This window comes from Aegilops tauschii, chromosome 7 (genome assembly GCF_002575655.3).
Source record: "Aegilops tauschii subsp. strangulata cultivar AL8/78 chromosome 7, Aet v6.0, whole genome shotgun sequence".
In the NCBI taxonomy this organism is placed as follows: Eukaryota; Viridiplantae; Streptophyta; class Magnoliopsida; order Poales; family Poaceae; genus Aegilops; species Aegilops tauschii.
In genome coordinates this window covers 402,772,662-402,916,840 of record NC_053041.3, presented here as the reverse complement: position 1 = coordinate 402,916,840, position 144,179 = coordinate 402,772,662, and positions in this window count along the sequence as shown.

The following is a 144,179-nucleotide window of genomic DNA, read 5'->3' as shown; positions in this document are numbered from 1 at the left end:
CTTGCTAGTTGCACCGGATTATGAGAAATCTTGATAGCACTTTCATTGTCACATAGAAGAGGCACTTTGTCACAAGTGACACCGTAATCCTTTAAAGTTTGCCTCATCCATAGAAATTGTGCACAACAACTTGCGGCGGCTACATATTCGGCCTTGGTGGACGAGAGAGACACAAGATTTTGCTTCTTTAAAGAGCAACTTACCAAAGAGCGGCCAAGGAATTGGCACCCTCCGGAAGTTGACTCCTATCCACACAATCTCCCGCCCAATCCGAATCCCAGTAACCCATGAGATCAAAGCTTTCTCCTTTGGGGTACCATAAGCCAAAGTTTGGGGTATGAGCCAAATATCGAGAGATTCGCTTGACCGCCACAAAGTGACTTTCCTTAGGTGTGGCTTGAAACCGTGCACAAATTCCCACACTCAACATGATATCCGGTCTAGATGCACAAAGGTAAAGCAAGGATCCAATCATGGAACGATATATATTTTGATCCACCGCTTTACCATTGGGATCATTGTCAAGCTTGCATTTGGTGGGCATTGGAAACTTGACCGGCTTGACATCATGTAGCTTGAATCTCTTGAGCATGTGTTGCATATACTTGGCTTGGTTGATGAAAGTTCCTTCTCTTGTTTGCTTGACTTCGAACCCAAGAAAGAACTTCAACTCTCCCATCATAGACATCCCAAACTTCTCGGTCATTAGTGCGGCAAACTCATCATTGAAAGATTTGCTAGGAGAACCAAAAATAATATCATCAACATATAGTTGGCATATGAACAAATCCTCTTTGACCCTCTTAGTAAAAAGAGTGGGATCGATTTTCCCAATTTCAAACCCACGATCTTGCAACAACTCGGTAAGGTGCTCATACCACGCACGTGGGGCTTGTTTGAGGCCATAGAGCGCCTTTTTGAGTTTGTATACATGAGTGGGGAACTTGGGATCCTCGAATCCTGGTGGTTGTTTGACATAAACCAACTCATCAAAGGACCATTAAGAAATGCACTTTTCACATCCATTTGTTGCAATTTAAAGTCATGATGAGATGCATATGCAAGCAACATACGAATAGATTCAAGACGAGCAACAGGGGCAAAGGTTTCACTATAGTCGATACCTTCGACTTGGGAGTAGCCTTGTGCCACCAATCTTGCCTTGTTTCGAACAACCACACCATTTGCATCTTTATTGTTCTTGAAGATCCATTTGGTTCCAATGACATTATGTTCCTCCATTGTCCTTGGCACTAATTCCCAAACTTGATTGCGCTCGAAGTTGTTGAGTTCATCGTGCATTGCTTCAAGCCAATCCTCATCATCAAGTGCCTCATGTACCTTTTGTGGTTAAACACATGAAACAAATGCATGATGCTCACAAAAGTTTGGCAATTGTTTGCGAGTAGTTACCCCTTTTCTCAAGCTTCCAAGCACATTCTGCATGACATGTTGTTGATGCTTGAGCTTGGAAGCCACTTTAGTGGCACGACGCTCCAAAAGTTCCTCGATGGGCATTTGAGGATCATCTTGCACATCCTGAGCACCGTCTTTTGAGTTTACTCTTGATCTTGAGCTTGCTCTTGATATTGAGCACCGTCTTGAGTTTGCTCTTGATCTTGAGCACCGTCTTGAGCTTGCTCTTGACCTTGAGATAGATCTTGATATTGAGGGCGCTCGACGGCATGAACTTGATCTTGGGCATCATTTGGTGCATCACCATCTCCATGGAGTTGATCTTGCCCTTGATCTTGTTCATTGGGTTGAGGGCCTTCATTTTGTTCTTCGGAAGCGTGTGGGTCTAGCGTAGGTGATGGACCCACATGAGTAGAGCATTGTCCTTCTCCTTTGGCCACAAGGGGTTCCTCGATGGGGAGTATTTGACCAATCCCCATCCTTCTTATGGCTTGAGGAGGAATTTCATCACCTACATCACAAAGACCACTTTGCTCCACTTGGGAGCCGTTATTTTCATCAAACTCCACGTTACACGTCTCCTCAATGAGTCTAGTGGACTTGTTGAGGACACGGTAAGCATGAGAGTCTGTAGCATAACCAACAAATATGCCCTCTTGAGCTCTAGGTTCGGATTTAGACAAACGAACACCTTTCTTGAGAATGAAACACTTACAACCGAACACCTGGAAGTACTTGAGGTTGGGCTTGTTGCTAGTAAGTATCTCATAAGGAGTCTTGTTCAAGCCTTTGCGGAGGTAGAGCCTATTGGAAGCATGACATGCGATGTTGATGGCTTCGACCCAAAAGTTGTACGGAGATTTGAATTCCGCCATCATGGTCCTTGCCGCATCCATCAACGTCCGGTTCTTCCTCTCTGCCACACCATTTTGTTGAGGGGTATAAGGTGCGGCATATTGGTGCTTGATCCCCTCATCACTAAGAAACTCATCCAAGGTGTAGCTCTTAAACTCGGTGTCGTTGTCACTTATAATCATCAAGATCTTTGCTTCATGTTGATGTTGATCTTAATTTGCAAAGTTGATGACAGTTTGTTGAGTCTCACTCTTCCTCTTGAAGAAGTATACCCATGTGTATCTTGAGTAGTCATCCACAATCACCAAGCAATACTTTCTTCCACCAAGACTATCAAAGGATGGAGGACCAAAGAGATCCATGTGAAGGAGCTCCAAGGGCCACTTTGAGTAGATGATAGTCGATGGTCGGTGAGCCGTTTCATGAAGCTTTCCTTCAATACAAGCACTACAAGCACGCTCTTTGGCAAAACTCACATTTGTTAGTCCACGCACGTGGTCCCCTTTGAGGAGACTTTGCAAAGATCTCATATTGACGTGGGCTTGACGACGATGCCAAAGCCAACCCACATCAACTTTATCCATCAGGCAAATCGCGGTCTTAGTGGGTCGCTCCAAAAAATTCACCACATAGAGAGCGTTCTCGACATGCCCAACAAAGGCTACTTTAAGATTCTTGCTCCACAAAAGGGCCACGGTATCAAGATCAAAGAATGTTGCAAAGCCCATAAGTGCAAGTTGACAAACGGAAAGTAAATTGTATGCAAGGGACTCAACAAGCATGACCTTCTCAATAGATAAACCTTGAGAGATGGCCACCTTTCCAAGCCCCAATACCTTAGAAGTTGAAGCATCACCGAATTGGACATGGGTGGGCATAGATGGAATTGGGTGCACATCCACCACCAAGTCCTTGCTCCCAGTCATATGATTTGTTGCTCCACTATCGAGCAACCATGACACCCCATCGGAAGCAAACTCCTACAAGAGATCAATGCTTGGATTTAGGTACCCATTTTTGAATGGGTCCTTTGATGATAGCAACAAGGATCTTAGGAACCCAAATAGACCATTCAATGTACTCATAAGAAGAACCAACAAATTTGGCATAAACATGTCCATCACTAGCACGGCACAAAACATAAGAGGGGTCAAAGTCGTTGGCTTTGTTGCAATGGGTGGTTTTGCCCTTCTTGGCATTACCACCCACTTCCTTCGTCTTCTTCTTCTCATGAGCACCCTCACTCGCCTTGACAAAAGTGTCATTGAGCGGGAGAGGTTCTTGGTGATGCAGCTTGAACTACGTCGATATTTCCCCAAAGAGGAAGGGATGATGCAGCATAGCTACGGTAGGTATTTCCCTCAGTGATGAGACCAAGGTTATCGAACCAGTAGGAGAACCACGCAACACCATGTAAATAGCTCCTGCACACAAAGAACAAATACTTGCAACCCGACGTAAGAGAGGGGTTGTCAATCCCTCATGGGTAAAAAATAGGTAAAATTATAGTAGATTGGATAAATAGATCTCGCGGGAACACGAGATAAAATAAATAAATAAAAATTGCAGCAAGGTATTTTTGTATTTTTGGATTAATAGATCTGAAAATAAAAGCAAATAAAAATATGTCATGAAGGCAAATATAATAAAGAAGAGACCCGGGGGCAGTAGATTTCACTAGTAGCTTCTCTCAAGAAAAATAGCATACGACGGGTAAACAAATTACTGTTAGGCAATTGATAGAATCTCAATTAATCATGATGATATCCAGGCAATGATCATTATATAGGCATCACTTCCAAGATTAGTAGACCGACTCCTGCCTGCATCTACTACTATTACTCCACACATCAACCGCTATGCAGCATGCATCTAGTGTATTAAGTTCATGGAGAAATGGAGTAATGCAATAAGAACGTTGACATGATGTAGACAAGATCTATTTATGTAGAAATAGACCGCATCTTGTTATCCTTAATAGCAATGATACATACGTGTCGGGTCCCCTTCTGTCACTGGGATCAAGCACCGTAAGATCGAACCCATCACAAAGCACCTCTTCCCATGGCAAGAAAAATCGATCTAGCTGGCCTAACTAAGCCAAAGATTCGAAGTAGAAATACGAGGCTATAAGTAATCATGCATATAAGAGATCAAAGAAACTCAAATAACTTTCATGGATAAAACATATATCTGATCATAAACTCAAAGTTCATCGGATCCCAACAAACACACCGGAAAAGAGTTACATCAAATAGATCTCCAAGAGACCATTGTATTGAGAATCATAAGAGAGAGAGAAAGCCATCTAGCTACTAACTACGGACCCGTAGGTCTACAATGAACTACTCATGCATCATCGGAGAGGAACCAATGAGGATGATGAACCCCTCCACGATGGTGTCTAGATTGGATCTGGTGGTGCTGGCAAAAAAATAGGCAAAAGAGCATGTTGTTCGTATTAAGAGATACGCCTCCAACGCAAAACCAGAAGGGATTTTTATTTCTGTACCCCTGGTTCCTTAGCTCTACTCATTCATCCCCGTGCTCTTAACTTTTGCTCACTTTTCCCCACTCTCTTGCCAGAAACCCTCATAACTGGGCACAACGGACATTGCCGTCGGGTCAAAGGCTTTGACTGTTAGCCGACGAGTGGGGCCGCGTATACGTGGGCGCATGCAAGACCGCGGTCGTGGGGTAGCACATCATATAAAGAGGGCAACCACCTCCATCGACCCTACCATTTTCCCCAAATCTCCTCGCTGCGCCCAACGCGTTTGGGTCGGCTCATGCGCCCAACGCTGGCCCGACCCATTTTAACAGCGCCGACAAAAAACTGTGCATGCATATTTGAAATAAAAACAACTTAATTAAACATTAAAGCCGTCCTTAGGAAGGCCAACGAGAGTCCACGCGTCCACATTACCATTAAAAGAAATTAAAAACAACCTAACTACGAGGCGGCGTGCTGCCCAGCGCGCCCTAGGCGTCGTCGTCGTCCTCGGGGTGGGTGAGGTCGATGAGCGTCGGCGCAGGGCCAGCCCAGGGGAATGCCATGTTCCAGGCGGCGGCGATGTCGGCCGCGGGCAGCTGTTCCGGCGGGGGCAGTGCCGGCGCGGGGGGCTGTGCGGCCGCCTGTGCAGCCGCGGCTTGGCGCGCCTCCTCCTCGAGGTCGCGCTCGAGGATCTCCTCGTACTCGCCGCGACAGCGCTCCTCGGCGAGCCGTCGCTGGCGCCACATCTCGAGGTACGCCGCCTCCTACTTCGGGGTCGCCCCCATCCAAACCGGTGGCGCGGACACCCACTCACGCACCACTCCCGTCCAGGAGAAGCGCGCGATGGGCTCCGGCTCCGGCTTGGGCTCCGGCTGCGGCTCCGGGTCAGCCTTGACGAGCCGTCGGGGAGGGGACGGCGGGGCCACCGGCGGCACACGCAATCGCCGGCCGCGGAGAGGGCGAGGGCCTGCGCCATGGCCGCCTCGTAGCGAGCCTCCTCTTGCTCCACCGCCTCCACCCTACGCCGCTCGTCCTCCTCGCTCTCGCGGTAGACCGCCTCAAGGGCCGCCTGGTAGGCGGCCTCCGCCGCCCGGTCTTCCTCTCGGACGACGAGCGGGGGCGGCGGCACGCTGCGGTCGACCTCCCGCACGCCGCGTCGCCTCGCCTCCTCGTGCTCGAAGGCGAACCACCTCGCCCAGTTAGGCGAGTCGGTGGCGTAGGTGGCGTCACGGCGTTGCTTCGGTGTCAGCATTGCCCGCCGGCGCCGCACCTCCTCCGCGTGCGCCCTAGTTGACCGCGGCGCCGCCGGCACTGGGATCCTCTCTGGATCCAGATGCCAGTCGTGCGACAGGGTGATACTGGGGTACGGCAGAGGGACGCGGTGCTGCCAGTGCCACTCCGCCTGGTGCCTTGGCACGCTCACTCGCACCCTCGGCCGGCGAGCCGGTGCCGGCGGAGGCGGTACGAACTCAGAGGGGAAAGGGACGGTGGGGGCCCTGCCCTTGGACTTGCTGCTGCCGGCGCCGGAGAAGAGCCCCATTTGGCTAGGGTTGGCTAGGGTTTTTGCTAGGGTTTGCCGGCGACGGGGGAGCGAGCGTGCCTAGATGGGGACGACGAGTCTGGATGAGGATGGCCCCGCCGCACGGCCGGCTTAAAAAAGGGCGACCGCCGTCGCTGACGCGTGGGCCCGTGGTCATAAATTAAGTTAACCGCGAGTGGGCGGCCGCCAGGTGAGGACGGGCGGACAGCGAGAAGGTGCGGGTGGCGTCCGTTCGACGTCCGCGTCGACGCATTTGGGGCGCAAATTTGAAGTGATTTAGAGGAGGTCAAATAAATTTGAATTTGAGAAAATGTGCTCCAAATGAGCTCCCAGGCTAGGGTAAACAACCCATTTGTAATCAAGTTTTTTTGAACCTACTCTAAATGAGCCAAATGTTTTTTTATTAACACATATTCACTTTCCATAGTGTAGATTCGAAGTCTCACTATTTTTTGATTTTTTTAGTTTTTTTAATTTTTTCAAAAAGAGAAGGTAACACCACCTCCTCTCCTTGAACTCTATGAAATCATGTACATGATACCTCATATGTGTGAAGGTTTTCTCAAGAAAATGACCATAGAGCAAGTTTATGATTTTTGGTTGGTAACATGTCACATAAGACAACATTGTGCGCATGTTTTTTTTTGATTTTTTTAAAATTAATGGTGCTCATTTGACCTCGATCGTGCCAGCTAGGGTTTTTTTTCACGAAAATGACCATAGACCAAGTTTAGTATTTTTCCTCGTTAGTTTGTCTTATAAAACAACGAACGGCGAAGGTTTCATATTTTTTTGATTTTCTTTAAATTAGTTATGCTCAGCCAAAGCCTTCGAAACCCCGTTGACTAGCTCAAAACCCCCCTAAACCCCGCGAGGTTTCGCCTAACCCTAGCTCCCAACGTCAGCCATCCGATCATACCTCGCGCCAAGCCACAGCCCTCAGATCTGGCCTTCTAGAAGGAACTAGGTGGGCTGGCTGTGTGCAGGCTCCGCGCTGTTGGATCACAAGGACGGCTCCGCATCGTTGGATCGTGGGGCGATCCGCGAGAGGCGATCCTATTGGTTGTGCTCGGCTGCTCGCCCACCACTGACTCCGTGAAAAAAAACGTTGTTATTGGGCCCAAAAGGAAACCAAGCTCTGGGCCGTCGAATTGCGTCGTTTTTTTTGCATCGTTTGCTCTGTTTTTTGTGAACATGTTGGCTCTGTATTTTTGCATCGTTTTTTGCATCGTTTGCTCTGTTTTTTGCATCGTTCTTTTTGTTCTATACAAATGTAAAATGACCAAATTTATAAGGGCTAAATTTATTTTTATCATGTAAAATGGCCACAAACTATCAAAAAATGGGTCATTTTGCATTTGTATAATGGCCACAAGCCCTCTATCTCTTTTTATCATGCAAAATGACGAAATTTTGAAGGGCCAAATTTATTTTTATCATTCAAAATGGCCACAAGCTCTTCAAAAATTGTCTCTTTTTGTTCATATAATATAGGGTATGACCACGGATTCCCACGCGTGCAATGAGCTTCTTTTTCTTCTTCTTTACAAACCACCGTTTCCCACGCGTGTACACTCCCGATGCTGCGGTGGGTTTGAAAACGGGCTACTAACTTCACATTTGACCCCGTTATTGCCACGGCCAAATAACACGTAACACTACGGCTATTTAAGCTACATATTGGCATCGGTGCATGCAGGCTCGATCGACGCATGCAGGCAGGGTTTGCTGGGTGCATGCATAGCAGGCTTCTGTCCTTGCGGCGCACACAGACGTATAATGCAAGGGACGGCCCAACGAAACCACGGCCCAATGGTCGAACAGCGACACCACCCAACGCGACACAGTCCAGCGTGGCCCCACTAGTCAGAGTTAACGGTCAAGCCTTTGACCCGACGGCAGCGTCCGTTGTGCCCAGTTATGAGGGTTTCTGACAAGGGAGTGGGGAAAATTGAGCAAAAGTCGAGAGCGCGGGGATGAATGAGTAGAGCTAAGGAACCAGGGGCACAGATGTAAAAATCCCAAAACAGAATTTTTGATGTGGAATGCTGCCTAACATGTTCATCACACATTCTTTTCTTTGTAGCATGGACATTTTGACTTTTATATGGTTAAAAGCAATAGTCTAGTTTTACATGAGGACTTTAATACTCAAGCATATCAACAAGCAACCATGTCTTTAAAATATCAACGCTAAAGCAAGTTATCCCTAGCCCATTATGTTCAATCATTGATCTATTCATGAAACACACTCGCATATTAGCTACATCCAATGCTCAAGTACGATCATAGTGCCCCTTAGTTGGTGCTTTATAAGAGAAGATGGAGACTCAAGTAAAAAAATTGCATAAAGTAAATAGAAAGACCCTTCGCAGAGGGAAGTAGGGATTTGTAGAGGTGCCAGAGCTCAAAGCGAAAAAGATAGAGATAAAAACATTTTGGGTGGCATGCTTTTCCTGTCAACGAAAACGATCGAGTAGTTCCCAACACTTTCCATGCTAGATATATCATAGGCGGTTCCCAAACAGAAATTAAAGTTTGTTCCTTTTTCAACCATACTTTCACTTTCCATGGCTAGTCGTATCCACGGTTTCCCTCCATACCAACACTTTCCAAGGAATTTATTATTTGACAACATAAAGTAAATTCATATTTCATTTCGGGACCGGGCATCCCTAATACCTTTGCCGTAGTCTCGTGCAATGACAAGTGAATAAACAGTCATCTTGAGAATAACACATCTAGCATGGAAATATATCAGCCACCCCCTACCGTTTCATGAGCGGTACGAGCACACAAAAGAGAAATTTATTTTGAAAATTAGAGATGGCACATACAAATTTGCTTAGAACGGTAGAAGAATACCACATATAGGTAGGTATAGTGGACTCATGTGGCAAAAACTGGTTTAAAGGATTTGGATGCACAAGTAGTGATCATACTTAGTGCAAATGAAGGCTAGCAAAAGATTGAGAAGCATCCAACGAAGAAAAGAAAAATCTCGTAAGTGAGCATTAAGCATAACTGACACTGAATTATGCACCACAAGTAGGATGTAATTTCATTGCATAACTATTGACTTTCGTGCTTGCATAGGGAATCACAAACCTTAACACCAATATTCTTACTAAAGCATAATTACTCATCAACATGAATCACATATCACTATCATCATGTCTCAAAACTATTACAAAGAATCAAGTTTATTTTCTCCAATGATCTTCATGAAAGTTTTTATTATATCCTCCTTGGATATCTATCAGTTTGGAACTAGTTTCATATGTTGCTTCTAATAAGCTCAAACAAATATAAGTGAAGAACATGAGCATCATATTTCTTTCTCTCAAATTAATCTAAGTGAAGCATGAGAGAATTTCTTCAAAGATAACAAAGCACACCATGCTCAAAAAGATATAAGTGAAGCAATAGAGCAATTCCAAGGCTCTAAAAATTTAAGTGAAGCATAGGAGCAAGCATAGCATAATTTGGCTCTCCAAAATAGGTGTGTACAACAAGGATGGTTATTAAAATTAAAAATAAAAACAAACAAAGACTCATATCGTACAATACGCTCCAAGCAAAACTCATAATATGTGACCAATAAAAATATAGTTTCAAGTAAAATACCGATGGTTGTTAGAAGAAAGAGGGGATGCCACTCGGGGGCATCCCCAAGCTTAGTTGCTTGATACTTCTTAAATATTATCTTCGGGTGCGTCGAGCATCCCCAAGCTTAGCCGTTTGCTAATCCTTATTCCTTCATCGATCGCGATCTCACCCAAAACTTGAAAACTTCAATCACACAAAACTCAACAAAACTTCATGAGATCCGTTAGTATAACAAAGCAAATCACTAATTTAAGTATTGTTGCAAACCCATTCATATTTTATGCATTATATCTACTGTATTCCAACCTTTCTATGGCAAAAACTCTTCAAAGGAAATCATAGAATCATCAAAACAAGCACACAACGCAAAGAAAACAGAATCTGTCAAAAACAGAACAGACTATAACAATCTGAATATTCCGAATACTTCTGTAACTCCAAGAATTCTGAAAAAATAGGAAAACATGGGAAATTTTTATATCAATCTTCTGTAAAAAAATCAGAATTTTTTGTCGCTTCTGTGTTCTTTAAAAATTATTTTACTGCATGCAAAAGTTTTTGTTTTTCAAAAAGATCAAAGCAACTATCACCCAACGTGATCCCAAAGGCTTTACTTGGCACAAACACTAATTAAAACATAGAAACACAATCATAACAGTAGAATAATTGTGCAAACACTCAAGAACAGAAAGAAAAAGACAAAAATAAATTTTATTCATTGGGTTGCCTCCCAACAAGCGCTATCATTTTACGCCCCTAGCTAGGCATAAGATTTCAACGATGCTCACATGAAAGATAATAATTGAAACACAAAGAGAGCATCATGAAACATGTGACAAACACATTTAAGTCTAACATACTTTCGATGCATAGGGATTTTATAAGCAAACAAATTATCAAGACAAGAAATATATAGCATATACAAGGAAAAGGAAAGAAACAATAGCAATCTTAACTTAACGAGAGATAAATTAGTAACATGAAAATTTCTACAACCATATTTTCCTCTCTCATAATAATTACATGTAGGATCATAATCAAATTCAACAATATAGCTACCATATAAAATTTTCTCTTCATGATCCACATGCATAAAAAATTTATAATCTTCCAAGATAGTGGGATTAACATCAACTAAAGTCATGACCTCTCCAAACCCACTTTTATCAAAAATTTCACAAGACTGAACACTCTCCAAATATGTGGGATCATATTTACCTATAGTTGACACTCTTCTGAACCCACTTTCAATATTATTGCAAGCATATTCATCATGAGGCTTAAATAAACTATCACGATCATAAGAATCATTATCACCCCAATCATGATCATTGCAATAAGTAGTGGACATAGCAATATTAGCATCCCCAAGCTTGGGGTTTTGCATATTATTAGCACAATTGACATTAATAGAATTATAATAACATCATTGCAATCATGCTTTTCATCCAAAGAGCTATCATGAATCACTTTATAAATTCCTTCTTTTAACACTTCATTACAATTTTTGGATTCATGAATCTCAATCAAAACTTCATAAACATAATCTAGTGAACTCAATTCACTAGCAATTGGTTCATCATAATTGGATCTTTTGAAAAGATTAGCAAGTGGATGAGGATCCATATCAACAGATTTTTAGCAAGCGAAGATGCAAGCAAATAAAAGGCACATGGTAACATAAGCAAACAAGAGATCTGACGAGAAAAAGGGAAACGAAAAAGAAGACGAATAAAACGGCAAATTTTTGTGAAGTTGGGGAGATGAAAACAAGAGGAAAATGGCAATAATGTAAATTGCAAGGAGATGAGATTTTTGATTAGGAACCTGATAGATGTTGATGATATCTCCCCGGCAATGGTGCCACAAATTGGCACGTGGACGGGAGACTATCTTGAGGTGATGCTCCCCGGCAACGGCGCCAGAAATTCCTTTTGATGCGGCTTGAACTACGTCGGTATTTCCCCAAATAGGAAGGGATGATGCAGCACAGCTACGGTAGGTATTTGCCTCAGCGACGAGACCAAGGTTATCGAAACAGTAGGAGAACCACGCAACACCACGTAAACAGCTCATGCACACAAAGAACAAATAATTGCAACCCGACGTAAGAGAGGGTTGTCAATCCCTCATGGGTAAAAAGATAGGTAAAATTGTAGTAGATTGGATAAATAGATCTCGCGGGAAAACGAGATAAAATAAATAAATAAAAATTGCAGCAAGGTATTTTTGTATTTTTGGATTAATACATCTAAAAATAAAAGCAAATAAAAATAGATCGCGAAGGCAAATATAATAAGAAGAGACCCGGGGGCCGTAGATTTCACTAGTGGCTTCTCTCGAGAAAATAGCATACGGTGGGTAAACAAATTACTGTTGGGCAATTGATAGAACTTCCAATAATCATGACGATATCCAGGCAATGATCATTATATAGGCATGACGTCCAAGATTAGTAGACCGACTCCTGCCTGCATCTACTACTATTACTCCACACATCGACCGCTATCCAGCATGCATCTAGCGTATTAAGTTCATGGAGAAACGGAGTAGTGCAATAAGAATGATGACATGATGTAGACAAGATCTATTTATGTAGAAATAGACCCCATCTTGTTACCCCTAATAGCAACGATACATACGTGTCGGTTCCCCTTCTGTCACTGGGATCAAGCACCATAAGATCGAACCCATCACAAAGCACCTCTTCCCATGGCAAGAAAAATCGATCTAGTTGGCCTAACTAAACCAAAGATTCGAAGAAGAAATACGAGGCTATAAGTAATCATGCATATAAGAGATCAAGGAAACTCAAATAACTTTCATGGATAAAAACATAGATCTGATCATAAACTAAAAGTTCATTGGATCCCAACAAACACACCACAAAAGGAGTTACATCAAATAGATCTCCAAGAGACCATTGTATTGAGAATCAAAAGAGAGAGAGAGAGAAAGCCATCTAGCCACTAACAAAGGACCCGTAGGTCTACAATGAACTACTCACGTAACATCAGAGAGGCACCAATGAGGATGATGAACCCCTCACTACAGGAATCAGCAACTTTGCCGTCTGCCATGGCTGACGGCAACGGCATGCTTGGCGGACGGCAAAGGCCTTTGCCGTCCGCCAGCAGACGACAACAGGTCCGGCTGAATAAGCTACGACAAAGGGTTCTTTGCAGTCTGTTGGCGGACGGCAAAGATGAAATGGTCTTTGCCGTCCGCCAGCAGACGGCACACATGGTAGGTTAGGTCCGTTAGGGGGTTAACAGCGTGCTTTGCCCTCTGCTGGCAGACGGCAAAGACCTTTGCATCTTTGCCGTTTGCCAGCAGACGACAAAGTGCCCATATAGGCCAGCCCAAGTAGCTGCCACGTGGCATGCTATGCCGTCTGCTGGCAGACGACAAAGATGCAAAAGTCTTTGTCGTCTGCCAGCAGACGGGAAAGCTGCCAAATAGGCCAGCCCAGTGCACCCCAGGTTGCACAGGTAGCTGCCACGTGGCAGCTTTGCCGTCTGCCAGCAGACGGCAAAGTGCCTGTATAGCTCCTGTTTTTTCTGTTTTTTCTTAAATTCATTCAATTTGACAGAATTTCATAGATATATATATACACACATTTGAAAACAATTTCAGCAAGCATACCGACAATAAGTTTCCACTCAACATATCCAACATACAAGTTTCCAACAATATATCCAACATATACAGTGGTTTCCAACAACATATCCAAAACAAGTTTCCAACAACATATCCAAAAGGAAGCATAAGGAGAAGAGTACACTCCATCAATGCAAGTTTCCTCATCTAAAACAAATCTTCAAATTAGGAAAGATGAAAGTTAGAAGAAGAAGAAGACTAGCTAGAAGAAAAAGAAGAAGAAAAAGATGAAGAAAAAGAAGAAGAACAAATTATCTTCTCTTTCTTTTTCTCCTCTCCTCTTCTTTATCTTCTTATTCTTCTAACTAAGGTAGGTAAAAATGCCATTTTTAGCTAAGCTAGGTAAAAATGCTAAGTGTGTAGGTCATTTTAGAGCTAAGCTAGGTAAATAGGTCATTTTGGAGCTAACCTAGGTAAAATGGATCATATTAGAGCTAAACTTGGTTATTTTGGAGCTAACCTAGCTAATTATGCCATTTTTGAGTTAACTAAGCATATTATGTCATTTTTGACATAAGTAAGCTAATTATAGGTCTTTATTGAGCTAACCCAGGTAACTAAGCATATTAGAGCCAATTTAGCATTTTAGAGCTAACTTAGAGCTAACTTAGGTCATTTTGGAGCTAACTTAGGTAAAATCGATCATTTTGAAGCTAATTAGGCTTATTATGTCATTTTCGAGGAAAATAAGCAAACTATATGACATATATGAGGTTACCAAGATTGTTATGTCATTTCAAACCTAAGTAAGCTAATTATGCCATTTTTTACATAAGTAAGCTAAGTGTATGTCATTATTGAGCAAACCTAGGTAACTAAGCATATTAGAGATAACTTAGCATATTAGAGCTAACTTAGGTCATTTCGGAGGAAACAAAGCTAAGTATCGATCATTTTGGAGCTAATTAGCTAATTATGTCATTTTGGAGGAAGATAAGCTAAGTTTATAGGTCATTATGGTAAGAATTTTGGAGGAAATGAACCTAAGTCTAGGTCTTTATGCATTTCGTAAGCAAAACACTTGAGAAAACTTACCGTCATCACGAAGGTGAAGGACTGGTCGGGTTTGCGCCAGTGCCAGACGGAGAAGGACCGGTCGGGGTCGAGGTTGCGCCAGTGCGAGACGGAGAAGGATCGGCCAATGCTTGTCGGGAGGCATGCTGCACCAAAGATCATTTGCAATGTCTCGTTAGCATGATGCAACTGAAATGTGAATACTAGTAACTAATGACCATTCAAATGAAACTCGCCGTGTCCGCTATACCAATCTGGGGCATCGGCGGAGGGGTCTGACCGTTTTTCTCGCACACAGACTGCACATTTTGTTTTCACGAGTCAGTCATATTAGTTAGTAATGAAACGAACATTAAGTGCATGATTTGGCTAATATGCAGGAGAAACTTACCACGAGGAGCTCGTATAGGGCCCGGTGAGACGCGTCGTTCCAGTTCCTCTCCGCCTCCAACAGACTAGCCATCCTCTCCTCCAACTCCGTCTCCCTCTGCTTAGCCTGCCTGTTTGCCTCTGCCAGAAGCTCCTGGGCCCTAGCCTCAATGGTGAGCTCCATTGGCCGTGGACGAGGTGGTATCTCCAGATCGGAGCTCGTCTGGTGCTTCATGATCTCCCGGAGAGTTCTAGGACAACCTATGAGTCCATCCCCAATGGCTACCGAGTCATGGTACCTCCCATCACCAGATAGCATCACGATCTCTGGATCAAGAGGACTCTGGCTTGGGTTGAAGTCCTCCCCTTTCCTCGTCTTCCCAACGTCTCTGTACCTCACGAGCTTGTTGTGGGAGGAGATGTTGGTGAAGCTCTCCAGATGATCGAGGTCATCCTCAGAGAATGCCTTGGCCTTCTTGTACGGGGCAGTATGGGCCATGGCATAGAGTCCGTACAGCGGTGGAACGTCCTTCTTGTTGTGTTTCACCTAAAAGAGAGGAACAACATATTAGTTAAGGGCTCAAGCTAGCATGAAGAATGAAATTGCATGAATCGTTAAGGGCTCAAACCACATACCCAGTGATCCCCATACTCAAACAGGTTGGAGCTCCCTTGATGGTGTGTCACACCTTGCATTTGGGCACACTTATCCCTGGCCTTGTTGTGGTCGACTAGCCATTTGGGAGAGCACCACTCATCCACCAACGCCTCCCAATAGTCCATCCTATCCGCACACCATCTCGGGGGCACCTAAGTTAGGCAAAGAGAAATTTCAGCGCTACGCCTACGAATGAAATCAAGGAAACTAAGTACAAGGCCTTAAGGATAGGTAATTACCTTCATGTACATCTCCTTACTCAGATACTTGGCGCGACACTTCTTCTTGGCCCTCCTAATGTTAGTCGAGGCATAGTAGTCTCGAACAGCCTGCACCCTAGCCTCGTGCCGTAAGTTTTGAAGTAGGCGCTTGCACTCGGCTTCGAGAACCCTAGCTGCCTCCTCCTCGTGTTCCTCAGGACACCTGTAGAAGGTCTGCAATCGAACAAGACAACACTGCTTAGTACAATCACTAGGTATTGTTGATTTTTAATTCTGTAAAGGAGAAATTACCCAAAACCGCCGGCTCACAATGTCGGCCACCGTCTCGCACAAGACACCCTCGACCCTCTCCTCCAGCGGGGCCGGGGCAGCCACGTACAGCTCCCAGCTCAGTGCTAGTTGTGGAACCTGATCCTCACCGGGCAACGTGTCCCACCCTTGGGAAGTGGTGCCGGCAAAGCACACCAAGGACCTGGTTGGCCTGCGGACACCATTGTCGTAATTCCAACCCCTGCAGTATGACAAGGCCAACACATTAGATATTAATTTGAAGAAACATGAAGGACAGAGGTTAAAAAAGAGTAAAATGCACTTACTTCTCCCCGTTAGGCTCAATCAACCACCTTTGATCGCGGGTCGCCGGCACTGAAATTTAAATATGATTTTTTTGGAAGATTTGAGGTTATCTGGCACTGAAAACACATCAGGGGGATCTCGCACCTGGCCACTAGGGTCCAGGGCGCGCCCACCCCCCTGGGCGCGCCCCCTGCCTCGTGGGCCCACGGCGGCTCCCCTCGACTTATTCCAGCCACCACACACTCCTTCTTCCTCCCAAAAAATCACCAACCAGCTCAAGTATGAGTTCTAGCTCATTTTGCTGCGATTTTCGATCTCCTTGCTCAAAGCACCTCTCACAAAACTGCTTTGGGGGATTGTTCCTTGGTATGTGACTCCTCCAATGGTCCAATTAGTTTTTGTTCTAGTGCCTTATTCATTGCAAATTTCTGCTGCCTAGGTGACCATGTTATTAAGCTTGCATGTCAAATTTATATGGTTCCAAGTAGTTCTAATGCATGATATAGTCTCTAGGCACTTGTGGGAGTAGTTGCTATCAATTTTGTTGAGCTTGGTTCACTTTTATTTGAAGTTACTAAAAATTTCAGAAATTTTCAGAAAATGATGAAGAGATTTTTGAGGGACTCTTCGAGCCGAAGCTCGAAGGATAAGCAAAGTGAAGAAGAGAGGCCCAAATATAATCTGCCTCGCACCACGGAGGTTCGGCCGTGTGAATGGCCTTGTGATGATTTCTTGAGAGCAGCCGGGATTTACGATGATTTTTATGAGTTGGCTGAGAATGCAGGCCTCACCGACTTCCTCCGCGACCAACGCGAACAATATCTCTTACTCACTAATACCTTTGTGCAAAATTTTCATTTCCATTCTAGGAGGTCACCACCTACGGTGGATTTTTTTATATGATGAGTATCAGGAGATGACCCTTCGTGAACTTTGTGAGGTTTGCAAGTTACCCTTTTCGGGCATCATAGAGGAACCACATCTAGACGATGTGGAGGGGTTTATTGATACAATTGCTGTAGGGGAAACTAGGAAAGTTTCCGATGCAAGAATCACTAGCATACATTTTCCGATGCTAGTTTATTTTCTTTTTATGCTTTCTTCTTGTGTGTTTGAAAAACCTTAAGAAAACCAAAAAAAAATTAGTTGTAGCTTTTAGCTAGTTTGCTTTTCATGTTGTAGTAGTAATAATTAAAAAGAAAACCCAAAAATATTTCCCGTTATTCTTTTGCTTGTTGGGAGCTTTCCCTTGTAAATAGTTTTATTTCTTTTATTTTCTTTGGGGGTCGACAGGAGAAGACCATAATAAAATTGTTGGAGTGGCTCTTATATGCATTATTGTTGATTTAACCAAGAGCCCATATTGCCTTGTATTCTCCTGTTTATTGAATGCTCATAGATTCCAGCTTAGTCCAATGCACGTGCACTATTATTATTATTATTCACAACCTTCGGTCGTGCAAGTGAAAGGCAATTATGATGATCTATGATGGACTGATTGAGATGAGAGAAGCTGGTATGAACTCAACCTCTTTTGATTTTGTAAATATGATTAGTTCATCATTCCTGATTCAGCCTATTATGAATAAACATGTTTGCAATGACAAATAGAGATTATAGTTACTTATGCCATGCTTAATTAGCTAGGAGCTTTTAATGGTTTACCTTGCGTGCCAACATGCTATTAAGATGGTTGTGATGTGGTATGATATGGTGGTATCCTCCTTTGAATGATTCAAGTGACTTGACTTGGCACATGTTCACACATGTAGTTGAAACAAATCAACATAGCCTTCACGATATTTATGTTCATGGTGGATTATATCCTACTCATGCTTGCACTCAATGTTCATTAATTTTAATGCATTTTCATGACTGTTGTCGCTCTCTAGTTGGTCGCTTCCCAGTCTTTTGCTAGGCTTCACTTGCATTAAGCGGGAATACTGCTTGTGCATCCAATTCCTTAAACCCCAAAGTTATTCCATATGAGTCCACCATACCTTCCTATATGCGGCATCTACCTGCCGTTCGAAGTAAATTTTCATGTGCCCAATGTTGGGGAACGTAGTAATTTCAAAAAATTTCCTACGCACACGCAAGATCATGGTGATGCATAGCAACGAGAGGGGAGAGTGTTGTCTACGTACCCTCGTAGACCGAAAGCGGAAGCGTTAGCACTATGCGGTTGATGTAGTCGTACGTCTTCACGATCCGACCGATCAAGTACCGAACACACGGCACCTCCGAGTTCAGCCCACGTTCAGCCCGATGACGTCCCTCGAACTCCGATCCAGCCGAGTGTTGAGGGAGAGTTTCGTCAGCACGACGGCGTGGTGACGATGATGGTGTTCTACCGACGCAGGGCTTCGCCTAAGCACCGCTACGATATTATCGAGGTGGACTATGGTGGAGGGGGGCACCGCACACGGCTAAAAGATCAATGATCAATTGTTGTGTCTATGGGGTGCCCTTGCCCCCGTATATAAAGGAGCAAGGGGGGGGAGGCGGCCGGCCAGGAGGGGCGCGCCAGGAGGAGTCCTACTCCCACCGGGAGTAGGACTCCCTCCCTTTCCTTGTTGGAGTAGGAGAAGGGGGAAGGAGGAGAGAGAGGGGAAGGAAAGGGGGGCGCCGCTCCCCTCCTTGTCCTATTCGGACTAGAGGGGGAGGGAGCGGGGGCCTGCCCTGGCCGCCCCTCCTCTTCTCCACTAAGGCCCACTATGGCCCATTAAACCCCCGGGGGGTTCCGGTAACCCCTCCGGTACTCCGGTAAAATCCTGATTTCACCCGGAGCACTTCCGATATCCAAATATAGGCTTCTGATATATCAATCTTCATGTCTCGACCATTTCGAGACTCCTCGTCATGTCCGTGATCACATCCGGGACTCGGAACTACCTTCGGTACATCAAAACTCATAAACTCATAATATAACCGTCATCGAAACTTTAAGCGTGCGGACCCTACGGGTTCGAGAACTATGTAGACATGACCGAGACACGTCTCCGGTCAATAACCAATAGCGGAACCTGGATGCTCATATTGGCTCCCACATATTCTACGAAGATCTTTATCGGTCAGACCGCATAACAACATACGTTGTTCCCTTTGTCATCGGTATGTTACTTGCTCGAGATTCGATCGTCGGTATCTCAATACCTAGTTCAATCTCGTTACCGGCAAGTCTCTTTACTCGTTCCGTAATACATCATCCCGCAACTAACTCATTAGTTGCAATGCTTGCAAGGCTTAAGTGATGTGCATTACCGAGTGGGCCCAGAGATACCTCTCTGACAATCGGAGTGACAAATCCTAATCTCGAAATACGCCAACCCAACAAGTACCTTTGGAGACACCTGTAGAACACCTTTATAATCACCCAGTTACGTTGTGACGTTTGGTAGCACACAAAGTGTTCCTCCGGTAAACGAGAGTTGCATAATCTCATAGTCATAGGAACATGCATAAGTCATGAAGAAAGCAATAGCAATATACTAAACGATCGAGTGCTAAGCTAATAGAATGGGTCAAGTCAATCACATCATTCTTCTAATGATGTGATCTCGTTAATCAAATGACAACTCATGTCAATGGCTAGGAAACATAACCATCTTTGATCAACGAGCTAGTCAAGTAGAGTTATACTAGTGACACTCTGTTTGTCTATGTATTCACACAAGTATTATGTTTCCGGTTAATACAATTCTAGCATGAATAATAAACATTTATCATGATATAAGGAAATAAATAATAACTTTATTATTGCCTCTAGGGCATATTTCCTTCAGTCTCCCACTTGCACTAGAGTCAATAATCTAGATTACACAGTAATGATTCTAACACCCATGGAGCCTTGGTGCTGATCATGTTTTGCTCGTGGAAGAGGCTTAGTCAACGGGTCTGCAACATTCAGATCCGTATGTATCTTGCAAATTTCTATGTCTCCCACCTGGACTAAATCCCGGATGGAATTGAAGCGTCTCTTGATGTGCTTGGTTCTCTTGTGAAATCTGGATTTCTTCGCCAAGGCAATTGCACCAGTATTGTCACAAAAGATTTTCATTGGACCCGATGCACTAGGTATGACACCTAGATCGGATATGAACTCCTTCATCCAGACTCCTCCATTTGCTTCTTCCGAAGCAGCTATGTACTCCGCTTCACACGTAGATCCCGCCACAACGCTTTGTTTAGAACTACACCAACTTACAGCTCCACCGTTCAATGTAAACACGTATCCGGTTTGCGATTTAGAATCGTCCGGATCAGTGTCAAAGCTTGCACCGACGTAACCATTTACGACTAGCTCTTTGTCACTTCCATAAATGAGAAACATATCCTTAGTCCTTTTCAGGTATTTCAGGATGTTCTTGACCGCTGTCCAGTGATCCATTCCTGGATTACTTTGGTACCTCCCTGCCAAACTTATAGCAAGGCACACATGAGGTCTGGTACACAACATTGCATACATGATAGAGCCTATGGCTGAAGCATAGGGAACATCTTTCATCTTCTCTCTATCTTTTGCAGTGGTCGGGCATTGAGTCTTACTCAACTTCACACCTTGTAACACAGGCAAGAACCCTTTCTTTGCTTGATCCATTTTGAACTTCTTCAAAACTTTGTCAAGGTATGTGCTTTGTGAAAGTCCAATTAAGCGTCTTGATCTATCTCTATAGATCTTGATGCCCAATATATAAGTAGCTTCACCGAGGTCCGTCATTGAAAAACTCTTATTCAAGTATCCCTTTATGCTATCCAGAAATTCTATATCATTTCCAATCAACAATATGTCATCCACATATAATATCAGAAATGCTACAGAGCTCCCACTCACTTTCTTGTAAATACAGGCTTCTCCAAAAGTCTGTATAAAATCAAATGCTTTGATCACACTATCAAAGCGTTTATTCCAACTCCGAGAGGCTTGCACCAGTCCATAAATGGATCACTGGAGCTTGCACACTTTGTTAGCTCCTTTGGGATCGACAAAACCTTCCGGTTGCATCATATACAACTCTTCTTCCAGAAATCCATTCAGGAATGCAGTTTTGACATCCATCTGCCAAATTTCATAATCATAAAATGCGGCAATTGCTAACATGATTCGGACAGACTTAAGCATCGCTACGGGTGAGAAAGTCTCATCGTAGTCAATCCCTTGAACTTGTCGAAAACCTTTCGCAACAAGTCGAGCTTTATAGACAGTAACATTACCGTCAGCGTCAGTCTTCTTCTTGAAGATCCATTTATTCTCAATGGCTTGCCGATCATCGGGCAAGTCAACCAAAGTCCATACTTTGTTCTCATACATGGATCCCATCTTAGATTTCATGGCTTCAAGCCATTTTGCGGAATCTGGGCTCACCATCGCTTCTTCATAGTTCGTAGGTTCGTCATGGTCTAGTAACATAACCTCCAGAACATGATTACCATACCACTCTGGTGCGGATCTTACTCTGTTTGACCTACGAGGTTCAGTAACAACTTGATCTGAAGTTCCATGATCATCATCATTAACTTCCTCACTAATTGGTATAGACGTCACAGGAACCGGTTTCTGTGATGAACTACTTTCCAATAAGGGAGCAGGTACGGTTACCTCATCAAGTTCTACTTTCCTCCCACTCACTTCTTTCGAGAGAAACTCCTTCTCTAGAAAGGATCCATTCTTAGCAACGAATGTCTTGCCTTCAGATCTGTGATAGAAGGTATACCCAACAGTCCCTTTGGGTATCCTATGAAGACACATTTCTCCGATTAGGGTTCAAGCTTATCAGGTTGAAGCTTTTTCACATAAGCATCGCAGCCCCAAACTTTAAGAAACGACAACTTTGGTTTCTTGCCAAACCACAGTTCATAAGGTGTCGTCTCACAGGATTTTTATGGTGTCCTATTTAATGTGAATGCGGCCGTCTCTAAAGCATAACCCCAAAACGATAGCGGTGAATCAGTAAGAGACATCATAGATCGCACCATATCTAGTAAAGTACGATTACGACGTTCGGACACACCATCACGCTATGGTGTTCCGGGTGGCGTGAGTTGCGAAACTATTCCGCATTGTTTCAAATGTAGACCAAACTCGTAACTCAAATATTCTCCTCCATGATCAGATCGTAGAAACTTTATTTTCTTGTTACGATGATTTTCAACTTCACTCTGAAATTCTTTGAACTTTTCAAATGTTTCAGACTTATGTTTCATTAAGTAGATATACCCATATCTGCTTAAATTATCTGTGAAGGTGAGAAAATAATGATACCCGCCGCGGGCCTCAGTATTCATTGGTCCACATACATCAGTATGTATGATCTCCAATAAATCAATTGCTCGCTCCATAGTTCCGGAGAACGGCGTTTTAGTCATCTTGCCCATGAGGCATGGTTCGCAAGTACCAAGTGATTCATAATCAAGTGATTCCAAAAGTCCATCAGTATGGAGTTTCTTCATGCGCTTTACACCAATATGACCCAAACGACGGTGCCACAAATAAGTTGCACTATCATTATCAACTCTGCATCTTTTGGCTTCAACATTATGAATATGTGTATCACTACTATCGAGATTCATCAAAAATAGACGACTCTTCAAGGGTGCATGACCATAAAAGATATTACTCATATAAATAGAACAACCATTATTCTCTGATTTAAATGAATAACTGTCTCGCATCAAACAAGATCCAGATAGAATGTTCATGCTCAACGCTGGCACCAAACAACAATTATTTAGGTCTAATACTAATCCCGAAGGTAGAGGTAGCGTGCCGACGGCGATCACATCGACTTTGGAACCGTTTCCCACGCGCATTGTCACCTCGTCCTTGGCCAGTGTTCACTTAATCCGTAGTCCCTGTTTTGAGTTGCAAATAGTAGCAACAGAACCAGTATCAAATACCCAGGTGCTACTGCGAGGTCTGGTAAGGTACACATCAATAACATGTATATCACATATACCTTTGTTCACCTTGCCATCCTTCTTATCCGCCAAATACTTGGGGCAGTTCCGTTTCCAGTGACCAGTCTGCTTGCAGTAGAAGCACTCAGTCTCAGGCTTAGGTCCAGACTTGGGTTTCTTCTCTTGAGCAGCAACTTGCTTGCTGTTCTTCTTGAAGTTCCCCTTCTTCTTCCCTTTGCCCTTTTTCTTGAAACTGGTGGTCTTATTAACCATCAACACTTGATGCTCCTTCTTGATTTCTACCTCCGCAACTTTTAGCACTGCGAAGAGCTCGGGAATCGTCTTATCCATCCCTTGCATGTTATAGTTCATCACGAAGCTCTTGTAGCTTGGTGGCAGTGATTGAAGAATTCTGTTAATGACGCTATCATCCGGAAGATTAACTCCCAGTTGAATCAAGTGATTGTTATACCCAGACATTCTGAGTATATGCTCACTGACAGAACTATTCTCCTCCATCTTGCAGCTGTAGAACTTATTGGAGACTTCATATCTCTCAATCCGGGCATTTGCTTGAAATATTAACTTCAACTCCTGGAACATCTCATATGCTCCATGACGTTCGAAACGTCGTTGAAGTCCCGGTTCTAAGCCGTAAAGCATGCCACACTGAACTATCGAGTAGTCATCAGCTTTGCTCTGCCAGACGTTCATAACATCTGGTGTTGCTCCTGCAGCAGGTTTGGCACCTAGCGGTGCTTCCAGGACGTAATTCTTCTGTGCAGCAATGAGGATAATCCTCAAGTTATGGACCCAGTCCGTGTAATTGCTACCATCATCTTTCAACTTTGCTTTCTCAAGGAACGCATTAAAATTCAACGGAACAACAGCACGGGCCATCTATCTACAATCAACATAGACAAGCAAGATACTATCAGGTACTAAGTTCATGATAAATTTAAGTTCAATTAATCATATTACTTAAGAACTCCCACTTAGATAGACATCCGTCTAATCCTCTAAGTGAACACGTGATCCATACCAACTAAACCATAACCGATCATCACGTGAAATGGAGTAGTTTTCAATGGTGAACATCACTATGTTGATCATATCTACTATATGATTCATGCTCGACCTTTCGGTCTTAGTGTTCCGAGGCCATATCTGCATATGCTAGGCTCGTCAAGTTTAACCTGAGTATTCTGCATGTGCAAAACTGGCTTGCACCCATTGTAGATGGACATAGAGCGTATCACACCCGATCATCACGTGGTGTCTGGGCACGACGAACTTTGGCAATGGTGCATACTCAGGGAGAACACTTTTATCTTGAAATTTAGTGAGAGATCATCTTATAATGCTACCGTCAATCAAAGCAAGATAAGATGCATAAAAGATAAACATCACATGCAATCAATATAAGTGATATGATATGGCCATCATCATCTTGTGCTTGTGATCTCCATCTCCGAAGCACCGTCATGATCACCATCGTCACCGGCGCGACACCTTGATCTCCATCGTAGCATCGTTGTCGTCTCGCCAATCTTATGCTTCTACGACTATCGCTACCACTTAGTGATAAAGTAAAGCATTACAGAGCGATTGCATTGCATACAATAAAGCGACAACCATATGGCTCCTGCCAGTTGCCGATAACTCGGTTACAAAACATGATCATCTCATACAATAAAATTTAGCATCATGCTTTGACCATATCACATCACAACATGTCCTGCAAAAACAAGTTAGACGTCCTCTACTTTGTTGTGGCAAGTTTTACGTGGCTGCTACGGGCTGAGCAAGAACCGTTCTTACCTACGCATCAAAACCACAATGATAGTTTGTCAAGTTGGTGCTTTTTTAACCTTCGCAAGGACCGGGCTTAGCCACACTCGGTTCAACTAAAGTTGGAGAAACTGACACCACCCAGCCACCTGTGTGCAAAGCACGTCGGTAGAACCAGTCTCGCGTAAGCGTACGCGTAATGTCGGTCCGGGCCGCTTCATCCAACAATACCGCTGAACCAAAGTATGACATGCTGGTAAGTAGTATGACTTATATCGCCCACAACTCACTTGTTTTCTACTCGTGCATATGACATCTACGCATAAAACCAGGCTCTGATACCACTTTGGGGAACGTAGTAATTTCAAAAAAATTCCTACGCACACGCAAGATCATGGTGATGCATAGCAACAAGAGGGCAGAGTGTTGTCTACGTACCCTCGTAGACCGAAAGCGGAAGCGTTAGCACAACGCGGTTGATGTAGTCGTACGTCTTCACGATCCGACCGATCAAGTACCAAACGCACGGCACCTCCGAGTTCAGCACACGTTCAGCCCGATGACGTCCCTCGAACTCCGATCCAGCCGAATGTTGAGGGAGAGTTTCGTCAGCACGACGGCGTGGTGACGATGATGATGTTCTACCGACGCAGGGCTTCGCCTAAGCACCGCTAAGATATTATCGAGGTGGACTATGGTGGAGGGGGGCACCGCACACGGCTAAAAGATCAATGATCAATTGTTGTGTCTATGGGGTGCCCCCTGCCCCCGTATATAAAGGAGCAAGGGGGGAGAGGCGGCCGACCAGGAGGGGCATGCCAGGAGGAGTCCTACTCCCACTGGGAGTAGTACCCCCTCCCTTTCCTTGTTGGACTAGGAGAAGGGGGGAAGGAGGAGAGAGAGGGGAAGGAAAGGGGGGCGCCGCCCCCCTCCTTGTCCTATTCGGACTAGAGGGGGAGGGGGCGCGCAGCCTGCCCTGGCTGCCCCTCCTCTTCTCCACCTGGGCCCACTATGGCCCATTAAACCCCCGGGGGGTTCCGGTAACCCCTCCGGTACTCCGGTAAAATCCCGATTTCACCCGGAACACTTCCGATATCCAAATATAGGCTTCCAATATATCAATCTTCATGTCTTGACCATTTCGAGACTCCTCGCCATGTCCGTGATCACATCCGGGACTCCGAACTACCTTCGGTACATCAAAACTCATAAACTCATAATATAACCGTCATCGAAACTTTAAGCGTGCGGACCCTACGGGTTCGAGAACTATGTAGACATGACCGGGACACGTCTGCGGTCAATAACTAATAGCGGAACCTGGATGCTCATATTGGCTCCCACATATTCTACGAAGATCTTTATCGGTCAGACCGCATAACAACATACGTTGTTCCCTTTGTCATCGGTATGTTACTTGCCTGAGATTCGATCGTCGGTATCTCAATACCTAGTTCAATCTCGTTACCAGCAAGTCTCTTTACTCGCTCCGTAATACATCATCCCGCAACTAACTCATTAGTTGCAATGCTTGCAAGGCTTAAGTGATGTGCATTACCGAGTGGGCCCAGAGATACCTCTCCGACAATCGGAGTGAAAAATCCTAATCTCGAAATACGCCAACCCAACAAGTACCTTTGGAGACACCTGTAGAGCACCTTTATAATCACCAAGTTACGTTGTGACGTTTGGTAGCACACAAAGTGTTCCTCCGGTAAACGGGAGTTGCATAATCTCATAGTCATAGGAACATGTATAAGTCATGAAGAAAGCAATAGCAAGATACTAAACAATCGAGTGCTAAGCTAACGAAATGGGTCAAGTCAATCACATCATTCTTCTAATGATGTGATCCCGTTAATCAAATGACAACTTATGTCAATGGCTAGGAAACATAACCATCTTGGATCAACGAGCTAGTCAAGTCCTGTTTGTCTATGTATTCACACAAGTATTATGTTTCCGGTTAATACAAATCTAGCATGAATAATAAACATTTATCATGATATAAGGAAATAGGTAATAACTTTATTATTGCCTCTAGGGCATATTTCCTTCACCAAACTCTAAACCTTCAAATGAAATTCTGTTTTGTATGCTCGAATAGCTCATGTATAAACTAGGGCTGTCTGTATCTTCCATGTTAGGCGGGTTATTCTCAAGAGGAGTGGACTCCGCTCCTCACTCACGAGAAAATGGCTGGTCACCGGGATGCCCAGTCCCATGCTTTATGCAAATCAAATCAAAATAATTGCAAACAAAACTCCCCCGGGACTGTTGTTAGTTGGAGGCACTCGTTGTTTCGAGCAAGCCATGGATTGATGCTTGTTGGTGGAGGGGAAGTATAAACTTTACCATTCTGTTTGGGAACCGCCTATAATGTGTGTAGCATGGAAGATATTGCCATCTCTCAGTTGTTATGTTGACAATGAAAGTATGCCGCTGAAAATATTATTTATCTCTATTTCAAAATCGAGCTCTGGCACCTCTACAAATCCCTGCTTCCCTCTGCAAAGGTCCTACCTATTTACTTTTATGTTGAGTCATCACCCTCTTATTAAAAAGCACCAGCTGGAGAGCACCGCTGTCATTTGCATCCATTACTATTAATTCATATTGGGTATGACTATGACTGGATCTCTTTTACCATGAATCACAATGTTTAGTCAGTCCTTGATCTTTAAGGGTACTCCGCATTTATGTTTTGCAGTCTCAGAAAGGGCTAGCGAGATACCATCTTTATGTCATATCATGATTGTTTTGAGAAAGTGTTGTCATCCGAGATTTATTATTATTGCTCGTTAGTTGATTATGCCATTGAATGAGTAAACATGAGACCTAAGAGTTATTGTGAATATGGTTAGTTCATAATCTTTCCTGAAAAATTGAATGCTGGCTTTACATATTTACAACAACAAGAGCAAATAGAGTTTGTAAAAGTTTTTCTTTATCACTTTCAGTTTGTCAACTGAATTGCTTGAGGACAAGCAAAGGTTTAAGCTTGGGGGAGTTGATATGTCTCCGTCGCATCTACTTTTCCAAACACTTTTGCCCTTATTTTAGACTCTAACTTGCATGATTTGAATAGAACTAACCCGGACTGACGCTGTTTTCAGCATAATTGCCATGGTGTTATTTATGTGCAGAAACAAAAGTTCTCGGAATGACCTGAAACTTCACGGAGATTATTTTCGGAAATAATAAAAAATACTGGCGAAAGAATCAAGGCCAGGGGGCCCACACCCTTTCCACGAGGGTGGGGGGCGCGCCTGCCCCCCTGGGCGCGCCCCTCTGCCTCGTGGGCCCCCTGGAGCTCCACCGACCTCAACTCCAACTCCATATATTCGTGTTCGGGGAGAAAAAAAATCAGAGAGAAATATTCATCACGTTTTACGATACGGAGCCGCCGCCCAGCCCTAAACTCTCTCGGGAGGACTGATCTGGAGTCCGTTCGGGGCTCCGGAGAGGGGAATCCATCGCCATCGTCATCGTCATCATCAACCATCCTCCCTCACCAATTTCATGATGCTCACCGCCGTGCGCGAGTAATTCCATCGTAGGCTTGCTGGACAGCGATGGGTTGGATGAGATTTATCATGTGATCGAGTTAGTTTTGTTAGAGTTTGATCCCTAGTATCCACTATGTTCTGAGATTGATGTTGCTATGACTTTGCTATGCTTAATGCTTGTCACTAGGGCCCGAGTGCCATGATTTCAGATCTGAACCTATTATGTTTTCATGAATATATGTGAGTTCTTGATCCTATCTTGCAAGTCTATAGTCACCTACTATGTGTTATGATCTGGCAACCCCGAAGTGACAATAATCGGGACCACTCCCGATGATGACCGTAGTATGAGGAGTTCATGTATTCACTATATGTTAATGCTTTGGTCCGGTACTCTATTAAAAGGAGGCCTTAATATCCCATAGTTTCTGTTAGGACCCCGCTGCCACGGGAGGGTAGGACAAAAGATGTAACATCCCAAATTTTCAATTTGGAATGTTATACATAGATCATCATTTGCATATCATGTATTGTGCATTTTTGACAAATCCTCGATAAATCCTAAGCAACTCAAGGACCCTCGGAGAGAGTTGGGGATTTTCTCGCATTTTCATATTTGATTTTCATCAAATACTAAGACGAGGATTTTATTTTAATTATTTTTCTCTCCGGAAAAATATTTCATTTTTATAAACAAGAGGAGAAAATATGACTTCTCCTAAAACATTGAAATACTGGAGGAAAAATGTTAAAAACATTATTTGGAATTTATTGGATTTTATTTGCAATTTTTATTGCATTTAAAAATATGCATGTTTTCAAAATATTTATTTTTGATTTTAAAAATGTTCACCCTATTCTAGATTTTCTAACTAGACGGAGAAAATTTATTTCGTATTTTTCTGTTTTTTATTTATTTTTCTACGCAATATTTTCCGCGGAACATATTTAAAAAATATACGCGCTTGCCCGACTGGGCCGAGGCCCAGCCGAAGCCAGGCCGGCCCGCCCGCGCTCTCCTTCTTCTCCACGACGCCGCCAGAGTCCGGCCACGCCACGAAGCCCGCCGCCGCCTCGGATGCCCCTTCCCCAAGCCTCTAGCCCCCCTCCATATATACCCCGCCCCCCTCCGTTTTCGCCATCACCGCCGCCGTAGGAGCCGCCGCCGCCGCCCCGCATCTAGCCGCCGCCGCCGCCTTTGCCTCGCCGCCCGCCCGCCGGAGCCCCGCCCCGCCGCCCCTCGCGCCCCCCCGAGCCCCCAAGCCCCGCCGCCCTCGCCGCCCCTCACCGGAGCACGGGAGCCCCGCCGGAGCTCTATCCCCGACGAGGTAGACCTCGCCTTGTTTGCCGGTTTTTTTTGAAAAAAAAATCCTTTTGTTTAAAAAAACCCTAGATCGGTTTTTTTTGGTTTTCTTATTTCACGAGCGTTCACCGAACCGTTCGTTTTAACGAATGCGTTCGTCGGTTTTTTCTCTGTTAACGAACGTCCGTTATTTAACCGTTCGTCCGTTTTTCTTTTTCGTCGGATTTTCTCGTTATTTTCTCAGATTCGATTTCTGATCGAAACTTCGAATCTGTTTAACTTCTCGCTTGTTTATCGGAATCAGGTGATTCAAGCGCCTAGAGTTTCGTCTCGAAATTCTCTTTCCGTTTAACCTACACAAACAAGTTTTTGCTACAGTAAAATTTGACCTAGATCCAGATTTGCAAACGAAGTTTCTTTCTTTCGCCGTTTGACTTTCGTTGCTTCTTTCGAGTTGATTCTTTTTGCAAACCGGAGTTCTTAAGTTGAACTTTCTGGTTGGATCTTTCATTCGAGTTTTACCTGTGCATTAGATGAGTACTGATTGTATGCTTGTTTGTTTGTGATAGAGTACCCGGAGTGTGCCGCTTGTTACTTCGACTCGCTAGGTTTTGCGGATCATCAGCAAGGCAAGTAACACTTTGATCATATCCCGTTCATACCCAGTTTTTATTGCATTAGATCTGTTTCCTCAAACACTTGCATGATTAGGATCTAATTAAACTGTGGGTATTGGGAAGTAGTTGAGGTAGTACCTATTACCTGTTTCATTTATCAAACCCTTGGGAGTTACTCCTACGTTGCTATTATATTGCCATGCTATGCTCGTAGACGTGGATTGGGTTTGAGTGATATCCATGACAGATGTGAGATGTTTATTAATGGTTCAACTTAAGGTGGCAACTAAAACTCACATCTGGGTGGATTGAGGCACCTAGAGAATCCAGTGTTGTCTGTATGTATAAGGTCCGCCACCCAGGCTCAAAGGGATCATAAGATTATTCATGCTAGAAACTTCCGTGTGCAGCCGCAAGCTATTATGGGCTCTAGCATAGCTGAGTAGGTTACAGGATCTCTTGAAGAGGTGGACTAGCAGATGTAGGGGAAAGTAGGTGTACCGGTCCATCTAGAGTAGAGAGTGACTGTTTCTGAAAGACTGTGTCTCGGTCATCCGTTTCTCAAACATCATGCAGTGCGAGAATCAAGCGGAGGCGATCGAGTCTTGTGGGAAAAGTGCACAAACCTCTGCAGAGTGTACAAACTGATCATGATTAGCCGTGTCCCCGGTTATGGACAACTTGAGTATCTAGTACCTGGATTATCATTTGAATCTCATCACCGTGATACTTATAATTAATTTTGTTGGGTTAATGATGATACTTAATTGGGATTGAGTTGGAGGTACCTTCTCAATGTTTCACCCACCATGATAGTTAAATAAAATTTATTCCTTTTGAAGTAGGATAAAATTGGCTTTTCGCAAAAACTGTAACCATAGAGCTTTCCACCAGCCATATATGCATATAGTATAGCATTATCATTGTTCATTGCTCTCTATGTGTTGCTTTGCCAGCATATTCTATGTGCTGACCCGTTTTCGGGCTGCAACGTTTCATGTTGCAGACTTTTCAGACGACGAGTAAGGTGCCTTAGGTCGTGGTCTTATACTCAGTGATGCCGCTGGAGTTGATGGACTCACTTATCTTCCAAGTCTTCCGCTGTTATCGTTTTTAGATGGCCTTAAGCCATGTTTATTATACTTATTCTCTTCGGAGATATTCGATGTAATAAGTGTGTGATTGCTACTCTGTTATAAATCCTCCATTTATACTGTGTGTGTCAGCATTACTGATCCAGGGATGACACTGGTGCACAGCAGCACATGCCATTTGAGGTCTGGTCGCTACAAAGTTGGTATCAGAGTACACGCTGACTATAGGACACGACCACTAAGCTTAAGCCCTAGAAAAACTTCTCTCTTCTCATTTATGACCCCTCTCCACTTTCTACTCTTTTAGGAATGGCGAATGCAAGGAGCAAGTTCATGCAACCAGATGAAGACACGCCATTTGGACGACATTTGAAGGAAGTCACCAAGTACTTGAACATAGGAATACCAAGCATCACCGGAACCTACAACGCCACATTACCTGAAGAGGAGAGCTGGAAGATTCAAGTTATCATTCCAGGAAGGACGTTTGCGCCAATTACGGAACCCATGAGATTGGTTTTCGAAGCACCAACTTGGAGTTTAGGGAAGAGCATGGCCGCACACATCGCCATGGGACGCATTGGAGAAGTCTATCACCAGGAGCTTAAGGATACAATTTATCAAATTTGTGGACGTCGAGACGCGCAATGGGAGATGATCAAGACCAAGAAGGATGGATCAATTGCAGCTTTCATCCAGGAGCAGAACCAACATATTCGACGCCAGGAGAACCAGATATGCACGGACAAGGAAGAACTGAAGAAGGCATTCACGAAGATCAAGGAGCTCCAAGAAGAACTCAAGACTACACGCGAAGATTATCTGGAAGAAATCAACGCACTAGTCGAGAAGATTGACGACCTGGAGAATAAGATTGGATCATTCGTGGGAAATCCAGTGCCAAAAGCAGAAGTCGACGAATGCACTTGTCCGGATAACTACATCATCATCGACGACACCGACTCGGAACCAAGTGAAGGCGAATGGATTGATGAAGCTGGAGCAGACATCATGGAGTCTTCAACGGATCAGAATTTTTAGTAGGCTACCATATCAGTAGTAGTTTTTCCCCCATTTAGTAGTATAGCTCAGCACTTTGTAACGCTAGTTAGATCGATTGTTTTGCCTTGTTTGAATTGATTGAGTGATATTGATTAAATTTGTCTCATGAGCATATGGGTAGTGTTTTCTCTCTAGACCTCTTTCTATTCTTAATTCTCATCTTTTCTAAACCTATCAGATGCCTCCGAGACGCGACACCGGATTTGTTTTCCCGCCCGAGATCACCCAGTTGATTCAGCAACAGAATTCCTTGATGCAAGTGTTAGTTCAGAACCAAGGCAACAACAACAACAACAAGCCACCGCCACCACCACATGTTGATCACTTAGCCCGTTTCTTAAGGCTAAACCCGCCGGTGTTTTCCAGTAGCACCGAGCCGATTGTAGCAGATGATTGGCTCCGCAAAGTTGGAAGGGAGTTGACCACTGCAGGATGCACAGATGCGGAAAGAGTGCGTTTTGCCGCACATCAGCTTGATGGACCCGCAACATCATGGTGGGAGAATTATACAGCCACGCACCCTATTGACACTGTCACATGGGACCAGTTTCAGCAAGCTTTCCGTACAGCTCATGTTTCAGCAGGAGCTATGGCTATGAAGAAGCGTGAGTTTCGCAACCTACGCCAAGGAGGACGCACCGTAGGCCAGTATGTGGAAGATTTCAGTAAGTTAGCACGTTATGCACCAGATGACGTTGCTACGGATGCTGCCAAGCAGGAGAAATTTCTGCAAGGATTGAATGATGAGCTGAGTATGCAGTTGATGGTAGCAACTTTCAACAACTACCAGGAGCTGGTAGATAGAGCTCTCATGATAGAAGGGAAGCAACAGCAGATTGAAAACCGCAAGAGGAAGTATGGACAAGGGAAGTATAATTCTGGAGCCCAGCAGAAGCCACGATTTACCCCGAAGCCGGGAGGACAGTTTCAGCATACCCATGGAGGAGGTAGTTCGCACAACCATAATGGCTCCAAGAATGGTAATGGGAATGGAGGAGGAAACGGACAGAACCGCACCAACCCACCTACCCCAACCAAGAGAGATCTAAGTCACATTACTTGTTTCAAGTGCCAGAAGACGGGACATTATGCAACAGATTGTCCCGAAGCCCAAAATGGAAACGGCAATGGAAGCTCAGGGAAGAAGCCGAACCCGTTCAACAAAGGACATGTGAACCACGTGAGCGTGGAGGAGATTGAAGCTCAGCCTGATGCAGTAATAGGTAAGTTTTTGGTTAAGTCATTTACTGCAACTGTTCTTTTCGATACTGGTGCATCGCATTCATACATATCAAGGGGATTTGTAAACAAGTTTAAGATGTCCACCCAAGTTCTCAAAAGCCCCATGTTAGTAACCTCGCCAGGAGCAGAGTATATGGCCACCCAAGGATGTTTAAGATACCGTTGGCCATTGGAAGGCATGTTTTCCCCTCAGACCTCATTGTTTTGGAATCGCAAGGTTTGGATGTGATTTTGGGAATGGATTGGCTATCGTTGTATGGAGGAAACATCGATTGTGCCAGCAAGACTATTTTGCTTACCACCCCTGAAGGAAAGAGGATCAAGTATGTATCCAGGCACATGCCGAAGAGGACTCAAGTGAATTCCTTATCAGGAGTTGTACAGGAGGAAGTACCAGTGGTGAAGGATTATCCGGATGTATTTCCAGAAGAGTTGCCAGGCATGCCACCAGATAGAGACATTGAGTTCTTGATTGAACTTTTGCCAGGCACAGGGCCAATATCTAAGAGACCGTACAGGATGCCCGCAAAGGATTTGGAAGAAATTAAGAAGTAGATCAAGGAGTTACTTGATAAAGGCTATATTCGCCCAAGTTCGTCACCTTGGGGATCACCAGTACTTCTAGTGGAGAAGAAAGATGGATCACTAAGGATGGTTGTTGATTACCGAGGATTGAATGAAGTGACCATCAAAAACAAGTACCCACTACCGGTGATCAATGATTTGTTTGACCGCCTGCAAGGAGCTAAAGTATTTTCCAAGATCGATCTACGATCAGGATACCATCAGTTAAAGATTCGAGAGCAGGATATACCCAAGACGGCATTTACCACCAGATATGGATTGTATGAGTATACCGTTATGTCATTTGGACTGACTAACACACCGGCCTATTTCATGAACCTGATGAACAAAGTGTTTATGGAGTTTTTAGATAAGTTCGTCGTGGTGTTCATTGATGATATTTTAATCTTTTCCAAGGATGAAGAAGAGCATGAGGAGCATTTGCGATTGGTACTTGAGAAGCTCAGAGAACATCAGTTATATGCCAAGTTCAGCAAATGTGAGTTTTGGTTGAAGGAAGTTGGATTCCTTGGACATGTTATTTCTGGAGAAGGAATAGCAGTAGACCCTGCCAAGGTTGACACCGTGACAAGTTGGGAATCACCCACGACAGTTGGAGAAATCCGGAGTTTTCTTGGACTTGCAGGATACTACCGGAGATTTATCGAGAATTTCTCAAGGATTGCTAAGCCCATGACTGAGCTATTGAAGAAGGACACCAAATTCAATTGGACTGTGGAATGTGAAGCTAGTTTCCAGGAGTTGAAGAAACGATTGGTTACATCACCAGTGTTGATTCTGCCAGATCAACGCAAGGACTATGAAGTTTATCGCGACGCTTCTCGTCGAGGACTTGGAGCAGTGCTTATGCAGGACGGAAGAGTTGTTTCGTATGCTTCACGACAACTTAAACCCCATGAGAAGAATTATGCTACGCATGATTTGGAATTAGCAGCCGTGGTGCATGCATTGAAGACATGGAGACATTTTCTCATCGGAAACCATTGTGAGGTGTACACGGATCACAAGAGTTTGAAGTACATTTTCACGCAGAAGGAGTTAAACCTCAGACAGAGGAGATGGTTGGAACTCATCAAAGACTATGATATGAGATTGCATTATCACCCCGGAAAGGCTAATGTAGTAGCAGACGCGTTGAGCCGCAAGAGTCATGTCAACACCCTCATGACAAGAGAGTTACCTCAGGAGTTAGCCGAGGACGTACGTGAGCTATGTTTGGAGATAGTCCCAAGAGGCTATTTAGCGTCATTGGATATTCAGTCTACCTTGATGGACAAGATCAGAGAAGCTCAGAAGACAGACAAGGAGATTGAAGAGATAAAGGCGAAGATGAGCAAAGGAAAATCCAAGGGATTTCGTGAGGATGAGCACGATACCTTATGGTTCGAGGACCGCGTTTATGTGCCAAATGATCCGGAGATCAGGAAGTTGATTTTGCAAGAAGCCCATGATTCACCGTACTCGATTCACCCAGGGAATACCAAGATGTATTTGGATTTGAAGAATACTTTCTGGTGGACCGGAATGAAGAAGGATATTGCGGAGTTTGTAGCAGTTTGTGATGTATGTCAGAGAGTGAAGGCAGAGCATCAGAAGCCAGCAGGATTGCTATAGCCATTGCCGATACCCGAATGGAAGTGGGATAAAATAGGCATGGATTTTATCACAGGATTACCCAGGACTCGTTCAGGCTATGACTCGATATGGGTTGTAGTCGACCGTTTGACGAAAGTGGCTCATTTCATTCCAGTGAAGACCACTTACACCAGCGCTAAGTTGGCGAAGATATAAATGACCAGGATAGTATGTTTGCATGGAGTTCCGAGGACCATTGTATCAGACAGAGGAACCCAATTTACCTCGAAGTTTTGGAAGCAGTTACATGAAACGTTGGGAACCAGGCTGGAATTTAGTACAGCATTTCACCCACAGACAGATGGACAGACCGAGAGAGTCAACCAGATTTTGGAGGACATGTTGAGAGCATGTGCACTAGATTGCGGATCTAGTTGGGACGACAACTTGCCATATGCAGAGTTTTCTTATAACAATAGTTATCAAACCAGTTTGAAGATGGCCCCTTTCGAAGCTTTGTACGGAAGGAGGGGTAGAACACCGTTGTTATGGGACGAAGTTGGAGACCGTCAGTTGTTTGGACCAGATTTGATTAAGGAGTCTGAACAGAAAGTAAGGTTGATTCGCGATAGGCTCAAGGTAGCCCAGTCCAGACAGAAGAGTTATGCTGATTCAAAATGGAAGGAGACCGTTCACGAAGTCGGAGACAGAGTGTATCTTCGAGTATCACCACTTCGAGGAGTGAAGCACTTTGGAGTTAAAGGAAAGTTAGCGCCCCGTTTTATCGGACCATACAGAGTGTTGGAACGTATGGGAGAAGTTGCTTACAAGCTGGAATTGCCCGAAGGATTGTCTGGAGTTCATGATGTATTTCACGTTTCGCAGTTGAAGAAGTGCCACGCAGAGATGGCTGAGATACCACTGAGAGATACTGTGCCACTGGAAGCGATACAGTTGGAAAGTGATTTGACTTATGAGGAGAAACCAGTTAAGATTCTCGAGTATGCCAGCCGAGTTACCCGCAGCAAGGTTATCAAGTTTTGCAAAGTCTAGTGGAGTCACCACACAGAAGATGAGGCCACCTGGGAGCGAGAGGAAGATCTACGAAAAAACCACTCCCACCTGTTTTCTAGCCAACCCGAATCTCGAGGGCGAGATTCATCTTAAGGGGGGTAGGTTTGTAACATCCCAAATTTTCAATTTGGAATGTTATACATAGATCATCATTTGCATATCATGTATTGTGCATTTTTGACAAATCCTCGATAAATCCTAAGCAACTCAAGGACCCTCGGAGAGAGTTGGGGATTTTCTCGCATTTTCATATTTGATTTTCATCAAATACTAAGACGAGGATTTTATTTTAATTATTTTTCTCTCCGGAAAAATATTTCATTTTTATAAACGAGAGGAGAAAATATGACTTCTCCAAAAACATTGAAATACTGGAGAAAAATGTTAAAAACATTATTTGGAATTTATTGGATTTTATTTGCAATTTTTATTGCATTTAAAAATATGCATGTTTTCAAATATTTATTTTTGATTTTAAAAATGTTCACCCTATTCTAGATTTTCTAACTAGACGGGGAAAATTTATTTCGTATTTTTATGATTTTTATTTATTTTTCTACGCAATATTTTCCGCGGAACATATTTTAAAAAAAAATACGCGCTTGCCCGACTGGGCCGAGGCCCAACTGAAGCCAGGCCGGCCCGCCCGCGCTCTCCATCTTCTCCACGACGCCGCCGGAGTCCGGCCACGCCACGGAGCCCGCCGCCGCCTCGGATGCCCCTTCCCCAAGCCTCTAGCCCCCCTCCATATATACCCCGCCCCCCCTCCGTTTTCGCCATCACCGCCGCCGTAGGAGCCGCCGCCGCCGCCCCGCATCTAGCCGCCGCCGCCGCCTTTGCCTCGCCGCCCGCCCGCCGGAGCCCCGCCCCGCCGCCCCTCGCGCCCCCCCGAGCCCCCAAGCCCCGCCGCCCTCGCCGCCCCTCACCGGAGCACGGGAGCCCCGCCGGAGCTCTATCCCCGACGAGGTAGACCTCGCCTCGTTTGCCGGTTTTTTCTTTTTCTTTTTTTTGAAAAAAAACCCTTTTGTTTAAAAAAAACCCTAGATCGGTTTTTTTCGGTTTTCTTATTTCACGAGCGTTCACCGAACCGTTCATTTTAACGAACGCGTTCATCGGTTTTTTCTCTGTTAACGAACGTCCGTTATTTAACCGTTCGTCCGTTTTTCTTTTTCGTCGGATTTTCTTGTTATTTTCTCAGATTCGATTTCTGATCGAAACTTCGAATCTGTTTAACTTCTCGCTCGTTTATCGGAATCAGGTGATTCAAGCGCCTAGAGTTTCGTCTCGAAATTCTCTTTCCGTTTAACCTACACAAACAAGTTTTTGCTACAGTAAAATTTGACCTAGATCCAGATTTGCAAACGAAGTTTCTTTCTTTCGACGTTTGACTTTCGTTGCTTCTTTCGAGTTGATTCTTTTTGCAAACCGGAGTTCTTAAGTTGAACTTTCTGGTTGGATCTTTCATTCGAGTTTTACCTGTGCATTAGATGAGTACTGATTGTATGCTTGTTTGTTTGCGATAGAGTACCCGGAGTGTGCCGCTTGTTACTTCGACTCGCTAGGTTTTGCGGATCATCAGCAAGGCAAGTAACACTTTGATCATATCCCGTTCATACCCAGTTTTTATTGCATTAGATCTGTTTCCTCAAACACTTGCATGATTAGGATCTAATTAAACTGTGGGTATTGGGAAGTAGTTGAGGTAGTACCTATTACCTGTTTCATTTATCAAACCCTTGGGAGTTACTCCTACGTTGCTATTATATTGCCATGCTATGCTCGTAGACGTGGATTGGGTTTGAGTGATATCCATGACAGATGTGAGATGTTTATTAATGTTCAACTTAAGGTGGCAACTAAAACTCACATCTGGGTGGATTGAGGCACCTGGAGAACTCAGTGTTGTCTGTATGTATAAGGTCCGCCACCCAGGCTCAAAGGGATCATAAGATTATTCATGCTAGAAACTTCCGTGTGCAGCCGCAAGCTATTATGGGCTCTAGCATAGCTGAGTAGGTTACAGGATCTCTTGAAGAGGTGGACTAGCAGATGTAGGGGAAAGTAGGTGTACCGGTCCATCCAGAGTAGAGAGTGATTGTTTCTGAAAGACTGTGTCTCGGTCATCCGTTTCTCAAACATCATGCAGTGCGAGAATCAAGCGGAGGCGATCGAGTCTTGTGGGAAAAGTGCACAAACCTCTGCAGAGTGTACAAACTGATCATGATTAGCCGTGTCCCCGGTTATGGACAACTTGAGTATCTAGTACCTGGATTATCATTTGAATCTCATCATCGTGATACTTATAATTAATTTTGTTGGGTTAATGATGATACTTAATTGGGATTGAGTTGGAGGTACCTTCTTAATGTTTCACCCACCATGATAGTTAAATAAAATTTATTCCTTTTGAAGTAGGATAAAATTGGCTTTTCGCAAAAACTGTAACCATAGAGCTTTCCACCAGCCATATATGCATATAGTATAGCATTATCATTGTTCATTGCTCGCTATGTGTTGCTTTGCCAGCATATTCTATGTGCTGACCCGTTTTCGGGCTGCAACGTTTCATGTTGCAGACTTTTCAGACGACGAGTAAGGTGCCTTAGGTCGTGGTCTTATACTCAGTGATGCCGCTGGAGTTGATGGACTCACTTATCTTCCAAGTCTTCCGTTGTTATCGTTTTTAGATGGCCTTAAGCCATGTTTATTATACTTATTCTCTTCGGAGATATTCGATGTAATAAGTGTGTGATTGCTACTCTGTTATAAATCCTCCATTTGTACTGTGCGTGTCAGCATTACTGATCCAGGGATGACACTGGTGCACAGCAGCACAGGCCATTTGAGGTCTGGTCGCTACAAAAGATGTCATGCAAGTTCTTTTCCATAAGCACGTATGACTATATTCAGAATACATGCCTACATTACATTGATGAATTGGAGCTAGTTCTGTGTCACCCTATGTTATGACTGTTACATTATGAACCACATCCGGCATAATTCTCCATCACCGATCCAAGGCCTACGAGCTTTTCACATATTGTTCTTCGCTTATTTACTTTTCCGTTGCTACTGTTACAATCACTACAAAACCCAAAAATATTACTTTTGCTACAGTTACAGTTACTTCCATACTACTTTGCTACGAAATACTTTGCTGCACATATTAAGTTATCCAAGTGTGGTTGAATTGACAACTCAACTGCTAATACTTGAGAATATTCTTTGGCTCCCCTTGTGTCGAATCAATAAATTTGGGTTGAATACTCTACCCTCGAAAACTGTTGCGATCCCCTATACTTGTGGGTTATCAAGACTATTTTCTGGCGCCGTTGCCTGGGAGCATAGCTCTATTCTTTGAGTCACTTGGGATTTATATCTGCTGGTCACTATGAAGAACTTGAAAGACGCGAAAACAAAAATTTATCCCTCAACTACGAGGGGAGGTAAGGAACTGCCATCTAGCTCTGCATTTGATTCACCTTCTATTTTGAGTAAGTTTGCGACACCTAAACCTGCTTCTGCTATTAATTCTGATATGTCGCATGTTATTGATGATGCCACTTTTGCTATGCATGATACTTATGATGAAACTACTTCTATGCTTGATACTACTGTGCCACTTGGTGAAATTCTTGATGAACAACTTGCTAGGGCTAGAGAGAATGAAATTATTGAAACTGATAATATTGATGAAAGTGATGATGAAGATTCTCCCCCTAGATATGAATTGCCTGTTGTGCCTGAGGGTTACGTTATGGATGAAGAAACTGCTAGAGACTTTCTTGCTTGCAATGATAGAAGTGATCTTAAGAAATTATTGGCTAAGCTGAAACAAAAATCTCTGAGTGCTAGAATGAAATATGATCCTGCTTATGCTACTTCACCTATCTTTGTTACTGATAAGGATTATGAATTCTCTATTGATCCTGATATAATTACTTTGGTTGAATCTGATCCTTTCTATGGCTATGAATCTGAAACTGTTGTGGCACATCTTACTAAATTAAATGATATAGCCACCCTGTTCACTAATGATGACAATACTCGCTACTACTATATCCTTCAAATATTTCCGTTCTCATTAAAGGGTGATGCTAAGACATGGTTTAACTCTCTTGATCCTGGTTGTGTGCGTAGCCCCCTTGATATGATTTATTACTTCTCTGCTAAATATTTCCCTCCTCATAAGAAACAAGCTGCTTTAAGGGAAATATATAATTTTGTGCAAATTGAAGAAGAGAGTCTCCCACAAGCTTGGGGGAGGCTTCTCCAATTACTTAATGCTTTGCCTGATCATCCTCTCAAGAAAAATGAAATACTTGATATCTTTTATAATGGACTAACCGATGCTTCCAGAGACCACCTAGATAGTTGTGCTGGTTCTGTTTTCAGGGAAAGAACACCAAATGAAGCTGAAATTCTATTGAATAATATGTTGACCAATGAAAATAATTGGACACTTCCCGATCCAACTCCTGAGCCTATTCCTAAACCAACTCCGAAGAAAAGGGGTGTTCTATTTCTCAGTCCTGAAGATATGCAAGAGGCAAAGAAATCTATGAAAGAAAAAGGTATTAAAGCTGAAGATGTTAAGAATTTACCTCCTATTGCAGAAATACATGGTCTTAATTTACCGCCTGTTGAAGAAATATATGGTCTTAATTCATCACCTATTGAAGGAACACATGGTCATGATAACACGACACAGGTAGTAAAGGTAAATTCTCTCTATAGATTTGATGAAGGTGATATTCCTCGTTATAAGTCTACTAGCCAATGCTTAGATGAGTTTGATAATTTTATTGTCGAACAAGAAAACTTCAATGCTTACGTTGGTAGACAATTGAAACAAAATGCTTATATGATTGAGCACTTGAGTGATTATATGTCTAGAGTTAAAGGTGAACTTAAACTCATTAGTAAACATGCTTCTATGGTTACCACTCAAGTAGAACAAGTACTTAAGGCTCAGAATGATTTGCTCAATGAATTGAATAGTAAGAATAATGATTTTGCGGTTAGAGTGGCTACTAGAACTGGTAAAATGACTAAGGAACCTCTGTATCCTAAAGGCCATCCAAAGAGAATTGAGCAGGATTGTCAGAGAAATAATATTGATGCACCTAGTCCTTCTAAAAAAAGAAAAAGAAAAATGATAGGACTTTGCATGCTTCTAGTGAAGCTGTTGTAGACACACCTGAGAATCCCAATGATATTTCTATTTCTGACACTGAAACACAATCTGGTAATGAACATGAACCTAGTGATAATGTTAATGATGATGTTCATGTTTATGCTCAACCTAGCAATGACAATGATGTAGAAATTGAACCTGCTGTTGATCTTGATAACCCACAATCGAAGAATCAACGTTATGATAAGAGAGACTTTGTTGCTAGGAAACACGGTAAGGAAAGAGAGCCATGGGTTCAGAAACCCATGCCTTTTCCTCCCAAACCATCCAAGAAAAAGGATGATCAGGATTTTGAGCGCTTTGCTGAAATGTTTAGACCTATCTTCTTGCGTATGCGTTTGACTGATATGCTCAAAATGAATCCTTATGCTAAGTATATGAAAGAAATTGTTACTAATAAAAGAAAGATATCGGAAGCTGAAATTTGCACCATGCTTGCTAATTACACTTTCAAGGGTGGAATACCTAAGAAACTAGGAGATCCAGGAGTACCAACTATACCATGCTCCATTAAAAGAAACTATGTTAAAACTGCTTTATGTGATCTTGGAGCTGGTGTTAGTGTTATGCCTCTCTCTTTATATCATAGACTTGACTTGAATGAGTTGACACCCACTGAAATATCTTTGCAAACGGCTGATAAATCAACTGCTATACCTGTCGGTATTTGGGAGGATGTGCCTGTTGTGGTTGCAAACGCTACTATTTTAACAGACTTTGTTATTCTTGATATTCCCGAGGACGATAGTATGTCTATTATTCTTGGAAGACCCTTTTTGAATACTGCAGGGGCTGTTATTGATTGCAATAAAGGCAATGTCACTTTTCATGTTAATGGTAATGAGCATACGGTACACTTTCCGAGGAAACAACCTCAAGTTCATAGTATCAACTCTATTGGAAAATTTCCATCGATTATTTTTGGAGGTTTTGAATTTCTTCTACCTACCATCAAGAAGAAATATGATATTCTTATTATTGGGGACGTGCATATCCCCGTTGAGGTAACATAGTGTCATTCGAAATTTCTCCGGTTCCATGTTAGTCGGAATGAGTTTGTTAACAAGACTTGATCAACCTTGTTAGTGGATTCCTTTTGATGAGCATGAGATGGATGAAGTTAGAAAGCACAACCCTCTGTACCCTCCTTTTACTTTCTGTTATTTAGTTGAAATAAAGTAAAATTAGTATTTTCTGTCAGTTTTCTGAATTATCCGTGCAATAAAAATACCCCGAAAATAAAAGTTCTCCAAATGCCCTGAAATTTAAATATGATTTTTTTGGAATATTTGAGGATATCTGGCACTGAGAACACATCAGGGGGATCTGGCACCTGGCCACTAGGGTCCAGGACGCGCCCACCCCCCTGGGCGCGCCCGCCTGCCTTGTGGGCCCATGGCGGCTCCCCTCCACTTATTCCAGCCACCACACACTCCTTCTTCCTCCCAAAAAATCACCAACCAGCTCAAGCACGAGTTCTAGCTCATTTTGCTATGATTTTCGATCTCCTTGCTCAAAGCACCTCTCACAAAACTGCTTTGGGGGATTGTTCCTTGGTATGTGACTCCTCCAATGGTCCAATTAGTTTTTATTCTAGTGCCTTATTCATTGCAAATTTGTGCTGCCTAGGTGACCATGTTCTTAAGCTTGCATGTCAAATTTATATGGTTCCAAGTAGTTCTAATGCATGATATAGTCTCTAGGCACTTGTGGGAGTAGTTGCTATCAATTCTGTTGAGCTTGGTTCACTTTTATTTGAAGTTACTAAAAATTTCAGAAATTTTCAGAAAATGATGAAGAGATTTTTGAGGGAATCTTCGAGCCGAAGCTCGAAGGATAAGCAAAGTGAAGAAGAAGAGAGGCCCGAATATAATCTGCCTCGCACCGCGGAGGTTCGGCCGTGTGAATGGCCTTGTGATGATTTCTTGAGAGCAGCCGGGATTTCTGATGATTTTTATGAGTTGGCTGAGAATGCAGGCCTCACCGATTTCCTCCGCGACCAACGCGAACAGTATCTCTTACTCACTAATACCTTTGTGCAAAATTTTCATTTCCATTCTAGGAAGTCACCACCTACGGTGGATTTTTATTTATATGATGAGTATAAGGAGATGACCCTTCGTGAATTTTGTGAGGTTTGCAAGTTACCCTTTTCGGGCATCATAGAGGAACCACATCTGGACGATGTGGAGGGGTTTATTGATACAATTGCTGTAGGGGAAACTAGGAAAGTTTCCGATGCAAGAATCACTAGCATACATTTTCCTGTTTATGTTACTTTGCATTATTTGCTAGTAGATGCTTAATAGGTCGCAGAAACTCTGGCAATCTTAGTACCCCTGATATTATTATTTTGTTCCATGCCTTGTTTCGTGATGATACATTTAGTATGGGCGCTATTGTTGCAAAGCGGTTAAATCTTAACCGTACTAAGGGCCCTACCTTGGGAGGCATCTTCGCCTCACGCCTCGCTGCATACTATAACATACCTATTAGGCATTATGAGAAGGAAGAAAAATTGTTGCCTACTGTTTTTCTAGACTATAAGAGTATGGTAGAGCATGATTTTATTGTTAAGAATAGGGAAAGGGCGCTTAAATACAAACTGGTATTTGATAAAAATCACCCTGAGATTATTACCTTGCCTGCTCCTTCCTTGTTTGATTTATCTGCAGGCAAGTATCTCATTCCGCTGGCGGCCATCCACGCCTACCGGAACCCTACATCAGCTACAGAGCCAGAGACGGAACCACAATTTGATCCTCTACGACGGTCTAATTACCAGTGGGATCCAGAGATGATTGCCAGCCAATGGCAATCCGAGGCTTCTTCACAGTACGACCCCAATTATAGCTTTGTATATCCGCCAGGCCAGCCGTGGCCATAGACCAACTTAGGCCAAAAGCCTAAGCTTGGGGGAATACGTATCTCTCACCGACATTACATTTATGTTTACACACTCATTGTTAGTTGTCGGTGCTCATACCTTTTCACTGTAATAACCATGCTAGTTTATTTTCTTTTTATGCTTTCTTCTTGTGTGTTTGAAAAACCTTAAGAAAACCAAAAAAAATTAGTTGTAGCTTTTAGCTAGTTTGCTTTTCATGTTGTAGTAGTAATAATTAAAAAGAAAACCCAAAAATATTCCCCGTTCTTGTTTTGCTTGTTGGGAGCTTTCCCGTGTAAATAGTTTTATTTCTTTTATTTTCTTTGGGGGTCAACAGGAGAAGACCATAATAAAATTGTTGAAGTGGCTCTTATATGCATTATTGTTTATTTAACCAAGAGCCCATATTGCCTTGTCTTCTCCTGTTTATTGAATGCTCGCAGATTCCAGTTTAGTCCAATGCACGTGCACTATCATTATTATTCACAACCTTCGGTCGTGAAAGTGAAAGGCAATTATGATGATCTATGATGGACTGATTGAGATGAAAGAAGCTGGTATGAACTCGACCTCTTTTGTTTTTGTAAATATGATTAGTTCATCGTTCCTGATTCAGCCTATTATGAATAAACATGTTTGCAATGACAAATAGAGATTATAGTTACTTATGCCATGCTTAATTAGCTAGGGGCTTATAATGGTTTACCTTGCGTGCCAACATGCTATTAAGATGGTTGTGATGTGGTATGATAGGGTGGTATCCTCCTTTGAATGATTCAAGTGACTTGACTTGGCACATGTTCACACATGTAGTTGAAACAAATCAACATAGCCTTCACGATATTTATGTTCATGGTGGATTATATCCTACTCATGCTTGCACTCAATGTTCATTAAGTTTAATGCATGTTCATGACTGTTGTCGCTCTCTAGTTGGTCGCTTCCCAGTCTTTTGCTAGCCTTCACTTGTACTAAGCGGGAATACTGCTTGTGCATCCACTTCCATAAACCCCAAAGTTATTCCATATGAGTCCACCATACCTTCCTATATGCGGTATCTACCTGCCGTTCCAAGTAAATTTTTATGTGCCAAACTCTAAACCTTCAAATGAAATTCTGTATTGTATGCTCGAATAGCTCATGTATCAACTAGGGTTGTCTGTATCTTCCATGTTAGGCGTGTTATTCTCAAGAGGAGTGGACTCCGCTCCTCACTCACGAGAAAATGGCTGGTCACCGGGATGCCCAGTCCCATGCTTTATGCAAATCAAATCAAATCAAAATAATTGCAAACAAAACTCGCCCGAGACTGTTGTTAGTTGGAGGCACTCGTTGTTTCGAGCAAGCCATGGATTGATGCTTGTTGGTGGATGGGGAGTATAAACTTTACCATTCTATTTGGGAACCGCCTATAATGTGTGTAGCATGGAAGATATCGCCATCTCTCGGTTGTTAAGTTGACAATGAAAGTATGCCGCTCAAAATATTATTTATCTCTATTTCAAAATCGAGCTCTGGCACCTCTACAAATCCCTGCTTCCCTCTGCAAAGGGCCTATCTATTTACTTTTATGTTGAGTCATCACCCTCTTATTAAAAAGCACCACCTGGAGAGCACCGCTGTCATTTGCATCCATTACTATTAATTTATATTGGGTATGACTATGACTGGATCTCTTTTACCATGAATCACAATGTTTAGTCAGTCCTTGATCTTTAAGTGTGCTTTGCATTTATGTTTTGCGGTCTCAGAAAGGGCTAGCGAGATACCATCTTGTTATATCATATCATGATTGTTTTGAGAAAGTGTTGTCATCCGAGATTTATTATTATTGCTCGTTAGTTGAATATGCCATTGATATGAGTAAACATGAGACCTAAGAGTTATTGTGAATATGGTTCGTTCATAATCTTTGCTGAAAACTTGAATGCTGGCTTTACATATTTACAACAACAAGAGCAAATAGAGTTTGTAAAAGTTTTTCTTTATCACTTTCAGTTTGTCAACTGAATTGCTTGAGGACAAGCAAAGGTTTAAGCTTGGGGGAGTTGATATGTCTCCATCGCATCTACTTTTCCAAACACTTTTGCCCTTATTTTGGACTCTAACTTGCATGATTTGAATAGAACTAACCCGGACTGACGCTGTTTTCAGCATAATTGCCATGGTGTTATTTATGTGCAGAAACAAAAGTTCTCGGAATGACCTGAAACTTCACGGAGATTATTTTCGGAAATAATAAAAAATACCGGCGAAAGAATCAAGGCCAGGGGGCCCACACCCTTTCCACGAGGGTGGGGGGCGCGCCCCTCTGCCTCGTGGGCCCCCTGGAGCTCCACCGACCTCAACTCCAACTCCATATATTCGTGTTCGGGGAGAAAAAAAATCAGAGAGAAATATTCATCACGTTTTACGATACGGAGCCGCCGCCCAGCCCTAAACTCTCTCGGGAGGGCTGATCTGGAGTCCGTTCGGGGCTCCGGAGAGGGGAATCCATCGCCATCGTCATCATCAACCATCCTCCCTCACCAATTTCATGATGCTCACCGCCGTGCGCGAGTAATTCCATCGTAGGCTTGCTGGACGGCGATGGGTTGGATGAGATTTATCATGTGATCGAGTTAGTTTTGTTAGAGTTTGATCCCTAGTATCCACTATGTTCTGAGATTGATGTTGCTATGACTTTGCTATGCTTAATGCTTGTCACTAGGGCCCGAGTGCCATGATTTCAGATCTGAACCTATTATGTTTTCATGAATATATGTGAGTTCTTGATCCTATCTTGCAAGTCTATAGTCACCTACTATGTGTTATGATCTGGCAACCCCGAAGTGACAATAATCGGGACCACTCCCGATGATGACCGTAGTATGAGGAGTTCATGTATTCACTATGTGTTAATGCTTTGGTCTGGTACTCTATTAAAAGGAGGCCTTAATATCCCTTAGTTTCCGTTAGGACCCCGCTGCCACGGGAGGGTAGGACAAAAGATGTCATGCAAGTTCTTTTCCATAAGCACGTATGACTATATTCAGAATACATGCCTACATTACATTGATGAATTGGAGCTAGTTCTGTGTCACCCTATGTTATGACTGTTACATGATGAACCGCATCCGGCATAATTCTCCATCACTGATCCAATGCCTACGAGCTTTTCACATATTGTTCTTCGCTTATTTACTTTTCTGTTGCTACTGTTACAATCACTACAAAACCCAAAAATATTACTTTTGCTACAGTTACAGTTACTTCCATACTACTTTGCTACGAAATACTTTGTTGCACATATTAAGTTATCCAAGTGTGGTTGAATTGACAACTCAACTGCTAATACTTGAGAATATTCTTTGGCTCCCCTTGTGTCGAATCAATAAATTTGGGTTGAATACTCTACCCTCGAAAACTGTTGCGATCCCCTATACTTGTGGGTTATCAAGACTATTTTCTGGCGCCGTTGCCTGGGAGCATAGCTCTATTCTTTGAGTCACTTGGGATTTATATCTGCTGGTCACTATGAAGAACTTGAAAGACGCGAAAACAAAAATTTATCCCTCAACTACGAGGGGAGGTAAGGAACTGCCATCTAGCTCTGCATTTGATTCACCTTCTATTTTGAGTAAGTTTGCGACACCTAAACCTGCTTCTGCTATTAATTCTGATATGTCGCATGTTATTGATGATGCCACTTCTGCTATGCATGATACTTATGATGAAACTACTTCTATGCTTGATACTACTGTGCCACTTGGTGAAATTCTTGATGAACAACTTGCTAGGGCTAGAGAGAATGAAATTATTGAAACTGATAATATTGATGAAAGTGATGATGAAGATTCTCCCCCTAGATATGAATTGCCTGTTGTGCCTGAGGGTTACGTTATGGATGAAGAAACTGCTAGAGACTTTCTTGCTTGCAATGATAGAAGTGATCTTAAGAAATTATTGGCTAAGCTGAAACAAAAATCTCTGAGTGCTAGAATGAAATATGATCCTGCTTATGCTACTTCACCTATCTTTGTTACTGATAAGGATTATGAATTCTCTATTGATCCTGATATAATTACTTTGGTTGAATCTGATCCTTTCTATGGCTATGAATCTGAAACTGTTGTGGCACATCTTACTAAATTAAATGATATAGCCACCCTGTTCACTAATGATGACAATACTCGCTACTACTATATCCTTCAAATATTTCCGTTCTCATTAAAGGGTGATGCTAAGACATGGTTTAACTCTCTTGATCTTGGTTGTGTGCGTAGTCCCCTTGATATGATTTATTACTTCTCTGCTAAATATTTCCCCCCTCATAAGAAACAAGCTGCTTTAAGGGAAATATATAATTTTGTGCAAATTGAAGAAGAGAGTCTCCCACAAGCTTGGGGGAGGCTTCTCCAATTACTTAATGCTTTGCCTGATCATCCTCTCAAGAAAAATGAAATACTTGATATCTTTTATAATGGACTAACCGATGCTTCCAGAGACCACCTAGATAGTTGTGCTGGTTCTGTTTTCAGGGAAAGAACACCAAATGAAGCTGAAATTCTATTGAATAATATGTTGACCAATGAAAATAATTGGACACTTCCCGATCCAACTCCTAAGCCTATTCCTAAACCAACTCCGAAGAAAAGGGGTGTTCTATTTCTCAGTCCTGAAGATATGCAAGAGGCACAGAAATCTATGAAAGATAAAGGTATTAAAGCTGAAGATGTTAAGAATTTACCTCCTATTGAAGAAATACATGGTCTTAATTTACCGCCTGTTGAAGAAATATATGGTCTTAATTCATCACCTATTGAAGAAACACATGGTCATGATAACACGACACAGGTAGTAAAGGTAAATTCTCTCTATAGATTTGATGAAGGTGATATTCCTCGTTATAAGTCTGCTAGCCAATGCTTAGATGAGTTTGATAATTTTATTGTCGAACAAGAAAACTTCAATGCTTACGTTGGTAGACAATTGAAACAAAATGCTTATATGATTGAACACTTGAGTGATTATATGTCTAGAGTTAAAGGTGAACTTAAACTCATTAGTAAACATGCTTCTATGGTTACCACTCAAGTAGAACAAGTACTTAAGGCTCAGAATGATTTGCTCAATGAATTGAATAGTAAGAATAATGATTTTGCGGTTAGAGTGGCTACTAGAACTGGTAAAATGACTAAGGAACCTCTGTATCCTGAAGGCCATCCAAAGAGAATTGAGCAGGATTGTCAGAGAAATAATATTGATGCACCTAGTCCTTCTAAAAAAAGAAAAAGAAAAATGATAGGACTTTGCATGCTTCTAGTGAAGCTGTTGTAGACACACCTGAGAATCCCAATGATATTTCTATTTCTGACACTGAAACACAATCTGGTAATGAACATGAACCTAGTGATAATGTTAATGATGATGTTCATGTTTATGCTCAACCTAGCAATGACAATGATGTAGAAATTGAACCTGCTGTTGATCTTGATAACCCACAATCGAAGAATCAACGTTATGATAAGAGAGACTTTGTTGCTAGGAAACACGGTAAGGAAAGAGAGCCATGGGTTCAGAAACCCATGCCTTTTCCTCCCGAACCATCCAAGAAAAAGGATGATCAGGATTTTGAGCGCTTTGCTGAAATGATTAGACCTATCTTCTTGCGTATGCGTTTGACTGATATGCTCAAAATGAATCCTTATGCTAAGTATATGAAAGAAATTGTTACTAATAAAAGAAAGATATCGGAAGCTGAAATTTGCACCATGCTTGCTAATTACACTTTCAAGGGTGGAATACCTAAGAAACTAGGAGATCCAGGAGTACCAACTATACCATGCTCCATTAAAAGAAACTATGTTAAAACTGCTTTATGTGATCTTGGAGCTGGTGTTAGTGTTATGCCTCTCTCTTTATATCGTAGACTTGACTTGAATGAGTTGACACCCACTGAAATATCTTTGCAAACGGCTGATAAATCAACTGCTATACCTGTCGGTATTTGGGGTGCCTGTTGTGGTTGCAAACGCTACTATTTTAACAGACTTTGTTATTCTTGGTATTCCCGAGGACGATAGTATGTCTATTATTCTTGGAAGACCCTTTTTGAATACTGCAGGGGCTGTTATTGATTGCAATAAAGGCAATGTCACTTTTCATGTTAATGGTAATGAGCATACGGTACACTTTCCGAGGAAACAACCTCAAGTTCATAGTATCAACTCTATTGGAAAATTTCCATCGATTATTTTTGGAGGTTTTGAATTTCCTCTACCTACTGTCAAGAAGAAATATGATATTCTTATTATTGGGGACGTGCATATCCCCGTTGAGGTAACATAGTGTCATTCGAAATTTCTCCGGTTCCATGTTAGTCGGAATGAGTTTGTTAACAAGACTTGATCAACCTTGTTAGTGGATTCCTTTTGATGAGCATGAGATGGATGAAGTTAGAAAGCACAACCCTCTGTACCCTCCTTTTACTTTCTGTTATTTAGTTGAAATAAAGTAAAATTAGTATTTTCTGTCAGTTTTCTGAATTATCCATGCAATAAAAATACCCCGAAAATAAAAGTTCTCCAAATGCCCTGAAATTTAAATATGATTTTTTTGGAATATTTGAGGATATTTGGCACTGAGAACACATCAGGGGGATCTGGCACCTGGTCACTAGGGTCCAGGGCGCGCCCACCCCCCTGGGCGCGCCCGCCTGCCTCGTGGGCCCATGGCGGCTCCCCTCCACTTATTCCAGCCACCACACACTCCTTCTTCCTCCCAAAAAATCACCAACCAGCTCAAGCACGAGTTCTAGCTCATTTTGCTGCGATTTTCGATCTCCTTGCTCAAAGCACCTCTCACAAAACTGCTTTGGGGGATTGTTCCTTGGTATGTGACTCCTCCAATGGTCCAATTAGTTTTTGTTCTAGTGCCTTATTCATTGCAAATTTGTGCTGCCTAGGTGACCATGTTCTTAAGCTTGCATGTCAAATTTATATGGTTCCAAGTAGTTCTAATGCATGATATAGTCTCTAGGCACTTGTGGGAGTAGTTGCTATCAATTCTGTTGAGCTTGGTTCACTTTTATTTGAAGTTACTAAAAATTTCAGAAATTTTCAGAAAATGATGAAGAGATTTTTGAGGGAATCTTCGAGCCGAAGCTCGAAGGATAAGCAAAGTGAAGAAGAAGAGAGGCCCGAATATAATCTGCCTCGCACCGCGGAGGTTCGGCCGTGTGAATGGCCTTGTGATGATTTCTTGAGAGCAGCCGAGATTTATGATGATTTTTATGAGTTGGCTGAGAATGCAGGCCTCACCGACTTCCTCCGCGACCAACGCGAACAGTATCTCTTACTCACTAATACCTTTGTGCAAAATTTTCATTTCCATTCTAGGAGGTCACCACCTACGGTGGATTTTTATTTATATGATGAGTATAAGGAGATGACCCTTCGTGAATTTTGTGAGGTTTGCAAGTTACCCTTTTCGGGCATCATAGAGGAACCACATCTGGACGATGTGGAGGGGTTTATTGATACAATTTGTGATGCCGCCGATTCAATCGTACACTAATCATAGACGCAAACGTGTACGATCAAGATCAGGGACTCACGGGAAGATATCACAACACAACTCTAAAACTAAAATAAGTCATACAAGCATCATAATACAAGCCAGGGGCCTTGAGGGCTCGAATACAATTGCTCGATCATAGACGAGTCAGCGGAAGCAACAATATCTGAGTACAGACATAAGTTAAACAAGTTTTCCTTAAGAAGGCTAGCACAAACTGGGATACAGATTGAAAGAGGCCTCCTTCCTGGGATCCTCCTAAACTACTCCTGGTCGTTGTCAGCGGCCTGCACGTAGTAGTAGGCACCTCCGGTGTAGTAAGAGTCGTCGTCGACGGTGGCGTCTGGCTCCTGGGCTCCAGCATCTGGTTGCGACAACCAGGTAGAATGGAAAGGGGGAAAAGAGGGAGAAGAGCAACCGTGAGTACTCATCCAAAGTACTCGCAAGCAAGGATCTACACCACATATGCATGAGTATATGTGTAAAGGGCCATATCGGTGGACTGAACTGCAGAATGCCAGAATATAAGGGGGATAGCTAATCCTGTCGAAGACTACGCTTCTGGCCACCTCCATCTTGCAGCATGTAGGAGAGAGTAGATGGTAAGTTCACCAAGTAGCATCATATAGCATAAACCTACCCGACGATCCCCTCCTCGTCGCCCTGTTAGAGAGCGATCACCGGGTTATATCTGGCACTTATAAGGGTGTGTTTTATTAAGTATCCGGTTCTAGTTGTCATAAGGTCAAGGTACAACTCCGGGTCGTCCTTTTACCGAGGGACACGGCTATTCGAATAGATAAACTTCCGTGCAGGGTGCACCACATAACCCAACACGCTCGATCCCATTTGGCTGGACACACTTTTCTGGGTCATGCCCGGCCGCGGAAGATCAACACGTCGCAGCCCTACCTAGGCACAACAGGGAGGTCAGCACGCCGGTCTAAACCCTATGCGCGCAGGGGTCTGGGCCCATCGCCCATTGCACACCTGCACGTTGCATACGCGGCCGGAGAGCAGACCTAGCAACCTCCATTTCAAAGGAAGTCACGTTACGCGGTCCAACCCGGCGCGCGCCGCTCAGTCGTTGACGTCACGAAGGCTTCGGCTGATACCATGACGTCGAGTGCCCATAACTGTTCCCGCGTAGTTGGTTAGTGCGTATAGACCAAATGGCCAGACTCAGATCAAATACCAAGATCTCGTTAAGCGTGTTAATTGATGTAACCGCGAACACCGACCAGGGCCAGGCCCACCTCTCACCTAGGCGGTCTCAACCTGCCCTGTCGCTCCGCCACAAAGATCCACCCAGAGGGTCGTCGGGACAAAGGTCCTTTCAGCCCCCAATCCGTGAATCACTCGCGGGTGCTCCATGAGCCGACCCGACTTTAGTCACCAAATGTATCATGTATAAAGTATATAGTATATACCTGTTGGGGAACGTAGCAGAAATTCAAAATTTTCTACGCATCACCAAGATCAATCTATGGAGTAATCTAGCAACGAGGGGAAGGGGAGTGCATCTACATACCATTGTAGATCGCGATGCGGAAGCGTTGCAAGAACGCGGATGAAGGAGTCGTACTCGTAGCGATTCAGATCGCGGTTGATTCCGATCTAAGCGCCGAACCACGGCGCCTCCGCGTTCAACACACGTGTAGCCCGGTGACGTCTCCCACGCCTTGATCCAGCAAGGAGAGAGGGAGAGGTTGGGGAAGACTCCATCCAGCAGCAGCACGACGGCGTGGTGGTGATGGAGGAGCGTGGCAATCTCGCAGGGCTTCGCCAAGCACCGCGGGAGAGGAGGAGGGAGAGGGGCAGGGCTGCGCCAAGAGAGAGATCATCTCGTATGTTTGCAGCCCCAAATACCTCAAGTATATATAGGGGAAGGGGAGGGGCTGTGCCCCCATCTAGGGCTCCCTCCCTAGGGGTGGCGGCAGCCCCCAAAACCCATCTAGGGTGCGGCCAAGGAGAAAGGAGAGGGGGGCGCCCCTAGGGTGGGCCTTAAGGCCCATCTGGACCTAGGGTTTGCCCCCTCCCACTCTCCCTGCGCCTTGGTCCTTGGTGGGGGGCGCACCAGCCCACCTGGAGCTAGTCCCCTCCCACACTTGGCCCAAGCAGCCTTCTGGGGCTGGTGGCCCCACCTGGTGGACCCCCGGGACCCTCCCGGTGGTCCCGGTACATTACTGATAGCACCCGAAACTTTTCCGGTGACCAAAACAGGACTTCCCATATATAAATCTTTACCTCCGGACCATTCCGGAACTCCTCGTGACGTCCGGGATCTCATCCGGGACTCCAAACAACATTCGGTAACCACGTATATCTATTCCCTATAACCCTAGCGTCATAGAACCTTAAGTGTGTAGACCCTACGGGTTCGGGAACCATGCAGACATGACCGAGACGTTCTCCGGCCAATAACCAACAGCGGGATCTGGATACCCATGTTGGCTCCCACATGTTCCACGATGATCTCATCGGATGAACCACGATGTCGGGGATTAAATCAATCCCGTATACAATTCCCTTTGTCTATCGGTATGCTACTTGCCCGAGATTCGATCGTCGGTATCCCGATACCTTGTTCAATCTCGTTACCGGCAAGTCTCTTTACTCGTTCCGTAACTCACATCATCCCGTGATCAACACCTTGGTCACATTGTGCACATTATGATGATGTCCTACCGAGTGGGCCCAGAGATACCTCTCCGTTTACACGAAGTGACAAATCCCAGTCTCGATTCGTGCCAACCCAACAGACACTTTCAGAGATACCTGTAGTGCACCTTTATAGCCACCCAGTTACGTTGTGACGTTTGGTACACCCAAAGCATTCCTACGGTATCCGGGAGTTGCACAATCTCATGGTCTAAGGAAATGATACTTGACATTAGAAAAGCTCTTAGCAAACGAACTACACGATCTTGTGCTAGGCTTAGGATTGGGTCTTGTCCATCACATCATTCTCCTAATGCTGTGATCCCGTTATCAACGACATCCAATGTCCATGGTCAGGAAACCGTAACCATCTATTGATCAACGAGCTCGTCAACTAGAGGCTTACTTGGGACATGGTGTTGTCTATGTATCCACACATGTATCTGAGTTTCCTATCAATACAATTCTAGCATGGACAATAAACGATTATCATGAACAAGGAAATATAATAATAACCAATTTATTAATGCCTCTAGGGCATATTTCCAACAGTCTCCCACTTGCACTAGAGTCAATAATCTAGTTCACATCACCATGTGATTAACACTCACAGGTCACATCACCATGTGACCAACATCCAAAGAGTTTACTAGAGTCAACAATCTAGTTCACATCACTATGTGATTAACACTCAATGAGTTCTGGTTTGATCATGTTATGCTTGTGAGAGAGGTTATTAGTCAACGGGTCTGAACCTTTCAGATCCGTGTGTGCTTTACGAATATCTATGTCATCTTGTGGATGCTACCACGCGCTACTTGGAGCCATTTCAAATAACTGCTCTACTATATGAATCCGGTTTACTACTCAGAGTCATCCGGATTAGTGTCAAAGTTCGCATCGACGTAACCCTTTACGATGAACTCCTTTTCACCTCCATAATCGAGAAAATTCCTTAGTCCACTAGATACTAAGGATAAGTTCGACCGCTGTCATGTGATCCATTCCCGGATCACTATTGTACCCCTTGACCAACTCATGGCAAGGCACACTTCATGTGCGGTACACAGCATAGCATACTGTAGAGCCTACGTCTAAAGCATAGGGGACGACCTTCGTCCTTTCTCTCTCTTCTGCTGTGGTCAGGTCTTGAGTCTTACTCAATACTCACACCTTGTAACACAGCCAAGAACTCCTTCTTTGCTGATCTATTTTGAACTCTTTCAAAATCATGTCAAGGTGTGCGTTCTTTGAAAGTATCATCAGGCGTCTTGATCTATCTCTATAGATCTTGATGCCCAATATGTAAGCAGCTTTATCCAGGTCTTCCTTTGAAAAACTCCTTTCAAATAACCCTTTATGCTTTCCAGAAATTTTACATCATTTCAGATCAACAATATGTCATTAACATATACTTATCAGAAATGTTGTAGCGCTCCCACTCACTTCATTGTAAATACAAGTTTCTAACAAACTTTGTATAAACCCAAAAACTTTGATCACTCCATCAAAGCGTATATTCTGACTCCGAGATGCTTGCTCTAATCCTTGGAAGGATCGCTGGAGCTAGCATACCTTTTAGCATCCTTAGGATCGACAAAACCTTTCTAATTGTATCACATACAACCTTTCCTTACGAAAACTGGTAAGGAAACTTGTTTTGACATCCATCTGCAAGATTTCATAAATGCAGCTAATGCTAACATGATTCCGACGGACTTAAGCATCGCTACGGATGAGAAAATATCATCGTAGTCAACTCCTTGAACTTGTGAAAATACTCTTTGCCACAAGTCGAGCTTCATAGACGGTAACATTACCGTCCACGTCCGTCTTCTTCTTAAAGATCCATTTATCTCAATGGCTTGCCGATCATCGGGCAAGTTCACCAAAGTCCATGCTTTGTTCTGATACATGGATCCTATCTCGGATTTCATGGCTTCTAACCATTTGTCGGAATATGGGCCCACCATCGCTTCTCCATAGCTCGTAGGTTCATTGTTGTCTAGCAACATGACTTCCAAGACAGGATCACGTACCACTCTGAAGTAGTACGCATCCTCGTCGTCCTACGAGGTTTGGTAGTGACTTGATCCGAAGTTTCGTGATCACTATCATAAGCTTCCACTTCAATTGGTGTAGGTGCCACAGGAAGAACTTCCTGTGCCCTGCTACACACTAGTTGAAGTGACGGTTCAATAACCTTATCAAGTCTCCACCATCCTCCCACTCAATTCTTTCGAGAGAAACTTTTCCTCGAGAAAGGACCCGTTTCTAGAAGCAATTACTTTTGCTTCCAGATCTGAAATAGGAGGTATACCCAACTGTTTTGGGTATTCTATGAAGATGCATTTATCCGCTTTGGGTTCGAGCTTATCAGCCTGAAACTTTTTCACATAAGCATCGCAGCCCCAAACTTTTAAGAAACGACAACTTAGGTTTCTCTAAACGGTATCGTCTCAACGGAATTGCGTGGTGCCCTATTTAAAGTGAATGCGGTTGTCTCTAATGCCCAACCCATAAACGATAGTGGTAATTCGATAAGAGACATCATGGTATGCACCATATCCAATAGGGTGCAGTTATGATGTTCGGACACACCATCACACTGTGGTGTTCCAGGCGGTATTAATTGTGAAACACTTTCCACAATGTCTTAATTGTGTGCCAAACTCGTAACTCAGATATCTCTATGATCATATCATAGACATTTTATCCTCTTGTCGCGACGATCTTCAACTTCACTCTGAAATTACTTGAACCTTTCAATAATTTAGACTTTTGTTTCATCAAGTAAATATTCTCAGCATCTACTCAAATCATCTGTGAAGTAAGAACATATTGATATCCACTGCGTGCCTCAGCACTCATTGGACTGCACACATGAAATGTATTACTTCCAACAAGTTGCTCTCTTGTTCCATCTTACTGAAAACGAGGCCTTTCAGTCATCTTGCCCATGTGGTATGATTTGCATGTCTCAAGTGATTCAAAATCAAGTGAGTCCTAACTATCCATCTGCATGGAGTTTCTTCATGCATATATACCAATAGACATGGTTCGCATGTCTCAATCTTTTCAAAAACGAGTGAGTCCAAAGATCCATCTACATGGAGCTTCTTCATGCGTTCTATACCAGTATGACTCAAATGGCAGTGCCACAAGTATGTGGTACTATCATTACTTTTTTATATCTTTTGGCACGAACATGTGTATCACTGCAATCGAGATTCATTTTAGGTGCAAGACCATTGAAGGTATTATTCAATTAAATAGAGTAACCATTATTCTCCTTAAATGAATAACCGTATTGCGATAAACATAATCCAATCATGCTCAACGCAAACACCAAATCTCGATGGTAGAGGGAGCATGCGATGCTTGATCACATCAACCTTGGAAACACTTCCAACACATATCGTCATCTCACCTTTAGCTAGTCTCCGTTTATTCCGCAGCTTTTATTTCGAGTTACTAACACTTAGCAACCGAACCGGTATCTAATACCCTGGTGCTGCTAGGGGTACTAGTAAAGTACACATTCATATAATGTATATCCAATATACTTCTGTCGACCTTGCCTGCCTTCTCAACTACCAAGTATCTAGGGTAGTTCTGCTTCAGTGACCGTTCCCCTCATTACAGAAGCACTTAGTCTCGGGTTTGGGTTCAACCTTGGGATTCTTCACTAGAGCAGCAAATGATTTGTTGTTTCATGAAGTATCCCTTTTGCCCTTGCCCTTCTAGAAACTAGTGGTTTTACTAACCATCAACAATTGATGCTCCTTCTTGATTTCTACTTTCGCGGTGTCAAACATCGCGAGTTGCTCAAGGATCATCATCTATCCCTGATATGTTATAGTTCATCACGAAGCTCTAATAGCTTGGTGGCAGTGACTATGGAGAACCATCACTATCCCATCTGGAAGATTAACTCCCACTCGATTCAAGTGATTGTAGTACTCAGACAATCTGAGCACATGCTCAACGATTGAGCTTTTCTCCCTTAGTTTGAAGGCTTAAGAAACTTGTCAGAGGTCTCATACCTCTTGACGTGGGCACTAGTCTGAAATCTCAATTTCAGTCTTCGGAACATCTCATATGTTCTTCGACGTTTCAAAAACATCTTTGGTGCCACAATTCTAAACCGTTAGCATTACGCACTGAACTATCATGTAGTCATCAAAACGTGTATGTCAGATGTTTCGCAACATCTACAGACGACGTTGAGGTTCAGCACACCGAGCGGTGCATTAAGGACATAAGCCTTCTGTGCAGCAATGAGGACAATCCTTAGTTTACGGACCCAGTCCGCATAATTGCTACTACCAACTTTCAACTAAATTTTCTCTAGGAACGTATCTTAAACAGTAGAACTAAAGCGTAAGCTATGACATAATTTGCAAAGACCTTTTGACTATGTTCATGATAATGAAGTTCATCTGATTATTGAACTCCCACTCAGATAGACATCCCTCTAGTCATCTAAGTGATACATGATCCGAGTCAAACTAGGCCGTGTCCGATCATCACGTGAGACGGGCTAGTCATCATCGGTGAACATCTCCATGGTTATCGTATCTACTATACGACTCATGTTCGACCTTTCGGTCTCTTGTGTTCCGAGGCCATGTCTGTACATGCTAGGCTCGTCAAGTCAACCTAAGTGTTTCGCATGTGTTCCGAGGCCATGTCTGTACATGCTAGGCTCATCAACACCCATTGTATTCGAACGTTAGAATCTATCACACCCGATCATCACGTGGTGCTTCGAAACAACGAACCTTCACAACGGTGCACAGTTAGGGGGAACACGTCTCTTGAAATTTTAGTGAGGGATCATCTTATTTATGCTACCATCGTTCTAAGCAAATAAGATGTAAACATGACAAACATCACATGCAAATCATAAAGTGACATGATATGGCCAATATCATCTTGCGCCTTTTGATCTCCATCTTCGAGGCGCGGCATGATCACCTTTGTCACCGGCATGACACCATGATCTCCATCATCATGATCTCCATCATCGTGTCTTCTTGAAGTTGTCTCGCCAACTATTACTTCTACTACTATGGCTAACGGTTAGCAATAAAGTAAAGTAATTACATGGCGTTTTCATTGACACGCAGGTCATACAATAAATTAAGACAACTCCTATGGCTCCTGCCGGTTGTCATACTCATCGACATGCAAGTCGTGATTCCTATTACAAGAACATGATCAATCTCATACATCACATATATCATTCATCACATCCTTTTGGCCATATCACATCACATAGCATACCCTGCAAAAACAAGTTAGACGTCCTCTAATTGTTGTTGCATGTTTTACGTGGCTGCTATGGGATTCTAGCAAGAACGTTTCTTACCTACGCAAAAGCCACAACGTGATATGCCAATTTCTATTTACCCTTCATAAGGACCCTTTTCATCGAATACGATCCGACTAAAGTGGGAGAGACAGACACCCGCTAGCCACCTTATGCAACTAGTGCATGTCAGTCGGTGGAACCTGTCTCACGTAAGTGTACGTGTAAGGTCGGTCCGGGCCGCTTCATCCAACGATGCCGCCGAATCAAGATAAGACTAGTAACGACAAGTAAATTGACAAAATCGACGCCCACAACTACTGTGTGTTCTACTCGTGCATAGAAACTACGCATAGACCTAGCTCATGATGCCACTGTTGGGGAACGTAGCAGAAATTCAAAATTTTCTACGCATCACCAAGATCAATCTATGGAGTAATCTAGCAACGAGGGGAAGGGGAGTGCATCTACATACCATTGTAGATCGCGATGCGGAAGCGTTGCAAGAACGCGGATGAAGGAGTCGTACTCGTAGCGATTCAGATCGTGGTTGATTCTGATATAAGCGCCGAACCACGGTGCCTCCGCGTTCAACACACGTGCAGCCCGGTGACGTCTCCCACGCCTTGATCCAGCAAGGAGAGAGGGAGAGGTTGGGGAAGACTCCATCCAGCAGCAGCACGACGGCGTGGTGGTGATGGAGGAGCGTGGCATCCCGCAGGGCTTCGCCAAGTACCGCGGGAGAGGAGGAGGGAGAGCGGTAGGGCTGCGCCAAGAGAGAGATCATCTCGTATGTTTGCAGCCCCAAATACCTCAAGTATATATAGGGGAAGCGGAGGGGCTGCGCCCCCATCTAGGGTTCCCTCCCCAGGGGTGGCGGCAGCCCCCAAAACCCATCTAGGGTGCGGTCAAGGGGAAAGGAGAGGGGGGCGCCCCTAGGGTGGGCCTTAAGGCCCATCTGGACCTAGGGATTGCCACCTCCCACTCTCCCTGTGCCTTGGGCCTTGGTGGGGGGGCGCACCAGCCCACCTGGAGCTGGTCCCCTCCCACACTTGGCTGACACAGCCTTCTGGGGCTGGTGGCCCCACCTGGTGGACCCCCGGGACCCTCCCGGTGGTCCCGGTACATTACCGATAGCACCCGAAACTTTTCCGGTGACCAAAACAAGACTTCCCATATATAAATCTTTACCTCCGGACCATTTCGGAACTCCTCGTGACGTCCGGGATCTCATCCGGGACTCCGAACAACATTCGGTAACCACGTATATCTATTCCCTATAACCCTAGCGTCATCGAACCTTAAGTGTGTAGACCCTACGGGTTCGGGAACCATGCAGACATGACCGAGACGTTCTCCGGCCAATAACCAACAGCGGGATCTGGATACCCATGTTGGATCCCACATGTTCCACGATGATCTCATCGGATGAACCACGATGTCGGGGATTCAATCAATCCCGTATACAATTCCCTTTGTCTATCGGTATGCTACTTGCCCGAGATTCGATCATCGGTATCCCAATACTTTGTTCAATCTCGTTACCGGCAAGTCTCTTTACTCGTTCCGTAACTCACATCATCCCGTGATCAACTCCTTGGTCACATTGTGCACATTATGATGATGTCCTACCGAGTGGGCCTAGAGATACCTCTCCATTTACACGAAGTGACAAATCCCAGTCTCGATTCGTGCCATCCCAACAGACACTTTCGGAGATACCTGTAGTGCACCTTTATAGCCACCCAGTTACGTTGTGACGTTTGGTACACCCAAAGCATTCCTACGGTATCCGGGAGTTGCACAATCTCATGGTCTATGGAAATGATACTTGACATTAGAAAAGCTCTTAGCAAACGAACTACACGATCTTGTGCTAGGCTTAGGATTGGGTCTTGTCCATCACATCATTCTCCTAATGATGTGATCCCGTTATCAACGACATCCAATGTCCATGGTCAGGAAACCGTAACCATCTATTGATCAACGAGCTAGTCAACTAGAAGCTTACTAGGGACATGGTGTTGTCTATGTATCCACACATGTATCTGAGTTTCCTATCAATACAATTCTAGCATGGACAATAAACGATTATCATGAACAAGGAAATATAATAATAACCAATTTATTAATGCCTCTAGGGCATATTTCCAACAATACCCGTGATCACCTCCCGAGTGATCACGACCCGATAGTATAGCACAGCAAACGGACAAGAATGTAGGGCCACTGATGGAAAACTAGCATCCTATACTAAGCATGTAGGATTGCAGGTAAAGGTAACAACAGTAGTGGCAAAGACAGGCTATGCAGCAGAATAGGAGTAATGGAAAGCAGTAACATGCTACACTACTCTAATGCAAGAGTATAGAGAAGAATAGGCGATATCTGGTGATCAAGGGGGGGCTTGCCTGGTTGCTCTGGCAAGAAGGAGGGGTCGTCAACAGCGTAGTCGGTCGGGGCACCAGTAGCGGCGTCGGTCTCGTAGTCTACCGGAGAGAAGAGGGGGAAGAAACAATGAATACATTGCAAACAGATGCATAACGATGCATGACAAAGAACACATCGGTGTTAGGTGTGCCCACACGCGGTAAGTGGTGATATCGGCGAAGGGGGGAAACATCCGGGAAAGTATCCCCGGTGTTTCGCGTTTTCGGACAAATGAACCGGAGGGGGAAAGTTGCGAGTTCGATAGGTTAGGGATGTGTGGCGGACGAACGGGCTGCGTATCCAGATTCGTCTCGTCGTTTTGAGCAACTTTCATGTAGAAAGTATTTTCATCTGAGCTACGGTTTATTTTATATTTTTTTCTAAAGTTTTAAATCATTTTTAGAATTTATTTAATTAATTTAATTCAACATTATCCAGAATAGTGTTTGCTGACGTCATCATGACATCAGCATGACGTCAGCAGTCAACAGAGGTGTTGACTGGTCAAACTGACGTGTGGGCCAAGTGGGACCCACCTGTCATACACTGTTAGGTTAATTAGGGTTTAGGTTAAACTAATTACTGTTTAATTAAACTAACAGGTTAATTAGATTAATCAAATAGGATTAATTAACTTAATTAATTTAGTTAGTTAGTTGATTAATTAAATTTATTATTATTATTTTACCTAAAACGTTCTGGGGCGTGGGCCCCCTTGTCATAGCCCCTGGGGCCAAACGGGCGCAGGGTGGCGGTTACGGGCGCGACCCGATTGGGCGCACGTCCAGGGGTGCTCGGGCGTGGGCGCACGGCGGCCGTGGCCGCGGCCGGAGCAGCGGCGCAGCGGGGGTCCGTGGCGGAGCACGCGCGCGGGACGAGCACCGGCGCCCAAGCGGCGTCGCGCGCGAGCAGGGGGTTGCGGGCGCGCGGGCCATCGAGGCCACAACAGCGCCGGCGAGGCGTGGCAGGCTCGAGATGCAGGCGGTGGCGAGAGAGGTGGTCGGCGGTGGGTGCGGCCAGAAGAGGTGCGGCCAGCAGGGGCGATTGCAGAAGCAGAGGCAGCGGCGTAGCAGAGCTGCGGGCGCACGCCGGCAAGCGCAGGGATGCGGGGGGGGGGGGGATCGCGGCCCAGGCGCGATGTGGGGAAGGAGGACATGGCATTGGCCGCGGGGAGCGCGAGGGCGCGTGCACGGCAGAGCAGTGAAGTGAGCGCGTCTGGGGCGCGGTGAGCACAGGGACAGAGAGGGGGAGGCGTGCTCACAGGGGGCGGTCCGGGAGTGGCAGTGGGGCGCGGGGAGGAGGTCGGGGACAACGGCGACGATGGCGAAGACGGGGAGGCAATCCGGCGAAGTGGATCTGGCGTCGAGCGGTGGGGCGGTGTCGGGTGTCGAGGGCGCGGTCGACGCGGCGAGGGGCACCGTCGAGGGAGAGGGGACGGGGGCGCGAGGACGAGGGCGGCGATCCAGCTACGGTGTTCGGTGGTGGGGCGCAGCGTCGGGCGCGAGATCGGGATCCTCCCCGATCCAATCCAGCGAGAGAGGGGGGGGGGGAACGAGAGAGGAGAGTGGGGAACGAGGGAGGATGTGGGGTGGGTCGTGGGGGTAGTTAGGGTTTGGGGTGTGGGGGTTATCCAGCCGGGGTGGGCCACCTGGGCCGCGTGGGTGGCCAGCTGGGCCAGTTGGCCCAGTTGGCCGGGGGGGTGTCCTTTTCTTTCTAATTTTATTTTGTTTTGTCTTTCTCTTTTCTTATTTTTATTTTCTATTTTTGCTTTCTTTTAGTTTCCTTTTATTTTAGTTTTAGTAAATTACCAAAGTGGCACCTAAATAGATTTTACAAATTATGCCACTGCCACAATAGTTTAATACTTATAAAAATTTAGTTTTGAAAATGTTTATTATTTTTAAAGCATTTAAATAATTATATTTGCTACTGTTTTATTCATTTTAGAGTATTTAAACATTTTATAAAAGTGTGGTTTCTCCACCATAATTACCTATGCATTATGGGGCTCACTTCGAACATTTTAGTTTTAATATTTGAAAACTTTTATTGTTTGCTTGATTCTGAATTTGAATTCGAACCGGTTTCGAACTAATGCGAGATTAGCAACAGTAATCGAGGTGACGTGGCATCATTAGCAGAGGTTTACTGTAGCTTAAATATCCGGGCGTCACAATTCTCCTCCACTACAAGAAATCTCGTCCCGAGATTTAAGAGGTAGTGGAAGGGGGAAGGTTTGGTAACGAATCTAGCGGGTCTTCTCATTCTGGCTTGCTCTTCTCGAAGAGACCGGTCCAATACATTGATGTCTTCATTTCTCTGCTTCAGGTCATCATGATGAAGTCGGCATCCTTTCTTCGGGATTTTCATCGTATTTACGAATAGGTAACGGGGCAGATCGGCAACGACAGAATGCTATAAGGGTAATAATCTGGGATTAACCCATGAATGAGCATATGAGTACCTCTCGAGTTGAACAAATAAAACACATCGAGAGTAAAGTTGGAAGATACAATAAGAAGTTTCAAGAAGCCAGGCAATCATTCAATGCCTAGTCAAAAGGTGAAAGGGGTTTCAAGCAACGGAATAATTATTGTGTCCGATGCCAGAATTGATGATCTCATCGGAAGGTGGCTCATGAATTACATACGAGTCCACGCGGGAGGAATAACTTTGGGAACAGGGGGTGTACAGGAGAGTCAGGTTTCGATCCTGTGGAACTGTGGGTTATGGGCCCACCATGTGGGGTAAAAGTAGGAAGGGCGGTGACGCCTTGCACGATCATGTAAGTAAGGCATGTCAGAGGGTAGCCTATCAGTTATGTCGGCAACAACATCAGTACCAAGGGCGAGGGATGAAGAGAACCATTTTCATGCTCGTTGAACGAGGTGGACCAATAGGCAAAGTTCTCGTCCATCGGTGGCTACCGGGATGTCATCAACTATAGTAACAGGGTCTTGCTGACAGAATTGTACAACGAGGTGTTTACATAAGCAAGAGAATATTACTGCTTAGATCATATAGATCACAAGAAAGGTTAAACCAAAGAATGGAAAGGAAAATATGATTATCAGATTAAACAGAACAATGGAAAGGAAAATGTGTTAAAACACATATTCCAGTGGTATATCCTTCCCAAGGACAAACAGAGCATGATATCCATGACAGGATATAATGTAGAAACTCTTTAGGTAGGGGGAGAATTCTCATGACATTACCCATACAGCGGTGTTTCGATAATTGAGTAGGAAACATTTAGTATTGGGCTTCAAATGTTCCTGTTGAAAATCGGCGTACCATAGACATGCTTCGAGATAGCATTGACATGGTCAACACGTGAAGATCAGACTTTGGAAACAAAAAGGATCCATCAGGAACAACATATAGAATAAGTCTTACAATTTCCTCTTGGAAGAATGGTTAACATTGCTAAAAGGAAGAACTATAACAATAGGCCCTCCAGCCAGGTGTGCTAGGCATGACATCACCTTACCGGGTCATATAAAGGCCAACGTTATAACTCTTGGAAAATGCGTCCCAACCATCATATCTGACCGAGATTCAGATCTGATTGGTGTCAAAATCCTCAGACTCAGGATGCCTGAGAAGAAAAGGTGCAACACAATTGACGAGATGACAATGTAAGATTTTCAGGAAATGAACTATGGAAGCGAGTTCCGAAACAAGAGTTCATCATTAACCCAAGGAGAGGATGAGGAGGTGGCTGATGGAATCAGCAACATTTCGTCAAGATTTCCAAAAAGATGGATCTCCACAATTATTTGAACAAGGAGATAACATTTGTCGGATCAAATGATATAATGAGGTATGCTCGAGGAAAACATACACAATTAAACATTGGTTGAAAGGTGCACCCGAAATATGGTCTTAGGTAGCATGATCAATGTTAGAAAGGTGATTCAATGACCAATAGCCTAAGAATGAACGGTCGGCCATTAACTTAAAAGTAATAGGGTTGCTAGAAGTACAAAATTCATCCATCATTGTTCAGTGGTCGGTAATCCGGTTAGAAACAACACGGGGACTAGGATATTAACGGAGATGGTGAGAAGTATTACCATATCAAGAATTCTTAAGAGGTGGTGAAATTCTCACCACATCCCTGACATAAAAGATGGTAATGCTCCAAGGTAAAGAAGAACAAATGTTGGATAGCAAGGAACTCAAGGTATAACACAAAACACGAACAAGTTTGTGTTGAACAAAAGGCAATAAAGTGGTCGATGATAACACAAATCATCGAGGGCAAGGATGGTATTTCTTATCATGAATTCAATTGATATCCTGGAAGGAGTCAAAATGTTGATGATGATCACAACAAATTTTATCGAGAGGCTCAACGACGAAGCAATCGAATAGCGACTGCATCAAGCAAAAGGAGTGTTGTAGCGAAAGATTATTGGAAACACGGATATGTCTCCAACTCAGAATCAAGCTTGCTGTTCGAGGTGAAACGATATGACGAGGAAGAGCGACGTAAGCTTAGCTCATCGTCAAAAATTTTGCTCCGGGAAGAAGAATCAGGTAGCACAGTTAAAATTTAGCACGATAAGGATATAGCCAATCAGGCTAGGAATGACTTGAAGGATTATTAAACTTGTAAGCAACAAAAATTACTTGGAGTTATTGAATCGGCGTGCGGAATCGATTCACATATCGGTGTTTCTCGAGTGACTAATGACTCAGAGCCCGTGAAAAAAATATTGGAATAAGTGAGAATGTAGTACTTGATGGAGAACTCATAAGAGGTTATGCAGTTCCGTGATAATCTCGAGATACCAGGGTGTAATACTCGATGAAAGATCAAAGTAAAGGTTGGACAGGTGTATTGATCCACATAAGACAAGTGCTTAAGCTTGCCCGAAAAATGGGATCAAAGAAGAACATAGGGTCGGAACCACGATTGCAAAGGATCAATTCACCGATACCAAAGGATATTATATCAAGGAAATAGTTATTATTACAAGAAGCTTCCATGATAGGATCTACATCGTGTCCATGGGCATGAACACAAAGTTCAAGGTCGACTCCCACTTCTCTAATGCATAACCTTTCATTCACTTCTCATTTTCGAAGAAGTTGTAATGTTGAAATTTATCTGGCATAGCACCAGTAGAGTATGACCCGTAGTAGTTTCCGGGTTCACACAGATTAGAAAAGGCATAGGTTCAGGAGTAATGAACAATAGCTCGGAAGCAGAGCATGGTTGACAAAGGGAGAGGATACAGTTTACCAAAGGCATTATGTATCAGGGAAAGAACTCACAAGGTGATCAAATGTGAAGGAAACTGTCGGATAACAATCCAACAAGGGACTTGATGGTCAACAAAGGATCTGAGGTGAGTATCGGTACTCAACCAGAAGAGGGAAGAATGCAAATGCAACAGGTTGTGGAATCATCTGAATAATTCGAAGCTTAAATGCAAAGGAATTATGATTCCAATTCGTAGGATCAAAAGCAGACGCTCTGGTCAAGGATGGATAAGTTGAATAGACTTAGGGATACAATCGACGGCAATTGATTAGTCGAGAACCAGCTCCTGTTCAAAATTACATCCGAGCCGGAAGGGTGAATTCTAGGATTCGATTGAGGAATGCGAGCATCCTCAACATATTGAATCAATGGACTTAAAATGATAAAGACAAGGGATGCCAATAAGATTACGAGACTTATGGGATTAACCATAATGCAAGCAAGCAAGAATTTCAAGAGCAACAGGCTGCTCAGGATTTTCGAAAGATCGAATGGTATTTTGAAGTATTTTGCAAAACACATGAACAACTGGGAATGAGCGGATACTCGATAAATGCGAGGAATGTATCCGTAGGGGTATTCATGCGGCAAGATCTGTAAGGTGGTGGCCAAAGAGATTATTAAAAGTCGAAGAATAATCCGATGCATCTTGTAATAACAAGAGCAACTGGGAATGAAAGGAAGAAGGACAGGTGTAAGTATTTATCCATAAGGATTTACCGATGGAAGGGATTGCAAGGGCGATGGGCACAAGGGTCTCGGGAAAACATCGGAGAGTATCTTCGGAATCTTCTGGCGCAGGAGGCGATTATCTGTAATAAGGGGGCTCTCCGGCAGAAAGTATTTACGAGAACCTAGAGTTTGAGTTAGCAAAATGATTTAACCCAAGTAGAAGAGAGATAAGAGTCCCAGAGTATAGTCGAGGAATAAAGGATCCTAATACCACCCAATGGCGACGTGGGCCCGTAAGCCGCATAGCCATGTTAGTAAAAACTTTTCCAATGACTAGACTCGACTTCGGCCAAGGAGTTGGAAAGGGGGATTCCTACAGGCAGTCGGCTCTGATACCAACTTGTGACGCCCCCGATTCAATCGTACACTAATCATAGACGCAAACATGTACAATCAAGATCAGGGACTCACGGGAAGATATCACAACACAACTCTAAAAATAAAATAAGTCATACAAGCATCATAATACAAGCCAGGGGCCTCGAGGGCTCGAATACAATTGCTCGATCATAGACGAGTCAGCGGAAGCAACAATATCTGAGTACAGACATAAGTTAAACAAGTTTGCCTTAAGAAGGCTAGCACAAACTGGGATACAGATCGAAAGAGGCGCAGGCCTCCTTCCTGGGATCCTCCTAAACTACTCATGGTCATCGTCAGCGGCCTGCACGTAGTAGTAGGCACCTCCGGTGTAGTAAGTGTCATCGTCGATGGTGGCGTCTGGCTCCTGGGCTCCAGCATCTGGTTGCGACAACCAGGTAGAATGGAAAGGGGGAAAAGAGGGAGAAGAGCAACCGTGAGTACTCATCCAAAGTACTCGCAAGCAAGGATCTACACTACATATACATGAGTATATGTGTAAAGGGCCATATCGGTGGACTGAACTGCAGAATGCCAGAATAAAAGGGGGGTAGCTAATCCCGTCGAAGACTACGCTTCTGGCCACCTCCATCTTGCAGCATGTAGGAGAGAGTAGATGGTAAGTTCACCAAGTAGCATCGTATATCATAAACCTACCCGGCGATCCCCTCCTCGTTACCCTGTTAGAGAGCGATCACCGGGTTATATCTGGCACTTGGAAGGGTGTGTATTATTAAGTATCCGGTTCTAGTTGTCATAAGGTCAAGGTACAACTCCGGGTCGTCCTTTTACCGAGGGACACGGCTATCCGAATAGATAAACTTCCCTGCAGGGGTGCACCACATAACCCAACACGCTCGATCCCATTTGGCCGGACACACTTTTCTGGGTCATGCCCGGCCGCGGAAGATCAACACGTCGCAGCCCTACCTAGGCACAACAGAGAGGTCAGCACGCCGGTCTAAATCCTATGCGCGCAGGGGTCTGGGCCCATCGCCCATTGCACACCTGCACGTTGCGTATGTGGCCGGAGAGCAGACCTAGCAACCTCCATCTCAAAGGAAGTCAGGTTACGCGGTCCAACCCGGCGCGCGCCACTAAGTCACTGACGTCACGAAGGCTTCGGCTGATACCACGGCGTCGAGTGCCCATAACTGTTCCCGCGTAGTTGGTTAGTGCGTATAGACCAAATGGCCAGACTCAGATCAAATACCAAGTTCTCGTTAAGCGTGTTAATTGATGTAACCGCGGACACCGACCAGGGCCAGGCCCACCTCTCACCTATGCGGTCTCAACCTGCCATGTCGCTCCGCCACAAAGATCCACCCAGAGGTCCGTCGGGACAAAGGTCCTTTCAGCCCCCAATCCGTGAATCACTCGCGGGTGCTCCACGAGCCGACCCGACTTTAGTCACCACATGTATCATGTATAAAGTATATAGTATATACCCATGATCACCTCCTGAGTGATCACGGCCCGACAGTATAGCACATCAGACGGACAAGAATGTAGGGCCACTGATGGAAAACTAGCATCCTATACTAAGCATGTAGGATTGCAGGTAAAGGTAACAACAGTAGTGGCAAAGACAGGCTATGCAGCAGAATAGGATTAACGGAAAGCAGTAACATGCTACACTACTCTAATGCTAGAGTATAAAGAAGAATAGGCGATATCTGGTGATCAAGGGGGGGCTTGCCTGGTTGCTCTGGCAAGGAGGGGTCATCAACAGCGTAGTCGGTCGGGGCACCAGCAGCAGCGTCGGTCTCGTAGTCTACCTGAGAGAAGAGGGGGAAGAAACAATGAATACAATGCAAACAGATGCATAACGATGCATGACAAAGCAAACAGCGGTGTTAGGTGTGCCCTAACGCGGTAAGAGGTGATACCAGCGAAGGGGGAAACATCCGGGAAAGTATCCCCGGTGTTTCGCGTTTTTGGACAAATGAACCGGAGGGGGAAAGTTGCGAGTTCGATAGGTTAGGGATGTGTGGCGGACGAACGGGCTGCGTATCCGGATTCGTCTCGTCGTTCTGAGCAACTTTCATGTAGAATGTATTTTCATCTGAGCTATGGATTATTTTATATGATTTTCTAAAGTTTTAAATCATTTTTAGAATTAATTTAATTCAACATTATCCAGAATAGTGTTTGCTGATGTCATCATGTCATCAGCATGGCGTCAGCAATCAACAAAGGTGCTGACTGGTCAAACTGACGTGTGGGCCCAGTGGGACCCACCTGTCATACACTATTAGGTTAATTAGGGTTTAGGTTAAACTAATTACTGTTTAATTAAACTAACAGGTTAACTAGATTAATTAAATAGGATTAATTAACTTAATTAATTTAGTGAATTAATTAATTAATTAATTACATTTATTTTTATTATTTTTTATATAAAACATTATGGGGCGTGGGCCCCCCTTCTCATAGGCCCCTAGGGCCAAACGGGCGCAGGGTGGCGGCTACGGGCGCGGCCCGATTGGGCGCACGTCCAGGGGTGCTCGGGCGTGGGCGCACGGCGGCCGTGGCCGCGGCCGGAGCAGTGGCGCAGCGGGGCTCCGTGGCGGATCACGCGCGCGGGACGAGCACCGGCGCCCAAGCGGCGTCACGCGCGAGCAGGGGGGGTTGCGGGCGCGCGAGCAGGGAGGGGTTGCGGGTGCGCGGGCCATCGAGGCCGCAGCAGCGCCGGCGAGGCGGGGCAGGCGTGAGATGCAGGCGGTGGCGAGAAAGGTGGTCGGCGGTGGGTGCGGCCAGCAGCGGCGACTGCAGAAGCAGAGCCAGCGGCGTAGCAGAGCTGCGGGCGCACGCCGGCAAGCGCAGGGATGCACGCGGGGGGGGGGGGGGTCGCGGCCCGGGCGCGATGCGTGGAAGGAGGCCGCGGCATTGGCCGTGGGGAGCGCGTGTGGGGCGCGGTGAGCACGGGGACAGAGAGGGGGGAGGCGTGCTCACAGGGGGCGGTCGAGGAGTGGTAGTGGGGCGCGGGGAGGAGGTCGGGGACGACGGCGACGATGGCGAAGACGGGGAGGCAGTCCGGCGAAGCGGATCCGGCATCGAGCGGCGGGGCGGCGTCGGGTGTCGAGGGCGTGGTCGATGCGGCGAGGGGCGCCATCGAGGGAAAGGGGACGGGGCGCGAGGACGAGGGCGGCGATCCAGCGACGGTGTTCGGTGGTGGGGCGCAGCGTCGGGCGCGAGATCGGGCTCCTCCCCGATCCAATCCAGCGAGAGAGGGGGAGGGAAACGAGAGAGAGAGTGGGGAACGAGGGAGGATGTGGGGTGGGTCGTGGGGGTAGTTAGGGTTTGGGGTGTGGGGGTTATCCAGCCGTGGTGGGCCAGCTGGACCGCGTGGGTGGCCAGTTGGGCCTGTTGGCCGGGGGTGTGTCCTTTTCTTTCTATTTTTATTTCGTTTTGTCTTTCTCTTTTCTTATTTTTATTTTCTATCTTTGCTTTCTTTTAGTTTCCTTTTATTTTAGTTTTAGTAAATTACCAAAGTGGCACCTAAATAGATTTTACAAATTATGCCACTGCCACAATAGTTTAGTACTTATAACAATTTAGTTTTGAAAATGTTTATTATTTTTAAAGCATTTAAATAATTGTATTTGCTACTGTTTTATTCATTTTAGAGTATTTAAACATTTTATAAAAGTGTGGTTTCTCCACCATAATTACCTATGCATTATTTGGCTCACTCCGAACATTTTAGTTCTAATATTTGAAAGCTTTTATTGTTTGCTTGATTTTGAATTTGAATTCGAACCGGTTTCGAACTAATGCGAGATTAGCAACAGTAATCGAGGTGACGTGGCATCATTAGCACAGGTTTACTGTAGCTTAAATATCCGGGCGTCACACAATTGCTGTAGGGGAAACTAGGAAAGTTTCCGACGCAAGAATCACTACCATACATTTTCCTGTTTCACGTTACTTTGCATTATTTGCTAGTAGATGCTTGATAGGTCGCGGAAACTCTGGCAATCTTAGTACCCCTGATATTATTATTTTGTTCCATGCCTTGTTTCGTGATGATACATTTAGTATGGGCGCTATTGTTGCAAAGCGGTTCAATCTTAACCGTACTAAGGGCCCTATCTTGGGAGGCATCTTCGCCTCACGCCTCGCTGTATACTATAACATACCTATTAGGCATTATGAGAAGGAAGAAAAATTGTTGCCTACTGTTTTTCTTGACAATAAGAGTATGGTAGCGCATGATTTTATTGTTAAGAATAGGGAAAGGGCGCTTAAATACAAACTGTTATTTGATAAAAATCGCCCTGAGATTATTACCTTGCCTGCTCCTTCCTTGTTTGATTTATCTGCAGGCAAGTATCTCGTTCCGCTGGCGGCCATCCACGCCTACCGGAACCCTACATCAACTACAGAGCCAGATCCGGAACCACAATTTGATCCTCCACGACAGTCTAATTACTAGTGGGATCCAGAGGTGATTGCCAGCCAGTGGCAATCCAAGGCTTCTTCATAGTGCGACCCCAGTTATTGCTTTGGATATCCGCCAGGACAGACGTGGCCATAGACCAACTTAGGCCAAAAGCCTAAGCTTGGGGGAGTACGTATCTCTCACCGACATTACATTTATGTTTACACACTCGTTGTTAGTTGTCGGTGCTCATACTTTTTCACTATAATATCCATGCTAGTTTATTTTCTTTTTACGCTTTCTTCTTGTGTGTTTGAAAAACCTTAAGAAAACCAAAAAAATTAGTTGTAGCTTTTAGCTAGTTTGCTTTTCATGTTGTAGTAGTAATAATTAAAAAGAAACCCCAAAAATATTTCCCGTTCTTCTTTTGCTTGTTGGGAGCTTTCCCGTGTAAATAGTTTTATTTCTTTTATTTTCTTTGGGGGTCGACAGGAGAAGACCATAATAAAATTGTTGAAGTGGCTCTTATATGCATTATTGTTGAATTAACCAAGAGCCCATATTGCCTTGTCTTCTCCTGTTTATTGAATGCTCGCTGATTCCAGCTTAGTCCAATGCACGTGCACTATTATTATTATTCGCAACCTTCGGTCGTGCAAGTGAAAGGCAATTATGATGATCTATGATGGACCGATTGAGATGAGAGAAGCTGGTATGAACTCGACCTCTTTTGTTTTTGTAAATATGATTACTTCATCGTTCCTGATTCAGCCTATTATGAATAAACATGTTTGCAATGACAAATAGAGATTATAGTTACTTATGCCATGCTTAATTAGCTAGGAGCTTATAATGGTTTACCTTGCGTGCCAACATGCTATTAAGATGGTTGTGATGTGGTATGATAGGGTGGTATCCCCCTTTGAATGATTCAAGTGACTTGACTTGGCACATGTTCACACATGTAGTAGAAACAAATCAACATAGCCTTCATGATATTTATGTTCATGGTGGATTATATCCTACTCATGCTTGCACTCAATGTTCAGTAATTTTAATGCATGTTCATGACTGTTGTCGCTCTCTAGTTGGTCGCTTCCCAGTCTTTTGCTAGACTTCACTTGTACTAAGCGGGAATACTGCTTGTGCATCCACTTCAATAAACCCCAAAGTTATTCCATATGAGTCCACCATACCCTCCTATATGAGGTATCTACCTGCCGTTCCAAGTAAATTTTTATGTGCCAAACTCTAAGCCTTCAAATGAAATTCTGTTTTGTATGCTCGAATAGCTCATGTATCAACTAGGGCTGTCCGTATCTTCCATGTTAGGCGGGTTATTCTCCAGAGGAGTGGACTCCGCTCCTCACTCACGAGAAAATGGCTGGTCACCGGGATGCCCAGTCCCATGCTTTACGCAAATCAAATCAAAATAATTGCAAACAAAACTCCCCCAGGACTGTTGTTAGTTGGAGGCACTCGTTGTTTCGAGCAAGCCATGGATTGATGCTTGTTGGTGGAGGGGGAGTATAAACTTTACCATTCTGTTTGGGAACCGCCTATAATGTGTATAGCATGGAAGATATCACCATCTCTCGGTTGTTATGTTGACAATGAAAGTATGCCGCTCAAAATATTATTTATCTCTATTTCAAAATCTAGCTCTGGCACCTCTACAAATCCCTGCTTCCCTCTGCAAAGGGCCTATCTATTTAATTTTATGTTGAGTCATCACCCTCTTATTAAAAAGCACCAGCTGGAGAGCACCGCTGTCATTTGCATCCATTACTATTAATTTATATTGGGTATGACTATGACTGGATCTCTTTTACCATGAATCACAATGTTTAGTCAGTCCTTGATCTTTAAGGGTGCTCTGCATTTATGTTTTGCGGTCTCAGAAAGGGCTAGCGAGATACCATCTTGTTATATCATATCATGATTGTTTTGAGAAAGTGTTGTCAACCGAGATTTATTATTATTGCTCGTTAGTTGATTATGCCATTGATATGAGTAAACATGAGACCTAAGAGTTATTGTGAATATGGTTAGTTTATAATCTTTGCTGAAAACTTGAATGCTAGCTTTACATATTTACAACAACAAGAGCAAACAGAGTTTGTAAAAGTTTTTCTTTATCACTTTCAGTTTGTCAACTGAATTGCTTGAGGACAAGCAAAGGTTTAAGCTTGGCGGAGTTGATACGTCTCCGTCGTATCTACTTTTCCAAACACTTTTGCCCTTGTTTTGGACTCTAACTTCCATGCTTTGAATGGAACTAACCCGGACTGACGCTGTTTTCAGCAGAATTGCCATGGTGTTATTTATGTGCATAAACAAAAGTTCTCGGAATGACCTGAAACTTCACAAAGATTATTTTTGGAAATAATAAAAAATACTAGCGAAAAAATCAAGGCCAGGGGCCCCACATCCTTTCCACGAGGGTGCAGGCGCGCCTGCCCCCCTGGGCGCGCCCCTCTGCCTCGTGGGCCCCCTGGAGCTCCACTGACCTCAACTCCAACTCCATATATTCGTGTTCGGGGAGAAAAAAATTAGAGAGAAAGATTCATCGCGTTTTACGATACATAGCTGCCGCCAAGCCCTAAAGTCTCTCAGGAGGGCTGATCTAGAGTCCGTTCGGGGCTCCGGAGAGGGGAATCCGTCGCCATCGTCATCATCAACCATCCTCCATCACCAATTTCATGATGCTCACCGCCGTGCGTGAGTAATTCCATCGTAGGCTTGCTGGACGGTGATGGGTTGGATGAGATTTATCATGTGATCGAGTTAGTTTTGTTAGGGTTTGATCCCTAGTATCCACTATGTTCTGAGATTGATGTTGCTATGACTTTGCTATGCTTAATGCTTGTCACTAGGGCCCGAGTGCCATGATTTCAGATCTGAACCTATTATGTTTTCATGAATATATGTGAGTTCTTGATCCTATCTTGCAAGTCTATAGTCACCTACTATGTGTTATGATCCGGCAACCCCGAAGTGACAATAATCGGGACCACTCCCGGTGATGACCGTAGTTTGAAGAGTTCATGTATTCACTATGTGTTAATGCTTTGGTCCGGTACTCTATTAAAAGGAGGCCTTAATATCCCTTAGTTTCCGTTAGGACCCCGCTGCCATGGGAGGGTAGGACAAAATATGTCATGCAAGTTCTTTTCCATAAGCACGTATGACTATATTCGGAATACATGCCTACATTACATTGATTAATTGGAGCTAGTTCTGTGTCACCCTATGTTATGACTGTTACATGATGAACAGCATCCGGCATAATTCTCCATCACCGATCCAATGCCTACGAGCTTTTCACATATTGTTCTTCGCTTATTTACTTTTCCGTTGCTACTGTTACAATCACTACAAAACCCAAAAATATTACTTTTGCTACTGTTACAGTTACTTCCATACTACTTTGCTACTAGCCTTTGCTGTCTGCTAGCAGACGGCAATGCTTCTTTGCCGTCTGCTAGCGGACGGCAACGAGGGGGCCGTTTGCGCTTATTAGCCAGTGGGCCAAACCCCCTCTTTGCCGATCTCTAGCTGACAACAAAGCTTCTTTGCCATAAGCTAGCAGACGACAAAGAATTGGCTGATGGCAAAGCCATCCTTTGCTGTCTGCTATCTCTTTGCCGTCTATTTTCATCTAGATGATGGCAAAGCCACTCTTTGTCGTTCGCTAGCAGACGACAAAGAGGTGGCGGACGGCAAATCTTCTTATTCCAGTAGTGCCTCCGTGATGGTGTCTAGATTGGATCTGGTGGTTCTGGAACTTGCGGCGGCTGGAATTGATTTTCGTCGACTGCCCTAGGGTTTCTGGAATATTGGGGTATTTATAGAGCAAAGAGGCGGTGCGGGAGGCCACCAAGGTGGGGACAACCCACCTGGGCGCGCCTGGGCCCCCAGGCGTGCCCTACTGGGTTGTGCTCCCCTCGGAGCTCCCCTTAGGTACTTTCTTGGCCCAACATGTGTCTTCTGGTCTAGAAAAAATCACCAAAAAGTTTCGCTGCGTTTGGACTCCGTTTGGTATCGATTTTCTGCGAAGTAAAAAACAAGCAAAAAACAGCAATTGGCACTAGGCACTATGTCAATAGGTTAGTCCCAAAAAATGATATAAAGTTGCTATAAAATGATTGTAAAACAACCAAGAATGATAATATAACTGCATGGAAAAATAAAAAATTATAGATACGTTGAAGACATATCACTTGGTCTTGTTCTTCTTCTTCTTCTTTGACCTGGGTACAAACCAAAGTCCCTCCTTTCCTACAACTTCCTTTTGATTGCTCAAAAGGTCATTGAGGTTCTTCTCGCCTTGTATGCAAGTCACAAGGCCCTTCTCAAGTTGCTCTTTCAACATAGCATTTTCCTCCACAAGATGAACATGCTCACAACAAGGGTTAGTAGCATGGGCATTATCAATTAGAATGAAAGGAGGACACGTGGAAATCTCCTTAGTTTGTTTCACTTGGAGTTGATCATGAGACTCCTTGAGAGAAGCATGAACACCTTTCAAGACCTTGTGAGCCTTGTCAAGTGTATCAAACTCTTCCTTGAGTCTATCATAGCCTACCCCAAGTGCAACTTTCTCAGATTTAAGCACACGAGTAAGTACAATAGCATGATCAAGATCCTTTTGTAATTTAGCAAGATCAACATTGTGTGACTCCTCAAGAGTCAAACGAACACCTTGCTCTTCCTCGAGAACAATGGAAAGATCCGCAATCTCATCGGCATAGTCATGACTATGCCCCTCCAACTTGGAGATAGTATCCTCATGCGACTCAATGATATCATTGGCCTCACCAAGTTGTTCCAAGAGAGCAACAAAGTTATTTTGGGACTTACCCTTGAGCTTGCTCACAAACTTGGTGAACTCATTCTCATCAACTTTCTCCACCTCACTATCATCAACACAATCTAACAATGAAAGAGTAGTAATGATGGTGGTTTTGATGTTAGGAGTTACCTTGTTGATACCTTCGGCCATGAGACACTTGGAAATGGTGTTTTCGTTGGGGGCGCCGAAGAGACACACCTTGGAGGGAGAAGATGTAGCAATTGCAATGGTTGCCATTCCTTCTCCACTTGTATCTTCCTCCTCATCATCGGAGGGGTACTCTTCATGTACCACCAAGACCTTTGGAGGAGTCTTCTTGGTGAAGTTGTTCTTGCTAGGGAAGGAGTTGGCTTTATCTTTGCGAATGAGTTTGCCACCATTGTCTCCCCTCTTCTCGTAGGGGCAATCCACCACAAAGTGACTCACATTGCCACAATTGTAGCAAGTTCTTACACATTGCTTGTTCTTTGACCCACTTGAGTTGTTCTTGGTGAAGTTGGGCCTTGAGTTCCTCTTGTTGCTCCAAAATTGCCTTGACGCAAGAGCCATATGCTCATGGTAAGCATATTTGGTGTCTTCGGGGCCACACTCCTCTTCTTCTTCCGGGAATGGCCTTGGCCTTCAAAGCAAGGGTGGGAGTGCTTTTCTTTGACTGGACACGAGCAAGAGCATTGTCGGTGGTCTTGTTCATGATGTTCATGGCAATAAACTCATCCAACACTTCACTTGAGGTTAAGGTGTGAAAGTCCGGCCTTTGACGAATCACGGAAGACATGGCCTTATTGAATGGCATGATGGCCTTGAGGAACTTGCGCTTGATCCAAGTGTCATCCGTATCCCAGCTTCCATGGTCTTGGAGAGCAACCGCAAGAGTAGTCACCCTCCGGTAAAGATCACGCGGATCCTTATATTCAAGCATCACAAATTCATCGGCCTCATCAAGGACCACTTCAAATTTTGGCCGTTGGATGCTTGAGCTCCCCTTGTACATAGAAACAATGTGCTCCCAACAATCCTTTGCACGAGTGAAAGGTCGTAGGTGCACTAGGTCTTTGGGAGGGACCGCTTCTTGAAGCATGAACAAAGCGGAGTGATTGTATTGATTGTCCACTTCTTCTCTTGGGGTGAACTTGTTTGGATCATGTGGGTAGAAACCTTGCTCAATGATTCTCCAAAGGTTAGTTGAGTAATGATTCAAATGAGACTTAATGCGGAAGACCCAACTAGCAAAATCACCCTTAACAAGCTTGGGAGGAGGACCATGATGGTTAATACGAGCTGTGGGGACCGGTCCTCCATAAACCGAGGGGGAACCGAGGCATAGGTTCCCGTCCCATTCTTGTCATGATGGGAAGAAACATGAGTACCTTTAACTGCTTCCTTGGCGGAATTGGCCTCCGACTCCGATGTCGTGGGATTAACCACAAGCAAGGGATCGGGAGTGGATTTCATCCACTCAAGTAATTCTTTAAGCATGGACTTGACTTCGGTCGTCATAGACGTCTTGAGTGAAGCCATAGCTTCATTTAATTCATCTCGAGTGATCGAAGTCAACTCCGCGGCCTCGGGCACTTCCTCTCTGGTGTCAACCATACTCTTCGGGTGGTGAAACCCTTAATAAAGAGACGAGGCTCTGATACCAATTGAAAGTATCGATATGGTTGACTAGAGGGGGTGAATAGGCAACTACCAATTTTTAGCTTTTCTTAACAAATTAGGTTTAGCAACAAAAAGGTTATCTAGATATGCAACTAGGTGAACAACCTATATGATGCAAACAACAACAACACCAAGTGCAAGCAAAGGATACAACACAATAATAGCTTGCACAAAGCAAAGGGAAGAGATAACCTGCTACCTCTTGAGCATGCGTTGGTTTTCCCTTGAAGAGGAAAGGGTGATGCAGCAAAGTAGCGTAAGTATTTCTCTCAGTTTTGAGAACCAAGGTATCAATCCAGTAGGAGACAACACATAAGTCACCTAGTACCTGCACAAACAATCAAGAACCTTGCAACCAACGCGATAAAGTTGTCAATCCCTTCACGGTCACTCGCAAAAGTGAGATCTAATAAAGATAGTAAAGTAAATATTTTTGGTATTTTTGTTGTATAGATTGGAAAGTAAAGATTGCAAAATAGTAAACGAGATGCGATGTAAATAAAAGAGATGCAATATAATAAGAAAGAGACCCGGGGGCCATAGATTTCACTAGTGGCTTCTCTCAAGATAGCATGTATTACGGTGGGTGAACAAATTACTGCCGAGCAATTGATAGAAAAGCGCATAGTTATGAAGATATCTAAGGCAATGATCATGAATATAGGCATCACGTCCGTGTCAAGTAGACCGAAACGATTCTGTATCTACTACTATTACTCCACACATTGACCGCTATCCAGCATGCATCTAGAGTATTAAGTTCATAAGAACAGAGTAACGCATTAAGCAAGATGACATGATGTAGAGGGATAAACTCAAGCAATATGATATAAACCCCATCTTTTTATCCTTGATGGCAACAATAAAATACGTGCCTTGCTGCCCTTACTGTCACTGGGAAAGGACACCGCAAGATTGAACCCAAAGCTAAGCACTTCTCCCATTGCAAGAAAGATCAATCTAGTAGGCCAAACTAAACCGATAATTCGAAGAGACTTGCAAAGATATCAAATCATGCATATAAGAATTGAGAGAAGAACCAAATAATATTCATAGATAAACTTGTTCATAAATCCACAATTCATCGAATCTCGGGAAAGACACCGCAAAAGAGTATTACATCAAATAGATATCCAAGAACATCGAGGAGAACTTTGTATTGAGAATCAAAGAGAGAGAAGAAGCCATCTAACTAATAACTATGGACCCGAAGGTCTATGGTAAACTACTCACGCTTCATCGGAGAGGCAATGGTGTTAATGTAGAAGCCCTCCGTGATCGATTCCCCCTCAGGCAGATCGCCGAAAAAGGCCCCAAGATGGGATCTCACGGGTACAGAAGGTTGCGGCGGTGGAAAAGTGGTTTCGTTGCTATCCCTACTCGATCTAGGGTATAAGAGTATATATAGGCGAAAGAAGTACGTCGGTGGAGCTACGAGGGGCCCACAAGGGTGGGGGCGCACCTACCCCCCGGGGGCGCCCTCCTGCCTCGTGGCCGCCTCGTGGAGTTCCAGACTTCTACTCCAAGTCTTCTGGTTTGCTTTTGGTCCAAGAAAGATCATCGCGAAGGTTTCATTCCGTTTGGACTTCGTTTGGTATTCCTTTTCTGCGAAACTCTAAAATAGGCACAAAAAAAGAAACTGGCACTGGGCCTCAGGTTAATAGAATAGTCCCAAAAATAATATAAAAGAGCATATTAAAGCCCGTTAAACATCCAACATAATAATATAATAGCATGAAACAATCAAAAATTATAGATACATTGGAGACGTATCAAGCATCCCCAAGCTTAATTCTTGCTCGTCCTTGAGTAGGTAAATGATAAAAACAGAATTTTTGATGTGGAATGCTACCTAACATAATTATCAATGTAATTTTCTTTATTGTGGCATGAATGTTCAGATCCGAAAGATTCAAGACAAAAGTTTAATATTGACATAAAAACAATAATAATTCAAGCATACTAACAAGGCAATTATGTCTTCTTAAAATAACATGGCCAAAGAAAGCTTATCCCTACAAAATCGTATAGTCTGGCTATGCTCCATCTTCATCACACAAAATACTCAAATCATGCACAACCCTGATGACAAGCCAAGCAATTGTTTCATACTTTTGATGTTCTCAAACTTTTTCAATTTTCACGCAATACATGAGCGCGAGCCATGGACATAGCACTATGGGTGGAATAGAATATGGTGGTTGTGGAGAAGACAAAAAGAGGGAGATAGTCTCACGTCAACTAGGCGTATCAACAGGCTATGGAGATGCCCATCAATAGATATCGATGTGAGTGAGTAGGGATTGCATGCAACGGATGCACTAGAGCTATAAGTGTATGAAAGCTCAAAAAGAAAACTAAGTGGGTGTGCATCCAACTTGCTTGCTCATGAAAACCTAGGGCATTTGAGGAAGCCCATCGTTGGAATATACAAGCCAAGTTCTATAATGAAAAATTCCCACTAGTGTATGAAAGTGACAACATAGGAGACTCTCTATCATGAAGATCATGGTGCTACTTTGACGCACAAGTGTGGTAAAAGGATAGTAGCATTGCCCCTTCTCTCTTTTTCTCTCCTTTTTTTGTTTGCCTTCTTTGGCCTCCTCTTTTTTTTCATTGGCTTCTTTGGCCCCCTTTTTTTATTTCCTCACATGGGACAATGCTCTAATAATGATGATCATCACACTTCTATTGATTTACAACTCAAGAATTACAAGTCGATACTAGAACAAAATATGACTATATGAATGCCTCCGGTGGTGTACCGGGACAATACAAAAAAAATACACTTCCGTGATGATACGTGTTTGTCACAGTAGGTCACGTTTTCTGTCATGCATGTAAATCCATGACAAATTTATGACAGAATCAAGATAGTCATACCTGTGCTGTCGTAGAAGTGTTCCATGACATTACCAAACTTATCATCACCAAAGTGTCCACTTCCATGACGATAAATCGCGCGTCACAGAAGTGCTTTCGTCAAGGGTGACCGACACGTGGCATCCACCGTAACGGAACACCGTTAACCTATCGGTTCGGTTTTGGATCCGATAACCCGTTAACAGCCCCGACCAATGGGGATTTTCCACGTGTAAAATCATCATTGGTTGGAGGGAACACGTGTCGGCTCGCCGTTAGGACAGATGTCATCCACTCATTGGCCCCAAGCGCCTATGATATGTCGACACATGGCACGGCCCAACAGAGGCCCATTCCTGTGAAAAGGCCGGCCCGTTTGATTTGCTCAAAAGGTGGTGGGCCGGCCCACGGCAAGCCTGTGAACAGCTTGTTCGCATATAGCCCATTTACAGCCCGCTAACCCAGGGCCCGTTTACGGCCTATCCGAATTAGGCCCAGTAGCGTCATCTGGGCCGTCCAATATAATTCCAGCCCGTTCTAACTTCCGGCCCATGTATGGCCCATGACGTCTTTCGGCCCATATGAGGCCCTTAGTAACCCTCGGCCCATTAACGGCCCGTGGTAAAACTGGCCCGTAATGAACAGTGTATCACTTTATACCCATTAACGGCCCATTATTCCGTTGGGTCGTTTCCAGCCCATGTTATCTTTCGGCCTTCTCAGGGCCCATTTATTCTTGGGCTCATTTCCAGCATTCGTTTACTTTCGGCCCATTACTGTCATTTTCTGCTTGTGGGCCAAATTCAGCCCGTGGTTACAGTCGGCCCGTTTGTGGCTCGTTAATACGTTGGGCTGTTTTCATAGCGTCATCAAATACGGCCGATTAATGATGGCCCGTTATGGTCGGCCCATGAACGGACGATTTCAACTCTAGCCCATTTACGGCCATAATTGTGGCACCCCGGCTCAGAGCGACCGGTTTACCATGCATTGCCAGCCCAGAGACCATGTCTTCTGGCAACACACAACATCTTGGTACAGAAAACGACCGCTTTATTGATGCTAGCGGACCAGAGTTTATATTACAACAGATGTCGAGGCCAAGCAGCACGCCCGGTGCGGCTGAACAATATGTACATTATTTAGTGAACATAAAGGGGCCTCGATCATAACAACTACGCGGCAGCGGAACAACGTCGTAGCGGAAACTCCATATCACAGGGACACCGATGTGGACACGATCTAGACTCGAGCAGCACTCCTTTCCAATGAGACTTTCCTAAAATCTGGCATGACACGCCAGGTCAGTACATTGAATGTACTTGCAAGCTCACAACAGGCATAATCATAATGGCAAACAATATCATGATAATTAACCAATTAATAATAATGCAACACTATATGTCCAGCATGCTATGATCATGCTCGAATGTCCCTCGGGACGGACTTACCAACCGTGATCATTCTCGGATCACAAACAAACCACCATCATGGTGTTGACAAGAGTAACTCGCGATCCTTACGGCGATCACAACCACGACCAATATTTGGTCCCGAACATCTCGATGGCCTTTCAGCCATCATCAACAGTGCAAAGTTCATAGCTTAGTGTGCAAATTTTATTAAACGTTGACTCATGGTGGGACCTACTATGAGGCGTCCGTGACCGTGGACTCGGCTATCGATAGGTTATACACTCTGCAGAGGTAGCACACTGTACCCACACCACAGAACCCATGGCCTCGCACCCCATTCGGGTGGACCAACGACATTCCGAAAAAACCCTTCCATTGCCATGACACTCTCCCGGCCACTCCGACCCAATCCCCAACGGGCTAGTCCTGGGTGGCCCCGTGTCTACCAAAGACACAACGACCACCGTCGTGGCCAAAACGATCCCACTCGGGGACCTGGTACCATAACCTCAACAACGGGCACACAAGGTTATGCCTGCTTACCGGGCCTGGGTAAGCATGCCATAACCTTCCCTAGTTGGAGGCACCGACCAGAGGCAATGTCAATGGACCGAATCAAGGCCTTCCCACAAAGGCAAATGTGGTTGCACTGGGAAAAACTCGATTCAGCGGCACCATGACCCAGTCAATGATATATTCAAGTTGAGTTATATTCAGGTTCAACTTAAAACGAAAATGACCGGTGTCATAGCATGCCATGAAATGCAAAACTACACATGCATCACATATTAACGAATATGACTCATGTGAACCATATTCACACTAGGCATAAACATCAATAACTTATATTACTTTCCTGGTCAGGGTAACTCACACTTTAACCAAAATATTTGCAGCAAGTTTTATTATTTTCTCATGCAAGGAAGTAACTTCGATTAATTTCTTACATGCATAGCAAAGATTATACCACAAACAATTCCTAATTTCTTTACCAACCAAGTTAGGTTCAAACATTCTGTAAGTCAAGTAAAATGGCTAAATAAGTACTTAACAGAATATTTTCTAGCAATTTTTACTATTTTATTTTATGCAAGAAAATAACTTTAAGTAATTACTAACATGCATAACAAAATTATTTGTATCATCACCACAAATAGATCTTAGCTTTGCTTTACCAACTAAGCTAGTTTCAACATTCTGTAAATCAAGCATAATAACTAACAAACACTTAATAGAATATAAATAACACAATAGTTATTTAAATGCATGGATTAATCATTTCATTCAAGTAAGAAAATCATAAATATTGAAATGACACCATAAAAATGTTGCTGTGGTTGCCTTAGTGCAGATGAGGTTCACAAGCCTTCTGGTGATCCTCAAGACAAGTCTCACCCTCTGAAAATAATTTTAATCACAAAAAGAAAATATCAAGAACACTTCTGAAAATCACCAGAAATTCTAAACAGCTCAGAAAAATCTCATCTTTGGTGAGCAGCTAGATTTCTTTGCAAAGAACAAAATGCCAAAAGAATCAATTATTTGGACTTGTGGTTGAAGAGTTATGGCTGTTTGAAGCGTTCTGTAAATATAAATGAATTTGAATAAAAATAAACAAACTAGGGGATGACGTTGAAGGCGTAAAGCCCAGGGGCGCCACCACTCGTACCGCTTCGCGCGCGTACAGAGTGGCTGACTAGCAGGGCCCGCTAGCCAGATGAGGAGGAGGGGGAGAAGGAAACAGAGGGAGTCACGGCTTCGCCGGAGCTCTCGCCGGCGACGAGGGATCCTTGGCCAAAATGAGAGGGAGAGATGGAAATAGGGGACGGAGGCGCACCTGCCCATACCCGTAGCGTAGCTAGGGGTGGTCGGACGGCGTCGGAATCGACCTCGCAAGCGGAGGCAGAACGCGGTGGTCGCTGGAGATGAGGAAGACGGCGAGCAGAGGCAACTCCAGGGGCTCCAGGGGGACGGGATGGCTTCACCGGAGAGAGGCGGAGGCCCTGGAAGCGTCCCCCTGGTCTGGGAGGGGCTGGAGCTACCGCGACGACCAGAGGGGATCGTCGGCGAGCTCGAGCTCGAGGACGGCGGCCCGCGGCCTGCCTGGCTGGGCTACGGTGTCCTACGCGCTTGTGGGGTGTGTGGGAGTGGGGGATGGTGCTCGAGGAGGCTGGGGGCGGCTCCATTTATAAGCGAGCCGAGAGGGGGGTTCGAGCTCCGCCGGTGGACACCTGTCCACGGCGCCCGGCGACGAGCAGCGTGAGTGAGAGGGGGAGAAGGCGACGCAGCTCATGCGGCGACTGTTGGCGAACGGGGACGAGCACAGGAACAACGAGAAGGCGACGAGCACAGTGCGCACCGCACTGTTGGGTTGGCCGGACCGTGCCCGTGCTCGCTGCGGCGAGCTCCGGCATCGGCGAGGGCCAGGGGGAAGTTAATGGCGTTGAGACGAGGATGGTGGCGAAGTTTGGCTCGCTCGGGCAGACGGGGGAAGCGAGCACGCGCGAACAGAGCGCTCGGCGGCACTCAGAGCGCGTCGACACGCAGGCATGGCATGGTGGACACGCGTGGTCACCGTGCGAACTCTTCCCTCAGGCCAGCCTACGTCCAAAAATCATGTCTGGCATGTTGTTCGTGGTGGTTTTGAAGTTTACCACACTTTGGTTTGGATCCAGGTGCAGTAGAGGAGTTTTTACATGCCAAGTAAGTTTCTGGTCAGTAACTTTGAGAGGTTACTGAGGTCAAATGGCTGGGAGTTGGGGGCTGTGCTTTGGAGGTTAGCCATGATATTCTAAGGTGAAGATGCACAAGAAAATCCAGGCACAATGGAGCAAGTAAAATGGTAGTTGCTGTAGAAACCACCATTTCTGTCCAGAACAGAAAATATTTTCTGTAGCAAAAATATTCCAAAAAGTGATGAAATATTTTTGCTCAGGAAGGTGCCCTAGGTCTCAAAGAATATTTGTGAATTGTCTCAGATTTTTCTGGGCCATAAAAATTGGGGTTGCTTTGGAGCATATTGAACTAGCTAGGGTTTTTGAGAGAAAAATGAATATTTTTCATTTAAGAAAAATATTCCAAAGATTATTTTGGGGTGGATCAGAAGAGGAATGATGATAAGGGAGGGAAATGAAGCACTTGCGTGAAATCCAAGGGTACCCAAGAGTTTAAGTCCATATGAATAGATTCAAAAACTCCAAATTTCAAATTGACTCCAAATGAAAATCAAGCAAATGAGAGAGGGCAAAAACCAGGCTGTCACAAACCTCCCCCACTTAGAATGAATCTCGTCCTCGAGATTCGGTTGCTTGGGAAAACCACTCTGGATAATGTGACTGTAGAAATTCTTCCCGCTCCCAAGTTGATTATGCCTCTGTGTGATGCTCCCACTGAACTTTGTAAAATTTCCTTACTTTACTGTGAGTGACCCTTTCCATCTGATCCAAAATTATAAACGGTCTCTCTTCATAAGTTAAATCATTTGCCAACTCTACCTCAACCATAGCAGTCCTTTTTTCAGGCGGGGATATGCATCGTCTCAATTGTGAAACATGAAACACGTTGTGCACGTCTGCCAATTCAGTAGGTAGTTCCAATTGATATGCAACAGTACCCACTCGAGACATAACCGGGAATGGACCAATAAATCTGGGTGCCAACTTTCCACGAGTCTGAAATCTCTTTACTCCTTTCATAGGAGTGACTCGGAGGTATACGTGTTCTCCGGGTTCAAAATTGGTCTGTCGGTGCTTTGCATCATAATAACTTTTCTGTCGAGATTTGGCCAATTGCATTCTGTCTCTGATTTCCTTAACTTGTTTCTCAGCTTTCATCATGAGATCTGTTCCGAAGATACGGCTATCTCCAGTTTGAGACCAATTTAAAGGAGTGCGGCACTTACGGCCATACAGAGCTTCATACTGTGACATTTTTAGATTGGTCTGGAAGCTGTTGTTATAGGAAAACTCAGCATATGGCAAGCAGTCTTCCCATGGTCTCTTGTGTCCCCAACACACCCATGGTCTCTCTCAAACAACCGTGCAACCAAATAACAAAGAGTCTCTTGTGTCCCCAACACACCCAATACAATGGTAAATTGTATAGGTGCACTAGTTTGGCGAAGAGATGGTGATACAAGTGCAATATGGATGGTAGATATAGATTTTTGTAATCTGAAAATATAAAAACAGCAAGGTAACTAAAGATAAAAGTGAGCATAAACGGTATTGCAATGCTAGGAAACAAGGCCTAGGGTTCATACTTTCACTAGTGCAAGTTCTCTCAACAATAATAACATAATTGGATCATATAACTATCCCTCAACATGCAACAAAGAGTTAGTCCAAGGTCAATAATAGCGGTGAACAAACGAAGAGATTATGGTAGGGTACGAAACCACCTCAAAGTTATTCTTTCCAATCAATCCGTTGGGCTATTCCTATAAGTGTCACAAACATACTTGAGTTCGTACTAGAATAACACCTTAAGACACACATCAACCAAAACCCTAATGTCACCTAGATACTCCAATGTCACCTCAAGTATCCGTGGGTATGATTATACGATAAGCATCACACAATCTCAGATTGATCTATACAACCAACACATAGAACCTCAAAGAGTGCCCCAAAGTTTCTACCAGAGAATCAAGATGAAAACGTGTGCCAACCCCTATGCATAGGTTCATGGGCGGAACCCGCAAGTTGATCACCAAAACATACATCAAGTGAATCACGTGATATCCCATTGTCACCACAGATACGCACGACAAGACATACATCAAGTGTTCTCAAATCATTAAAGACTCAATCCGATAAGATTACTTCAAAGGGAAAACTCAATCCATTACAAGAGAGTAGAGGGGGAGAAGCAACATAAGATCCAACTATAATAGCAGAGCTCGCGATACATCAAGATTGTGCCAAATCAAGAACACGAGAGAGAGAGAGAGAGATCAAACACATAGCTACTGGTACATACCCTCAGCCCCGAGGGTGAACTACTCCCTCCTCGTCATGGAGAACGCCGGGATGATGAAGATGGCCACCGGTGAGGGATCCCCCCTCCGGCAGGGTGCCGGAATAGGGCCCCGATTGGTTTTTGGTGGCTACAGAGGCTTGCGGCGGCGGAACTCCCGATCTATTCTGTTCCCCGAAGTTTTTAGGGTATATTGGTATATATAGGTGAAAGAAGTACGTCAGGGGAGCCACGAGGGGCCCACGAGGGTGGAGCGCACGCCCAGGGGGGTGGGCGCGACCACCTGCCTCGTGCCTTCCTCGTTGCTTTCTTGACGTGGACTCCAAGTCTCCCGGGTTGCTTTATTTCCAAAAATAACTTCTCCAGAAGGTTTCATTCCGTTTCGACTCCGTTTGATATTCCTTTTCTTCAAAACACTGAAACAAGGGAAAAAACAGGAACTGGCACTGGGCTCTGGGTCAATAGGTTAGTCCCAAAAATAATATAAAAGTGCATAATAAAGCCCATAAACATCCAAGATGGATAATATAATAGCATGAATACTTCATAAATTATAGATACGTTGGAGACGTATCAGCATTCCCAAGCTTAATTCCTGCTCGTCCTCGAGTAGGTAAATGATAAAAGAAAGAATTTATGAAGTGTGAATGCTAGCAGGTGCATAAGTTTGATCAATGATAATTTCAATCACCTTTTCTAGCATCATTATATGTCATAACAGTAGCTCAACTCATAGAACTTTGCATGATCAAGTAACAAACTATTCACATGTTAAAGTATAGATCATAAACTTTCTTGAAAACTAACAAACTATGTTCTCAGTCATCAAACAATTGCAATTCATCTTATTTTCAGGAAGAGTCTATGTCAGAGCTTTGATTCAGCAAACTTCACATACTCAACTATCATTTATTCTTCCATGATTGCTACCACTCAAAGCATATTTTTAGAACAAATAGTATTCATCGAACACAGAGAAAGATAGGGGCTTAATGTTTCGCCTCCCAACCTTTTACCTCAGGGGTAATGTCAATAGTAATAATTTATGCTCAAATATATTTGAATGGCCATCTATGCTTAGATCTTTCCATCATATGATGCTTGCCAACTAAAGAGTAGGTTGGAATGAGAAGGAATACTACTGACTCTTGCATAAAAGTAAAAGATAGGCCCTTTGCAGAGGGAAGCAGGGATTTGCAGAGGTGCCAGAGCTCGGAGCAAAAACAGAGATGAAAATAATTTTGAGAGGTATGCTTTCATTGTCAACATAACGACCAAGAGTTTCCAATATCTTCCATACTACATACATTATAGGCGGTTCCCAAACAGAAAGGTTAAAATTTTTACTCCCCCTCCACCAACAATCATCAATCCATGGCTTGCCCGAAACAACGGGTGCCTCCAACTAACATCAAACCTGTGGGAGTTTTGTTTGCAATTATTTTTTATTTGATTTTGATCTTTTGATCCTGGGACTGGGCATCACAGTTACCGGCCATTTTCTCGTGAATGATGAGCGGAGTCCACTATTCGTGAGAATAACCCACCTAGCATGGAAGATACTGCTAACCCATAGTCGCTACATGAGCGATACGGGCATACAAAACATATTATTATTTGAAGGTTTAGAGTTTGGCACATGCAAATTTACTTGGAACAGCAGGTAAATACCGCATATAGGTAGATATGGTGGACACTCATGGAAGAAACTTGGTTCAAGGAATTGGATGCACAAGTTGTATTCCCGCTTAGTACATATATTTTGGCTAGCAAAGGATTCTAAATAGCAAGCACCACATGTTAGAGGATCCAAAACAATATAACTTATACAAATATACCCAAGCATAAGTATAATAGCAAAGCTCGCGGTACATCAAGATCGTGCCAAATCAAGAACACGAGAGAGAGAGATCAAACACATAGCTACTGGTACATACCCCTCAGCCCGAGGGTGAACTACTCCCTCCTCGTCATGGAGAACGCCGGGATGATGAAGATGGCCACCGGTGAGGGATCCCCCCTCCGGCAGGGTGCCGGAACAGGCTGCCGATTGGTTTTTGGTGGCTACAGAGGCTTGCGGCGGCGGAACTCCCGATCTATTCCGTTCCCCGAAGTTTTTAGGGTATATTGGTATATATGGGTGAAAGAAGTATGTCAGGGGAGCCACGAGGGGCCCACGAGGGTGGAGGGCGCGACCAGGGGGGTGGGCGCACCCCCCTGCCTCGTGCCTTCCTTGTTGCATTCTTGACGTGGACTCCAAGTCTCCCGGGTTGCTTTCTTTCCAAAAATAACTTCTCCAGAAGGTTTCATTCCGTTTCGACTCCGTTTGATATTCCTTTTCTTCGAAACACTGAAACGAGGGAAAAAACAGGAACTGGCACTGGGCTCTGGGTCAATAGGTTAGTCCCAAAAATAAGATAAAAGTGCATAATAAAGCCCATAAACATCCAAGATGGATAATATAATAGCATGAATACTTCATAAATTATAGACACGTTGGAGACGTATCATCCACTATGACCCAGATTGCATCATTGCCTCGCTGAGTCTTAGGCAATCCCGTAATGAAATCCATACAAATGTCATCCCATTTCCATTGTGAAACTGGCAGCGGTCGGAGGAGTCCGGCTGGCTTCTGATGCTCTGCCTTCACCTTGTTACATATGTCGCAACAGGCCACAAAATAGGCAATGTCTTTCTTCATTCCATCCCACCAGAATATTTGTCTAAGGTCCTCATACATTTTCGTACCTCCCGGGTGAATGGAATATGAGGATTCGTGTGCTTCTGACAGGATTTTCTTCTTTAACTCTGGTTGATTGGGTACACAAATCCGTCCACGAAATTGGAGGGTACCAAATTTGTCCTTGGAGAAATTTGGGGTCTGCTCTGCCATCTGGCCCTTGGCACATTTTTGCAGCTTAGTGTCAGCTGGCTGGGCCTTGCGGATCTCTCCTCAAGTGTGGGGGTAAATTCCAAAATATTAGCGAGGCCAGCATCCACTATGACCAGGTTGAGCTGAGCGATCTCCTCTTGGCGTTCTGGAGACAAGGATTTCAATATGACATTTAAGCTGACGGGCTTTCGACTGAGTGCATCGGCAACCACGTTGGCCTTACCCGGGTGGTAATTTATTCCAAGGTCATGATCCTTGACCAACTCTAGCCATCTACGTTGACGGAGGTTTAAATCTGGCTGAGTAAAGATGTATTTGAGACTTTTGTGGTCGGTAAAAATTTGGCACCTTTTTCCAATGAGGTAGTGTCTCCAAATTTTTAGCGCATGAACCACCGCAGCCAATTCCAAATCATGAGTAGGATAATTTCCCTCGTGGGGTCGTAGCTGTCGCGATGGATATGCTACTACCTTGCCGTCTTGCATAAGTACGCAACCAATGCCTTGCCTGGAGTCATCACAATACACATCAAAACTGCGATCAATGTCTGGAAGAGTTAATACAGGTGCGGTTGTTAGTCGTATCTTTAGCTCATTGAAAAATTTCTCACAGTCCTCCGTCCATTCAAACTTCTTATCCTTTTTGAGCAGCTCCATCATGGGTTTAGCAATCTTGGAAAACCCTTCAATGAAACGACGGTAATATCCAGCTAATCCGAGAAAACTCCGGATCTGCGTCACGGTCGTGGGCGGCACCCAATCGAGCACATCCTTTACTTTGCTCGGGTCCATGGCTATACCTTCGGCGGATAGTACATGTCCGAGAAACCCAACTTGCTTGAGCCAAAATTCGCATTTACTGAATTTGGCGTATAGCTGATGGTCGCGGAGTCATTGTAGCACTGCTCGGAGGTGATTCTTGTGCTCTTCTTCACCCTTGGAGTAAATGAGTATGTCATCAATGAAGACTACCACGAATTTGTCGAGGAAGTCCATGAATACTTTGTTCATCATATGCATGAAGAAAGCAGGGGCATTGGTGAGACCAAAGGACATCACGGTATATTCATAAAGACCGTACCGAGCAGTGAATGTGGTCTTAGGAATATCTTCCTTTTTAATCTTGAGCTGATGATATCCGGTCCGTAAATCGATCTTAGAGAATACTTTAGCCCCACTGAGCTGATCAAATAGATCATCAATCCTTGGCAGCGGATATTTATTTTTGATGATGACCTCATTCAGCTGGCGGTAATCTACGCACATGCGGAGACTGCCATCCTTTTTGTCCATGAAAATAGCAGGTGATCCCCATGGTGAAGAGCTGGGATGAATATATCCTTTCTGGAGCAGTTCATCAAGCTGTTTCTTTAGCTCCACTAATTCTGATGAGGGCATCCGGTAGTACTTCTTGTATAACGGTGCAGTTTCGGGCACAAGATCTATTGCAAATTCCAGCTCCCGATCTGGTGGCATGCCTGGCAGTTCTTCTGGAAATACATGAGGGTACTCACTGACCACAGGGATTAATTCCAACTCAGCCACAGCGGTGAAAACCAACTCTTTCTTGGGTATATTCTTGCGAGCATAGAATTTGGTAGTCTGCCCATTCAGACTGGTCAAAGTGACTTCTCGTGTTGCGCAGTTTATGCAAACTTGATATTGGGTCAACCAATTCATACCCAGTATGATATCCAACTTTTCAGACTCAATGATTATCAGAGAGGTTGGAAAGTAGACTCCATGGATATTGATTTCCAGATCACGGCAGACCAGATTGCTCTTGATTAAAGATCCCGGGGTTTGTACCAGCATAGTTTTGCCCAAAAGCGTACAAGGAAATTTGTTTTGGGCAGCAAAACTCCGAGAAATAAAAGAATGGGAAGCCCCAGAGTCAAATAAAATTACGGCAGGTATGTCATTAACAAAAAACATACTAGTGACGACTTCTGGGTTCTCTTGGGCTTCATCGGCTGAGATATGATGCACGTGCCCAGTGAAGTTTTGCTGGGTCGGGCATGACTCCATAAAGTTGACTTGTGGCTTGATTAGGGCATTCGCCTTGTTGTTCTTGGGGCACTGCCTGGCATAATGTCCGTCCTGCCCACAACTGAAGCAAGAATTATTGCGCTGACGCTCCTCATGCATTGGGTTGGTCACGGCATTCTTGACTTGAGTGGTGGTCTTGTTAACATTCTGTTGCCAATTTGGCTTGTATTCCACCTGAGTCTGCTGCCAGGTACGAGCCTTTTGCACTGGTTGCCCATCCTTCTTTGGCTCAAACTTACGCTTGTTGTCGTTGTTAACAGGCCTATTATCTGATATAAGCTTGTGCTCCCATTCAGCAATGAAAGCCTTGTTCACCAGAGTTTGGAAATCTGGGAAATCAAGCATACTGAGAGTACACCGGAGTTGCGGATTTAAGCCTCCAAGAAATCTGTCAATCTTCCTTTCTTCGGTGGCCATGTCATAAAGAGAGTAACGGGCCAGATGATTGAATTTTTGCAAATATTCACCTACAGACTGATTTCCTTGGACGAGTGCGAGAAATTCACGCTGCTTAGTCTTCATAACTCCAGTAGGGATATGACATTTCCGGAACTGATCCGTAAATTTTTCCCAGGTGATTTCTTCATCAACAGGCCACATGGCTTTTGCATTTTCCCACCATATGGTAGCAGCGCCTTCAAGGTAATGAGTTGCAATTGGAACTTTATCATTTTCTTCAGTACGAGCAATCTCAAGCTTTTTCTCAATGGTACGCAACCAATCGTCTGCATCCAATGGGTCAACAATCTGACTGAAACTGGGTGGCTTGGTCCTTGGAAAATCTGACAGCTTTGAGTAATGACCGTTCTGATTTCCATTCTATCCAACCATTGCTTGCACACTTCTTAATATTTCGATCAGATCATTGTTCCTTCTTTCCTCAAACATACGCAGAATTTGCTCGGTGGAGGGCGGATTTGGCGGTGGAGGCGGTGGCGGTGGCGGAACGTACGGCTCGGGAAAATGTCCTGCCTATCGTGCGGAACGACGAACAGGAGTTCCCTCACGAACGTTGCTACTGCTGCCTCCCCGCATCATCCTATTGTGGATTTTTCCCAAGACAACGCAATCGAGATGAGAAACATCCAAGAATAAATTTGGGGAAAAGCCAGCAACAAATCCCGGAAGAAAACAAAAGAGCGAAGAAAATACGGCGAATAAAGTCCCAACATAATTATACATAGACTCATACATGAAAGATAAACAACACGCCAGGTTCCACGACTCTCATACATGCAACGAAACATCATGACTCGTACGACTACATCCATACATCATCCGGACGACTGCGAATACTCAAAGATACTACTGCTCTGCTGGTGCTGCGGTGTCCTCCCCAGAAGTGGTCTCGGATCCTGAACAGACGAGGTTAACGGAAACCTCCGGATTAAAGGTAACACGATGGCGCTGCCTCGAGGGCTCTCCCTCAGGGGCAGGGGTAGGATGAAGCATCAGGGCTACAGGAGTAGCGAGAAGTGAAACCCACTCAGCAGGAGTACAGAGAGGATTCATGGCCGAGACGCCCGTGCTACTAGGAGGAGTAACTGGTGAAATAGGGGAAGTAGAACTGGCTAGAATATAAGGGGTAAATCCCAGAGAAGATGGAGTAGTGGCAGATCTAGTAGTGACTAAAGCAGCGGCTAAAGCAGTACGTGCACGAGTCAGCTCTCGAGCCAGCTCGTGGATCATAAGATATCTAGCAATGACATAACGAGCAAGGTGGCTAGCAACACTATCAGACTCCGGATCAATGATAGGGAAACGGACACGACCATTGTCGTGCAGAGAAGGGTAGTAATAGAAACCTGGGTGGTTCTGCATTCGGACCTCGTTGTAGCGAAGCTCGACAAGGACCTCGAATGCAGCAAACTGGACAGCCTGAGAAGCGGTGGAGGCGTAACCGCTCCGAGAAGTACGAGTGTAAGAGCTAGAATCGGAACTAGTGCGCAGAGTGACCACTGTGTGATACTCATACACTGAATCAGCTAGACGCTCCCGGTACACACGATAGACTGGGTCGTCTCCGAGAGGGTACAGCTGACGCCACACGTTGCGAAGGAGGTGCAGTGACGTGTACCGCATCAGCTGCAACTGGCACGGATACGGCACCGGAGCCATCTACACTCACAACCATTAGCAGGTTAGCATAAAAATATAAACCAAATGCATGCAATGCAACAACCAGCTACAATTGCTACCGGCACTCAACTTAAACTCGTATCTAACGTCCAGTTAACACGTCGTAGTCTAGCGTGGCCTACAGTCAGTGCGGCTCTGATACGAAGCGTTGTGGCACCCCGGCTCAGAGCGACCGGTTTACCATGCATTGCCAGCCCAGAGACCATGTCTTCTGGCGACACACAACATCTTGGTACAGAAAACAACCGCTTTATTGATGCTAGCGGACCAGAGTTTATATTACAACAGATGTCGAGGCCAAGCGGCACGCCCGGTGCGACTGAACAATATGTACATTATTTAGTGAACATAAAGGGGCCTCGATCATAACAACTACGCGACAGCGGAACAACATCATAGCGGAAACTCCATATCACAGGGACACCGATGTGGACACGATCTAGACTCGAGCAACACTCCTTTCCAACGAGACTTTCCTGAAATCTGGCATGACACGCCAGGTCAGTACATTGAATGTACTTGCAAGCTCACAACAGGCATAATCATAATGGCAAACAATATCATGATAATTAACCAATTAATAATAATGCAACACTATATGTCCAACATGCTGTGATCATGCTCGAACGTCCCTCAGGACGAACTTACCGACCGTGATCATTCTCGGATCACAAACAAACCACCATCGTGGTCTTGACAAGAGTAACTCGCGATCCTTACGGCGATCACAACCACAACTAATATTTGGTCCCGATCATCTCGATGGCCTTTCATCCATCATCAACAGTGCAAAGTTCATAGCTTAGTGTGCAAATTTTATTAAACGTTGACTCATGGTGGGACCTACTACGAGGCGTCTGTGACCGTGGACTCGGCTATCGATAGATTATACACTCTGCAAAGGTAGCACACTGTACCCACACCATGGAACCCATGGCCTCGCACTCCCATTCGGGTGGACCAATGGCATTCTGACAAAACCCTTCCATTGCCATGACACTCTCCCAGCCACTCCGACCCAATCCCCAACGGGCTAGTCCTGGGTGGCCCCGTGTCTACCAAAGACACAACGACCACCGTCGTGGCCAAAACGATCCCACTCAGGGACCGGTACCATAATCTCAACAACGGTTACACAAGGTTATGCCTGCTTACCGGGCCAGGGTAAGCATGTCATAACCTTCCCTAGTTGGAGGCACCGACCAGAGGCAGTGTCAATGGACCGAATCAAGGCCTTCCCACAAAGGCAAATGTGGTTGCACTGGGAAAAACTCGATTCAGCGGCACCATGACCCAGTCAACGATATATTCAAGTTGAGTTATATTCAGGTTCAACTTAAAATGAAAATGACCGGTGTCATAGCATGCCATGAAATGCAAAACTACACATGCATCACATATTAACGAAAATGACTGAAGCCAACCATATTCACACTAAGCATAAACATCAACAACTAATATAACTTTCCTGGTCAGGGTAGCTCACACTTTAACCAAAATATTTTGCAGCAAGTTTTATGATTTCCTCATGCAAGGAAGTAACTTCGATTAATTTCTTACATGCATAGCAAAGATTATACCACAAACAATTCCTAATTTCTTTACCAACCAAGTTAGGTTCAAACATTCTGTAAGTCAAGTAAAATGGCTAAATAAGTACTTAACAGAATATTTTCTAGCAATTTTTACTATTTTATTTTATGCAAGAAAATAACTTTAAGTAATTACTAACATGCATAACAAAATTATTTGTATCATCACCACAAATAGATCTTAGCTTTGCTTTACCAACTAAGCTAGTTTCAACATTCTGTAAATCAAGCATAATAACTAACAAACACTTAACAGAATATAAATAACACAATAGTTATTTAAATGCATGGATTAATCATTTCATTCAAGTAAGAAAATCACAAATATTGAAATGACACCATGAAAATGTTGCTGTGGCTTGCCTTAGTGCAGATGAGGTTCACAAGCCTTCTGGTGATCCTCGAGACAAGCCTCACCCTCTGAAAATAATTTTAAACACAAAAAGAAAATATCAAGAACACTTCTGAAAATCACCAGAAATTCTAAACAGCTCAGAAAAATCTCATGTTTGGCGAGCTGCTAGATTTCTTTGCAAAGAAAAAAATGCAAAAAGAATCAATTCATTTGGACATATGGTTGAATAGTTATGGCTGTTTGAAGCGTTCTGTAAATTCAAATGAATTTGAATAAAAATAAACAAACTGGGGGGGTGACGTCGAAGGCGTAAAGCCCAGGGGCGCCACCACTCGTTCCGCTTCGCGCGCGTACACAGTGGCTGACTAGCGGGGCCCGCTAGTCAGATGAGGAGGAGGGGGAGAAGGAAACAGAGGGAGTCGCGGCTTCGCCGGAGCTCTCGCCGGCGACGAGGGCTCCTTGGCCAAAACGAGAGGGAGGGATGGAGATAGGGGACGGAGGCGCACCTGCCCGGACCCGTAGCGTAGCTAGGGGTGGTCGGACGGCGTCGGAATCGACCTCGCAAGCGGAGGCAGAACGCGGTGGTCGCCGGAGATGAGGAAGATGGCGAGCAGAGGCAACTCCAGGGGCTCCAGGGGGGCGGGATGGCTTCACCGGAGAGAGGCGGAGGCCCTGGAAGGGTCGCCCTGGCCTGGGAGGGGCTGGAGCTACCGCGACGACTAGAGGGGATCGCCGGCGAGCTCGAGCTCGAGGATGGCGGCCCGCGGCCTGCCCGGCCGGGCTACGGTTTCCTACGCGCTTGTGGGGTGTGTGGGAGTGGGGGATGGTGCTCGAGGAGGCTGGGGGCGGCTCCATTTATAGGCGAGCCGAGAGGGGGGTTCGGGCTCTGCCGGTGGACACCTGTCCACGGCGCCCGGCGACGAGCGGCGTCAGTGAGAGGGGGAGAAGGCGACGCAGCTCACGCGGCGACTGTTGGCGAACGGGGACGAGCACAAGAACGAGGAGAAGGCGACGAGCACACTGCGCACCGCACTGTTGGGTTGGTCGGACCGTGCCCGTGCTTGCTGCGGCGAGCTCCGGCGTTGGCGAGCGCCAGGGGTAAGTTAATGGCGTTGAGACGAGGATGGTGGCGAAGTTTGGCACGCTCGGGCAGACGGGGGAAGCGAGCACGCGTGAACAGAGTGCTCGGCGGCACTTAGAGCGCGTCGACACGCAGGCATGGCATGGTGGACACGCGTGGTCACCGTGCGAACTCTTCCCTCAGGCCAGCCTACGTCCAAAAATCATGTCTGGCATGTTGTTCGTGGTGGTTTTGAAGTTTACCACGCTTTGGTTTGGATCCAGGTGCAGTAGAGGAGTTTTTACATGCCAAGTAAGTTTCTGGTCAGTAACTTTGAGAGGTTACTGAGGTCAAATGGCTGGGAGTTGGGGGCTGTGCTTTGGAGGTTAGTCATGATATTCTAAGGTGAAGATGCACAAGAAAATCCAGGCACAATGGAGCAAGTAAAATGGTAGTTGCTGTAGAAACCACCATTTTTGTCCAGAACAGAAAATATTTTCTGTAGCAAAATATTCCAAAAAAGTGATGAAATATGTTTGCTCACGAAGGTGCCCTAGGTTTCAAAGAATATTTGTGAATTGTCTCAGATTTTTCTGGGCCATAAAAATTGGGGTTGCTTTCGAGCATATTGAACTAGCTAGGGTTTTTGAGAGAAAAATGAATATTTTTCATTTAAGAAAAATATTCCAAAGATTATTTTGGGGTGGATCAGAAGAGGAATGATGATAAGGGAGGGAAATGAAGCACTTGGGTGAAAGCCAAGGGTACCCAAGTGTTTAGGTCCATATGAAAAGATTCAAAAACTCCAAATTTCAAATTGACCCCAAATGAAAATCAAGCAAATGAGAGAGGGCAAAAACCAGGCTGTCACAAACCTGCCCCACTTAGAATGAATCTCGTCCTCGAGATTCAGTTGCTTGGGAAAACCACACTGGATAATGTGACTGTAGAAATTTCTTCCCGCTCCCAAGTTGATTCTGACTCTGTGTGATGCTCCCACTGAACTTTGTAAAATTTCCTTACTTTACTGTGAGTGACCCTTTCCATCTGATCCAAAATTCTAAATGGTCTCTCTTCATAAGTTAAATCATTTGCCAACTCTACCTCAGCCATAACAGTCCTTTTTTCAGGCGGGGATATGCATCGTCTCAATTGTGAAACATGAAACACGTTGTGCACGTCAGCCAATTCAGCGGGTAGTTCCAATTGATATGCAACAATACCCACTCGAAACATAACCGGGAATGGACCAATAAATCTGGGTGCCAACTTTCCACGAGTCTGAAATCTCTTGACTCCTTTCGTAGGAGTGACTCAGAGGTATACGTGTTCTCCGGGTTCAAAATTGGTCTGTCGGTGCTTTGCATCATAATAAGTTTTCTGTCGAGATTTGGCCAATTGCAATCTGTCTCTGATTTCCTTAACTTGTTTCTTAGCTTCCATCATGAGATCTGTTCTGATGATACGGCTATCTCTAGTTTGAGACCAATTTAAAGGAGTGCGGCACTTACGGCCATACAGAGCTTCATACGGTGACATTTTTAGACTGGTCTGGAAATTGTTGTTATAGGAAAACTCGGCATATGGCAAGCAGTCTTCCCATTTAGGTCCTTGTGCTAAAGCACAGGCTCGTAACATTTCTTTGAGTATTTGATTTACCCATTCTGTCTGTCCATCCGTCTGAGGATGATAAGCAATACTATATTTCAGTGCTGTCCCCAAGGCTTGATGGAGGCATGACTAAAAAGCGGCGGTAAACAGGGAACCTCGGTCGGAAGTGATAGTTCGGGGTACTCCATGCAGACTGACTATTCTGGATACATACAGCTGTGCAAGTTGATTTGCTCCGTATATGGTGCTGATCGGAATGAAGTGAGCAACCTTGGTTAGGGTGTCCACTGATGTCTACTACGCAACCTTCTTCTCGTAGACGTTGTTGGGCCTCCAAGTGCAGAGGTTTGTAGGACAGTAGCAAATTTCCCTCAAGTGGATGACCTAAGGTTTATCAATCCGTGGGAGGCGTAGGATGAAGATGGTCTCTCTCAAACAACCCTGCAACAAAATAACAAAGAGTCGCTTGTGTCCCCAACACACCCAATACAATGGTAAATTGTATAGGTGCACTAGTTCGGCGAAGAGATGGTGATACAAGTGCAATATGGATGGTAGATATAGATTTTTGTAATTTGAAAATATAAAAACAGCAAGGTAACAAGTAATAAAAGTGAGCGTAAACGGTATTGCAATGCTAGGAAACAAGGCCTAGGGTTCGTGCTATCACTAGTGCAAGTTCTCTCAACAATAATAACATAATTGGATCATATAACTATCCCTCAACATGCAACAAAGAGTCACTCCAAGGTCACTAATAGCGGTGAGCAAATGAAGAGATTATGGTAGGGTACGAAACCACCTCAAAGTTATTCTTTCCAATCAATCCGTTGGGATATTCCTATAAGTGTCACAAATAGCCCTAGAGTTCGTACTAGAATAACACCTTAAGACACACATCAACCAAAACCCTAATGTCACCTAGATACTCCAATGTCACCTCAAGTATCCTTGGGTATGATTATACGATATGCATCACACAATCTCAGATTCATCTATTCAACCAACACATAGAACCTCAAAGAGTGCCCCAAAGTTTCTACCGGAGAATCAAGGCGAAAACGTGTGCCAACCCCTATGCATAGGTTCATGGGCGGAACCCGCAAATTGATCACCAAATCATACATCAAGTGAATCACGTGATATCCCATTGTCACCACAGATACGCACGGCAAGACATACATCAAGTGTTCTCAAATCATTAAAGACTCAATCCGATAAGATTACTTCAAAGGGAAAACTCAATCCATTACAAGAGAGTAGAGGGGGAGAAGCAACATAAGATCCAACTATAATAACAAAGCTCGCGATACATCAAGATCATGCCCAATCAAGAACACGAGAGAGAGAGAAAGATCAAACACATAGCTACTGGTACATACCCTCAGCCCCGAGGGTGAACTACTCCCTCCTCGCCATGGAGAACGCTGGGATGATGAAGATGGCCACCGGTGAGGGATTCCCGCTCCGACAGGGTGCCGGAACAGGGCCCCGATTGGTTTTTGGTGGCTACAGAGGCTTGTGGCGGTGGAACTCCCGATCTATTCTGTTCCCCGAAGTTTTTAGGGTATATTGGTATATATAGGTGAAAGAAGTACGTCAGGGGAGCCACGAGGGGCCCACGAGGGTGGAGGGCGCGCCCAGGGGGGTGGGCGCGCCCCCTGCCTCGTGCCTTCCTTGTTGCTTTCTTGACGTGGACTCCAAGTCTCCCGGGTTGCTTTCTTTCCAAAAATAACTTCTCCACAAAGTTTCATTCCGTTTCGACTCCGTTTGACATTCATTTTCTTCCAAACACCGAAACAAGGGAAAAAACAGGAACTGGCACTGGCCTCTCGGTCAATAGGTTAGTCCCAAAAATAATATAAAAGTGCATAATAAAGCGCATAAACATCCAAGATGGATAATATAATAGCATGAATACTTCATAAATTATAGATACGTTGGAGACGTATCAGCATCCCCAAGCTTAATTCCTGCTCGTCCTCGAGTAGGTAAATGATAAAAGAAAGAATTTATGAAGTGTGAATGCTAGCAGGTGCATAAGTTTGATCAATGATAATTTCAATCACCTTTTCTAGCATCATTATATGTCATAATAGTAGCTCAACTACTAGAACTTTGCATGATCAAGTAACAAACTATTCACATGTTAAAGTATAGATCATAAACTTTCTTGAAAACTAACAAACTATGTTCTCAGTCATCAAACAATTGGAAATCATCTTATTTTCAGGAAGAGTCTATGTTAGAGCTTTGATTCAGCAAACTTCACATACTCAACTATCATTTAGTCTTCCATGATTGCTACCACTCAAAGCATATTTTTAGAACAAATAGTATTCATCGAACACAGAGAAAGATAGGGGCTTAATGTTTCGCCTCCCAACCTTTTACCTCAGGGGTAATGTCAATAGTAATAATTCATGCTCAAATATATTTGAATGGCCATATATGTTTAGATCTTTCCAACATATGATGCTTGCCAACTAAAGAGTAGGTCGGAATGAGAAGGAATACTACTGACTCTTGCATTAAAGTAAAAGATAGGCCCTTTGCAGAGGGAAGCAGGGATTTGCAGAGGTGCCAGAGCTCGGAGCAAAAACAGAGATGAAAATAATTTTGAGAGTTATGCTTTCATTGTCAACATAACGACCAAGAGTTTCCAATATCTTCCATACTACATACATTATAGGCGGTTCCCAAACAGAAAGGTAAAGATTTTTACTCCCCCTCCACCAACAATCATCAATCCATGGCTTGCCCGAAACAACGGGTGCCCCTAACTAACATCAAACCTGGGGGAGTTTTGTTTGCAATTATTTTTTATTTGATTTTGATCTTTTGATCATGGGACTGGGCATCCCAGTTACCGGCCATTTTCTCGTGAATGATGAGCGGAGTCCACTCATCGTGAGAGTAACCCACCTAGCATGGAAGATACTGCTAACCCGTAGTCGCTACATGAGCGATTCGGGCATACAAAACAGATTATTATTTGAAGGTTTAGAGTTTGGCACATGCAAATTTACTTGGAACAGCAGGTAAATACCGCATATAGGTAGATATGGTGGACACTCATGGAAGAAACGTGGTTCAAGGAATTTGGATGCACAAGCAGTATTCCCGCTTAGTACAGATATTTTGGCTAACAAAGGATTCTAAATAGCAAGCACCACATGTTGGAGGATCCAAAACAATATAACTTATACAAATATACCCAAGCATAACTCATTATGTTGTCTTCCTTGTCCAACTTCAACTAATTTGCTCAGGTTTGAAAATAATTAATGGGGATCACAATCATAGAAGATGTCCAAGATAGTATATTTATATGTGAAATCTCTCTTCCTTCAATATTCTTTCATGAATTGTTCAAGTGACCAATACAATGTTTGCTAACTTTCAATAAATTTACCACCTCTACTTCTTATATGTGAAGACATTACTCCCCATGGGAAAGGCATATGAAACATATATAATTTCAGATTTATACATTCAAACCATTCAACCATTTACTCATAGGATATAAGTGAAGCACACGAGTAAATGACAAACTATTCCAAAAAGATATAAGTGAAGATCAATGAGTAGTTAAATAATTATGTAGCTATGTGAAGACTCTCTCTCATTTAAGAATTTCAGATCTTGGGATATTACTCAAACAGCAAGCAAAGCTAAAGAAAATAAAATGACGCTCCAAGCAAAACACATATGATGTGGTGAATAAAAATATAGCTCCAAGTAAAGTTACCGATGAACGAAGACGAAAGAGGGGATGCCTTCCGGGGCATCCCCAAGCTTAGGCTCTTGGTTATCCTTGAATATTACCTTGGGGTGCCTTGGGCATCCCCAAGCTTAGGCTCTTGCCACTGTCACGACCGGTTTTTCAATAAAAGACTTATTGAGAGACCAATCCCTTTTACGGACCAGTAAAGAAGAATTCCTTCTCACTGATAGACAATATCTTGGTCGCAGAAGAAAAATACCAGGAGTACTGAATATAATACAAGGTTGAGCGGGGACTGCTCAACAATTTATTACATGCACGCTGATAAAACATGACGGCGGATAGGGTGGCATAACTACTAACTCACGATAACAACGGTGGTGGAAATATCACAGCGGAGCGGGTGATATGACTCCTGCAAACTACAGCTCTTCGAGCGTCGGGTGAAGCTCGAGGAGGTTTATTGCGGGTGGCGGAAGCGTATATACTACACGTGACCAATATCCAGGATCGCACAGGACTGACTGGGATTCCTCTAGGCGTCGGACTCACTATCAAACTCTTCATCCAAGAGGTCGCCTTCGTCAACATCTGGCCAAATCAACAAGCCAGGTGAGTACTATGAAAGTACTCGCAAGACAGTTCGGACATAAGATATAACAAATGTAAACATGAAGCATATGAACAGATTAACAAGTGCGTTCAGACATAGAGACAAAAATGCATGGGAAAATAACAGAGAAGTCGGGCGGTAGTCCTCCCGAAATCCCAAAATAAATACTGGGTGCCAAACAAGGGTCTGAATGACTCCTCGAGAGGAAACTGCAAGAATAATAATGCCGCAGTCGGGCGTCGGGGCGACACCACATAAAGGGCTTATAACAGAAAATAAAAGACAGTGTGTGCCACAGTCGGACGTCTGAGCGACATCACATAAAGGGCTCATATTGAAAGTAAAAGACAAACATGCCACAGTCGGACGTCTGAGCGACATCACATAAAGGGCTTATATTGAAGATAAAAGACAAACATGCCACAGTCGGACGTCTGAGCGACATCACATAGAGGGCTTATATTGAAGATAAAAGACAAACATGCCACAGTCGGACGTCTGAGCGACATCACATAAGGGGCTTATATTGAAGATAAAAGACAAACATGCCATGGTCGGACATCTGAGCGACATCACATAAGGGGCTTATATTCATAACTTAGTAGTTCATGAATTTTAAATCATATCGAGAGAATAAACAGGCACGAGATAAACAACAGGGTTAGTCCATCCACAGGAATAACGTTCAGCCAAGTTTACTACTCAAGCTCACTTACCGGAAAGAAGAATATACCACGAAGTTATGACATAGACAAGGATACGCTGATCACGTTACTTGACCATGGGTACGATGACTCGGAAGGATTTGACTCTGCAGAGTTTGTACTTTAACCACAGCCAACGAATTTCAGTAGTCACGGGGACTAGTTCCGTTTACGGTGTTTTGGAAGAAACACATCTAACCAGTACACACCCATTCAACATTCTGAAGCCAGGGATCACCCTCGGCAACGTTCAAAAAAAAACCTTGAGACGGGGAGGCTACAACCTCGCGTAGCATGGGATCAAATTTCTATACGCGCGCTCTAAGGGGTGCCCCCCTCTCGGTCCCAACCGGAAACACCCATGCCCCCTGACCGGATGACTGGCTTTAATCCAGGGCCATGGAACCATCATCCCGGCCCCTCTGTTTGGTGTGTACACGGAAAGAGGTTACCAACTTACTAAACCACATTCTGGCAGAAAACAAGTGGTAGCACGGAAGGGGGAAGAACGATAACGTGACTCCGTCCATGTTAACGTCGGAATTTATCAGATGACGCAAGGCTGGCATGCTACAACAGTACCACCTTACTGCCCTTCATGTCACCACATGACTAGGCCATCTCTCATCAGAGATCACAGTAACTTTGGAACACACGGGTAGTTGCCTCACAAGCAACGAGATACTCACCGATACTCATATGCCACGCACAACCTTTCACGCAAACATGCAAAACACCTATCATATGAAAGGTTCAAACATGCTTGCCTGGTTCGGAGAAGTAGGAGTCTAGCTCGGCGAAGTTCGCGGCTCCGTCACCTCTTCCGGAACCTACGGTATAGCGAAGAAGCATACTAACGTGAAAACCAACACGTGCATAAAAATTGTTCCAAAATTTTTCCAAATAAATCCCATAAAAAACTAGACAAAATTATAAGACTGTCAGAAAAAGAATCACTCAAAAATCACCTTTTATTAAAAAGTTATAAGGGTTTCTGTCCAGGGACTCATCTGTAATGAAACAGAAAAGTTCCAGGGGCTAAACTGAGAAAACAGAAAACGGTTCGAATAGAAACGCGCCAGCCCACAGAGAAAACGTACTCTGCCCGAAGACGCCAACAGAAAACGCTTCGGGGGTGACAGAAGAGAGGCTGACGTGGGGGGTCCACATGTCAGGTTTGAAAAAGTTCGCCGGCGCCCGAAGGCTGCGGAGGTCGCCGGCGTCGAACCACGGCGAGTCAGGGAGATCGGAGTGTACCAAGAGTATCAGCGTGCCCTTCCGCGTCGGTGGGTGGTGGACTCGAGCGTTGGGGAGCACCACGTCGAGGCGACACTTTCTCCGGCGGACGGCGGCTCGGGCGATGGTGGGGAACTCCGGTGGTGTGCTGCAAACTTCGAATTGAAGCGCGGGTCAGAAGGAGGGATGTACTAGAGAGCTACTGGCAAGAGATGGGAGGCAGAGGTGCACGCACGGGAGCGAATCGAGCTGGATCCCGTGGCGGGTCGCGGCGGCCGGAATCGAGGAAGGAGACTCCCTCGGGGCTCTTCCAGTGGCTAGGCAGGGTCTTGGTGGAGTGCAGAGGTGGTGTGGGTACTAGCTGGAGCTCGGGGCCTCTATTTATAGGCGGCTCGAGGGGGTGGCCGAGAACGGGGTTGCTCCGGCGAGCAATTACGGCGAGGCAGCGGCTTGGCAAGGAGTTTAGGTGGCCAGGCAGCATCAGTGAGGTGTACTGGTGCCGTTCCCCCGCTAATCCTGGTCGGTCTTGGCGTAATGGCGCCGGTCCACGGTGGGGTGGCCGCACGGGCACGACAGCGGCAGAGAGCGCGCTCCGTGCCCAGCGGTTCACGACGAGGGTGGCAGCGCGCACTGGGGAGTGGAAGACCACGCGGCGATCTCCGGTGGCTTGGGCGGCGCTGGGTGGCGCCGTCTGCGCTGCGCCTCTCTCTGGCGGCCGCAAAGCCGCCGCTGGCGTCGGTCACGGGGCGGCGCACCTCCTCCAGCTCGTCGCCGACGCCCGCAAGCATCCAGGCGCTCGTGTGGTGCAGAGGACAAGGGGGAGGGGATAGGAAACACGGCGACGCCGGGCACTGGCGAGATCGACAACAGACACTGAAGAAAACGACAGTGATTCAGACACTGTTAACTGAATTTGACTGAACCTTATAGAAACAGTGTCCAGTAGGTGTTCGATGAAATGATTTGGTATGAAGAAAAATTTTCCTGGGGCTGGGACTTGGTGAGGTGACCTCTCAATGCACCCCAGAGGCTGCCTGATTTTTCTCAGAATTTTTGGAGAGGGATTTGAATGAATTTCATCAAATTTGGCAAATCTGGTCCAAACTTGCAGCAAGTATAGTTTGAAAAATTTGAACTGAAGACCAGTGGATCTTCATGGATCTTGGTTGAGGATTCAAAGGACTAGGAAGGGAAATTGGATTGGGGGCAAAAATCAAAACAAAAATGGTAGCTCCTTTGTAAATCTCCAAGAGCTAGAATAGAAGGCAGAAATTGTTTTGATAAGAAATAAATGGGAAATTTTTTATGGAGAGGTCCAACTTGCTGGATTTGAAGTAAATCATGATCCCAAGATGAGGAAAGGTTTATGAGAGTGGATTTGCACTAAGGTCATGGCAAGAGAGATTTGTTGAAAGGGGCAAAGAATCATCCCAAAAGCCATAGGGCATTTTCAAAGGAATTTTCAAAAGGCATATTTCCCAAGTGAAAAGCATTTTGGTTTGAGTCCAAATAAAAAAAAGAAGAACCTCCAAGACCAAAATCAAGTCTTGGGTGAATCCAAATAAAACCCTTGCCATAAAAAAATATTTTGAAAGGGAGGGTTCTTTTGAAGAAAAATTTAAAACACCTCCCTCAAGTCAAATAATTTTTTTGAAAAGGCCAAATAAAATTTTGGGTGTCACAGCCACTCCTTATTCCATAGTCCATCGAATCTTTACCCAAAACTTGAAAACTTCATAACACAAAACTCAACAGAAAACTCGTAAGCTCCGTTAGCGAAAGAAAACAAAACACCACTTCAAGGTACTGTAATGAACTCATTCTTTATTTGTATTGGTGTTAAATCTACTGTATTACAACTTCTCTATGGTTTATAAACTATTTTACTAGCCATAGATTCATCAAAATAAGCAAACAACACACGAAAAACAGAATCTGTCAAAAAAGAACAGTCTGTAGTAATCTGTATGAAACGTATACTTATGGAACACCAAAAATTCTAAAATAAATTGGTGGACCTGAGAAATTTATCTAGTAATCATCTGCAAAAAGAATCAACTAAATAGCACTCTCCAGTAAAAGGTTGAAGCTAATTTCGTGAGCTCTAAAGTTTCCGTTTTTTACAGCATGATCATAAAGACTTCACCCAAGTCTTCCCAAAGGTTCTACTTGGCACAAACACTAATTAAAACATAAAACCAAATCTAAACAGAAGCTAGATGGATTATTTATTCCTAAACAGAACCAAAAAGCAAGAAACTAAAATAAAGTTGGGTTGCCTCCCAACAAGCGCTAACGTTTAACGCCCCTAGCTAGGCATGATGATTTTAATGATGCTCACATAAAAGATAAGAATTCAGACATAAAGAAAGAATCATGAAGAATATGACTAGCACATTTAGGTCTAACCCACTTCCTATGCATAGGGATTTTGTGAGCAAACAATTTATGGGAACAAGAATCAACTTGCATAGGAAGGTAAAACAAGCATAACTTCAAGATTTTAAGCACATAGAGAGGGAACTTGATATTATTGCAATTCCTACAAGCATATATTCCTCCCTCATAATAATTTTCAGTAGCATCATGAATGAATTCAACAATATAACCAGCACCTAAAGCATTCTTTTCATGATCTACTTGCATAGAAAATTTACTACTCTCCACATAAGCAAAATTCTTCTCATTCGGAATAGTGGGAGTATCATAAGAGACTTGAATACTATAAATTGTTTCCACATTAAAAGATTAATGTTCAGAAAAGGGTAATCATAATCATGACAATTTTTATAAATATAATCATCACTACTTTTTATAGCATAAGTTTCATCATAATAATCATCATAAGTAGCAACTTTGTTCTCATCATAATCAATTGAAACCTCTTCCGAAATAGTGGATACATCACTAAATAAAGTCATGACCTCTCCAAATCCACTTTCATAAATATTATAAGATTCAACATCCTCCAAAATAGTGGGATCATTACTTCCTAAAGTTGACACTCTTATAACCCACTTTCATCAATATAATCATCATAGGTAGAAGGCATGCTATCATCATAACAACTTTGCATATCAAAACTTGGGAGGCTAAAAATATCATCTTCATTAAACGTAGGATCCCCAAGCTTGGGACAAACATTAATTGCAGGAAATATATTCTCAAAAACATCATCTTCTTCAAACATAGCATCCCCAATCTTGGGCCTTTTCATATCATAAGCATAATCACTCTCATCATTAACAGTATGGATAGCACCAATAGTATAGAAATTGTCATATTCCAAGCAAGTGCCAAAAAGATTTTCAAGATCATAAGAAGTATCATTATCTTCCCAATCATAATCATCACAACAAGCAATAGGCATAACGAGATCATCATCAAGTCCATCATCTTCCATAATTATTTTTGATTCATTTTCATGAGGCACAGTAATAGTAGGAGCAACATTATTTGGGAGAGATATCTGTTTACCTCTCTTCCTTTATCTTTTCTTCTTCTTCACCACATCATGAGTGGGTTCAATCCTATTTTTGGAGTTCCTTATTGATGAAATTAGTTGAATAGAAGGCTCCTCCTCGTTACCTGATTCATCATAAGAAATAATAGGAGGATATTGGGAAGTCTCTTCCCTTTCATTAGTATTCTCTTCATCTTCTATTTGCATTATTTTCTTTATGTAATTGGCAATATAAGGATTTTCAATGCAATTCACCGCACAATACATATAAATTTCCTCTAGATCAAAACCAAGAAGTTTATAACGGGCAAATTCTGGAAGATGCTTAGTTATACGTTTCATTTCTTCGTAACCCATAAGCAAACTGAGTTCATTATAATGTGCAAGGGAAATCAAGTCATCACAATTTTTGGACACGATTAGATCATGAAACAATTTGCATCGGATAGCTAAATGAACCTGTTCATTGCAAAGTCCACAAGTACGGCCAAGAAAATTTAAATTTTCAGCACAAACATCTAGCCTTTCTTGCAACAATTTAGTTTCTAAATGCTTATGCCTCTTGCAATATCTTTCTTCCCTATTTGGTGCGTACTTGCAAACCCAATGCACTCCACAAAAATTGACATGTTTATAGGAGACATTTTCATCACAACTAGTGCAATCATCATTAGTACTATGGATATTCAAGGAGTTCATACTAACAACATTGCAATCATACTCATCATTCAAAGATTTAGTGCCAAACATTTTAATGCATTCTTCTTCTAACACTTTGGCACAATTTTCCTTTCCATCATACTCACGAAAGATATTAAAAAGATGAACGTATGAGGCAAACTCAATTCCATTTTTTTGTAATTTTCTTTTATAGACTAAACTAGTGATAAAACAAGAAACTAAAAGATTCGATTGCAAGATCTAAAGATATACCTTCAAGCACTAACCTCCCCGGCAACGGCGCCAGAAAACAGCTTGATGTGTACTACGCAACCTTCTTCTTGTAGACGTTGTTGGGCCTCCAAGTGCAGAGGTTTGTAGGACAGTAGCAAATTTCTCTCAGGTGGATGACCTAAGGTTTATCAATCCGTGGGAGGTGTAGGATGAAGATGGTCTCTCTCAAACAACCCTACAACCAAATAACAAAGAGTCTCTTGTGTCCCCAACACACCCATGGTCTCTCTCAAACAACCCTTCAACCAAATAAAAAAGAGTCTCTTGTGTCCCCAACACACCCCATACAATGGTAAATTGTATAGGTGCACTAGTTCGGCGAAGAGATGGTGATACAAGTGCAATATGGATGGTAGATATAGATTTTTGTAATCTGAAAATATAAAAACAACAAGGTAACTAAAGATAAAAGTGAGCGTAAACGGTATTGCAATGCTAGGAAACAAGGCCTAGGGTTCATACTTTCACTAGTGCAAGTTCTCTCAACAATACTAACATAATTGGATCATATAACTATCCCTCAACATGCAACAAAGAGTCACTCCAAGGTCACTAATAGCGGTGAACAAACGAAGAGATTATGGTAGGGTACGAAACCACCTCAAAGTTATTCTTTCCAATCAATCCGTTGGGCTATTCCTATAAGTGTCAAAAATAGCCCTAGAGTTCGTACTAGAATAACACCTTAAGACACACATCAACCAAAACCCTAATGTTACCTAGATACTCCAATGTCACCTCAAGTATCCGTGGGTATGATTATACGATATGCATCACACAATCTCAGATTCATCTATTCAACCAACACATAGAACCTCAAAGAGTGCCCCAAAGTTTCTACCGGAGAATCAAGACGAAAACATGTGCCAACCCCTATGCATAGGTTCATGGGCGGAACCCGCAAGTTGATCACCAAAACATACATCAAGTGAATCACGTGATATCCCATTGTCACCACAGATACGCACGAGAAGACATACATCAAGTGTTCTCAAATCATTAAAGACTCAATCCGATAAGATTACTTCAAAGGGAAAACTCAATCCATTACAAGAGAGTAGAGGGGGAGAAGCAACATAAGATCCAACTATAATAGCAAAGCTCGCGATACATCAAGATCGTGCCAAATCAAGAACACGAGAGAGAGAGAGAGAGAGAGAGATCAAACACACAGCTACTGGTACATACCCTCAGCCCCGAGGGTGAACTACTCCCCCCTCGTCATGGAGAACGCCGGGATGATGAAGATGGCCACCGGTGAGGGATCCCCCCTCCGGCAGGGTGCCGGAACAGGGCCCCGATTGGTTTTTGGTGGCTACAGAGGCTTGCGGCCGTGGAACTCCCGATCTATTCTGTTCCCCGAAGTTTTTAGGGTATATTGGTATATATAGGTGAAAGAAGTACGTCAGGGGAGCCACGAGGGCCCACGAGGGTGGAGCGCACGCCCAGGGGGGTGGGCGCGACCACCTGCCTCGTGCCTTCCTTGTTGCTTTCTTGACGTGGACTCCAAGTCTCCCGGGTTGCTTTCTTTCCAAAAATAACTTCTCCAGAAGGTTTCATTCCGTTTCGACTCCGTTTGATATTCCTTTTCTTCGAAACACTGAAACAAGGGAAAAAATAGGAACTGGCACTGAGCTTTGGGTCAATAGGTTAGTCCCAAAAATAATATAAAAGTGCATAATAAAGCCCATAAACATCCAAGATGGAGAATATAATAGCATGAATACTTCATAAATTATAGATACGTTGGAGACGTATCAGCATCCCCAAGTTTAATTCCTGCTCGTCCTCGAGTAGGTAAATGATAAAAGAAAGAATTTATGAAGTGTGAATGCTAGCAGGTGCATAAGTTTGATCAATGATAATTTCAATCACCTTTTCTAGCATCATTATATGTCATAACAGTAGCTCAACTCATAGAACTTTGCATGATCAAGTAACAAACTATTCACATGTTAAAGTATAGATCATAAACTTTCTTGAAAACTAACAAACTATGTTCTCAGTCATCAAACAATTGCAATTCATCTTATTTTCAGGAAGAGTCTATGTCAGAGCTTTGATTCAGCAAACTTCACATACTCAACTATCATTTAGTCTTCCATGATTGCTACCACTCAAAGCATATTTTTAGAACAAATAGTATTCATCGAACACAGAGAAAGATAGGGGCTTAATGTTTCGCCTCCCAACCTTTTACCTCAGGGGTAATGTCAATAGTAATAATTTATGCTCAAATATATTTGAATGGCCATATATGCTTAGATCTTTCCATCATATGATGCTTGCCAACTAAAGAGTAGGTTGGAATGAGAAGGAATACTACTGACTCTTGCATAAAAGTAAAAGATAGGCCCTTTGCAGAGGGAAGCAGGGATTTGCAGAGGTGCCAGAGCTCGGAGCAAAAACAGAGATGAAAATAATTTTGAGAGGTATGCTTTCATTGTCAACATAACGACCAAGAGTTTCCAATATCTTCCATACTACATACATTATAGGCGGTTCCCAAACAGAAAGGTTAAAATTTTTACTCCCCCTCCACCAACAATCATCAATCCATGGCTTGCCCGAAACAACGGGTGCCTCCAACTAACATCAAACCTGGGGGAGTTTTGTTTGCAATTATTTTTTATTTGATTTTGATCTTTTGATCCTGGGACTGGGCATCACAGTTACCGGCCATTTTCTCGTGAATGATGAGCGGAGTCCACTATTCGTGAGAATAACCCACCTAGCATGGAAGATACTGCTAACCCATAGTCGCTACATGAGCGATACGGGCATACAAAACATATTATTATTTGAAGGTTTAGAGTTTGGCACATGCAAATTTACTTGGAACAGCAGGTAAATACCGCATATAGGTAGATATGGTGGACACTCATGGAAGAAACTTGGTTCAAGGACTTTGGATGCACAAGCTGTATTCCCGCTTAGTACATATATTTTGGCTAGCAAAGGATTCTAAATAGCAAGCACCACATGTTAGAGGATCCAAAACAATATAACTTATACAAATATACCCAAGCATAAGTATAATAGCAAAGCTCGCGGTACATCAAGATCGTGCCAAATCAAGAACACGAGAGAGAGAGAGATCAAACACATAGCTACTGGTACATACCCTCAGCCCGAGGGTGAACTACTCCCTCCTCGTCATGGAGAACGCCGGGATGATGAAGATGGCCACCGGTGAGGGATCCCCCCTCCGGCAAGGTGCCGGAACAGGCTGCCGATTGGTTTTTGGTGGCTACAGTGGCTTGCGGCGGCGGAACTCCCGATCTATTCCGTTCCCCGAAGTTTTTAGGGTATATTGGTATATATAGGTGAAAGAAGTATGTCAGGGGAGCCACGAGGGGCCCACGAGGGTGGAGGGCGCGACCAGGGGGGTGGGCGCGCCCCCCTGCCTCGTGCCTTCCTTGTTGCTTTCTTGACGTGGACTCCAAGTCTCCCGGGTTGCTTTCTTTCCAAAAATAACTTCTCCAGAAGGTTTCATTCTGTTTCGACTCCGTTTGATATTCCTTTTCTTCGAAACACTGAAACGAGGGAAAAAATAGGAACTGGCACTGGGCTCTGGGTCAATAGGTTAGTCCCAAAAATAAGATAAAAGTGCATAATAAAGCCCATAAACATCCAAGATGGATAATATAATAGCATGAATACTTCATAAATTATAGACACGTTGGAGACGTATCATCCACTATGACCCAGATTGCATCATTGCCTCGCTGAGTCTTAGGCAATCCCGTAATGAAATCCATACAAACGTCATCCCATTTGCATTGTGAAACTGGCAGCGGTCGGAGGAGTCCGGCTGGCTTCTGATGCTCTGCCTTCAGCTTGTTACATATGTCGCAACAGGCCACAAAATAGGCAATGTCTTTCTTCATTCCATCCCACCAGAATATTTGTCTAAGGTCCTCATACATTTTCGTACCTCCCAGGTGAATGGAATATGAGGATTCGTGTGCTTCTGACATGATTTTCTTCTTTAACTCTGGTTGATTGGGTACACAAATCCGTCCACGAAATTGGAGGGTACCAAATTTGTCCTTGGAGAAATCTGGGGTCTGCTCTGCCATCTGGCCCTTGGCACATTTTTGCAGCTTAGTGTCAGCTGGCTGGGCCTTGCGGATCTCTCCTCAAGTGTGGGGGTAAATTCCAAAATATTAGCGAGGCCAGCATCCACTATGACCAGGTTGAGCTGAGCGATCTCCTCTTGGCGTTCTGGAGACAAGGATTTCAATATGACATTTAAGCTGACGGGCTTTCGACTGAGTGCATCGGCAACCACGTTGGCCTTACCCGGGTGGTAATTTATTCCAAGGTCATGATCCTTGACCAACTCTAGCCATCTACGTTGACGGAGGTTTAAATCTGGCTGAGTAAAGATGTATTTGAGACTTCTGTGGTCGGTAAAAATTTGGCACCTTTTTCCAATGAGGTAGTGTCTCCAAATTTTTAGCGCATGAACCACCGCAGCCAATTCCAAATCATGAGTAGGATAATTTCCCTCGTGGGGTCGTAGCTGTCGCGATGCATATGCTACTACCTTGCTGTCTTGCATAAGTACGCAACCAATGCCTTGCCTGGAGGCATCACAATACACATCAAAACTGCGATAAATGTCTGGAAGAGTCAATACAGGTGCGGTTGTCAGTCGTATCTTTAGCTCATTGAAACTTTTCTCACAGTCCTCCGTCCATTCAAACTTCTTATCCTTTTTGAGCAGCTCCGTCATGGGTTTAGCAATCTTGGAAAACCCTTCAATGGAACGACGGTAATATCCAGCTAATCCGAGAAAACTCCGGATCTGCGTCACGGTCGTGGGCGGCACCCAATCGAGCACATCCTTTACTTTGCTCGGGTCCACGTCTATACCTTCGGCGGATAGTACATGTCCGAGAAACCCAACTTGCTTGAGCCAAAATTCACATTTACTGAATTTGGCATATAGCTGATGGTCGCGGAGTCGTTGTAGCACTGCTCAGAGGTGATCCTTGTGCTCTTCTTCACCCTTGGAGTAAATGAGTATGTCATCGATGATGACTACCACGAATTTGTCGAGGAAGTCCATGAATACTTTGTTGATCATATGCATGAAGAAAGCAGGGGCATTGGTGAGACCAAAGGACATCACGGTATATTCATAAAGACCGTACCGAGTAGTGAATGCGGTCTTAGGAATATCTTCCTTTTTAATCTTGAGCTGATGATATCCGGTCCGTAAATCGATCTTAGAGAATACTTTAGCCCCACTGAGCTGATCAAACAGATCATCAATCCTTGGCAGCGGATATTTATTTTTGATGGTGACCTCATTCAGCTGGCGGTAATCTACGCACATGCGGAGACTGCCATCCTTTTTGTCCACGAAAATAGCAGGTGATCCCCATGGTGAAGAGCTGGGACGAATATATCCTTTCTAGAGCAGTTCATCAAGCTGTTTCTTTAGCTCCACTAATTCTGATGAGGGCATCCAGTAGTACTTCTTGTATAACGGTGCAGTTTCGGGCACAAGATCTATTGCAAATTCCAGCTCCCGATCTGGTGGCATGCCTGGCAGTTCTTCTGGAAATACATCAGGGTACTCGCTGACCACAGGGATTAATTCCAACTCAGCCACAGCGGTGAAAACCAACTCTTGCTTGGGTATATTCTTGCGAGCATAGAATTTGGCAGTCTGCCCATTCAGACTGGTCAAAGTGACTTCTCGTGTTGCGCAGTTTGTGCAAACTTGATATTGGGTCAACCAATTCATACCCAATATAATATCCAACTTTTTAGACTCAATGATTATCAGAGAGGTTGGAAAGTAGACTCCGTGGATATTGATTTCCAGATCACGGCAGACCAGATTGCTCTTGATTAAAGATCCTGGGGTTTGTACCAGCATAGTTTTGCCCAAAAGCGTACAAGGAAATTTGTTTTGGGCAGCAAAACTCCGAGAAATAAAAGAATGGGAAGCCCTAGAGTCAAATAAAATTACGGCAGTTATGTCATTAACAGAAAACATACCAATGACGACTTCTGGGTTCTCTTGGGCTTCATCGGCTGAGATATGATGCACATGCCCAGTGAAGTTTTGCTGGGTCGGGCATGACTCCATAAAGTTGACTTGTGGCCTGATTAGGGCATTCACCTTGTTGTTCTTGGGGCACTGTCTGGCATAATGTCCGTCCTGCCCACAACTGAAGCAAGAATTATTGCGCTGACGCTTCTCATGCATTGGGTTGGTCACGACATTCTTGACTTGAGTGGTGGTCTTGTTAACATTCTGTTGCCAATTTGGCTTGTATTCCACCTGAGTCTGCTGCCAGGTACGAGCCTTTTGCACTGGTTGCCCATCCTTCTTTGGCTCAAACTTACACTTGTTGTCGTTGTTAACAGGCCTATTATCTGATATAAGCTTGTGCTCCCGTTCAGCAATGAAAGCCTTGTTCACCAGAGTTTGGAAATCTGGGAAGTCAAGCATACTGAGAGTACACCGGAGTTACGGATTTAAGCCTCCAAGAAATCTGTCAATCTTCCTTTCTTCGGTGGCCACGTCCTAAAGAGAGTAACAGGCCAGATGATTGAACTTTTGCAAATATTCACCTACAGACTGATTTCCTTGGACGAGTGCGAGAAATTCACGCTGCTTAGTCTTCATAACTCCAGTAGGGATATGATATTTCCGGAATTGATCCTTAAATTTTTCCCAGGTGATTTCTTCATCAACATGCCACATGGCTTTTGCATTTTCCCACCATATGGCAGCAGCGCCTTCAAGGTAATGAGTTGCAAATGGACTTTGTCATTTTCTTTAGTACGAGCAATCTCAAGCTTTTTCTCAATGGTACGCAACCAATCGTCTGCATCCAATGGGTCAACAATCTGACTGAAACTGGGTGGCTTGGTCCTTTGAAAATCTGACAGCTTTGATGTAACGCCCCGGATCCGATGCGCCAGGTGTCTGCCAGTTATTCGCTGTCGTTGCCATGTCATCTGCTTGTGTGTTGCATTTTGCCATGTCTTCATCTGCATTTCATATCATGTCATCATGTGCATTGTATTTGCATACGTGTTCGTCTCTTGCATCCAAGCATTTTTCCCGTTGTCCGTTTTGCAATCCGGCACTCCGTTGTCACCAGGCGCCCCCTCTTGTCTTCTTTTCGTGAGCGGGTGTCCAACGTTCTCGGAATGGGCCGAGGCTTGTCAAGTGGCCTTGGTATACCACCGGGAGACCACCGGTCAAGTTTCGTTCCATTTGGAGGTCGTTTGGTACTCCAACGGTTAACCGGGTAACCGCAAAGTCCGTTTGTGTGTTGCAGCAAAACCCCCCCTTCAAACAGCCCCAAAACCCCTCTAAGTCTCCGCCATGCTCTCGGTCATTCGATCGCGTGGGCGAAAACCGCACCCCGTTTGGACTCTCCTAGCTCCCTCTACCTATAAATATGTCCCTTCCCCCGAGATTTCGCGGTGCAAACCCTAGCGTCTTCCACCTCGCGCCGCCGGACGAAATCGTCGCCGTTCGGACATGTCCGCCCGTACCCGCGCCGCCGCTCCCAGCCTCTCCCACGCCGCCACATGGCACTCCCCGCCGCCTCTGCCGTCGGGCCCGCCCGGCCCGCAGCTGGCCCGCCCGGCCCGCGCGCCGACACCGCTGCCCGAGCGCGCCCTCGCCTCCCGCCGCCCGTACCCGCGCGTGCCGGCCGTCGCCTCGCCGCCGGCGCCCTGCATCACCGTCGCCTCGCTCGCGCCGCCGCCCGTCTCGCGCCGCCGCGCGCCGGGACCCTGCCGCCGCGCCCCTCCGGCGTCTCCCTGCCTCCTCCCGTCGGTGCCCGACCCCGCCGAGCCTCCTCCGCTGCGGGCCTCGCCGGAGACCGCGCCCCGGCCGGTCCCCTCCTTCCCCGGCGGCCTCCCCGAGCTCCGGCCGCCCTTCTACTCCGGCGAGCCGGCCCCGCCTCGGACCTCGCGCGCCAGATCCGATCGAACCCCGCGTTGACTTCGCCCCCCCCCCCCCTCGAGGTCGTTTTTTCTGCCAAGTCCCCAGTATTTCTTAATATGTGTGCATGTTTGACCTATCATAACTCCATGCATATAGCTCCGTTTCGCGCGTGTAATATATCGAAATGTTCACCTCGTGATGCTCTAAATTTTGTTCAATTGCACCATGTTCATTTGAGTCCATATTGATGTCCAAATCTCTGGTGCAAGAGTGCTAGTTGCTGTTGTCTGCTGGTTCTTAGCAGAACTTGGTGATTTGTTATTTTTGTCGCATTTAATCTGTGCATCTTATGGGAATGAGCTCTACATGTGTTTTGTTGTATGCCATGCCATCTTTATAGAGGTGTATACCATGTATTTTTGTGATCTCTGTGGTGACTAGCACAAGCATGCAAACTAGGCCCCGTAATGTTTCTGATTTCAGGGACTTGGTGTTTTCTATGTCTTTGTCTGCTGTTATTTTGTTGCCATGTAAACTTGATGCTACAGTGAGATCCATGCATATTTTGGAGATGTTCAGTAAGGATGTTTTGTAAATATTGTTGTAATTGATGCATCCATGCCCTTCTTTGCAATTATGGAGTGTCATAGCATGACTCAATCTTGCTCTACTTTTGCTATAAAATTTTTCTGGCAGATTGTTTACGTGTTATTCAATTTTGCCAAGCTTGTTGTAGTTGATCCATACATGCTATGCTTTTGTTATTGCCATGGATAGCTTCATAAACATGCCATCTTGCTGTAGGTATGCTTTTTTTGTCATGCACTGCTTTGTGGTGAGTGCATCAAGCTCACCAAGATGCCTTCATAATGTCTGTTTCTGCCATGCTCTGTTTTCTGCTAAGTCTGAAACCTGATAACGAAACTTGTTATGTTTACAGGGTTGTCGTCATATCTTCTGGTCCTTTTTCGATTATGGTCACTATGGGACTTTTGTCATATGAATTTAGTAGATTCATGGCATGCCTTTCTTTGCTATGATATGTTCCTGTAGCATGTTGATTTCGTGCTCTGAACATTGCTACCTGATGTTATTTCTGTCATGTCCAGTAATTTCTGGCAAGTCTGTGAACCTGTTATTATTTGCAATCTTGCCATGTCCTTTTGAGCATGTTCTAGTGATTCCTGGAGATAGCTCAGTGTTCATGTTTTGTTGTGCTTTACCTGTACATCATGCTCATGCCTTTTGTTTTCATGTTGAGTTGTTGTAGCATACTGTTCTGATGCTTGCTATTTGCATAGTTGTTGTTTTGGACAGATTGTTGCTATATATGGTTTGGAGTGTATGTGTTGCACCGTTGCTCTGTTTTGATCATGCTTTATATGAAACTTGCTTAGTTTTGCATGTAGCCTCATATTATCATGTTGCATCCTTGTTTTGAGGTGTTTGCTTGATGTTTGTATGCATTTTGCATCAATGCCATGTTTAACTTGTTTTGCTCATATCTTCTAGGCCGTAGCTCCGAATCTAATGAACTTTATATGTAACTTGACTACAATTTCGTGTAGATCATCATGGTGCTCTTTAACTTGCTGTTTAACAACTTCAACTTAATGCTTGTTCAGTTCTGGACCAATTTCGAAATTTGCATATGAGGACTTACCGGAATTGTTATGTGTTGTTTCCGGCCTCATTTAAATTTGCTTTGATGTGTTGTTCTTGTATGCATCATCTCTTGTCATGAGTAGCTTCATATAGCCTTGTCATGCATCATTCTGGGCTGAGCATCATGCCTTGTTCATGTGTGGTGTGTTTACCTTGTTGTGTGCTTCTTCTCGATAGTTCCCGTGTCGTTGCGATCGTGAGGATTCGTTCGTCTTCGTGGCTTCATCTTCTTCATGGACTCGTTCTTCTTCCTAGCGGGATTTCAGGCAAGATGACCGTCACCTTGGATCTCATTACTATCATTGCTATGCTAGTTGCTTCGTTCTATCGCTATGCCGCGCTACCTATTCACTTGCTCTTCAAGCCTTCCAAATTGCCATGAACCTCTATCCTTTGTCACCCTTCCTAGCAAACCGTTGTTTGGCTATGTTACCGCTTTGCTCAACCCCTCTTATAGCGTTGCTAGCTGCAGGTGAAGATGAAGATTGCTCCATGTTGGATTATGTATATGTTGGGATATCACAATATCTCTTATATTATTAATGCATCTATATACTTGGTAAAGGGTGGAAGGCTCGGCCTTATGCCTGGTGTTTTGTTCCACTCTTGCCGCCCTAGTTTCCGTCATACCGGTGTTATGTTCCTTGATTTTGCATCCTTACGCGGTTGGGTGATTTATGGGACCCCCTTGACAGTTCGCCTTGAATAAAACTCTTCCAGCAAGGCCCAACCTTGGTTTTACCATTTGCCTAGCCTATTTCTTTTCCCCAGGGAGTCGCTCTCTCGAGGGTCATCTTATTTTACCCCCCCCCCCCCCGGGCCAGTGCTTCTCTAAGTGTTGGTCCGAACCGAGCAGCCTACGGGGCCACCTCGGGGAAACTCGAGGTCTGGTTTTACTCGTACCTTGACTTATCCGGTGTTGCCCTGAGAACGAAATATGTGCAGCTCCTATCGGGATTGTCGGCACATCGGGCGGCTTTGCTGGTTTTGTTTTACCATCGTCGAAATGTCTTGTAACCGGGATTCCGAGACTGATCGGGTCTTCCCGGGAGAAGGAATATCCTTCGTTGACCGTGAGAGCTTATGATGGGCTAAGTTGGGACACCCCTGCAGGGTATAAACTTTCGAGAGCCGTGCCCGCGGTTATGTGGCAGATGGGAATTTGTTAATATCCGGTTGTAGAGAACTTGACACTTGACCTTAATTAAAACGCATCAACCGCGTGTGTAGCCGTGATGGTCTCTTCTCGGCAGAGTCCGGGAAGTGAACACGGTTTCTGGGTTATGTTTGACGTAAGTAGGAGTTCAGGATCACTTCTTGATCATTGCTAGTTTCACGACCGTTCCTTTGCTTCTCTTCTCGCTCTTATTTGCGTAAGTTAGCCACCATACATGCTTAGTCGCTGTTGCAACCTCACCACCTTATCCATTCCTTTCCCTTTAAGCTTTGCTAGTCTTGATACCCATGGTAATGGGATTGCTGAGTCCTCGTGGCTCACAGATTACTACAACACCAGTTGCAGGTGCAGGTTTTGCGATGATCATGACGCGAGAGTGATGTTTACTTGTTTGGAGTCCTTCTTCTGCTTCTTCTTCGATCAGGGGATAGGTTCCAGGTCGGCAGCCTGGGCTAGCAGGGTGGATGTCGCTCGAGCTTCTGTTTGTGTTTCATCCGTAGTCGGATGTTGATCTTATGTATGATGTATTGATGTATTCTTGCGGCATTTGTATGCCTTGTATGTATCCCTAAATATTATGTAATGTTGATGTAATGATATCCACCTTGCAAAAGCGTCTTCAAGATGCGCTTCTATCCTTGGTGGGACCTTCGAGTTCCTTTAGGATAGGGTCGCATCTTGGGCGTGACATTTGAGTAATGACCGTTCTGATTTCCATTCTGTCCAACCATAGCTTGCACACTTCTTATTATTTCGATCAGATCATTGTTCCTTCTTTCCTCAAACATACGCAAAATTTGCTCGGTGGAGGGCGGATTTGGCGGTGGAGGCGGTGGCAGAACGTACAGCTCGGGAGAATGTCCTGCCTGTCGTGCGGAACGACGAACAGGAGTTCCCTCACGAACGTTGCTACTGCTGCCTCCCCGCGTCATCCTATTGTGGATTTTTCCCAAGACAACGCAATCGAGATGAGAAACATCCAAGAATAAATTTGGGGAAAAGCCAGCAACAAATCCCGGAAGAAAACAAAAGAGCGAAGAAAATACGGCGAATAAAGTCCCAACATAATTATACATAGACTCATACATGAAAGATAAACAACACGCCAGGTTCCACAACTCTCATACATCAACGAAACATCATGACTCATACGACTACATCCGTACATCATCCGGACGACTGCGAATACTCAAAGATACTACTGCTCTGCTGGTGCTGCGGTGTCCTCCCCTGAAGCGGTCTCGGTTCCTGAACTGACGAGGTTAACGGAAACCTCCAGATTAAAGGTAACACGACGGCGCTGCCTCGAGGGCTCTCCCTCAGGGGCAGGGGTAGGATGAAGCATCGGGGCTACAGGAGTAGCGAGAAGTGAAACCAACTCGGCAGGAGTACTAAGAGGATTCACGGCCGAGACGCCCGTGCTACTAGGAGGAGTAACCGGTGAAATAGGGGAACTAGAACTGGCTAGAATATAAGGGGTAAATCCCAGAGAAGATGGAGTAGTGGCAGATCTAGTAGTGACTAAAGCAGCGGCTAAAGCAGTACGGGCACGAGTCAGCTCTCGAGCCAGCTCGTGGATCATAAGATAGCTAGCAGTGACATAACGAGCAAGGTGGCTAGCAACACTATCAGACTCCGGATCAATGATAGGGAAACGGACACGACCATTGTCGTGCAGAGAAGGGTAGTAATAGAAACCTGGGTGGTTCTGCATTCGGACCTCGTTGTAGCGAAGCTCGACAAGGACCTCGAATGCAGCAAACTGGACAGCCTGAGAAGTGGTGGAGGCATAACCGCTCTTAGAAGTACGAGTGTAAGAGCTGGAATCGGAACTAGTGCGCAGAGTGACCACTGTGTGATACTCATACACTGAATCAGCTAGACGCTCCCAGTACGAACGATAGACTGGGTCATCTCCGAGAGGGTACAGCTGACGCCACACATTGCGAAGGAGGTGCGGAGACGTGTACGGCATCAGCTGCAACTGGCACGGATACGGCACCGGAGCCATCTACACTCACAACCATTAGCAGGTTAGCATAAAAATATAAACCAAATGCATGCAATGCAACAACCAGCTACAATTGCTACCGGCACTCAACTTAAACTCGTATCTAACGTCCAGTTAACACGTCGTAGTCTAGCGTGGCCTACAGTCAGCGCGGCTCTGATACCAAGCGTTGTGGCACCCCGGCTCAGAGCGACCGGTTTACCATGCATTGCCAGCCCAGAGACCATGTCTTCTGGAAACACACAACATCTTGGTGCAGAAAACAACCGCTTTATTGATGCTAGCGGACCAGAGTTTATATTACAACAGATGTCGAGGCCAAGCGGCACGCCCGGTGCGGCTGAACCATATTTACATTATTTAGTGAACATAAAGGGGCCTCGATCATAACAACTACGCGGCAGCGGAACAACGTCATAGCGGAAACTCCATATCACAGGGACACCGATGTGGACACGATCTAGACTCGAGCAGCACTCCTTTCCAACGAGACTTTCCTGAAATCTGGCATCACACTATATCATGATAATTAACCAATTAATAATAATGCAACACTATATGTCCAACATGTTCTGATCATGCTCGAACGTCCCTCGGGACGGACTTACCAACCGTGATCATTCTCGGATCACAAACAAACCACCATCGTGGTCTTGACAAGAGTAACTCGCGATCCTTACGGCGATCACAACCACGACCAATATTTGGTCCCGAACATCTCGATGGCCTTTCAGCCATCAGCAACAGTGCAAAGTTCATAGCTTAGTGTGCAAATTTTATTAAACGTTGACTCATGGTGGGACCTACTACGAGGCGTCCGTGACCGTGGACTCGGCTATCGATAGATTACACGCTCTGCAGAGGTAGCACACTGTACCTACACCACGGAACCCATGGCCTCGCACTCCCATTCGGGTGGACCAACGGCATTCCGACAAAACCCTTCCATTGCCATGACACTCTCCCGGCCACTCCGACCCAATCCCCAACGGGCTAGTCCTGGGTGGCCCCGTGTCTACCAAAGACACAACGACCACCGTCGTGGCCAAAACGATCCCACTCGGGGACCCGGTACCATAATCTCAACAACGGGCACACAAGGTTATGTCTGCTTACCGGGCGAGGGTAAGCATGCCATAACCTTCCCTAGTTGGAGGCACCGACCAGAGGCAATGTCAATGGACCGAATCAAGGCCTTCCCACAAAGGCAAATGTGGTTGCACTGGGAAAAACTCGATTCAGCGGCACCATGACCCAGTCAACGATATATTCAAGTTGAGTTATATTCAGGTTCAACTTAAAACGAAAATGACCGGTGTCATAGCATGCCATGAAATGCAAAACTACACATGCATCACATATTAACGAAAATGACTGATGTCAACCATATTCACACTAAGCATAAACATCAACAACTTATATTACTTTCCTGGTCAGGGTAACTCACACTTTAACCAAAATATTTTGCAGCAAGTTTTATTATTTTCTCATGCAAGGAAGTAACTTTGATTAATTTCTTACATGCAAAGTAAAGATTATACCACAAACAATTCCTAATTTCTTTACCAACCAAGTTAGGTTCAAACATTCTGTAAGTCAAGTAAAATGGCTAAATAAGTACTTAACAGAATATTTTCTAGCAATGTTTACTATTTTATTTTATGCAAGAAAATAACTTTAAGTAATTACTAACATGCATAACAAAATTATTTGTATCATCACCACAAATAGATCTTAGCTTTGCTTTACCAACTAGGCTAGTTTCAACATTCTGTAAATCAAGCATAATAACTAACAAACACTTAACAGAATATAAATAACACAATAGTTATTTAAATGCATGGATTAATCATTTCATTCAAGTAAGAAAATCATAAATATTGAAATGACACCATGAAAATGTTGTTGTGGCTTGCCTTAGTGCAGATGAGGTTCACAAGCCTTCTGGTGATCCTCATGACAAGCCTCACCCTCTGAAAATAATTTTAAGCACAAAAAGAAAATATCAAGAACACTTCTGAAAATCACCAGAAATTCTAGACAGCTCAGAAAAATCTCATCTTTGGTGAGCTGTTAGATTTCTTTGCAAAGAAAAAATGAAAAAAGAATCAATTCATTTGGACTTATGGTTGAAGAGTTATGGCTGTTTGAAGCGTTCTGTAAATTCAAATGAATTTGAATAAAAATAAACAAACTGTGGGGGTGACGTCGAAGGCGTAAAGCCCAGGGGCGCCACCACTCGTACCGCTTCGTGCGTGTACAGAGTGGCTGACTAGCGGGCCCCGCTAGTCAGATGAGGAGGAGGGGGAGAAGGAAACAGAGGGAGTTGCGGCTTCGCCGGAGCTCTCACCGGCGACGAGGCCTCCTTGGCCAAAACGAGAGGGAGGGATGGAGAGAAGGGACGGAGGCGCACCTGCCCGTACCCGTAACGTAGCTAGGGGTGGTCGGACGGCGTCGGAATCGACCTCGCAAGCGGAGGCAGAACGCGGTGGTCACCGGAGATGAGGAAGACGGCGAGCAGAGTCAACTCCAGGGGCTCCAGGGGGACGGGATGGCTTCACCGGAGAGAGGCGGAGGCCCTGGAAGGGTCGCCCTGGCCTGGGAGGGGCTGGAGCTACCGCGACGATCGGAGGGGATTGCCGGCCAGCTCGAGCTCGAGGACGGCGGCCCGCGGCCTGCCCGGCCGGGCTACGGTTTCCTACGCACTTGTGGGGTGTGTGGGAGTGGGGGATGGTGCTCGAGGAGGCTGGGGGCGGCTCCATTTATAGGCGAGCGGAGAGGGGGGTTCGGGCTCCGCCGCTGGACACATGTCCACGGCGCCCGGCAACGAGCGGCGTCAGTGAGAGGGGAAGAAGGCGACGCAGCTCACGCGACGACTGTTGGCGAATGAGGACGAGCACAGGAACGAGGAGAAGGCGACGAGCACAGTGTGCACCGCACTGTTGGGTTGGCTGGACCGTGCTCGTGCTCACTGCGGCGAGCTCCGGCGTCCGCGAGCGCCAGGGGGAAGTTAATGGCGTTGAGACGAGGATGGTGGCGAACTTTGGCACGCTCGGGCAAACGGGGGAAGTGAGCACGCGCGAACAGAGCGCTCGGCGGCACTCAGAGCGCGTCGACACGCATGCATGGCATGGTGGACACGCGTGGTCACCGCGCGAACTCTTCCCTCAGGCTAGCCTACGTCCAAAAATCATGTCTGGCATGTTGTTCGTGGTGGTTTTGGAGTTTACCACGCTTTGGTTTGGATCTAGGTGTAGTAGAGGAGTTTTTACATGCCAAGTAAGTTTCTAGTCAGTAACTTTGAGAGGTTACTGAGGTCAAATGGCTGGGAGTTGGGGGCTGTGCTTTGGAGGTTAGCCATGATATTCTAAGGTGAAGATGCACAAGAAAATCCAGGCACAATGGAGCAAGTAAAATGGTAGTTGCTGTAGAAACCACCATTTCTGTCCAGAACAGAAATTTTTTCTGTAGCAAAAATATTCCAAAAAGTGATGAACTATTTTTGCTGAGGAAGGTGCCTTAGGTTTCAAAGAATATTTGTGAATTATCTCAGATTTTTCTAGGCCATAAAAATTGGGGTTGCTTTGGAGCATATTGAACTAGCTAGGGTTTTTGAGAGAAAAATGAATATTTTTCATTTAAGAAAAATATTCCAAAGATTATTTTGGGGTGGATCAGAAGAGGAATGATGATAAGGGAGCGAAATGAAGCACTTGGGTGAAAGCCAAGGGTACCCAAGTGTTTAAGTCTATATGAAAAGATTCAAAAACTCCAAATTTCAAATTGACTCCAAATGAAAATCAAGCAAATGAGAGAGGTCAAAAACCAGGCTGTCACAATAATGTGGTCTGTTATTGGCCCATGTTTGGCCAACCGATCATACGGCCTGTAGAAGGCCCATTGATGATACGGCCCGTAGAAGGCCCATTTTGTCTACGGCCCGTATAAGGCCCATTGTTTCTACGCCCCGTAGAAGGCCCATTGTTTCTACGGCCCGTAGGAGGCCCATGTTAACTACAGTAAATATGTAGCCCCATGGTTAATGTGGCCTAGTTTTAAAAAATAGGCTATTGCGGCCACTAGCAAACCGCGGAAAAAGAACTGCACTGACTACAAGACAACGAATAAACAAGACAATAAGGAAATAAATAGGCAAGCAACTTATGCTAGGCTATCACGGCTATTACACATATTACATCCACTGGGCATCAAAGTTCGCCACCAGTGCAAATATAGGGAACAAAGCAGCATATAAACGCCGCGGCAAAACAAGTCCAGAACTGAAACCACTTCAGAAGAGCTCAAGAAACAATATCCTGGGTACCCATAATGCTGGCAAGATGCTTAGCAAGCTTATTAATTTTCTCTTGTTTGGCGCTTAAATCCTCCAGCACTTGCTGTTGCACCAGAAAGTATGCATCTGAATTCTGCAGGGACTTCCTCAGTCCTTCGGCTTCCTTTCGCATAACATCTGATCGATGTCTTTCAACTTGAAGTTGAGACTCAAGAAGCCAAACTGATTCAGGCAGCGAGTTCGAAGAGCTGGTGCCAGCAGTAGTAGCCAGTAACTCGAACACTACATCAAGACAGGACTTTGGGGTTGTCTCAGTGTCTTCAATATAGTTTTTATCAGCTTTCTTGGAGACCAACAGGGATGTCTCACTATCTTGAACCTTATCTGCATTACTTCCTGTACCATTGCATAATGGGGGTACTCTTCTCCAATATTTTATCCGCATTCTAAAAGAGAAACAAACAAACACATCACAGGTTTACAATGTAGTATATGAAACTCATTTTGGTAAACCAGTTCAGTAGTAAGGTGGATAGGATAACAGCATGAAACAAACATATATCTATGTAGTATGGTCACTGTATGGTCTATATCATTCTAGTTTATGTTGCCAAATCAATATAGATACAGTTTGAATCATATCTATTTAAGACAAAGCAGCTTAGACAGAATATAAGTGTGGGAAACTACACAACAATAACAACACTTGTAAGGTCCATGGCATGAGAATATAACTGCTTATTCAATTGAAACTGAAATCAACATAGAGCAAGTTACAACAGCAAACACATTAAAGAAACAGGTTTAAAACATACCTGTTGTGCCATTGGAGTTTCAATTGCATCCTTCAAATTCGAAATTAGTTGGTATGAGTAAATACAGTGATGCAAGAGCAAAGTAGTATGAACCATAGCTACGAAACCTGACCTGAGAACAATTCTTCTTCTGCTTTAATCGTTGACTTGGGGTTCGGAGTGGTGGTCCTCGTGTTTTGGGCACTGCAGTTGCCTTACTAACTGCTCGTGTTTGTGTGCTCTGTGGTGGAGACGGTGTTGTGTCAACGGGAATTGGGTTACTATCTGCTGGGGTTGGGGTTAGAAGGGGTGTAGTTGGTTCTCTGTCCAACTGGGTAGGGGTACAATCTGTGTGAGTCTGGGTTATGTGTGGTGGGGCTGGTTCTTGGGCAAGTACAACCGTGGTTCTATCTCCATCGACAGGTAGCACGATCTTTTCTGAAGAGCATGTTTTTACTCCCACAGATACTGCCATCACCCCCTCCAATTGAAATGGCTGATAAACAAGAAAAGTAATTGAAGGTACAAACATTGTAAGATAGACAGGTGCAATGGATAGTAGGGAAGAAAACAGGGCATGAAATAATTCACATTTATGTTGTCTAACCAATCAGAATAGCAGGACATAATTTCACATATATGATGGCTAATTAAACAGGATAGCATGACACAATTTCACATGTATGATGGCTAACTTAACAGGATAGAATGACATACTTCAAAATATGATGACTATGTAAACAGGATGACATGATATAATTATACGATGTGTCTATTAAAGTGGTTGGCATGCCATAAATCACAAACATGCCGTTGATGGAAACATGATGGCATGATATAATTCGCGGATAGAATGACATAATTCAAAATATGATGACTATGTGAACAGGATGAGATGATATAACTATATTATGTCTTTAGAAAATGGGTTGGCATGCCATAATTCAGATACATGCTGTCTATGTAAACATCATGGCATGATATAATTCAAATATATGATTTATATACTAAGGAAGTGAGCAGAGGGCAATCGCATATATGATGTGTCAACTAAGGAGATGGCATTCAATATCGTGTATATGATGTAAAAACTAAGCATTGCAATAAAACATATGCATGCCAAGTTTGAGCATACACCTCAGGGGGATAATAGGACTGGTCATCTTCCTCTGAAGAGCTATCTGTAACCAGCAAGATATCTGCTTCACTAGGTAGCATTGTCTGCTCTGAAGACCTGTTTTCACTCTAGATTTCTCCATCACCAATTCAAATGGCTGATACACAGGAAGAGCAGTTGAATATACAAACATTGTCAACAAAAGAAATGAGAAATAGAAAAAAAGGACGGCATGATATAATTCACATATATGACGCTTGGCTAAACAACATGGCATTGCATAATTCACATATATAATGCCTTGCAACAAGATAGCATTGCATAATTCACATATATAATGTCTTGCAACAAGATGGCATTGCATAATTCACATATATGGTAATTAGACACTAAACAGGTGGCATTCACACAAAGCATGTCTAAACTAAGCAAATGACATAGCAATGCAAGATACCATACGCACGATATGAGCATCATAACCCTGCCAAGTTAGAGCATGCACCTCGGGGGGAAATAGGACTGGTCATCTGTCTCTGAATCCTCCTCTGAGGAGCTATCTGTAACCAGCAAGACATGCGCTTCGTCAGATAGCATTGTCTACTCTGAAGACCTTGTTTCCACTCCAGATTTTTCCATGACTGTGTCGAATGGCTGATGCACAGGAAGAGTAATTGAACGTACTAAAATTGTTGACAAATTTAACACGTAATAAAAAATGATGTCATGATATAATTCACATATAAGATGACTGGCTAACTAGGGTGGCATTGCAAAATTCACATATATGATGCGTGGCTAAACAAGATGGCATTGCATGATTCACATATACGATAAAGAAACTAAACAGATGGCATTGACACAAAGCATGTCTAAACTAAGCAGATGACATCTTTAATGTATACAGTAAGCAATGCAAGGCACCATATGGATGATATTACCAACATCAGCATGCCAAGTTGGAACGAAGACCTCATGGGGTAAATAGGAGTGGTATTCTACTTCCGAATCCCCCTCAGAATAGTTATCTTCCTCTTGATTACGATCCAAAATGGGTGGAGGGGGGCTGCCTTTGCGCCCACCATGGAGCGACGTCTGCATGAAATTTTATTGCCACGCAAGGCTTGTCTCTTTTGCTCTACATGTTCAGTTCCATTGTGTACAATAACTGACATGTATAGGAATAGAACATAGTGAGATTATGTAAGGAGTGCATGCACAAATCCAGAGTGATGGTAGCAAACTGTGGATAGACCCAAAACAAATGATAGCAGGCAGATAATAGCTTTAGTTAAAAAATACAGATAATGGCTCCTTTAATGTTTGTTTGCACCCAACAGAAACTCATAGTAGACACCCGAGATTAACCAGATAGTAGACAGATAGTACTGATTGCTGCCCCAATATGTACCCCACAACCATTTAAAAACTCAAGTTTCAGCATAAGTTTGGACCTGAGTGGAGTCTAATAGGTGAACACGACGATAAAGTAGCATGTCATCATATTAAGTGATGCATAACGTAAGCAGACACGGAAGAGTGCGACCTCTCTTGCGGACATGTGTAGTCCTCAAGGTCATCTGCTCAGTTGATGATGGTAATGTAGTTGTCGTGGCTGCCGACGGCGGGGAAGAAGATCTTGAAGGAATATGCCCTAGAGGCAATAATAAAGTTATTATTTATTTCCTTATATCATGACAAATGTTTATTATTCATGCTAGAATTGTATTAACCGGAAACATAATACTTGTGTGAATACATAGACAAACAGAGTGTCACTAGTATGCCTCTACTTCACTAGCTCGTTGATCAAAGATGGTTATGTTTCCTAGCCATTGACATGAGTTGTCATTTGATTAACGGGATCACATCATTAGGAGAATGATGTGATTGACTTGACCCATTCCGTTAGCTTAGCACTCGATCGTTTAGTATGTTGCTATTGCTTTCTTCATGACTTATACATGTTCCTATGACTATGAGATTATGCAACTCCCGTTTACCGGAGGAACACTTTGTGTGCTACCAAACGTCACAACGTAACTGGGTGATTATAAAGGTGCTCTACAGGTGTCTCCGAAGGTACTTGTTGGGTTGGCGTATTTCGAGATTAGGATTTGTCACTCTGATTGTCGGAGAGGTATCTCTGGGCCCACTGGGTAATGCACATCACTTAAGTCTTGCAAGCATTGCAACTAATGAGTTAGTTGCGGGATGATTTATTATGGAACGAGTAAAGAGACTTGCCGGTAACGAGATGGAACTAGGTATTGAGATACCGACGATCGAATCTCGGGCAAGTAACATACCGATGACAAAGGGAACAACATATGTTGTTATGCGGTCTGACCGATAAAGATCTTTGTAGAATATGTGGGAGCCAATATGAGCATCCAGGTTCCGCTATTGGTTATTGACCGGAGACGTGTCTCGGTCATGTCTACATAGTTCTCGAACCCGTAGGGTCCGCACGCTTAAAGTTTCGATGACAGTTATATTATGAGTTTATGAGTTTTGATGTACCGAAGGTTGTTCGGAGTCCCGGATGTGATCACGGACATGACGAGGAGTCTCGAAATGGTCGAGACATGAGGATTGATATATTGGAAGCCTATATTTGGATATCGGAAGTGTTCCGGGTGAAATCGGGATTTTACCGGAGTACTGAGGGGTTACCGGAACCCCCCGAGGGCTTAATGGGCCATAGTGGGCCTTAGTAGAGAAGAGGAGAGGCGGCCAGGGCAAGGGCCGTGCGCCCCTCCCCCCTAGTCCAAATAGGACAAGGAGAGGGGGGCGGCGCCTCCCCTTTCCTTTTTCTCTTCCACTTCTTTCCCCCCTTCTCCTATTCCAACAAGGAAGGGAGGGAGTCCTACTCCCGGTAGGAGTAGGACTCCTCCTGGCGCGCCTCCTCCTGGCCGGCCGCACCTCCCCCCTTGCTCCTTTATATATGGGGGCAGGGGGGCACCCCAAAGACACAACAATTGATCATTTGATCTTTTAGCCGTGTGCGGTGCCCCCCTCCACCATAGTCCACCTCGATAATACTGTAGCTGGCTTAGGCGAAGCCCTGCGTCGGTAGAACATCGCCATCGTCACCACGTCGTCGTGCTGACAAAACTCTCCCTCAACACTTGGCTGGATCGGAGTTCGAGGGACGTCATCGGGCTGAACGTGTGCTGAACTCGGAGGTGTTGTGCGTTCGGTACTTGATCGGTCGGATCGTGAAGACGTACGACTACATCAACCGCGTTGTGCTAACGCTTCCGCTTTCGGTCTACGAGGGTATGTGGACAACACTCTCCCCTCTCGTTGCTATGCATCACCATGATCTTGCGTGTGCGTAGGAAATTTTTTGAAATTACTACGTTCCCCAACGGATCTGAGGCGGCGAAAGACAGTCTGGAGAGCGGATCCTTGCTGTGGTGAACCCTTCCGTTGTTGGAGCAGCTGAGCTGTGGTGGAACACAGCACCGCAGGAGCAGGACAAACCACACAAGGTTTTCTTTGACACATATCTGTAATAGAAGTAATTGTGTAAGGGCTTGTTTGAATTTGAGGATTCTAACAATGCAGGGATAGGAAATAGACAGGAATAGGATAGGAATGCACGTGCAAAATAGAGAATTTAAAAACACAGGATCTACCAATCTGGGTGTTTGGTTCACAAGAATTGGAAGATCACAGGATGCAAAGAAGCATGGTGAGATTAAGTCAAACCACAAGAAGTGTCCAACCTCTTTGGCGAAGCCATGTCGATCTCAGCATGATTGGGTTGGCCGGTGAGGATGCTCCGGCTGACTTGGCTGTCGGAGGAGGGGAAGAAGATCTTAGGCATCTGGAGATGGAGCCTGTCTGGGATATACCCCGCGGCGTAAACCGGCCGGAAGTATAACCCGGCCAGACCTGACGGTTTACTTGAGACCCGGCCGAGACTTAACGATTCACTGGCAACCCGTTTGGACCTGGCGGTTTACGATTCATTGGTAATCCGGCAGGCGGGTCAGAGGAGCGACAAGACCCGGTGGCCCAATGGGCGGTTCATGAAGGCCGGTTCATACTATGGTGGGCCGGTTTAGTAGGAAAGGTGTGATGAATATTTGTTTTACAAGGAGTTAAGACCTAGACTTGCATCCGGTTTGTATTAGAGATAGACCAGTCCTAATCCTAATAGGACTCCACATATAGCCCGCCCCTTCAACATATATAAGGAGGGGCAGGGCTCCCCAAAGAGGAGAGGCAAGAAGAAACAATCGCTAGGGCTAGACACAATTAGAGGAGAGCCGGTTTACGGCGACTCCCTCATGAGCGTAATGAGATCTAGACTCAAACAGCATGTAGGGTTATTACCGGATGATGTTTCCCGGGGCCCGAAGCTGTCTAAATCCTCGTCTTGTGTTGCGTCTCTCGATGCCGCTCAACCCCTCTCAAGCTACTACATAGATGCGCTGGCCTCACAACTAAGTCCTCACCCTAGGACATCTGACGTGACAATTACACGACAGTTGGCGCCCACCGTGGGGCCTGCGCACGGTAGTGTTGAGTTCTTGAAGGGATCTCTCTCAGGGATCGTGAAGCTCGCTTATGTCAGATGAAAAAGCGTCAGCACGAAAAGCGTGCAGATAACCTGGCGTGAGATAGCCTTGGGCAGAGCCGGCATGTTCATCGGTTTATGTTCACAATCATGGCTAATTTTGAAGTTGGCAGATACGAGTTTAAGATTAAGAGGAAAATTGGATTGCGTTTGTTTCGTGCGCAGTCACGCGCGCGATTCATCCGATCGCTTTCGGTCGCAAGCGGAAGGAAGTTTTTTCGCCACGGATTCAATCTGAACTTGCGGCTGGTACTCTGATTGGAAGCGACAGCACTGATCCGCCGAAGACCTACCTATTTGTAACTACGGCGGCACGTGCATCTGTCTAGGTTTTCAAGAGATCAATGAAGCTGTGTGTTACCCCTCGTATCAAGAAGAAAAAAAAGGGGGTCTGCTAGGGCACTGCCAACAAATCAAATTGCCGGGATGAATTAGTATGCACTGGTGGCAGCTCGTCTTTTGAGGACTAATTAATTTTGGAGCTGCTCCTTCACGGGATAAATCCAACACCATCAATTGGGGCTTTCCTAATTACTAGCAATTAAAAGAGGAGAAGACCACGATCCGGACTCCTTGTTCTAAGCTGGTGGTAAACCCGCCCGTCTCTGTCTCTGCCATGGGTCTGATCCGCCGCGAGCACCCTCCGCCTGCCGGGGGACACCTCCGCGTCCTTTACCCCGAGTCGCCGTTTTTTCAACCTGCCTCGCGAGCTCGCGCCTGGTCTCCCGTCCGCCCTGTGCGATTTTTGACCCGCCCGCCAGCTGCTGCGTCTACTACTGGAGCCGCCCGCTCACTGGTGATCAGCCCCGTCGCGTCGAGCAGCCCAGCTCCGTTGGGGACCCCTGCACTGCACACGCGGCCCTTCAAGCCGCCGCCCCGCAGCCGTCTGAACAGCAGCTGTTGTCACCGTTTTCACCTCTGTCATCGTCGTGTTGAGCCCCTGTCTCTGCCACTGACTAAGTCGCCATGGTCATGCCTTACCGACCGGCCTCGCCTCTGAGCCGCCATTCCCACGGCCTTGACTCTGCTGCGAGCTGCCGGCGCGCCTCCGCCGCCATCTCCGCCGTCTCCACGGCCGGCCTCAGTCGCTGCTGTTGAGCAGCCCCGGGCCAATCCGCTTACACCGCGGGTGAGCCGCCTCCTGCTCCGTTGGCTCGCCACAGCCGCCGTCCGAACCGGTCTGACAGGATCGCTAAACCCACCTCTGTTGTCGTGTGCCAAATTGCCGCGGTCAAACCGCTGTCTCCATTGCAGACGACCCGCCCGCGTTGGCCAACCCGCCAGTCATCCCGACCGGTGCCGGGTCACAGCTGTCACTCTTGTTGACCAGCCGCCTCCAAGCGTCGCCTTCGACTCAGAGCCGCCTTGTCGAATCCGAGTACTGCCTCAAAACGCCCGCGGTGAACCGACCTACGTTGCCGAACCACCAGGCGTGCCTCAACAGAGAAGCAGAGACAAGCAAAAACCAATGAAGAATACTACTATACTACTGTAATAGTCAAACCAACCACCGGTGTTGACAGATGCCCTCACACATCCAGAATAAAACCGGAGACTGGGTGCAAGTTACTGGACCAAGCCCATACACGGTTCAGGTTTCAAGGCTGAGTTGACCGCAGAACAAGATGTACTTATCCGAAATAAGCGTCTGTGCTCATCCGATAAAAATATCAGGTGATACCCATCCTATCTATTTTATCTGTATACAATAATTTGTCGGCGAACAGTTACTCTGTCTTGTAATATTTTACGCAGGACAAAATCCACTACGAAGTGGTATTACGCCAACAACATTTTCAGCGCAGATGGTCGTCATTACTCAACGGATTCCCGCACCGGTTTATAACGCCGTGGCCGTCTCTCGTGACCGCGCCAGTTTACAACGCCGTGGCCGTCTGACGTGGCCGACCCACCTGTGAGCGATTTCAACTTCACCTAGTGATCATCAATTTCATGGCGGATTATTTCCGGCCTGGCACATCAGGTGATATCCATCTAAAATATATTTTATTGCCACATATTATTTTTGTCAAAAGTGCAGTTTATCGTTGCCTTGGTCTGCAATATTGTATGCAGGACAATTATTCACTGCAATAATAAGGATCATGGATATATGACTCGTGCTACTATTATGATGCGCTATCATCTGGTCCAAGACCTACATATGTGCATGCCGCCGCTTCTTCGGCCCAATTTATATCAACACGACGTGGCTGACTCGCCCGTACGGTTTACCGCGTTCGCGATTGACTTGCCCGTCCACGCTGGTTTACAATGCCATGGCCGATTCATCTGTCCGAGTTGTCTCTGATACTGCGGTCGTCTTTTCTGTCCGTCTCTCGCGGCTTGGTCTACATCAACATACCAGGCCGCACCTATCTGCATGAGCTGCTTATTGAGTATGAGCGAGTCGCAGCTTGGGTAGCCCGGTTTTCTTTCAAATTGGAGGCAAATTATCAACCACCATTTGCACTGGATGGCTCAATGGGCAGGCGCACAAGTCGCCGCCACTACAGTTTTGGTTAACTTCAAATCGCCAGTTGGAAGGAACCATTGGCGGAGTTGCTGACACGGCTCGTACGGGATCATTTTTAACCCGCCGCAGTCACCTCAAATTTATGTGGATTCACATCGCGTTATCAACATCAATGATATACACCTTCTGCTATGGTCAAACACGGAGAATCTCAAGCCAACTCCTCGAGTCACCTTGAGACACGGGGGCTACAATGATATGATTCAGCTATATGCCGGTTTTCAGTGAAGTCAAGAACCCCAGGACGTTGGAGGGAAAGATAACCCGGTCCCGGTGGCTATTGTTATATTGATGAAAATTTAAAGGCCGTCAGAAAATTTCCGGCTTACAAAGTATATGACAGTTACAAAATCCCGGCTCAATGAAGAAGTTCCGGGTCATCAGAAAGGACCCCGGTTTAAAATACGGCTCAAGGGAAGTCAGTCTCACTGAATATCCGGTTTACGATCTGGTTCAAGGGAAATCTGTTCTCCCACAAAGCTCTGAAGCTCTCAAATCTGGTTTAAAAATGTCCGGTTCAAAAAGGAATTAACTTCTCGCAAGATCGAGTTTAAAGGCCGTCAGAAAATTTCTGGTTGAAAATGAAGATTCCGGTTTAAAGTCCGGTTCAAGGGAAAGATGTCTCCCACAAAGCTTTGAAGCTCTCAAAATCCGGTTCAAAATCCCGGTTCAAGAAGAATTTATCTCTTGCAAAAAGTTAAAGGTTGCCGAAGAGGACCTGTTGCCATGATGCCCGGTTCAAACATGGGTATCCTGCCTTATTGGCTTTTATCATATTATTGATCACTTGGGGGCTTGGTCGTATCCGAACCATAGCTACACCTCTTGATCGGCACAATGCCACAGCATCACTTCGGGGCTTGGTGGTATCCGAACCATAGCTACACCTCTTGATCGGCGTAATGCCATAGCATCACTTGGGGGCTTGGTCGTACCTGAACCATAGCTACACCTCTTGATCGGCGTAATGCCACAGCATCACTTGGGGGCTTGGTCGAACCCAAACCATAGCTACACTTCTTGATCGGCGTAATGCCACAGCATCACTTGGGGGCTTGGTCGTATCCGAACCATAGCTACACCTCTTGATCGGCGTAATGCCACAGCATCACTTGGGGGTTTGGTCGAACCCGAACCATAGCTACACCTCTTGATCAAATTTGGGGCCTTGCAGCCCATGAAAAGCCTCGACTACAACGGTTTTTATTTGCCTTTTGCTGAGTTTTCTTTGTTTTCATAAGATTTGTGACGTTTTCAAACCGGTGTTTATCAACCCGGTTAGACTGTCAACTACAAGTTGTCAGTACATGATCAAGTTATAACCCGGAGACTATCAGCCCGGTCTGGTTTTGACTCATAGTCGCCAGTATTATATATGGTTAATCCGGTGTTTATCACAACCCGGTACGGTTTTATCATAAAACGGCGCAATTTGGAAGGAGTTATCAGTACTCAAGATTGGGATTATCACCTTTTAGTACAATAAAGTTGGCCAACCAGTGATGTGATTTAATGTCACAGGTATGATATATTTCATATTTGATTATTTTTAAGTGCAGCCTTGGTTATCAACCCAGGTTATATGTTGGGCATTATGACCCGTCCGGCGGTAAACCGCCAGGACACTTTAAACTTGCTGTATGCAGAAACAGGTTGAATAAAGCATGATTATAAATCACCGGCGTTTATTAACCCGGCCTGGCTTTTGACTATAAATCGCCAGTATGATGATAAATTATCCAGTGTTTATTAAACCGGCCTGGCTTTTGACTATAAATCGCCAGTATGATGATAAATTATCCAGTGTTTATTAGCCCGGACTGGCTTGGGATTATAAGTTGCGGGTATATATTTGAATTGCGCCATTGGAATCATGCGCTCATAAATCATTGGATTATATTATTCAAATCTTCAAATAGCCAATATGGCTGGATTTTTCTTATGGTTATCAATAGCCAGTATTATGATTAAGGTTTTCAAAGTCGCTTTAGCGCAATGGCTATCATATTATCAATGGATATGATTTATTCTACAATTGAAGGAATAGTCCCGAGTCGCTGCAGGCTTACGACCCGGCACTTGGGGGCTGCATTATTTAAATTGAGATTATATCAAATATGCAAGTCTCATGTCGCTGCGAGCATGCACCATGACACTTGGGGGCTAATGCAAAGTCATTTTTTGCTCATATTATTGAAGACCCGACTCATCATATCATAATGAGCCGGCCCTTGGGGGCTACACATCACTACTCAAGTCTACATGATTATATTTGCAAAGTCCCTGCTCATTATTGCATAATGACCCGGCCCTTGGGGGCTACACTGATTGAAGTTTTTATACGCAATTACAAGTCCCAGGTTGCTGCAAGCATGACAACCCGGCATTTGGGGGCTACATATATGGAGTATTCAGTTTTTACTAGAGATGAACAACATGGATTTCTTCAAAGTGGCAGTAATTACGTCATCTATTAGAGGTACTGCTCCGCTGTGATGGAGGGTTTCGTCGTTGGAGCAGCTCCGGTGAGTTGTACGACGTCGAGGCTGAAGCATGACAAGAGAGACGACGTTAACCAGAGTGGAATTCTAATAGCATCTCCAATAGATGACGTAAAATACATAACCACAAAGTGCTAGATGTGTACATCAGCAGCTCATCTCTAAACTTAACTGTCGAAACTGAATTTAACTGTCGAAACTGAACTTAACTGTCGAAACTGAATTTTGCCGTCGAAACTGAATTTTACGGTCGAAACTGAACGCACTAGAGGTGAGGCTACAAGTCAGTCGACTGACTTTTTCATCTCTGGTCAGTCGATTTTGCAGCCGTTGGATACGAAATCAAGGGCCTGCAGTTCATCTTCAACTTCCAACCCCCTGAGCCACCAGCCGCCCCCCGCCACCCGCGGCCGACGGTGCGCCACCCCGACCGCCCCGAAAACACTCCCCACTGCTGGTCCGCCGCCGCCCCGGCCATCCCTGTAGCCCCCCCCCCCCCCGTGCTGAGCTTTTTCTCCGGCGATCCCCACGCCACCGCCCCACCACCGCCGGCGACCACCGCCCCACCCTGAACCCTAAGATAGATAGTGGGGTACCTCTCCGGCGAGCCCCCTCCCCACGGTGGCTGGTTCTTCCTTAACTCAGGCGAGCCCCCCCTCCTCACCCCCTGAAAATCGATTGACCCAAAAGTCGATTCAGTCGACTGAAGTGTAGCTAAATCGGAGCAGCATCGCAAGCAAGAGCGAGAGCAGCAGCGCGAGCAAGAGAAAGAGCAGACCAGGCAGGGGACCGAGAGCAAGAGCAGAGCAGCAGCGCGAGCGAGAGCTAAAGCAGCAGCAGCTCCTACTAATGTGGACGTCGCCGCCGAGGGAGCGACACCATGGAGGAAGTGGCCGGCGACGCCGCCGTGTCGGCTCGGGACCGAGCGCCGGCAGCACCGTGAGATCAAATCAAGAAGAAAATGCGGTGATTAGTGTACAACCTCTTTGGTGGCGCCGATTAGGCCGCAGCTTCATCCAAGGAAATGGTGATGATGATGCTCTTCCGATGGTGCAGGTGAAGACGGCGGTGTGGGAATGGAGGTGGCGTGAAAGACGAGGGGAACGTCTGGGCAGCTCCTTGGAGGTGGAGGACGGGGTGGCTGAACCGGCGGGACGACCAGATCGACGACGGATCCTCATCCGGTACGGTGGATGAGGGACGTCGAGGTGTTGCTGTGGACGACCTCGTTGGGGAAGAGGCTCCGGCTAGGTGGCGGACGGAGGAGGTTGTGGGGCTTCGCGGGTTTTGCTGTTCTCGGTGTATGAATGGGTGGGCGGATGGGATGGGAGTGGGGAACCATGGCTTAGGGACGCGCTTGTCCGAAATGTGGGTTAAGTTACGAAAGTACCCCCACCGATTTGAGGCGGTTCTTTCGGTTCAGGGGTATCACGGGCATTTCACGTGTCAGGATTTCACAGGAGGAGGGAGTTTTCGCGTGCGTTGTAATTTTGGAATAGCAAGGCGCGGGTTGAGATGGAGGGAGTTGTCGGAGCACAACGAGACAAAGATATATCTTAAATATTTCGGGCTAACAAGGCACGGGTTGAAGAGGCGGGAGTTTTGCAGCACGATAGACAGAGACGCTAGCTTGAAATTTTGGCATAACAAGGCGCGGCTTGAAATTTCGGGAGAACAAGCTTAACGTGTACCAAAAAAAGACAATTTAGACTAGTATGATATACTGCGTACAATGTGTTTAACACACACAACACACACACAGACACCATTTAGACTAGTAAGGTACATGTGCATTGCACGCATGAGATTTGGCAACCAAATTATGAATAAATACCACATTATAGCATGTAAGCTTTGAGTCATATATGCATGATGTAGATGTTCATTTAATTCTTATAGTTCATTTCATTCAAAATCATCTAGTTTTTATAAGAAAGCTAATCTATTTAAAGATTCATGGAATTGTGCGTTGTAGGGCATAAAGTAAAAAACAAATCATGTAGAAAAACATTTGGGCAATTCAGATACGGAAGATTCTAGAACAAAGAAGAAGTGCTTGTGTTTTGAGGTTTGTGCATTATTCTTAAGTTCAACCATAGAGTCTTCTAGATTGTACATGTGGCAAAATCTGGTGGAATCTAGATGATATCCAACGGCCGGTAGTGCTCAAATTTGCCAGCTCTGCACCATCGGATTGGCCTCATCCAACGACCATCTTTCAAAGTTATGCAATGTGGACAAACGATGTCTGCCATCGATATCTCAAATTCAAACCAATCTGACCTTGTTCAACATGTATACATTGCAACATGCTCGTTTCCAAACCACACCGCGCAGATCTCCATTATGTTCATGCATGCATGGGTTTCAAACATCATGATCTCTTATGCAAATATTTGAATTCAACTTTACATTGATTATGACCTCACCTAGTCTTTTACACCCACACATTGGTCTTCTCTTTATAATTGTACCACTAACTTTCTCTCGTGCATGCATGCACACACACTCCCAGTCGGCATTATCCATCGCACACATGCAATCTTTTTCTTCAGGTTGGTCTCCCATGAAGGCACACACACACACATCCCCCTCTCCATCATATCGGGCATTCTTTATCTCTCATGTGCATGCGCAACGATCGATGTTCCTCTATGTGTGTGTGTATAGCTAGGTCTTTCATAGTTTTCCACATAAACCGATCAATCTATATATCTAGTGAGGTCTCACCCTCTTTCCCACGTCCACATCGATCAATCTATACCTCTCTATATAGGATTACATATATAGCTAATACACCAACATTAATTATATATCCAACGCCCCCCTCTCATCATCCATGCCTTCCGCTTCATCTCTCAGACGCGCGCACAATGGCGAAGACAGGGGCAGCAAGGGCCCTGCCCCCCCCCCTAACATCACCATATATCGAGGCTAATATGAATGTGATCATTAGACAATTGCTGGTAAAAATGGTTTAAGTTGATGAATTGGCCCTCCTCGTAAAGGATTAGCAATGCTTGGCCCCCTATCTCATGGGACATTTTTCATGGCTCCGCCACTGCGCGCAATAGCGCACGTTCTCGCCCCTCTCTCTAAATATCGATCTCGCAGTTGTGCACTCCTTCATAGTCTCCCTCCACTCGGCCCCTTGCACCATCTTCTAGCCCCCCACCGGATTTTGCCACATGTACAATCTAGCAGACTCCATGGTTGAACTTAAGCATAATGCACAAATCTCAAAACAACAGTGGTTCTCCTTTGTTCTAGAATCTTTCGTATCATAACTGCCCAAACTTTTTTTCTAGTTGAATTGCCATTATTTGTTTTTACTTTATGCTTTACAATGCACAATTCCATGAATCATAAAATAGATTAAGGGCTTCTTTGATTCAAAGGATTCTCGAATGAATTTTGGAGGATTCTAATCCTTAGGAATTTT